This window comes from Myxocyprinus asiaticus, chromosome 39 (assembly GCF_019703515.2).
Source record: "Myxocyprinus asiaticus isolate MX2 ecotype Aquarium Trade chromosome 39, UBuf_Myxa_2, whole genome shotgun sequence".
Classification (NCBI taxonomy): Eukaryota; Metazoa; Chordata; class Actinopteri; order Cypriniformes; family Catostomidae; genus Myxocyprinus; species Myxocyprinus asiaticus.
This window is the reverse complement of record NC_059382.1, coordinates 24,069,029-24,213,207: the sequence shown is the minus strand read 5'-3', so window position 1 is coordinate 24,213,207 and position 144,179 is coordinate 24,069,029. Positions and strand designations below refer to the sequence as shown.

At 38.2% G+C, this 144,179-nt stretch overlaps 6 protein-coding genes across 11 annotated transcripts; 5 read left to right on the top strand and 1 right to left on the bottom strand.

Annotated features, from left to right (window-relative positions):
* The first annotated feature begins 14,768 nt into the window (after nt 1-14,768).
* Nucleotides 14,769-16,646, top strand: LOC127429704 (uncharacterized). Its single transcript, XM_051678808.1, has 6 exons — nt 14,769-14,865; nt 15,072-15,428; nt 15,662-15,760; nt 15,875-15,958; nt 16,228-16,293; nt 16,379-16,646. The coding sequence occupies exons 1-6, from the start codon at nt 14,811-14,813 to the stop codon at nt 16,429-16,431; spliced, it is 714 nt and encodes a 237-aa protein (XP_051534768.1). The 5' UTR covers nt 14,769-14,810; the 3' UTR covers nt 16,432-16,646.
* An 18,588-nt stretch (nt 16,647-35,234) lies between these two features.
* On the top strand, nt 35,235-52,338 carry dhx40 (DEAH (Asp-Glu-Ala-His) box polypeptide 40). The gene is made up of 17 exons (XM_051678792.1): nt 35,235-35,619; nt 35,738-35,883; nt 35,972-36,091; nt 45,093-45,320; nt 45,450-45,516; nt 45,649-45,780; nt 46,709-46,808; nt 46,940-47,026; nt 47,178-47,360; nt 47,471-47,551; nt 49,044-49,201; nt 49,549-49,663; nt 49,788-49,896; nt 50,900-50,994; nt 51,214-51,283; nt 51,384-51,612; nt 51,695-52,338. Exons 1-17 carry the CDS (start codon nt 35,445-35,447, stop codon nt 51,811-51,813), a joined length of 2,214 nt encoding a protein of 737 aa, XP_051534752.1. The 5' UTR covers nt 35,235-35,444; the 3' UTR covers nt 51,814-52,338.
* A 318-nt stretch (nt 52,339-52,656) lies between these two features.
* cltcb (clathrin, heavy chain b (Hc)) lies at nt 52,657-91,150 on the top strand. Of its 4 annotated transcripts, XR_007895366.1 has the most exons (34): nt 52,657-53,196; nt 56,696-56,903; nt 59,198-59,466; nt 60,560-60,721; nt 60,832-60,945; nt 61,487-61,660; nt 66,618-66,815; nt 66,906-67,106; nt 69,034-69,186; nt 69,279-69,401; nt 69,543-69,680; nt 69,787-69,951; nt 70,117-70,297; nt 70,435-70,598; nt 72,087-72,212; nt 72,336-72,478; nt 72,615-72,849; nt 72,982-73,104; nt 73,407-73,552; nt 73,648-73,831; nt 76,860-77,052; nt 77,158-77,315; nt 77,449-77,613; nt 77,794-77,901; nt 78,070-78,237; nt 78,458-78,607; nt 79,027-79,158; nt 79,258-79,368; nt 80,409-80,579; nt 80,673-80,894; nt 82,505-82,525; nt 85,447-85,522; nt 86,149-86,225; nt 89,712-91,150. XR_007895366.1 is itself a non-coding variant. In XM_051679197.1 (33 exons), the coding sequence occupies exons 1-33, from the start codon at nt 53,155-53,157 to the stop codon at nt 89,840-89,842; spliced, it is 5,055 nt and encodes a 1,684-aa protein (XP_051535157.1). In that variant the 5' UTR covers nt 52,658-53,154; the 3' UTR covers nt 89,843-91,150. The 4 variants fall into 4 exon arrangements, 2 of the variants coding, with proteins under 2 accessions (XP_051535157.1, XP_051535158.1); XR_007895367.1 differs by lacking the exon at nt 82,505-82,525 and having other exon boundaries at nt 52,658-53,196; XM_051679197.1 differs by lacking the exon at nt 86,149-86,225 and having other exon boundaries at nt 52,658-53,196.
* A 705-nt stretch (nt 91,151-91,855) lies between these two features.
* On the top strand, nt 91,856-109,562 carry vmp1 (vacuole membrane protein 1). The gene is made up of 12 exons (XM_051679533.1): nt 91,856-91,932; nt 92,752-92,859; nt 93,759-93,891; nt 94,094-94,184; nt 94,389-94,499; nt 99,223-99,390; nt 99,866-99,997; nt 101,040-101,120; nt 101,333-101,449; nt 104,961-105,022; nt 107,647-107,749; nt 108,642-109,562. Exons 2-12 carry the CDS (start codon nt 92,781-92,783, stop codon nt 108,783-108,785), a joined length of 1,221 nt encoding a protein of 406 aa, XP_051535493.1. The 5' UTR covers nt 91,856-91,932; nt 92,752-92,780; the 3' UTR covers nt 108,786-109,562.
* A 2,297-nt stretch (nt 109,563-111,859) lies between these two features.
* On the bottom strand, nt 111,860-123,466 carry tubd1 (tubulin, delta 1). Of its 3 annotated transcripts, XM_051679349.1 has the most exons (8): nt 122,533-123,440; nt 121,926-122,073; nt 119,283-119,499; nt 118,969-119,200; nt 118,695-118,859; nt 112,809-112,949; nt 112,323-112,506; nt 111,860-112,217 (listed from the first exon to the last, which is right to left on the bottom strand). In XM_051679349.1, the coding sequence occupies exons 1-8, from the start codon at nt 122,747-122,749 to the stop codon at nt 112,115-112,117; spliced, it is 1,407 nt and encodes a 468-aa protein (XP_051535309.1). In that variant the 5' UTR covers nt 122,750-123,440; the 3' UTR covers nt 111,860-112,114. The 3 variants fall into 3 exon arrangements, with proteins under 3 accessions (XP_051535309.1, XP_051535312.1, XP_051535310.1); XM_051679352.1 differs by lacking the exons at nt 121,926-122,073; nt 122,533-123,440 and having other exon boundaries at nt 119,288-119,416; XM_051679350.1 differs by lacking the exons at nt 111,860-112,217; nt 112,323-112,506; nt 112,809-112,949 and adding an exon at nt 114,394-115,087 and having other exon boundaries at nt 122,533-123,466.
* A 1,058-nt stretch (nt 123,467-124,524) lies between these two features.
* Nucleotides 124,525-140,159, top strand: rps6kb1b (ribosomal protein S6 kinase b, polypeptide 1b). Its single transcript, XM_051679348.1, has 15 exons — nt 124,525-124,715; nt 125,819-125,862; nt 125,974-126,094; nt 130,999-131,067; nt 131,158-131,305; nt 131,584-131,641; nt 133,482-133,582; nt 133,671-133,761; nt 136,233-136,323; nt 138,192-138,299; nt 138,443-138,505; nt 138,607-138,684; nt 138,777-138,884; nt 138,981-139,093; nt 139,325-140,159. Exons 1-15 carry the CDS (start codon nt 124,647-124,649, stop codon nt 139,569-139,571), a joined length of 1,509 nt encoding a protein of 502 aa, XP_051535308.1. The 5' UTR covers nt 124,525-124,646; the 3' UTR covers nt 139,572-140,159.
* The last annotated feature ends 4,020 nt before the right edge of the window (nt 140,160-144,179 follow it).

The following is a 144,179-nucleotide window of genomic DNA, read 5'->3' as shown; positions in this document are numbered from 1 at the left end:
AAAAAGCATAATTCCTAAGCAAAACAGTGATTTGGAAAACACTCTGTCTACTTTGTAGTATGTTGACAGTGTACCTTTTTTCTACCCAATAACTGAGTTATGTTATTGAAAATAATGTTACGTTAATATAATTTTCCACTGACCCCCTGCCACCCCCTCGCACCCCCCTGGGGGTCACTGGACCCAAGTTTAAAAAACCCTGCAAGGTGTTAACATGACCACACAAGTTGTTGGCTTATGAAGCATAATCGGTTTAGTGCACGTAAACTCGTTCATTGTTTTAGTTTTAAAGACTGTTGGGGAAGTACTATTAACAACCAATGGTTTTTTGTGATGTCAGAATTATGAATAACAAAGTTTATGACTTTCTCCTGACAGTCACTGTCACAGCAGCCTGAGGGATTTCACAAGAAGGCTGTCAGATAATGTGTCAAATAAGTAAAAATACAAAAAAATGTGGTACCCTGATATTTCTAAGATTTTACTGTTCAAGAATCATTAATGTATGCGAGGGGTCGTTATTTGTTTATTTGCATTATTGTTTACTGTTTAAAAACTACTTTTTCACCATTTCACTGTTTTCTAAATGACAAGTTCCTGTTCTTTGAAGGAGAACTGATGCATTTCTGTCTGAAACATCTTTGCAGGGGAAACCACTCTCTCTCTCTCTCTCTCTCTGTGGTTTTACTGTGAAAACATTGGGTTAGACAGACACAAAGACTGTTGTGCACTATCTCTGATTATCAGCAGTCACGTCTCATTTGAAATAGCTTTCTCTAAAACAAGCTTTTATAAGTAAAAACAAGATGAGAAAAAAATTTTTCAAATATAAATTTCTCACAATTCTCAATAAAGTTTTAAGGTTTAAAGGGACAGTTTACCCCAAAATGAAATTTCTATAATTTACTCACCCTCATATTGTTGACTTTCTTAAAGGTGTTAAGGCAGAATGTTAACAGACTCAGTCACCATTCACTTTCTTTGTGTGGAAAAAGGGCACAATTAAAGTGACTGTTGACTGAGGCTTTCAGTCCCTAACATCATCACACAGAAGTAAGAAAGTCAACCACATAAGGGTGATTAAATGATGACAGAATTTTATTTTTGGGGGAACTATCTCTATATGTAGAACTTACATTATCTGCCATTTTTTAAATATATATTTACCATATCCCTGTATTTTAAAAGCTTTATGCATACCAGAAGGTGCTCCTCTTCTGACTCCAGGCTAGCGACTGATACTAATTCTGAAAATCAGTGGAGCCATTATTACTTTATAAAATAAAGTTTACAGAGTAATCTTGAGTATGACGAGACAAAGATTGTGAACTCACCATTAGAACCTACTTTGACACATTCTTTCTCTGTTGTGCATTTAAAAAGTTTTCCAGTTGTTGGAGAAGGAACAAAAACTCTAGAATGGGACATATGATGACATAATTTTATTATAACAAATCACTTTATGAGAAACAATTATAAACAACAAATATCAGAATCAGAATGAGCTTTATTGCCAAGAATGCTTAACACACAAGGAATTTGAAATGGTGAAAGAAGCTTCCAGTGCAAAAGAATGCAACATATATACATACATACAAACATATACATTTAAACATATATACATATAGTGACAAAAAAAAAAAGAGAAATATACAATAGCAAAATAATGTTGTTAGAATATTTTATATACAGATATACAGTTATGTGCAGGTGATGTAATCTTCTGAAGAAGAGGTAGGATATACTAAAGAATACATAAATTAAATATGGATATAAGTAGGAATGGATGTAGTGAATATTGCACATGGCATTTTTAACTGTTCATGAGGTAGATGGCCTGAGGGGAAAAAACTGTTCATGTGCCTGGCTGTTCTGGTGCTCAGTGCTCTGTATTGCCAGACAGAGGGCAACAGTTCGAAAAGGAAGTGGGTGAATGGAGTCAAGAGTGATTTTACAAGCTCATTTTGTTACTAGCAGGGTGGGTAGGGGAGCGTCAATATTCCTGTCAGCAGTCCAAACTATCCTTTGAAGTCTTCTGATGTCTACTTGATAGCTGAACCAAACCAGACAGTTATAGAAGTGCAGAGGACAGACTCAGTGACTGCTGAGTAGAACTGTATCAGCAGCGAATGTGGCAGGTTGAACTTCCTCAACTGGCGAAGGAAGTACAAGCTCTGCTGGGTCTTTTTCAAAATGTAGTCTATGTAGGTCTCCCACTTCCCATGTCCTGTGAGGTGGTAATGCCCAGGCACCTGAATTACTACACTGCTGTTCAGAATGGTGAGTGGGGTCAGTGATGGGGTTCTCCTCCTAAAGTACACTTTCATCTCAACTGTCTATATCTAAAGTTAGTCCATAAATTACCAACCCATCTGTTGACTGAATTATGGTTTGCCCAAACAGTGGATCGTCATTTGTGAAATTTTTGAATGTTAAACCGTTCACGCTACATATCACTGTAATATACAAAATAATGAGTGGGAACACATCAGTACAGACAGCATCATTTCAGTTCATTAGGACGATATCATAAAATCAATTATTCATTCATTCTTTTAATAATCTTTTTTCTACTTTTGTCAGATATTTTAAGGTTCAAATGAATAAATGCTTAAAAATTGCCCTAGAAATTTTAAATACTAATTAATCATAAATATTGTAGATAAATACATACCAATCATAAATATCAGTCCTCTGTACATTCGGCAAATGTAATAAATTCCACGCTTTAAAAAAACATATCAGCACATAAACATAGAAAGCAGTTTACTGATATCTTGAAAAAGTAGAACACACACAGTGACTGTTAACCCTTCCCCTCTGCAAATTTCAAATGCACCACACTACCTCACATACATTCAGTCTCTATGGTGAAGTGAATTCAAATGTATAATCACTTGGAAAGCCATGAGGAAATGTCGCAATTGGGAATACTTAGCATTATGTAATTCAGTGTCTGAACAAGGGATCACCACAACCTTTTATATTTATGTGTAGTGTTCAATTTGTTAAACAGTGGCATAGCCAGAAATGAGGATCTGAGTGTGCCTGACGAAAACGAGGTGTGATAGAACTGAAGCACAATAATGTGACATATACCATTGATAACAGTTGTATTCTTTTTTTTTTAAGCTCTAAAATCTTTTTCAGCCATGTGTTATATTATAATGGCTTAATTTTAAGCCATGAGTACCGTTATAATGAAACAAATGAATGCCACATTTATCAATGGATACAGTAGGCCTGTTAATATATTCAAATATTAGGCTTAAAATATAATCATGAAATCGGAACTTCTTTTATGATTGGATTTTATTATTAGGGAACTATTCATAATTAATTAGCAAAATATGCTGAAGACACAACAGTAATTGAAGGGACAACATGCACTATTCTGAAACATACAGAATATAATAAGTAATACAAAATACACCTGGTTGTACATTCACCGGCTCAAAATAATAATTTTGGATATGAAATAAATGCATTATGCACCGTGCGGCACACAAGAATGTGCAGCAGTAGTACAGGGAAGTACAGGGAGCTTTGGATTATGTGTCACTGCAATTATAAATGGAGAAAGTATACTGTTGTTACATTAATTATTTTGCCAATAAAAATAAACGGATAGCATCGTGTCTGACTTTGTGCAAACTAACAAACTTAAAAAAAAATTGTTGAGAATTGGACAAAATTTGTAGTAGTAAATAGTAAAAAAATAAAAAAAAAAAAAAAAAAATACAGTGCACTAGCTGATCACTAGGTGGTGCTGTCTCGAAAATGCTCAGTTGTACTTAATACAGTGTGTACTAAGTTTTGTTTGGATTCAACAAAGCGTTTAAAAGAGACAGTACAAATTGCAATGGTGGACGTACAGTATCATCGTGAAAAAAATTGTGTCCCTCATGACCCAAAGAATACAAACAGAGATCAATTATTGGACAAAATATTCATAAGTTATGAGCAAAAATGTAAATTTTGAAGATTTTTTTAAGCAGAAGGTGGTGCTGTCACCAAACTTAGCATATATGCTGAAATCATGGTTTTTGGTTCTTTTGAAATCATGGTTTATATATATATATATATAGGACAAAGAGTTGCTGAGATACGGCCTGACTTCTTTTTTTGTTTGTTTGTTTGTTTTTGACGACTTCCAACTACAACATAATGTGGTAAATGTTGCGAAAATTCAAAATCCATCTAAAAAATTTTGTACGGCTTGGTGTGAAGATCATCCAAGGCAAATCTGGGAAAAAATTTAAACGATTTGTAGGAGTAGTGAAATGATACATTTTACATAATTGTGCGATCATTGAAAATGCCAGTAAGATACATTTGAAATGTATGAGTAAAAAAAAAAAAAAAAAATTCTTCTAGCCCAAATTATTTAAAAGTTACAAGCAAAAGAAAAGTCAAATTTTGAATAGCCCTCCTAAACGTTCTTCTCTCTTAAGAGTTCTTCTTATGTTTTTGCCGGTTCACGATCTTCGTCCATATCACCATCTACTGGGCAGAGAAAGGAATTTATTTGATCTTATTGTGAATGATTTATCCATGCATATGTTTTATTTTTATTGATTTTTTTATTTTTTACCTCGTAATCTTTAATCAAAATATCATAACTCCATCTTCCGGTGAAATGACAGACTTCTCTCTGGTGACGTATGCAGGACTTCTTCAATCATTTAGTCCGCTTAAACCCTGCCCCTTTCTTATAAAAACCACAACCTTACATAGAGCTGAACGAAGCGCAAATCGCATGTTGGTGAAGATGGTAAGGTGTATTTTCGTTCCTTAATCCAAACTTCCTTGGTTATGGGTCAGCTGGCTTGAATTTACATTTCGAATTAAGAGCAATAACAGCGTTTTGAGTTGTGTTCGAGACATTGAATAAAGGGGTGTTTTTGCTCCCTTTATTTTTAGTGTACTGTGATTCGAAACATTAAAATATGGTTATCTTTTACTCACTCGTTTTTCAACAGCTACAGCCTCTTCGTAAGCAAAGACAGCGATATGCTCATGTGTTTATGTTGTCAGTTTGATCATAAATGTGTTGAGATCGCTGCTCAATTTCACCGATAACCGGCACTGACTCGAGCAGCACGGTGGTAGGGGTGTGTGTGTCCACTGCAAACTCGCATTTAGATCTGCCTCCATTCTGCTATGCAACACCCACATTTTCACAATCCAGTCAACAACAAATGGATAAACTCAAATCCCCGCCCTACATTTTCTTCCTGTTCGATAAGCTGTTTCACTTGGAAATACGTCACAATACGGAAGTAAAGTCGGTCGCTTCCAACTTCCGTTTCATGCCGACTTTAAATATTGATCTGTTTCTCACCGGCACCTACCATATCACTTCTGAAGACATGGATTTTACTACTGGAGTCGTATGGATTACTTTTAAGGCTAATTTATACTAACTGGGCGAACAGGCTTCACTTAGTTCACCTACAAATGATGACGAAATCCAGTGACATTTTTGTTCTGCCACTGTGTTCATTTGCAGATATTTCTCCTGTTCGTGCACATCTCTAAAATTCTTGACCTGGAATAATAGGGTTCAAAACAGTGTTACTATGAATGCAAACTTTAATACAGTGAAAAAGACACTCTATTAGCATAACATAAATATATATAAATAAATACAATTTTCCAACATTCTTTTGAATGTCCATGTACTAAATTAAAATATTTGATGCCATGAGTGTACCTTCATTTACTATTAGTATTATTTTGAATGGCCATGGAAAATGAAGCAATGTGATAACAATTTTACCTGGTCGCATAAAGTAGTCCGTTAATTTACCTGATGAACTTTCACCTTTTGCTGACACTTTATGCTTCGCAGAGCTAATGTGTGCTTCTAAATCACTTGCACCTTTATTAGCAACTGACACATAAGTGCCAGCTTTACATGTCATACATTCTGCTTCCCACGGATCTCGACCTGGACGAAAGCATGGGAATTTTTTGTGCAAATCTTCTATAAATTTGCACTTTCGTTTGGGCATTGTTTCCACTCAGCTGTCATTTGCTGCTACTGTCAAGCAGCTGTTTGATGCCAAACACAACAGTGCTTCGCACATCACAGAGAGATTAACAGGCAGGAATTTGGCCAATAGTTGCTGCAAGCCTCTTATAATCGACCAACTGGTGTGCGAGAAGGCGGGACTTACAAAGAGGGGTTAAAGCAATGCAAATATGTAAGCACACACAATGAAGTATTAGAATTAGGTCAGATGCACATCATAATGCAACAAAAGCAGATTTCCTGGACATTTTCGCAAATTTAGAAATCCCGGCCGGACGCTTTTTTAAGGTCCGAAAAAGAGGACATGTCGGGGAAAAAGAGGACATATGGTCACCCTTCCTAGGGTGCTTTAGTTCGTCCAGGAGGAAGAAAGTTTGGCTTCTTCCATAGTATAAATCTGGGTTTATGCTGCCTTTATGTGCTTTTTGGAGCTTAAAAATTTTGGACCCTTTTGACTTTTGGATTTTATGGACCTACAGAGCAGAGATATTCTTCTTAAAATCTTTGTTTGTGTTCTGCAGAACAAAGAAAGTCATACACATCTGGAATGGCATGAGGGTGAGTAAATGACGAGAGAATTTTCATTTTTGGGTGAACTAAAATTTAAATTGCCCTTATATAGTATAGCAGTTACGGTTAGTGTGGAATTCATTGTCCTAACACATGATAACAAAAAGCTAAAATGATAAGGTCAACCTCCGATGCAATAAAGTGTTAACAATTAGCAATGTCCAAGAAGAGGGAACTCTGTGGTCAGCTATTCTCAATGCTGTCACATGTTCCGCATGGTCCTCAAGCAGCTAACTATTGAAAAATGGATCTGAAAATAACAATGGGTGCTAAGGCTTCATTCGTGGGTGTAATGACTTAACAATAAAGCCAGAGGTGACTCGATAACATGAGCGAATAAGTGTAGAAACTCGTGTCCATGAGTTCAGTTAGTGAATTTTAAATAATGTTTTTATTGTTTTCCAAGCGAATAAAACAAATACCATCTCAGTTCAATTTCCTTAATTTCGTTGTCCAACTCGTGATTTCCTTGCACATTTCTCACAACTCTCAAAATGTTCACGTAGCACTTTAACACGATTGCTGTGACGTTAAAAACTGTGTGTTTTTCCTGATTACCTGCCACCTGTCTTCCCTAACCTAGGTGCTCTCTTTATGCCACCCAGTGGACAACAAAAACATTACACAATTGAAATCAAAAGGCTCCAACAGTGGGGTGGGGGGAGGTGTGGTTGATGTTCTGACTGGGCAGCAATCCCCAGTCACTAAAATTAAACTAATTTGCATGTCTGGTATGAAACAGCAAATGTGGCTGATTAAAAAAAAATAGATTTTTTAAAATGTGTTTTTCATAATATGGTAAAATAATGGTATGAGATCTACTGCTTCTAAACCTCAGCAGTGATCCCCCGCCAATAATACAAATGTAGCAGTAGAAACCCTTTTATCAGTCACAGGAAATTAACGACTTAAAGGGATAGTTCACCCAAAAATTATGGTATCCCAGGTGTGTATGACTTTCTTTCTTCACCAGAACACATTTTAAGAAAATTTTTAAAATATCTCAGCTCAGTAGGTCCTTAAAATGCAAGTGAATGGAGATTTCTCTTTTGAAGCTCCAAAAATCACAGACAGTCAGCATAAACGTCATTGATACAACTCCAGCAGTAAATTAATTTCTTCAAAAAAGACGCAATCAATTTGGTGCAAAAAAATATCAGTATTTAAGTACTTTTTAACTATAATCCAGCGCTTCAGAAGAGGGTGGTGTCCAAGCGATCTCTACATATTCGCGTTGCCATGGATACCGTGGTAATCTCACGTCCTCCTCTCGGTTTAGGCATCCATGATAAGCACACAAATGCACTATTGTGAGTAAAGAAACAGATAAATACAGATCTAAACCAAAACCAACGAAGCTTCTGTACAGCGTTCCTCCAACTCAGTTGTAAACAGTGCTGCTCTTCCGGCTGTGACGCACGTGCGTCAGTTCTCACATGTTTCAAATGCCAATACGATTACATCACACGTGTGTACTGCTGCTTACTAGAAGCATGATTTAGAGTTAAAAAAAAAAATTTCGAGTTTTTTTCTCACAAAGAGTGATCGTATTGCTCACTTAGTTTTTGTTGACTGTCTGTGATTTTTAGAGCTTCAAAGAGAAATCTTCATCCACTTGCATTTTAAGGACCTACTGAGCTGAGATATTTGTCTATTTTTCTTCAAATGTGTTCTAGTGAAGAAAGAAAGTAATGCACACATGGGATATCATGAGGGTCAGTAAATAATGAGAGAATTTTAATTTTTGAGTGAACTGTCCCTTTAAGTAGGCTGAGAAATCACACCCCTAGATTCCCATATTAAATTAGATTAATATTACTGTTAGAGCCAGTAAAATACAATAGCACCCAACCAATCGCATTAAATAATATTGTGGAAAATGTTGTACAAATGTTAAGAGGTAAAGATGGTAAGAGACTAGTCAATGCAAATGACAAGTAATGTAACAGGAAGGTGCATTGTACAATGAGTGAGATAGAAATGGCAGAAATCCTTTACATATTCAAACTGTAAAAGCAAACACATTTCTGAGTGGTTTGAATCTAACCAAATGTCTCAAGCAGGTGAGGAAATTCATCTACAAATTCTACCAAGTACCAACCACGATTAGCATTTTATTAACATTATTACATTTGTCTGACATGATAGAGCCCATGCAATGGAAACATTTTGTAGTTGGTTTTCATTGGATCAAGGGGAAAACTTGGAGGGGGAAATAAGGTTAATTTTGAAGTTACATTTGAAGTGCCCATTGTTCAAATGGTAGAGCATGGTATTAGCAAAGGCAAAGTCATGGGTTCAATTACCAGGAACATATAGGCCTACTGAGTAAGATGCTTTGTGTAAAAGCATTTGCCAAATGCATAAATGTACTGTTATGTACATGTACAGTTTATGCCAAACAATAATGAGGGCAACAGAAAATGAGGGTTAAAAGGTGAGGTGACAAATAACAAATTCTGCTTAGAGGAAATGCTGTGGTTAACGTAGCTTTTGCAATGCTGTCACATGATTTGCGTGGTCCTCATGTAGCTATTCTTGCAAACTTTTTTGGACCTGAAAATAAACTCTGTAGTTAAGAAAGGCTACCTTTAGCTTCAACAAAAGCCACATTGAAACCAGGATGTAATTATCTTTGCATACTTTTTTCCTCTAACATTAAATTTTTACTCCACTGATGTTGATGTTAGGTTTAGGTTTGGGTTGGGGATTACAGTTTATAAAATATGCATTCCTCTTCATTGTACAGCCTGTACAGCTGACAAATAGGTATAGCTGCAGGCGAAGATCTCTAACTGTGGGCGGAATCTCCAAAAAAGGGCGGGGTTACTCAAGTAGGGGGTAGGGTTACCCTAAAAGGGGGTTGCGCCATCTCCAAAAGGGGCCGTCACTTTCACACACGGTTAGGGTTAGGAAAAGGGTTAGTTGTTAGGGGCTCTGTATATCTTTGCTGTCTGTTTGGATTTCCCGCCCCTTTTTGGAGCTCTGCCTGCAGCTATATCCTTCTCACAACTGAAAACAACTCACTTTTGGCACCCTCCATGGTCATTTCACTTGGACAGTGGAGCTCACATGTGCCCAAAGATACGTCCAACAACACTTATAGATGAGGTGATAGAATTGTTGCATATTAACATACAAATGGAAAGAGATTCACAAATAGAAAGTTGGTTCACAAATAAATTGAATGAGATCCACAAATAAATGTAACGAGTTTCACAAAAATGAAATGAATTCACAAATAAAAAGAATGAGATTTATAAATATATGTTGGAGTTTCACAAAAATAAAGTGAATTCACAAATAAATTAAATGAGATTTGCAAATAAAAAAATTATTTACAAATATATTTTTTCATTCACAAACACAACTCTGTCCAGCATTAATTTGTGAATCGTGCGCATTTATTTGTGGATCGCTTCCTGTGCATTTGTGGATCGCTACACGCATTTGTCAATTTTGAAACAAATCTAGCGGCAAGATGTGCACACGACTCTACAAATAGGTAGACTCCACCCATCGTCTACTCAAGCCAATCAGATAACAGCCACATTACTTGGACCAATCGTAGCACTCTATCTTCTTTCGTAGTTCTATCTTCAACCAGTCTCGCTTCGTTTTACTATCAGGGTGGGACCAGAGTCACAGCTCTCATGAGCATGGAATCAAGCACTTACAGATATGCTCCAAGAGGAGGAATATTGTGACTTAAGGATCGTATCTTTTGGGTTATGAACATGTGGTGTGTCTTGTTAAATGTCGACAGCTGAAAATTGCCCATTTGTAGTGTCCTGATCATTAGCTTTATAGCTAACCTGGCTGACTGTATGAGTCTGCTATTTTAAATGTAACCAAGTTTCTTGACTGAAATGTGTCATCAAAACCTTTACTCATAATGTTACATGGCAGATCCAAACAGACACACTCTTAAACACTACAAAAGATCAGTAGTACAGATTGTGCCTTTATAAAACATGAATCATATTAGATGATCTTAGGAGCACAAACCACAAATTAATACCCTATATTACACAGTGTGAATGATTTGGATTCACATTATGTTAATGTATTTAATAAAAGCAGTTGTAAGGTAATATTTATTAGAAATTTTGCATTTTAGCACTTTTGTGTGCATGTTTTAGGAGGATCTCCGACTCGCCGTGTGACCTCAAAGAGCCCTTGCCACTTGGTGAGTAATTTAGAGCTTGAGGTGGGAAGTAATACAAGCACTTTATCTCCCGGTGCAAGTTCCATTTTCGAGTGCCCCTGTCATACAGTCGGCTTTGACATTCCTAAGCTTGGAGCAAATTCTCCTGTGTTAATTGCGAATTTTGCTGTAAGATCAAGAATGTATTGAATTTCATTTTTACTGTTTAAAGATTCCTTCTCTCAAGCTTCCCACATCACGTCAAGCACGCCGCGTGGCCGACACCCATACAGCAGCTCGAAGAGGGAAAACCCTGTGGAGGCTTGTGGGACCTCTCGCAGTGCAAATAACAGGGTTCGAGCCACTTATCCTAATTTCTAGTGTCCTCGTGCATGAACTTACGAATCATATTTTTTAAGGTTTTATTATATCGTTCCATCAACCCTTCTGTTTGTGGGTGGTAAACACTGGTGCGAATCGATTTAATACCTAACAATTCGTACAGTTCATGTAGTGTTCATGACATAAATGTAGTGCCTTGATCAGTGAGGATTTCTTTTGGAATCCCCACTCGGGAGATTATTCTGAAGAGTGCCTTCGCAACACTATGTGCGCAGGGGCACTGCTTCCGGATTTTGCGTTGCATAGTCCTCCAGAACTAATACAAAGCAATGCCTGTGTGCGTTCCGTTCAAATGGCCCAACGAGGTCCATGCCAATTCCTTCGAAGGGTACCTCGATTAGCGGTAGAGGGCGCAATGGCACTTTTGGGGTGGCCGGTGGATTCACCAACTGACATTCACGGCATGTCGCACACCACTTGTGAACGTCCCCGTGAATGCCTGCCGAAAAAAATGGGCCATTATTTGGTTATGTGTTTTCTCATGACCTAGATGGCCAGCCATTGGATTATGGTGAGCCACCGGGAAGAGGGTTTCCCGACAGCTCTTCGGTACAAATAATTGGGTTGTATTTTCTTTTGTTTGAGTGTCCTGCGTCACTCGATACAACCGATCTTTAATAACTGAAAAATATGGGTATGTGAGTTGACGTCAGGCTGGAGCTGTTGACCATCGATGACTCTCACTTGGTCAAACGTGTTTGAGGGACTCGTCACGTGACTGCTCTAGAGGGAAATCCCCCTCAGGGAAGCCCCTGAGGACAGGAATTCCCCCTCTTGCATCATCAGACGTAGACGGCCCTGGCACCGCCTCCCAACCATAGCATTGCACGTCACACACAGAAACAACATTTTACAGGACACATCCACACATATTTTCCTTAATAAATTCCTAAAATCAGTGGATGGGTGAGGTGGGAATTAACCGCGGCCTCTACTCTATGCTTTTTCCCCCTAAATAGTATCTCAATGGTAACCACCGGATACCTGTGAATATCCCCATGCACACACCGCACACTCACCCATTTATTCGTACCCAATGCCCTGCCTTGCACCAAGCACTGGTGGATAGAGGTTTGGGAACAAACTGAATCCACCAAAGCATGATATTTATCCCCTTTTAAACTCACTTGTATCTGATACGTCTCTGCCCGATCGGGGGCAGCCTTCAGAGCATCAGGGATCCGGATCAGTGTATCCACCTCCATAACTGGACACCAATCCTGGCAGTGCCTGGTTTCCCCGCAGCTCACACAGACCGGCCCAGGCTTCCCTACTGTGCCCATGGGGGCGGTCTCAACAACCTGGGGTGGAGAGCAGAGGGAGACAGGGGAAGGGTGAGACACAGACAAGGGGAAGGGTTTGGGCGGGGTTCTGGGGAGCTGGAACAGGATGGAAATGGGAGGGGGGGTTTGAGAGTGTAATAAGGTTTAAAATGGGCAAGGAGGAGGCGGGGACCAGCGGAATAGTCAAAGTAATATTTAATTTAAACAAAAAGACACAAACACAAATACACACATGGCAGCTGGGTGTGGCTCTCTCTCTCTCGAACTGCCACATCCAGCTGCAGTTATCCCTCTCCTCGGCTGATTAGCCCGATTGGGGGCCGGGCATGCGTAGTCACGGTCCGGCCCTGCCCTCCTCCTCATCACACTCCTCCCTCCTTTGCCTCAGGCCGGGCATGATGTACCCCAGCATGATGTACATCACCCCCCCCCCCACCTCCTTTCTGGGTGCGCCTGCCGGCAAGCTTTTCCCTGCCTCTCTAGAGCCGGAGAGGGGGACAAGGGGAGGGGAAAAAAAGAGGAGAGGGAAAGGGCGAGGCGGAGCGACAGTGAGAGAGAGAGAGGAGAGAGAGAAAAAATTGCTCGCTGGTTCCCAGACACGCCATTGCCTGGTCCTCCACCACTCCTCCACCCTCTGGCGGACGACAGCCTCTCCTCCCCAGGCAGACAGCAGCGAGTCCTCTGACCCCTGGTGGATGGAACACACCTCTGCGTTCCGGCGGCCAGTAGCAAGCCCCTCCACCCCTGGCAGCGGCTCCACCACTCAAGGTGGCCGGCAGCGAGCCTCTCCTTCCCTCGCGGATGGCGGCTGATGGCAACTCCTCTGTCCCCCTGCGGACGGCCATGGCTGTTCCTTTCGGCAGACAGCAGTGGCGAGGACTCCATGGCAGCGCATCCCTCCTCCCTACCGGGTTGCAGAACCAAGGAAACAAGGTTTCAAATGGGCAAGGAGTAGGCGGGAACCAGCTGAAAAGTCAAAGTAATATTTAATTTAAACAAAAAGATACAAACACAAATACACACACGGCAGCTGCGTGTGGCTCTCTCTCTCTCGAACTGCCGTATCCGGCTGCATTTATCCCTCTCCTCGGCTGATTAGCCTGATTGGGGGCCAGTCGTGCATAGTCACGGACCGGCCCTGCCCTCCTCCTCGTCACAGAGAGGTAGGAGAAAAAGAGAGAGAAGAGAGAGAAGAAAGAGCCTCTGGTTTGCTGCCTCCTGGAAACGCCACCATGCAGTCTTCTGCCAGCTGGACAGCCTCTTCCATCGATGCCGGGCGGTGGCACTGGACTCACTCGGTCATCCCTGAGGAAGTTGAGAGATGAACTGCTCCAGTGTCACCAGGTCTACGTACAATTCTATCTCCATGCACTTACCACTTTGGCCACTAGGGGCAGTGTTTCGAATTTTGGTTAGCACAGACATATTTCAGCTAAAGAGAAGTCAACCTGTTTTCAAATTCACGTTGAGGTCAGTCTGATAATTATTGCAGTTCTGTACCAAGGTGCAGAAAAGTCAGTGATGTCAATAAATACATTAAATGAGCCAGCCTGACTGCAACCTGATACATTTCAAAAGTGTAAAAGTAAATCCATCTACTATCAGTTTTTTAATGTTATAAATTTTACCACACAATAAGTGTTTCTATTTCCCTGTTTGGTCAGTAATAGTACTAATCTGGCAGTAGAGAACCATAAATCGATTACACACAAGCAATGAAAAGTTACAACGCTGTTGACTGAATTTGTTTCTCATGATCTTAAACACATTTTGACCTAAAGGCTTAAATACTTGAAATGATTTTGTAGACCAATATAAATTATGCCTATTTTTGAACTGCTTGGATGGATGAGTTGGACTACATAATGAGACAGTGCATGTTTAAAAAGCATCCCAAGTGGTACTGGAACCTAATGATGTTGGTTAAGAGAATGTCTAGGGTGTGCAGAGATGTAATCTAGGCCTAGGGCAGAGGGTAGCTACTTTAAAGAAGCTAAAATATAAGATAAAACAACTATAATTTGTTTAAGCAGTCATTTATTTATTTATTTATTTATTTTTCATTACATAATGTTTTTTTTTTCATTAAGGTTATTTTCCATTTTTGATTTTTAAAAATGTATTCCACCCCTTCCATCTGAGTTATTTCATAGTTTTGATGACGTATTATTCTAAAATTTGCATAATTTTAATAATAAAGTGTGAGCCAGTTTATTCAAACATTTAACTGATCGGTACCTGACAGGCTACTTGGGCTGACAAATTACACCCCTTTTATCACCAGGGTGTATGTTTTTACAGGAAATAACAAGGGTCTGTTTTAGTCTGGGCAGTTCTGTGCGACTTGACACTGACATTTTGAATAGCAAGCATGCTGTACATTTTAAAGCTTTGGATATTTTTTGGTGCTCTGGTTGCTTCAAAAGGTAGGTTAAAAAATTAAGAGATGCCAGTATTTTTCCCCTCTGACATCTTTTAATTAATCAGCAATGGGTTCAAAATAGAAATCTAGAAAAAATTATTTTGAATAACAAGCTACTCTTTAATAGATTGTGCATGTTCAATCTCTGCAACTGCCTGTGAGTGATAAAATATAGGATCTGTCACATTCTGATTCTATTCCACTGTTTAGCGTTGGACCACTGCAAAGGAATATGTGAAGATGTCACACTGATCACAATCAGCGCCTCTCTGAAATCTCAAGTCTTTCTGCCTTGTCACTTTGGTACAAGCCTTCAAACAAGCACTACAACTGAAAGAGTGGAATGGAGCCACTTTTCTAGTCTCCTGAAGATCGCACAGAATGGGATCGTCTTCTTTAATAATCCTAGAGAAGGACGAGTCAATGTTTTTCCAAATCTAGCATACGGAGGAAACTTTTCCATCGTCATTCAAGATCTGCAGCTTTCAGATCTCGGCACATACTGTTGTGAGCTGAGCAGGAAATGCTGGAAAGTGGAGATCACAGAATCACCTCATCCAGCTAAGAGTAAGATCAATCCTTGAAAATCCAATAGAACAGAAATTACATAACAGTCTACAGTTTATTAAAGAAATATTGTAGATTGTTATGAGAAGGTCTACCAGATCAGTTCAAAGTTATTCATGTTTATTATACAGTAAGTATTTGTGTAACTGCCTTTGAAATTGTTGCTTTTTTACATTACACAGATATCTGAAAATATAAGTCTATATTCAAAATATTTTGTCTTGTTTATGCAGAAAATGAGGAGTACCAAAACGCCTGGTTATTCTTTTTTGCTGGAGCTGGAATTTTTACTCTTCTTTTTATTGCATTCATTTGTATTTCAAAATTCAGTGGTAAGCATTGCTTTCCATTCACAATTCAAAATAGAGCAGGAAATAAAAGTTCAATGGACAATTATTATTCCAAATTATTAACCATCCTATTTATTTTTGTAAAATAATCTTTAGCCATACATAACTTTTTGCTTAACTGGACAAGAAAAATTGCGAGATCATCTAAATGTAACTCTTCCAATGAAGAACACAAAGAAGGTAAGTTCTGCAATAAAAATTCAATGTTCAGAAATGTTAAAGACATTTTTCAGGTTTGTTTTTTTTTTTTTTTTTTTTTTTTTGATGAATGAACAAAAAGCACAATGGTAATAAACACTGTGGAAATATTTTAAAGGTGCACCTACATGAAAGTTTATTAGCATCATCTTAATATAGTAATACTATATATGATTTAAAAAATACACACAATATATTCTGGCGAATAATTATAAAACTAATAAACTAAATGTTATTTTGATTTTTATCAGCATTCAGAAAAGTCCCAGAGTCAACTCTAGATCTTGATGACTGTACCACTTCTATAGTGTACTATGGTAAGACAATTTGTGTTTGTAAAACATGTATTTCTATTATAAGGCACTGATGCTCATAATAAAATATCTGCTTCAAATTTTTCAGTCAACCAGGAAGAACTTCACAATCCAGGCGATAATGACAAGAGTGGAAAATAAAAATGCAGTTATTTCCTAATTATGGATTACAAATCTGTTGTTTATTTTGTAACTCAGCAAAGGTGTGTCTAATTGTTTATTCTTTTTTCAAATGTCTGTTTAGAAACATGTGTTTATATTACCATTAATTAATTTATACTGATGAGAGAGAGAGAGCTGATAATATCCTAGACTTTTGAATACATTTGTAAACCTCTGTTGGAGAATACAGCTTAACACAGTAAAGAGACTAATGTGAACAAAGACCCAGAGTCAAAGTTGCAATCAATTGACAGAGTTATCTGAAGACAAAGGGTTTTCCATTCTCCATAATTCCAATAGCAAAAATTAGAAAAACAGGTTACAGATGAGTTCTTGGAGCAAAGTGAACTAAATTAAAAAACAGAAACAAAGGAATTATGGGCAAATGCAAGATCAGTTTACATCACAGTTACATTCTGACTGGGTAAAAACATAGGAAGAATCCAGACTACTTCAAAAAATGGTAGACATAACATTTATCATTACCATAACTAATTATAGCACTAAAAATGAGTTGTGGGGCCTTTTATATATATATACACTTGATGCCCATGAAACGTCCATTCTGTTGAAGTTGATTGGCTTTGAGGCATCCCATTAACAAAAACATAGTCATATTCCTATGAAGGAAAAGATGATTAGACAGAACAAACAGGTCACATCTTATTTCAAAAAGGCTAAAAGTCATCCAGACTTATCTGGAATGCAAGGCCTGCAAATACACATGGGAAACACAGAGAAACAGAACAGAAAACTATATAAAGCTTCCAACTATAATTAAATCAACATTTTAAACAGAGTGATGAACAGAAACAGTTAAAGGTGCACTCTGCAATTTTTTGAATATGCTGTCCAGGACTTCACTGACACCTAAAGGTCTGGATTGGATGCAGTATCATTCAAACACAAAAGGTTTTAGTTACCGATCCCATTGTAGAAATTCACTATTCACAGTCAGCCATGATGAATTTAATCCATGAGTGAAAGTGTCCAATAACAGAGCAGCTATAGAGATTAAGCGAAGAAGTTTTCAGTTGGTCATGTGATCCTAACATGGCAGCCCTCATGAGGGGACCCTCTCCATGTAGAATAAAACAGCTTTCATAAGGTCACTGATATGACTTGAGTCTTCATCTCATGTGAGTTTGTAAATAAAAGATTATTTACAAACCTTTAGCAGGATAATGCTTTTAATTGCTGGTTATCACGGTTACTACATGTTTTAAAAGTCTTATCTCTTAACAAAGTAAAATATTAAAATTATGTATATAGGACAAGTGTGTTGATCTCCACAAGACTTCAACAGAAAACAGAGAGAAAACCGGCGTGCAGCATGAGGCCGATTCCACATGTGTAGTTACGCCCTAGACAGCCCACTCTGTAAATACCAGCTGTGGCCCGTGCATTTTCAGTCTTCAGTGTGATTCATGCCAGTAAGAAAATACAGTTTCACAATGAATAAGACACCGTATGCACCGTATCATACATTATGTGGCAGTCAACTAACAATACCAATTGACATTTTAAAAACACGTCCACGCACGAAAGCCAGAACCAAGGAGGTCTAATACGACGAAAAAGCTCTCTAATAATATTTGTGATTTAAATTTTGCTTGCAATACATTTTGTTTCATCAGGGTACACGGTTACTTTTCAAAACTTGATCAGACACTGAATGCTCAAGCAGCCTAATTTACACTTAGAAAACTCCTGATGTTGCAGTAACAATACAAAAAGCACTTACCAATTTACTTGACGTGAAAATCAGTCCTCCTTTCCTGTTTAATTAATCAATCGCACGATCATGCAGAACATCTCAGGTTTTTAAATCCATAAAGATCTCTTTCTCAATGGCAATAACAGCAGTGATGACAACCGACTCATCAGCAAGATCTTGCACTCTTCGCTTTCAAATTACGTACATCACTTAAAGCGTGATTGCGTCACTCAGGGTGCTTTCACACTGACAGTTTAGTTCGAAACTCGGCACGGTTGTGTACAATAGGTAATGTGAAAGATGTCATGCGGACCGGAGAGCGCACCACGGTACCGAACCCGAGACTACATTTAGGATGTGGTCTGAGTTCGGTTGCAATGGAACTGTAGCGCAATTCGCGTGAATGTGAAAGCAACTTGGACTCGGGTGCGCACTCGTTCAGGAAGTAAAGTAACCTGTGCATGCGTTTTAGCCGATGACGACATCATTAGTTTCGACAACACACGAGGATCCACACATTCCTGAAAGTCCCAAAAAAGTAATGACACCACAATGACATACAAGTACAATCAACACTATAAATACTGTCTGTCTATCTATCTATCGATCTATACACTTTATAAATACTACATATAAATACTATTATAGGTTATAAATATAGGGTATAATAGGAGATGACAGTGGCGATAACTTCACCTTGGACACGAGCGTAAGCGTGCAGTGTAAACAAAGATGCAAATGAATTCCTTGCAATCAGCTGTCTCTTCAAAAAACATTTGCGAGCAGCAGCAAGCCGCCTTCCCCTGGACATCTGATGAGTTACGCTGTGCATAATGGCACCAAAATAACAAAAAAACAAAAGTATGATGAGTCATGTTGTGTTCACCATGCGTGTTTGTGATGACGTAAGATGAACGCAAATGGACCGAGGTTCGATAGAATCAAGTGAGTGTGAAACCAGACCAAAGCTGCGGGGAAAACCGGGAACAATCGCACTCGGAATTGGACCGCAGCAAACGTGCCCTGTGTGAAAGCCCCCTCAAAGCCAGCTAGAAGGCCTGGACTGGGACATATCCTAAAGACCACACCCACCAAGAATAAATCAATCAATCTGATTGGCTGATGAATCTGACAATCTGACTTTAGATGCCTATTCACTGCAGTGTTGAGGGATTCTGTGGAAATTCTGAAGGCCTGACAGGGTGGAGGTCAGACTCACGCGCTGCTTCGGCTAAGGAGCTTGGCTTCAGGCATGCGATTTGTGAAACAGTTGTCACACTTTGCTTGTAAGCATCGAGGAATAAATTCTGATTGGATAAACTTTTTGTTTTTTGCTATTCATTTGTAGATTAATTAGGAGTGGAAAGCAACTGAAAATACATAGGCAAAAAGGTCAATGAGAATGAAAGGATGACATTTTTTTTAGTTATTTATTAGGCATGTTATGTCAGCAGAGAAGGCTTCGCTGGCCCTGAGAAATCACCACTGGTAAATATGTACAGTTTTTAACAAATTAATTTGTCATGTTTCCTCCTTTGCCTATGAACAGAACAGAATATATGTTAAAGTTTACAGTGTGCAGACGGAGCGACGGGAGGGAGGAGCAAAACCGCAATCGCACTTCTTACAGTTTCAGCACGAGTATTGAATATGGTGAACCCTGACCGGATTAGAAGCTTGATGGACGTGACACTCATTCTTTTTTTCATTGGATCCATTAAGTTACTCAGAAAAAATAAATAAATGAAAAAATGCACTTAAAATTAAACACTTGTAAGATTGACCTACAGTATCTATGAATAAAAAATAATTTTAAAAATGTTTTGTAAAAAAAGAAATATATAAAAATATATTCAAGTGTGTATTCATTCATTAATAATGCGTTACCATGACCCTCACTTTAAAATATTAAGTAATTCCTTCATGTTTATGTGGTGACACTTGACTCATTACTTATGGGTTACCAAAATTATTTTAAAAACACCTCCAGCAATATCAAACCTGCCAAAGTTAATAATTTGTAATGATCAGAACAGATGTCCCAAGGAATACACATGTTGGGCACATACATCTGTAAGCTAAATATGATACTCTACCAGACACTGTAGACATGATTTATAGAGCTGTTATGTTCATAAATTAATTCCAGCAAAGAACACACGAGTGACGCATGTTTCTGTGAAGGAGCATTTCATGATCATGTTCAAAGCAAAAACATAATCATTCACATTTTAGACACATGTTAATGTTTTGATTAGTAATTAATTAGTAGTTATTTTAAATTAGCCATAGTTAGTTGAGAGTTCTCAATGAGGAAAATTAAATTCAGTAATTATTAACTAACAGTGAACTACCTCAGTCATCAGTTCGCTATTACTTACTGATTAGTTAATCATGTTTTCATATTAGTTAATAGTAGTAACTAAAGTGTTAATGTACATTTATATATATATATATATATATATATATATATATATATATATATATATATATATATATATATATATATATATAATCCCCCAAATTGGGTGAAGAAAATGCCAAATTGTGGGCTGACAGAAGTGCTAGATCGTGGTAAACTGTATTGGAACAGCTTTCGGAGGCAGCCTCTCACGAGGGCCTGCTCTGGGTGGAAAGTTTGGACCTTGATGCGGCTATAGGGGGCTGTACTATTGATATTTTAATCTAATCAGCCAGTTTACGTAAGAGCCTGATCCGGGTGGAAGGTTAGATTAAAGGACCTGTGTACGGCCATAGGGAGTTGGACCATAGGTATATGGTCAGATCGGCTGGCTTGCAGAGGTAACCTCAATCAATAGACATACGGTGCTTTGAGAAGGACAGGAGGAGGTGGTGAACGCCATCTGTAATGCTCACTGCAGCTGGTGAGAAGCGAAGACAAAGGGCTTCGCCGGAAACATGGTAAAACGCTGCTGCAGCTGTAGAGTAAGTGGGCCTCCTGCAGGAGTGGAGTTTAGAGTACTGTTGCCACAGTGAATTGAGTATTTGGGAGCATGGTAAAGGGGCTCCTGTGGGAGCGCTGCAGTGTTTCCATTGCTGTAAATGCACATCTATAAATGTATGGAACTTAAGAATTTAAAGTGCCTGTGGAGAGAATATTAATAACCGTGTACACACATTTGGCATGGGTGGGGCACTGTTGCGGCAGTGTCAGGTGGGGCACTGTTGCTGTGGTATCAAGTAGGTCACAAATTACTTTATTGGATTTATCAACACTTGTAAGGGAAGCAAAGGTTAGTTTGTATTTACCTGTAGGGGGAGCAAATGGTTAGTTAGGAATATGTAAAATTATTACCTTTATATACGTCTGTAAGGGAAGCCAAAGTTTAGTTATGGAAAACAACTTTATTATGTTTGTCATGGCAGGGCACTGCTGCGGCAGTATCAAAATTCGAAAGGGGTGATATGCAGGAGAAATGGACTTGTAATCATTATTGAAGGATTCACTTGTGGTCATTCGCTCCTTAGGAGTATGACTGCCACCTGCTGTACAATATACGTCTTGCATAGGAAATGCATTGCATAGCAATAGGTGTGAACAGCATGAAATTATCTTGGAATAAATTGAGTTGCATCTCTGCACTGCATACAGAAATGCAAAAGCAAAAGCATTTGTCCTGATGGGAGGAGGGAAGGTCATATCTTAGTGTAAAGATGAGTGGAAGTTTGTAGCAGCACTTGCTTCATGTTATCAGGGTTGTGCGGCAGGGCGAGCTCAAATTATTTGCACCCGGGTTTTGACTGAGAAGCAGATCTGTAATTAAAATAATACTTCATTATAATTATAATTAACTGTATGCTTGTTATGATTTCTATGCTGATAAATCCACCACACAGAAAAAATAAATTATTGCTTATTTTAGGTTATTTTGGTGAGGAAAGTGGCTTGTTTTGGGCTTGTTTTTTCCAGACCAGGTTGCATGTTTCTCTTGAGAGATCTGGCAACACTGCAACTGATATTGCACCCACCCCTTATCGCAGAGTACTGCCATTTTAAAAAGAACGTTATTAACCGTTCTTTTATTTCGTTCTAACCAGTAACCATTTGGAAAGGAGGCAATGGAACTTCTGAACCAGAACAAAAAATAGTTTTTGCTCGGAGCAAACTGAAATGAAAAATATTTCATTTTTAGTCCCTGCACCAGTGTATATCTACTATCTGGATGAACCAAGCACTTTTACTGTACTCCTGACATGGGTCAGACCCTCAGTCACTTCTCAAAGATTAAATATACACATTGCTTTTGACATTATAGTTCATATTGTATTGCACATAATACAAACATTTTATATATAATCATAAACAAGAAGGACTGTTAGTAAATTTATTAAACTAAAACCATAGAGAAAAGCTAAATAAAATAAAAGGGAAGTGCAAATCGTTCATGCGCACAGATTGTCATCATTTTTGCTGTTATAGTTTAATTGTTACTGCATCTCTGAGAGAAAAGGCTAAATATGTTTAGTAATATGCACAAATAATTTAAATAAAAACAAAACAAAACTTTCTGTCTTTCTCAGTCCATTATGTCTTTAGAAAGGTTAATAATAGCTTGCTCTTCCAATAAAGGTTCTTAAAAGGAAGTGAACTTGGAAATAAAGTTTGGACAAATAATGTTTTCTCTACTGAGGCTTTTTAAATTCCACAAAATATTACTGTTAGCATTGTCATTATCATAATAATGTGCAGTTAAATGCATGTTTTATGTTATTCATAAATATACTCTGTGTTTTGAATATCTAAAATGGACATTAAACAAAGAGTAAACATGTACATAGCTAACTGTTTGCATTGCATGGTTCTTGCTATTGACTAGTCCAGTAGTAGTCGATCCAGTAGGTGACGCCAAAATGTTTTGTGTAAAAAAAAGATGGTGTAAATGTACAAATCCAAAGCCTTAACAGTTGTCACATTTAAATGCGTTTTTGATTATGTTTTGTGTTCATGTCTTTTATAATGGAAGTTTAGTTCCTGTTTTATAGTCATGTGTTCATGTCATGTGATTTCCTGTTCCCTCATGTGATCTTGTCATGTGTTTCCCCTATTCATGTGTCTTGTTTTCATTGGTTCATTGTTTGAGTTCTTGTTAGCAGTCTTGTCTTTTCATTGGTTAAAGTTTATTAGTCTTGTTATCTTGTTTACAGTTCTGTCTGTTGATTGGTTGTCATGTTACCCATGTCCATGTATTTAAGCCCTCATGTTTTCCATTGTCTCTTGTCAAGTACTGTTGGTGTAACGTCGTGTCTTTGTTCTTTCAAATTAAGTTAAGTCAAGTCTAGTCGTTTATGTGTGTTTTGTTTTCACGTTGTAAATAAACTGCACTTTGGTTCATCATTATCGTCTTCATCTGCCTGTCATTGCTAAGCTACGTTACAAAATACTTGACCCAAAATGAACCCAGCAGTTCAGCTTCTTTGTTTACGCCAGGGGAATCTGAGCGGTTCATCTTTCACTGTAGGAGTAGCTGATGAGGAACTATGCACTCCTACAGTGACTGCCATGTCAGAGCCATCCACTGTCATGGATGCCGAGCCAGAGTTCCCCGTCATGGCCGCCGAGCCAGAGTTCCACATCCTGGCCGCTGAGCCAGAGTGCCACGTCGGGTTCGCAGAGCTTGCGCCACCTTCTGCCCCGGATCCTGAGTATGCTCCACACCATGTCACAGTCACGCCTCAGCCTGGTCCATGCTATGTCACAGCCATGCCTGAGTCTGCTCCATGCCATGTCACAGCCATGCCTGAGTCTGCTCCATGCCATGTCACAGCCATGCCTCAGACTGCTCCATGCCATGTCACAACCACGCCTGAGTCTACTCCATGCTATGTCACAGCCACGCCTGAGTCTGCTCCATGCTATGTCACAGCCAAGCTTCAGTCTGCTCCATGCCATGTCACAGCCACGCCTCAGCCTGGTCCATGCCATGTCACAGCCACATCTGAGTCTACTCCACGTCATGTCACAGCCACACCTCAGCCTGGTCCATGCCATGTCATAGCCACGCCTGAGTCTGCTCCATGCTATGTCACAGCCATGCCTCAAACTGCTCCATGCCATGTCACAGCCACACCTCAGACTGCTCCATGCCATGTCACAACCATGCCTGAGTGTACTCCATGCTATGTCACAGCCATGCCTGAGTCTGCTCCATGCCATGTCACAGCCAAGCTTCAGTGTGCTCCGTGCCATGTCACAGGTCCATGAGCAATGCCCACACCTGCCACAGCCAATGAGCCAACACCCACACCTGCCATGGCCAACGAGCCAACACCCGCACCTGCCACGGCCAATGAGCCAGCATTGCAAGCCTCGTCCGTCCCAGAGCCAGTGTTGCAAGCCTCATCCATCCCAGAGCCAGCTCTCACTGGGCTATTAGACCTAGAGTTGGTTCCCACCCTTGTGCCCACCCTGAGTCCTCCTGATCAGCCGGTTCCCCCCAAGTCACCGGCTCGACCATCAGGCTGTGACATCTCAGACAAGGGGAACTTCTGACCCTCTGACTCCGCCTAGACCCTCTGAGCCCTGGACTCCACCTTGGCCCTTCGATCCCTCGACATAACCTCGGCTCTACATTCCCTCAGCTCCACTGTGGTCCCTCCAGCTCCTCCTTGGTCTGTCAGTCACCTGGCTCCGCCTTGGCTCTCTGATCCTCCGGCTGTGCCTTGGCTCTCTGATCTTTCGGCTCCACCAGGGACCTCCATCCCTATGGCTCCACCTTGGTCCTCAGCCCCACCAGCTCTGCCTCAGTCTTCCGATCCCCCAGCTCCGCCTTGGTCTTCCAAACCTCCGGCGCTGCCTTGGTCCTCTGAGCCTCCGACTCCACCATGGCCTTTCAAGCTTTCGGCTGTTTCGCCCCTTGAGCCTCTCACGGCTCCACCTTCCATGGCTTCGCCTGCCTTTGTCGAGCCTCCCTCAGCTCTGTACCCCCTGGGTCTCTGCCTCCACGTCCTGTCTTGCCAGGCTATGCCTCAAGGACCCCCCCCCAAATGTGTTTTTGTTCATGTTTGTGTTCATGTCTTATTTTGGAAGTTTAGTTCCTGTTTTATAGTCATATGTTCATGTCATGTGATTTCCTGTTCCCTCATCTTGTCACGTGTTGCCCCTATTCATGTGTCTTGTTTTCATTGGTTCATTGTTTGAGTTCTTGTTAGCAGTCTTGTCTTTTCATTGGTTAAAGTTTATTAGTCTCGTTATCTTGTTTACAGTTCTGTCTGTTGATTGGTTTTCACGTTACCCGTGTCCATGTATTTAAGCCCTCTTGTTTGCCATTGTCTCTTGTCAAGTATTGTTGGTGTAATGTTGTGTCTTTGTTCTTTCAAGTTAAGTCTAGTCGTTTATGTCTGTTTTGTTTTCACTTTGGATTTACGGTTTTGGATTTCATGTTGTAAATAAACTGCACTTGGGTTCTTCATCGTCTTCGTCTGCCTGTCATTACTAAGCTACATTACAACAGTATTGATAGTCATGTCAAAGTCAAAGAAGACCGTTGTTACTGAAGACTTAGAAATAAGAAACCGACTTTACCTGGTCAAAGACAAACCTATCCTTCAGGAAAACATGATGCTGACAATTAGTTTAAAACCATACAACTGCCACAAAAAGTTATAATGCAGGAACAAAATAAACGTAAAAAAAACTTTTTATTCACATTTTTATTCTACAGAGGGGTGCAATGAAGTATACCTCCAGTATTATTTTATTTCTCACGGCCTTCACATGCTGTCACAACTGTTGCAAAGTGGATTTTAAAAATACTATGCAGTTGACCTTTTACAGCTAGTATAAAAACAGCTTAACCCCAGATAGCAAAATAGCTTTGGGCAGAATTTGGCAATATTTCCGTATGAGTTTGGCCCACATACATACTTGTTCTTGTTCTTGTATATATTGTTCTACACATACATTCCTCACTCTCATTATAATTACTTATTATACTGTAAATGATAAAAATCGAATTTTGAAAATATCAGCTTTCAGACCAGTTCCTGAGCCAAGTCATCAGTCCACTTCAAAACCATACTATGGTAAGACAACCTTTAAAAAAGATCAACTACTGAAATTGGGAAAAAGAATTACCAAAACAAAATCTGTTTTAAATATTTCAGTCAACCAGGTGGAACTCTGCATTTCAAGCAATGTTGGGAAAAAAACGTAAAAAACAAAAACGTGGGGGGCCTGGGTAGCTCAGCAAGTAAAGACATTGACTAACACACCTGGAGTCACAAGTTCAAATCCAGGGTGTGCTGAGTGACTCCAGTCAGGCTTCCTAAGCAACCAATTGGCCCATTTGCCAGAGTGGGTAGAGAGCCATGTTGGGGTAACCTCCTCGTGGTCACTATAATGTGGTTCTCACTCTCGGTGGGGCGCATGGGGAGTTGTGCGTGGATGCAGCGGAGAATAGCGTGGGCCTCCACACACGCTAGGTCTCCACAGTAACACACTCAACAAGCAACGTGATAAGATGCGCGGATTGACGGTCTCAGATGCGGAGGCAACTGAGATTTGTCCTCCACCACCCTGATTGTGGCGAGTCACTACACCACAACGAGGACTTAGAGCGCATTGGGAATTGGGCATTCCAATTTGGGGAGAAAAAAAATGTAATTATACTTTCATTGTTCTAGATTAAATGGCCTTTATTTCATGTAAAGGTTTATTCTACGGTACTTTTTCAGAACATCCATTGCAGAAGAATCATTGTGTTGATTTCTTTAAATTTCTCTTTGGCAGATTTGCAGATCAAAAATTTAATCTATGGAGATTGATGTGATCTGCAGGCTTTAGATTGTGATGACAGCATCCAATTCCACAGGATCCACAGAAGTTTCAGTCCGTATAACATAAATGTTCATTTTAAACCATGTCAACCAAAGGATCTTATTAAATGGTAATGTTTCACACAGATGTTTTTTCCATTAAGTTCATTTTTAGATTGAGAATTTTTTCTGAGAAAAAACTACAATTATCAAAGGGATAGTTCACCCTAAAAATAAAAATTCTCTCATCATTTACTCGCTCTCATGCCATCTCAGATATGTATGACTTACTTTCTTCTGCAGAACACAAACAAAGATTTTTAATATCTGACACCTCAAAAATATAATGTTTACCTTTAATGGGAGGATTTTGTATTACTGTGCAAACTGCAACTACAATACATTAACTGCTGTTTGTAATATGCATACTAATGGAAGTGCATCAAGGCAGCAATAGTTTTTGAAGCATATACTGTTTTTTCATGTGATGTAATGTAACACAAATTAAGATTTTTAGAAGAATATCTGAGCTCTTTAGGTCCTCACAATGCAAGTGAATGGATACCATCATTTTGAAACTCCAAAAAGCACATAAAGGCATCATAAAAGTAATCCATATGACTGCAGTGGTTAAATCCATGCCTTCAGAAGCGATATGATAGGTGTGGGTGATAAACAGATCAATATTTAAGTCCTTTTACTATACAGTAAATCTCCACTTTCATTTTCACATTCTTCTTCTTTTGTTTTTGGTGATTCACATTCTTTGTGCATATCGCCACCTACTGGGCAGGGAGGAGAACTTATAGAAAGAAAATACTTAAATATTGATTTGATATGGATTACTTTTGCTGCCTTCATGTGCTTTTGGAGCTTCAAAATGTTGGTACCCATTCACTTGCATTGTATGGATTTAATTAGTTAATTTGTGTCTAGCAAAAGAAAGAAAGTCATTCACATCTGCGATAGCATGAGGGTGAGTAAATTATGAAAATCTTCATTTTTGGGTGAACTGTTCCTTAACATTACATGAACATTACATGAAAAAAAAAAAAAAAAAACAGTATATGCTTCAAAAACTATTGCTGCCTTGATGCACTTCCATTAGTATGCATATTACAAACAGCAGTTAATGTATTTTAGTTGCAGTTTGCACAGTAATACAAAATCCTCCCATTAAAAGTAAACATTATATTTTTGAGGCGTCAGATGTTTAAAGATATTAATATACTACATTAATACGTTGTCGGGTAAATAAGTTTGACCTTTCCAGAATTCAGGATTTAAGAGAATTTAAGTTAAATGGATTGGTCATAATCAGCCTCTAAACTCTTTCTTTTTCCTCTGAGTTACCAAAATTCTAAGGATCCATGTTTTCATAAATGTGCAGTGCTTGGTGATAACAGATTATATTATCTGGATTACATAACCAGATTACAAAAATCTAGTACATTTAATTGGATTACATTTGTTTTTTTTTGTTTTTTTTTTGTTTTGTTTTTTTTATGTGTGTAAATAAATTATAGTTCATTTTTATGGATTACATGATTACATTATTTATTACATCATGTATCAGCCAAAGGCAATAACTAGTGTATAATTTACTAATTATGAAATTAAATTTTAAAAGAGTGGTCTGTATTTTAAATATTTTATGTGACAGGGTTCTTGTAGCCCAACTGGTAGAGCATGGTGCTAGCAATGCCAAGATCATGGGTTTGATTCCTACGGAAGCCCTGAACCACAAGGTGGGAAAAAAAAAAAATAGTGTCTCAGTTCCTTCCTGAGCCTAAGTCTTAAATTTTTCTCTCTTCCAAAATTTTTTTTTCTTCTCTTCAAAAAAAGATAAATGTTTTTCTCTTAAAAAAAATTTCTCTCTTCAAAAATGTTTTTTTCTCTCTTTTGATTTTTTTTCTTCTCTTCAAAAAAATGTTTTTCTCTCCAAACATTTTTTTTTCTCTCTTTAAATAAATGCATGTTGTACCAACCTTGGCCACCAGGTGGCACTATCAGTAAACGTGTAAAATCAGATTTTACAGTTTTTTTGAAGAGAAGAAAAAAAAAATTTTGAAGAGAGAATAAACATTTTTGAAGAGAGAATCAAATTAACCTGCACTTAAGATCTGTGAAGATGATGTGAGCTGCGTCTTTCGGAAACAAAAGACGAGGAAGGTTTCAGGCCCAGATGGCGTCTCACCAGTGTGTCTTCGATCCTGTGCATACCAGCTGGCCCCCATCTTCACACAGATATTCAATAGATCACTGGAGCAGTGTGAAGTCCCATGCTGCTTCAAACGTTCCCCTATCATCCCCATCCCAAAGAAACCAAAAATCACAGGACTTAATGACTACAGACCTGTCACCCTGACGTCTGTGGTCATGAAGTCATTTGAGAGACTGGTGTTGGCCCACCTGAAGAACATCACTGGACCTTTTCTAGATCCCCTTCAATTTGCTTATCGAGCAAACAGGTCTGTGGATGATGCAGTCAACATAGGACTGCATCATATCCTGCAACATCTGGACAGACCAGGGACATATGCAAGGATCCTTTTTGTGGACTTCAGTTCGGCTTTCAACACCATCATCCCAGCTATACTCCAGAATAAATTACACCAACTCTCTGTTCCCATGTCTATCTGTCAGTGGATTACCAGCTTTCTGATGGACAGGCAGCAGCTTGTGAGATGGGGAAATTCACTTCAAGCACCTGTCCAATCAGCACTGGTGCCCCCCAGGGATGTGTGCTCTCCCCACTACTCTTCTCCCTCTACACCAATGACTGCATCGCCAAGGACCCCTCTGTCAAGCTCCTGAAGTTTGTAGACGACACCACTGTTATCGGCCTCATCCGAGATGATGATGAGTCTGCATACAGAAGGGAGGTTGAACAGCTGGCCATCTGGTGCAGTCAAAACAACCTTGAGCTGAACATGCACAAAACGGTGGAGATCATTGTGGACTTTAGGAGAAACACCCCAACACTGACCCCCCTCACCATTCTAAACAGCACTGTGGCAGCAGTGGAGTCATTCAGGTTCCTGGGCACTACCATCTCACAGGACCTGAAGTGGGAGACCCACATTGACTCCATTGTGAAAAAGGCCCAGCAGAGGTTGTACTTCCTTCGCCAGCTGAGGAAGTTCAACCTGCCACAGGCGCTGCTGATACAGTTCTACTCAGCAGTCATTGAGTCTGTTCTCTGCACTTCAATAACTGTCTGGTTTGGTTCAGCTGTAGAAGACTACAAAGGACAGTTCATACTGCTGAGAGGATTATTGGTTGCCCCTGCCCTCCCTTCAAGAACTATACACTTCCAGAGTGAGGAAAAAGGCTGGAAAAATCACTCTGGACCCCACTCATCCTGCCCACTACCTTTTTGAACTGTTGCCTTCTGGCCGACATTTCAGAGCTCTGAGCACCAGAATCGTCAGGCACAGGAACAGTTTTTTCCCCTCAGGCTATCCATCTCATGAACAGTTAAAACTGCCCCTTTGAGCAATAATTAACGTGCAATACTCAGCTTAGTCTTTCTTATATTTATCCAACACACCCAACCTCTTCTGCCATTTCATTCCTCTGAAAAAAAAACAACAACAAAAAAAAACATTTGCATTGTACATAACAGATAACAGATTGTATTAGATTTGCACTACCCATGTGTATGTGTGTATGTATGTATGGGTGTGTCTGTATGTATGTGTATAATTATTTTTTATTTTTTATTTTTTATTATTATCTATGTCTTGCTGCTGTTTTTGTATTGTTTTTGTATGGTTGTACACTGGAAGCTCCTGTCACCAAGACAAATTCCTTGTATGTGTAAGCATACTTGGCAATAAAGCCGATTCTGATTCTGATCTTCTCATGAATAATTATGAGGATAAACAAGTTGTAAATCTCTACATCAAATCTAGAGACATTCTCTCATTATTGATTTCAAAGCTTATAATAAAATGCCCAATCCCCATACCTAAAAATAAAAAAATTCTCATTGTCTTTTATCACGAGTAACATAAATTTTTATGAACCTTTATGCACCTTTCTTTTACTCAGCAAATCACAAAGAGAAAGTTTACGTTGGATCTTTTTTTTTTTGACTTGATACTTTACTTGATAGTGCAATCTTAAAGATTACATAATGGGTACAATTTAAATGGTGTTATTTGTAATCAGTACACAATTAATTACATTTCAGAAGCACTGCAAATGCTGTGCCCTATCTTAGCAAGGCAATACTTGTTATGGTGCTTTGATAAATACTATGGTACTGAATGATTACCATATTCGTGTATCCTGTATATGGTACTCCAAAGTATAAAATAATACTATGGTATGACCACATGTCCAATGTTAATAATAATTTAAAAAGTAGTGCCATGATGACACTTTTTTTTTTTGTCAGTGTAGTGGGTTTATTTGTGCATTTATTTAATCTTTTTGGATAGATTGTGACGTGCAGTTAAATACATAATTATTTATAATTATTAAGTAGCCCTATTATTTAGGGTTATATACAAGTATTATTTTATGCTTTGGCCAAAATTGAAAATTTAGGAATAAAAATGCCCAGTCCTCTGTTTTTAACATCTGGTATAGTTCTTAATAAGCCTAGTTAAGCAAATTATCACATGAAATAGTTTTATGATAATATGCATGCTTATGAGTTAATGTTGATTTAAGTGTATGGGAACTAAGAGGTAATAAATCTAATGGTTCAGATAATTTATATTAAAGAATTGGTTAATTGAAGTAGGCTATTTGAAAAGGATGAATAACAGTATATGTTTTATATGGCCAGGAAAATCAATTCCAGGGTGCAAAAATGGCCCTTTAAGGGAAAGGTTAATTTCTGGCACTTGTTTTATATATATTAAATTAAAATGTTTTAATAACTTTTTTTGGATTCCGTTGTTGAAAAATTATTTCGAGATCTATCTTGTTGGCTGTGGCTTCAAGCCATCAACAGAGCTGACTGGACTGAGATCATTTCAACACACGGCTTTACAGTAAACATTTATAGTGAACATGATTACATGTTTGTTATTAACTCACATAATTATAATAATTGTATAGTTAAGAATATGTCTGTATTTATGATGTTTTTTTTGTCATACTTTTGTTTAATCGTCTAATCTGTCAAATCTAACTCAAGTTCAACTTGAGTTCTAGACTCAAGATGGCGGGTTCTAGACTCAAGATGGCGCCGAGTATGGCTGCTGCGTTGCGAGTTCTGACACAACACTGTAGTGTTTTGTTTGTTTTGTTTACAATTTTTATGTTTTTTGTACTGGATTTTGTCTGCCTTATTGTCTATGACAGACAAACACTTTTGGACATTGGTTCAGCAATTACACACCGCAAACCAGACTTCAGATTCCTCAATGCCGACCCGCTGTTTACAAACACACCAGCGGAGCCCTTTGTCTGGGCTGCCCGGCTGCGGAAACGCAGGAGGAAAAGGGGAAACAGAGCAGGCGTTCTCATCAGAGTAAGACGCTGCGCAAATCGACCCCCGCTACCCAGTATTCTACTGGCAAATGTTCAGTCTCTGGATAACAAGCTCTGAGAGCTGAAAGCGCGGATCTCTTTCCAACGAGAGACGAGGGACTGCTGCATTATCTGCCTAACAGAAACTTGGATGTCTGCTGAGATTCCAGATTCAGCCATTGAACCCGCGGGGTTCTCCGTGCACCGAGCGGACAGAGCGGAAGACCTCTCATGTTAAAGCAGAGGTGGTGGTGTATGTTTTATGATCAACAAATCCTGGTGTGATCAGAGGAATGTACATTCTATCAAGTCTTTCTGCTCTCCTGATCTGGAATTTCTCATGCTTCTGTGTCGACCATTCTGGCTACCGAGGGAATTCACAGCGATCATTCTCACTGCTGTGTACATCCCACCACAAGCCGACACAGACTGGACACTCAAGGAACTGTACGGGATTATAAGCAAGCAGGAAACCACGCATCCTGAGGCCGCGTTCATTGTGACCAGGGACTTTAATAAAGCCAGTTTCAATTAGTCGCACCAAAATACCACCAACATATTAGTTTTAACACACGAGGGAACAGGGTTTTGGACCATTGCTACTCTCCCTTCTGGGATGGCTACAAACCCCTACGCTAGGACTGTTTTGATCACGCAGACTGGTAGATGTTCCGGTCCGCCTCTGATGACGACATCGAGCTTTACGCTGATAGCGTAACGTGTCCTGTTGCTCTGACCCCCATCATCAGCAAACACTTTGAGAGACTAATCAGAGATTACATCTGCTCTGTGCTGCCTTCCTCACTAGACCCATTGCAGTTTGCCTACGCAACAACCGCTCCACTGATGTTGCCATTGCATCTACAATACACACTGCTCTCTCCCACCTGGAAAAAAAGAACACTTATGTGAGAATGTTGTTTGTAGACTACAGCACAGCATTCAACACCATAGTGCCCTCCAAGCTTGATGAGAAACTCCGGGCTCTGGGCTTAAACAGCTCACTGTGCAACTGGATCCTGGACTTCCTGTCAAGCAGACGCTAGGTGGTTAGAATGGGCAGCAACATCTCCTCATCGCTGACCCTCAACACTGGAGCACCACAGGGCTGTGTTCTCAGCCCACTCCTGTATTGCCTGTACACACACGACTGTGTGGCAACACAAAGCTCCAATGCCATCATTAAGTTTGCTGATGATACGACGGTGGTAGGTCTGATCACTGACAATGATAAAACAGCCTACAGAGAGGAGGTGCACACTCTGACACACTGGTGTCAGGAGCACAACCTCTCCCTCAACGTCGGTAAGACAAAGGAGCTTGTGGTGGACTTCAGGAGAAGAGATAGAGAACACAGTCCCATCACCATCAATGGAGCACCAGTGGAGAGAGTCAGCAGCTTCAAGTTCTTGGGTGTCCACATCACTGAGGAACTCACATGGTCCATCCACACTGAAGCCGTTGTGAAGAAGGCTCATCAGTGCCTCTTCTTCCTGAGATGGCTGAGGAAGTTTGGAATGAACTGCCACATCCTCACACGGTTCTACACCAACACTGTAGAGAGCATCCTGACTGGCTGCATCACTGCCTGGTAGGGCAATAGCACCGCCCTCAACCGCAAAGCCCTGCAAAGGGTGGTGCGTACTGCCAGACACATCATCGGAGGTGAGCTTCCCTCCCTCCAGGACATATATACCAGGCGGTGTGTGAAAAAAGCTCGGAGGATCATCAGAGACTCCAGCCACCCGAGCCATGGGCTGCTCTCACTGCTAAGATCAGGCAGGCGGTATTGCAGCATCAGGACCTGCACCAGCTGACTTCATGATAGCTTCTTCCCCCAAGCAATCAGACTTTTGAACTCTTGATCTCCCACGATCAAAATACATCTGCACTGCACTGTATTACTCTTATATCTCACACCGGACTGTCATAAATTATATTATTATTATATTATATTCTCTCTTAACAACTTACTATCAACCGACTGTCAATACAGTACAATACGACCTACTGTTCATTCTATATATACTATATATACTTTTTTTATTGTGTAATGTGTATTCTATATTGTGTGTATTGTATACTGTACATTGTATGTTATTATTTGTATATTGTGTTGTGTGTAATTATGTGTATATTAGATTTTAAACTGTGTTGTAAATCTGATGTTTATTGTTAATTGTCTCATCACTGTCACGACTGCTACGTTGCTCGGAACTGCACCCAAGAATTTCACACATTATTGCACTTGTGTATATGGTTGTGTGACAATAAAAGTGATTTGATTTGATTTTGATTGAACACAACAGTCTACTACCACCACTTACTGCGCATGCGCTGTAACTATGCAATTCAACCAGAATTTACATTAAGGCAGGCGCTTACTGTGAACAGTGTTGTCAATATTAGCAAAAACATACTGACTGATATTATCAGGACCATTACCAAAAACTGAAATGACATCATAATAGCAAACAGTAGCCCTGTTCACACGTGCATCCAGGTAAATTACAGGAAAATTGTTGGGTTGCCTTTAATGGTAAATGTACCACATGTGCTGTTCACACATATCATCAATATGGAAATTGATAAGTAATGATACAACTTCTCATTAAGGGAAATTGCCAGAGCAAAATGTACTAGTATTTTCAAGAAGGTCGTGTTCTCACATGACCTCGAACTTGAAAAATGCACCAAATTTCCTGGAAAAGGCTGTATGTGTGAAAGGGGCTAGTAACTGTAATAATACATCCTATCCAGCAGGTGGCACTACTGTTAGTTTAAAGAGAGGGCCGTAAGTGAAGAAGAGAGATCTTAACGTCAAACATCACACATACTGAACCAACCAAACAGCAAATTATAAACAAGATGAAAACAATGTTTGCTGTGCCATTTAAGAAAGCGTCTACGGATTACGACTTATCATTATACTGCTGAACTTTTCTCAAGCGTCTGGAGGACCGAAATATATCACTTTTAGCAACGTTAAAGTGCATGAACAGTCATAGACATGTCAAAATCAGAAAAGAGCAGAGGCACAGAGGAGTATGAATCAAGACACCTGCCTATTTACCAGCACAGAGACGAACTCATTCAGGCTGTAAGAGAAAACACGTTCCTGATCGTGACGGGTGAAACTGGCAGCGGAAAAACCACTCAATTGCCTCAGTACTTGTATAAAGCAGGTTTGTATGTTCTGCTACACTCAGAAATGAACGAACTTGCATATGCATATTCCTCAGCTGTGTATCTTCAGTCTTTATATATATAATGTGTTTATTTTTATTTATTTATTTTTTTCAGATCTTTGTAGGCATGGCGGAATTGGTATAACACAGCCCAGGAGGGTTGCAGCTATCACTGTTGCCCAGCGGGTGTCTCAGGAGATGGGTGTCAGGCTGGGTGAGGAGGTGGGCTACCAAGTGCGCTTTGATGACTGCTCTACAAAGGTGGGAGACAATACCACATATATTTAACACATGAGTTAAGTAAGGTATGGAATATTATTCTAATGGGCTTGTTTTTTCCTTGTATCAGGACACTGTGATTAAATACATGACAGATGGCTGTATGCTGAGGGAGATTCTCGCAGACCCCAGTTTGACACAGTTCAGCATAGTGATCCTGGATGAAGCCCATGAGAGGAGCTTGAATACAGTATGTTGACTTTTTCAAAGTTGTTTGGGGTTCAGTTCACTTGACATTGCAAAACTAAGCTGACGATATGGGGAGTGTCCTTCTACACGACCTAGTTAAAACCCTTCTACAATAAGGGCAGTTATAAAATTGGCTATGGTGTTTAAGCCCTGCTCTTTTAGGCGTGAAGTTGTCCGGCATAAAAGCATAAATGAATTTTCTTCCTTCAAGACAGCAATTCGTCTCTCGTCTTAGAAGCTTTTTTTTAGACGCTTTTTGGTGACCGGGTCCACGCTTCAACGACACACCTGCTCCATGCAGCGCTTCGGCCTGAGTATCCTTTATTGCTATTATATATATATATATATATATATATATATATATACACTATATTGCCAAAAGTATTCGCTCACCCATCCAAATAATTGAATTCAGGTGTTCCAATCACTTCCATGGCCACAGGTGTAAAAAATGAAGCACCTAGGCATGCAGACTGCTTCTACAAACATTTGTGAAAGAATGGGCCGCTCTCAGGAGCTCAGTGAATTCCAGCGTGGTACTGTGATAGGATGCCACCTGTGCAACAAGTCCAGTCGTGAAATTTCCTCGCTACTAAATATTCCACAGTCAACTGTCAGTGACAGCAACTCAGCCACGAAGTGGTAGGCCACGTAAAATGACAGAGCGGGGTCAGCGGATGCTGAGGCGCATAGTGCGCAGAGGTCGCCAACTTTCTGCAGAGTCAATCGCTACAGACCTCCAAAGTTCATGTGGCCTTCAGATTAGCTCAAGAACAGTGCGTAGAGAGCTTCATGGAATGGGTTTCCATGGCCGAGCAGCTGCATCCAAGCCATACATCACCAAGTGCAATGCAAAGCGTCGGATGCAGTGGTGTAAAGCACGCCGCCACTGGACTCTAGAGCAGTGGAGACGCGTTCTCTGGAGTGACGAATCACGCTTCTCCATCTGGCAATCTGATGGACGAGTCTGGGTTTGGCGGTTGCCAGGAGAACGGTACTTGTCTGACTGCATTGTGCCAACTGTGAAGTTTGGTGGAGGGGGGATTATGGTGTGGGGTTGTTTTTCAGGAGCTGGGCTTGGCCCCTTAGTTCTAGTGAAAGGAACTCTGAATGCTTCAGCATACCAAGAGATTTTGGACAATTCCATGCTCCCAACTTTGTGGGAACAGTTTGGGAATGCCCCTTCCTGTTCCAACATGACTGCGCACCAGTGCACAAAGCAAGGTCCATAAAGACATGGATGAGCGAGTTTGGTGTGGAAGAACTTGACTGGCCTGCACAGAGTCCTGACCTCAACCCGATAGAGCACCTTTGGGATGAATTAGAGCGAAGACTGCGAGCCAGGCCTTCTCGTCCAACATCAGTGTCTGACCTCACAAATGCGCTTCTGCAAGAATGGTCAAAAATTTCAATAAACACACTCCTAAACCTTGTGGAAAGCCTTCCCAGAAGAGTTGAAGCAGTTATAGCTGCAAAGGGTGGGCCGACGTCATATTAAACCCTATGGATTAAGAATGGGATGTCACTTAAGTTCATATGCGTCTAAAGGCAGATGAGCGAATACTTTTGGCAATATAGTGTGTATATATATATATATATATATATATATATATATATATATATATATATATATATATACAGGTGCATCTCAATAAATTAGAATGTCGTGGAAAAGTTCATTTATTTCAGTAATTCAACTCAAATTGTGAAACTCGTGTATTAAATAAATTCAGTGCACACAGACTGAAGTAGTTTAAGTCTTTGGTTCTTTTAATTGTGATGATTTTGGCTCACATTTAACAAAAACCCACCAATTCACTATCTCAAAAAATTAGAATACATCATAAGACCAATAAAAAAAACATTTTTAGTGAATTGTTGGCCTTCTGGAAAGTATGTTCATTTACTGTATATGTACTCAATACTTGGTAGGGGCTCCTTTTGCTTTAATTACTGCCTCAATTCGGCGTGGCATGGAGGTGATCAGTTTGTGGCACTGCTGAGGTGGTATGGAAGCCCAGGTTTCTTTGACAGTGGCCTTCAGCTCATCTGCATTTTTTGGTCTCTTGTTTCTCATTTTCCTCTTGACAATACCCCATAGATTCTCTATGGGGTTCAGGTCTGGTGAGTTTGCTGGACAGTCAAGCACACCAACACCATGGTCATTTAACCAACTTTTGGTGCTTTTGGCAGTGTGGGCAGGTGCCAAATCCTGCTGGAAAATGAAATCAGCATCTTTAAAAAGCTGGTCAGCAGAAGGAAGCATGAAGTGCTCCACAATTTCTTGGTAAACGGGTGCAGTGACTTTGCTTTTCAAAAAACACAATGGACCAACACCAGCAGATGACATTGCACCCCAAATCATCACAGACTGTGGAAACTTAACACTGGACTTCAAGCAACTTGGGCTATGAGCTTCTCCACCCTTCCTCCAGACTCTAGGACCTTGGTTTCCAAATGAAATACAAAACTTGCTCTCATCTGAAAAGAGGACTTTGGACCACTGGGCAACAGTCCAGTTCTTCTTCTCCTTAGCCCAGGTAAGACGCCTCTGACGTTGTCTGTAGTTCAGGAGTGGCTTAACAAGAGGAATACTGTAGCCAAATTCCTTGACATGTCTGTGTGTGGTGGCTCTTGAGGCCTTGACCCCAGCCTCGGTCCATTCCTTGTGAAGTTCACGCAAATTCTTGAATCGATTTTGCTGGACAATCATAAGGCTGCGGTTCTCTCGGTTGGTTGTGCATCTTTTTCTTCAACACTTTTTCCTTCCACTCAACTTTCTGTTAACATGCTTGGATACAGCACTCTGTGAACAGCCAGCTTCTTTGGCAATGAATGTTTGTGGCTTACCCTCCTTGTGAAGGGTGTCAATGATTGTCTTCTGGACAACTGTCAGATCAGCAGTCTTCCCCATGATTGTGTAGCCTAGTGAACCAAACTGAGAGACCATTTTGAAGGCTCAGGAAACCTTTGCAGGTGTTTTGAGTTGATTAGCTGATTGGCATGTCACCATATTCTAATTTTTTGAGATAGTGAATTGGTGGGTTTTTGTTAAATGTGAGCCAAAATCATCACAATTAAAAGAACCAAAGACTTAAACTACTTCAGTCTGTGTGCATTGAATTTATTTAATACACGAGTTTCACAATTTGAGTTGAATTACTGAAATAAATGAACTTTTCCACGACATTCTAATTTGTTGAGATGCACCTGTATATGCCGCTTACGTGTTCGTGTCTTTTTAAAGATGTCGTTCCGTAAATGTTCCTTATGCGAGGGACACATCCCGCCATCAGATCAACATGAGAGCTGGGTTCGCTGTCTGGGCCATGCCCACACAGAGGCAGCTTTCATGGAGACAGATTGCCCTTACTGTGAGGGCATGAGTCTCAAGACACTTCGCTTGCGAATTGCCCTCTTTCTGAGGGACGATTCAGCCTCCTGTGCCCTCCCAACTGCCACTTCTGTGACTCACGAGGGATCACACGAGGAGGCAAGGTGGGGCCGCGAGGTTGAACAGGATGAATTTGAGGTGGACCTCGTACAGGCACACGCCCTGTGAGCCCCTCAATCTCCATGTACTGAGTCTATGCCGATACAGTATATGCGTGACAAGCTTCGGCCCTCTGCAGGAGCACACAGCCTTGTCACGTTCGGCAGTTATGACACTGGGGATGATGTTATGTCTCTCGCTGTATATGGCGAGTTGTCAGTGGAGGACGCTGCCGTCCCTTCCCCAGCGAGGGCGAGGAGCGTGCACGCACCACTGACAAGGAGATGCTTTGCGTCCTTTCAAGGGCAGTCGAAGAGCTCGGTCTCGAGTGGTCTCCTCCAGAGGAACCTGAAAAATCTTGCCTTGATGAATGGTTCCTGCAGTCCGGACGTCGTCAAGTGACCGTATTCCTCAGATCTGCCCCCTTCTTCCCAGAAGTTCATAACGAACTGACAAAATCTTTGTGCGCACCCTATTCAGTTCGCTCACACAGCGATTCCACTCTCCTCACTAAAGTGGACCACGGGGAAGATACATGTTATGCCCAATTATCCCCTGTGGCAGTGGCGTAGCAGCACATCTCTGTCCGGCGAGTAGCAGGGCGTGGAAATTGCCCCGTTCAACCTTCCAAGCCATGTCGACTGATGTCCGCACTGGCTGGAAAAGCATACTCCGCAGCGCGCCAAACTGGTTCAGCACCCAAGTGCGTCAAGTTTTCCAAGCTAAGCTCCTCAAGCAAATGGATAAGCAAGGCTACGATCCAGAGATGTTCATAGAGGTCCGCACCGCTACGGACTTAGCGCTGTGAGCCATGAAAGTCAATGGGCAACCTGGTAGTTTTGGCCCTCACGGAAATGCATGACGTGGAAAAAGAAGGCTCGATTGGAGACACACAATGCTGTTCCCCTCTTCCCCACTGCTGTTTGTTGGGAAAGGAATATTGTTGTTCAAAATGTTGTTTCTGTGTCTCGCATTCAATCACATGCAATAAAGAGTGCAAAAAGAGGGTACAGCGCTCGTTGCACATGCACGAGACGCTCACACTTTTTCAATAAAAAGCTCTTTTCCACTTCAAAGCCCACACATTATGCACAACCGCTTCTCAATGGTGAGCGGTGCATTATATCATACAATGAACAAACCAAATTGCCCTTTGTCCTGTTACTTGGACGTGTGGCAAGCCCTTAAGGGCATTTCTGACTGGGTGCTAAAAATGATTGAACATGATTATACGATCCAGTTTGCATGTTGGCCGCCCCGTTTCAGTGGTGTTCTGTCTTCCTCGGTTCCGTCCAGAGACACGCCGGTGTTACGAGCCGAAATACACAATCTTCTTGCAAAGAAAGCAATAGAGGTTGTTCCAGATTGTCAAGCCCACAAAGGGTTTTACAGATGCTGTTTTCTTGTCCTAAAGAAAGACAGCAGGCTTTGGCCAATTTTAGATCCGAGACATTTGAATCGGGCACTTGCAAAGCGCCCATTCAAAATGATTACTCAGAAACGGATCTTATCGGAAGTCCACCCATGCGATTGGTTTACGTCGATAGATCTGAAAGACACGTACTTTCATGTTAAAATTGTGCAACATCAAAAGATGTTTTTGAGATTTGCATTCCAAGGAACTGCTTATCAATTCAAAGTCCTGCCCTTCGGATTGTCCCTGGCTCCTCGCACGTTCACAGAGTGCATCGATACGGTACTCGCCCCTCTGAAACTGAGTGGCATGCGCATTTTAAACTACCTCGACTATTGGCTGTTACTGGCCCAATCAGAGGCTCTGTTATGCCAACACAGGGACTGAGTGCTCCTACATCTGAACAGCCTGGGCCTCGATGTCAACTGAGCGAAGTGCATGCTCTTCCCCCAGCCAACAAATCTCCTTTTTGGGAGTCCATCTCAACTCCCTGAGTGAGCGTGCATCTCATGAGCGAGTGCTTTCAGGCCATACTCCAATGTCTGTCTCAGTTCAAACTGGGGAGAACACTTCCACTGAAGCTGTTTCAAAAAGCTTTAGGGCTTATGGTGGCAGCATCCGCCATCATTCCATTAGGTCTTTTACACATGAGACCTCTTCAGTGCTGGCTCAAACGCCATGTGCCACAACATGCCTGGCGCAAAGGGCGCATGTGCATCACTATATCCTGCCGCTGTCTTGGTGCTCTAGCTTGGATAGCTCCTGCCTTCTACCAGCAAGGTGTCTCGCTGGGGCAGATTTTCAGATGGAAAGTGGTGACCACGGACACTTCCAACGCAGGTTGGGGGGTGGTGTGCAACGAACACCTGGCTTTCGGCACCTGGGCAGGTGCGAAGAGGGCGTGGCACATCAACCGCCTGGAGCTGTTGGCTCTTTTCCTTGCCTTATACACTTTTCAATCCGAAATAGCGAATTATCATGTTCTGATTCGCTTGGACAACATGACAGTTGTGGCATACATAAACCGCCAAGGCAGAATTCGTTCCCTGCCAATGTTGAGACTGACGCGTCACCTCCTGTGAAGTAGGGCTGGGTGATATGTAAAAAATATTTTAGCGATAATTGCCTTAAAAAATATTGCGATATCCGATTACATCGTCAACCCCCCTGCTGAGGGTCAGTGAATTTTTGCTTTATTGATTTGGGTTTAAAAATGTTATTCATTTATTGAAACACGAAAAACAAAAGACATTTCTAAATTCAAATTGCACTTTAAACGAAAAAAGCAATAAAATAACGAAGTGATCAAAAAAATCATATTTAACCACCTCCCCAAATCCAAACATTTACCATCTCCAATGGCTCCATTTGCATTACGTAGGAATCCGCAATGCATGTCAACTGCGAGTAGATAAAGCGTATTAAACTCACAGCACCTCCCGATATGATATGAGATAATATGCAGCATTCTCATAGACAACATTATTCTTGCAAACAGTTTTCAGACGAATGAAAAAAGAGTGAAAACTCTTTACATATGCTTGTTCCACGAGACAGTCTCGTGCTGCACACTTCTGAACAAACAGCGATTATATAATAAAGTGTGTTTCTTCAAGCGTGTGTCTTTGTGAATAACAGCATTTCTTGTCATGTGTCACCCACCTGTTGCGGGTAGATGAGCAAAATTACCTGTGCATGAAATACATTTTGATGAGTAGCTTGTGAACTGGATTCAGCCTCATGGTATTTTGCAGGTGGCGGGTGCTAGTTTCACACCCTGGCCACTGTTTAATATATTTGGCGACTTCCCAGATCCATGGTTTTGCCATTTCCCGATATTGCCGATCATCATCTGTTCGCAATTGGCATCGGGATCTTTGTAAGACATTGTCAATATCCGATTACATCATCACATCGCCCAGCCATAATGTGGAGCGAGCGTCATCTCCTCTCCCTGCAGGCGACATATGTCCCAGGCTGTCTGAATTATGGTGCGGACGTATTGTCATGCCAAGGAGCGATGCCGGGCGAATGGAGACTTCATCCTCAGACTGTCCTGAGGATTTGGGAAATATTTGGCAAAGCGGAGATTGATCTATTTGCATCCGCAAAGAATGCCCACTGTCCCCTCTGGTACTCCAAGTCCCAAGCTCCGCTAGGAGTGGATGCATTGACGCATAAATGGCCTGCGAAACGCAAATACGCGATTCACCCAGTGTGCCTCCTTCACTCTGTCATATGCAAAGTCCAAGAGGACAAAGAAACAATTCTATTGGTTGCTCCGAAGTGGCCCAATCAGTCCTGGTTTCCAGAAATGAAAGAGATTCTGGACGGCCCTCCATGGGAAATACTGCTGAGGAAGGATCTCCTCTCTCAAGCCCAGGGCACAATCTGGCATCCCCAGCCCAAGCTGTGGAACCTGCATGTGTGGCCCCTGAACGGAGCGCACTAAACATGCCAGAACTGACTCTGTCGGTTATGAACACCATTTTACAGGCTAGAGTGCCGTCTACAAGATGCCTATACGCACTGAAATGGAATGTGTTCCTAATTGGTGCTTTTCAAATGGCAAAGACACAGTGAACTGCCCCATATCTGAAATTCTCACATTTTTTCAAGAGCGATTGGACGCAGGGCTCACTCCGTCAATACTCAAAGTTTATGTGGTGACTATATCTGCATATCACGCACCCGAAGCCGGCACTTCTATAGGCCGAACAAGTCGGCTGAACCTCCCTCGCCCGGCTACGGTTCCGACTTGGGACCTAACTTTGGTCGATGCGCTCTTTGTCCCTCAGTCAGAAAATTCTGGGGAATGGTGTTTGCGTGCCTGCTTTTATATCAGACAGCTTCGTGCCTAAAAGGGCGGGGCTTAAACACCATAGCCAGTTTTAGAATTGGTGTTTATTATAGAAGGTTTTCAACTAGGTCGTGTAGAACGACACTCCCTATAACGACAGCTTAGTAACACAATGTCTCCTTCCCATCATCTCAGGGAACTGAGGTTACATACGTAACAGAGACGTTTTATCTGGGAAGTTAGTGAAAGGTTAACTTTTTTTTTTTTTTTATAATGCTCTTAGTTCTCTCTTACAAAAAGTAATGTGGGGGTATCATGGTACAGTGATGGTATGGGTGATCAGTGATGATTTTACTTTGGAAGTTTGATGTAAATCATGGTAATGAATGATTACCATTCATATACCATGGTATTTACTGGTACACATAGATGCTTAAAGTTGAGTTCACCCAAAAATGAAAAATCTCTCATCATTTACTCTCCCTCATAGCATCACAGATGTGTATGACTTTTTTTCTGCAGAACACAAATTAAGCTTTTTAGAAGAATATCTCAGCTCTTTTGGTCCTTTTAATGCAAGTGAATGGTGACCAGAACTTTGAAGGTCCAAACAGCGTATAAAGGGAGCATAAAAGTAATCCATATGACTCCAGGGGTTAAATCCATATCTTCAGAAGTGATATGATATGTCTGGGTAAGAAACAGATCAATATTTAAATCATTTTTTACTATCAATCTCCACTTTCACTTTCTTCTTTTGTTTTTGGCAAATCACATTCTTTGTGTATATCGCCACCTACTGGGCAGGGAGGAGAAATTATAGTAAAAAGGTCTTAAATATTGATCTGTGTCTCACCCACACCTGTCATATTACTTTAAAAGACATGGATTAAATCACTGGAGTCTTTTGGATTACTTTTATGCTGCCTTTATTTGCTTTTTGGACCTTCAAAGTGCTGGCCACATTTCACTTGCATTGTATGGACCTACAGAGCTGAAATATTCTTCTAAAAATCTTTGAGTTCTGCAGAAGAAAGTAAGTCATACACATCTGGGATGGCATGAGTAAATGATGAGTGAATTTTCATTTTGGGGTGAACTATCCCTTTAAATGAATGCCTTGGAATTACCATAATACATGTCCAAAATTCATCATAGTGTTACCCTCTCAAAAAAAAAACCTGGGAATGATATGGTACGATTTATTATTATTTTTTGTTTATGACAGCTTGGTAGTATGCAGAAGATGGCTTGATTAATTCCTTAGTGACTGTCTTGAATTGTTTTTTCTACAGGATGTTTTGCTTGGATTACTTAAAAAGACTCCGTCAAAAGGGTCCCATGGCCGTAAAACACCCCTGAAAGTGATTGTGATGTCAGCGACATTAGAAACTGAAAAGCTAAGCTCTTTTTATGGGCACTGTCCTGTATTCACCATTCCTGGGCGTACATATCCAGTGAAGGAGAAATTCTGCAATCTGATTGGTCCAAAAGATAAAGATAGTTCTGTCTACATGAAAGAGGTGTATTGTTACAATCCAGAATGTTACAAACTCTATTACAAATTTGCTATTTTCAACAAACTTTGTTTGAAACAAACTAAAACTCGGACTGTTTACACAGTGTAAAACTGTCATGCTTATAATCTATAGGTGGTGAAGATGGCTTTAGATGTGCACACAAATGAAGCAGCAGGGGATATTCTGGTCTTCTTGACTGGTAAGCTCAGTAGTAATGTAATTTATTTAAGATGAGGCAGTAATGCTGCTGTTTTTGACAGTAGGTTTGTAGATTTATCATATTTCCAATATTCCTTTTTAGTTTGTAGCTCTGTGCTTGTGTTTTGAACAGGACAGTCTGAAATCGAGAAAGCTTGTGATTTGCTCTTTAACAAGGCTGAAGTCTTAGACTACCGGTATGATGTCCATGATCGAGCTGTTGAAGGTCTTCTTATCCTACCTTTGTATGGATCCATGCCAACAGGTAAGCCTAACTTTAGCTTTGTCTGTGAAAATCAGAGATAGACCGATAATCGGTTTGACCGATACTTTTTACCGATATTTACACTTTTCCACTTAATCGGTCATGGCTGTGTAAGCAGAGAGTGCGAGTGCTAGATTGGCCTGCCTGCAGTCCTGACCATCTCCAATTGAGAATGTGTGGTGCATTATTAAGCACACCATCCGGCAATGAAGACCCCGTACAGTTATGCAGCTGAAGACCTACACAATGGATGAATGGGGGAAAATTCCACTTTTCAGTGCCCAAATGCTTAATAAGTGTTATTAGAAGAAATGGTGATGTTTCACAGTGGTAAACACTCGACTGTCCCAACTTTTTTGGAGTGTGTTGCAATCATCTGATTTGAAATGACTGTACATTTAAAAAAAAAAAAAAAATATGAAATTCATAGGGTAAAACATATAATGTTTGGTTATAGAGCTTTCAATATAGCAAAGGGTGATTATAATTTACAAATCACTAGTTTTTGTTTTTATTAGCATTTTTCATACTGTCCCAACTTTTTCGGAATTGGGGTTGTAATATTGGGTTTACCAATAAAGACTTTACATTTTAAATGTTAATTTATTAAGGGGCTTTGAACCAGTGTATATTGCAAATACAACTAGTCAAATTAATTATTTTTAGACTGTGTGCAATTTTAGTTTGTAAAGCAGTTCACCAGAGGTTAGTGATAAAAGATTAAGTTGTTAAAGTGCCTAAAAGCTGAAATAAATCAAGAATTAAAAATCAGTTATGCATATTGGTGATCACACACTTAAACACAAAAATAATCAGTATTGTATTGAACATTAAAAACCAATATCGGTGGATCTCTAGTGAAAATCTTGCACATAATAATAATGACAAAGCAATCATGACATGTTTTGTGATATTTTACTTTTTTCAGATCAGCAAAGGCAAATATTTCAGCCTGCACCTAAAGGTATAAGAAAGTGTGTGGTAGCAACCAACATTGCTGCAACTTCACTCACAATCAATGGAATCAGGTAGAACAGTCACAGAATAACACAGCAGAAATAAGTTTTAATTTTGATTAGAGGAAACTTTGTAGATTTTTTAGCATTTCATTGCTACCAAAGGCAGTCTAACATTTGTTTTTGTTTTTTTTTTGCAATAGATATATTGTTGACAGTGGATTTGTGAAACAGCTAAACCACAACTCAAGGGTTGGATTAGATATTCTGGAGGTGGTACCAATTTCAAAGTGAGTGTTTAACATAATTCTGTTAGAAAAATCATGCAGGGTTTCAATGTCTGTTTCCTGTCGCATCTTAAAGGTGGAGTGTGTAAGGTTTAAAGTTAAAATACTTCTACACTTAATCTGTCATAAAAGTGATGGTGATGTTTCTATTCAGGAGTGAGGCTAAACAGAGAGCTGGTAGGGCTGGGCGAACTTCAGCAGGGAAATGCTTCAGGATTTACAATAAAGAGTTCTGGGAAACATGCATGCCAGAGTACACCATACCAGAGATTCAACGGACCAGCCTTACGTCTGTCATTCTCACACTGAAATGTCTCGGAGTCCATGATGTAATTAGGTATCATCAGGCTGCATTATTAGTTTTAGGTTGTTTAATTGTTTTATTCATAATCGATAGAGTAGACTTACATGGATTCTTTTTGCTTTACCCAATTATGGTGCATTTAGATTTCCATATCTTGACTGCCCAGAGGAAAGGTTTATCCTAACAGCTTTAAAACAGCTGTATCAGTATGATGCCATTGATAGGTGAGTAATATAATTTAATCTCATACTATTGTGATCCACAAACGGTCACCTGTTTTGTCAACTTTTAAAGCAATAGTTCACCCAAAAATACATTTTCTTGCCCTCATGCCATTTCAGATGTGTATGACCATACAATGCAAATTAATGGGTTCCAAAATTTTTAAGATCCAAAAAGCACATAAAGGTATAAAAGTAAAATAAAAGTAATCCATAAAATGATATGATAGGTGTGGGTGAGAAACAGATCAACATTTAAGTCCTTTTTTTTCCATAAATTCTCCTCCCTGCCCAGTAGGGGGTGATATGCACTAAGAATGCAAATCACCAAAAACACAAGAAGAAGAATGTGAAAGTGAAAGTGGAGATTTATCGTAAAAAAAATGACTTAAATATTGATCTGTTTATCAACCACACTTATAATATTGCTTTTCAAGATATGTTTTTAACTAAAGTCATACAGATTAATTTTATGCTGCCTTTATGTGCTTTTAAAGCTCAAAATTAATATTTTTGGTACCCATTCACTTGCATTGTATGGACATACAGAGCTGAGATATTCTTCTAAAAATGTTCTTCTAAAGTCTGGGATGGCATGAGGGTGAGTAAATGATGAGGGAATTTTCATTTTTGGGTGAACTATTCCTTTAAGTAACTGCGCTGCAGTGGAAAATGGCCAGTTTGCTGAGATTCAAATGTTACCTCTCAATGACAATGCACATTGTTTTATTTTCATTATGCCAGTTCTATATCTAAGTTAAAAAGATAGTTCACCCAAAAATGAAAATTCTTTAATCATTTCATTTGCACCCTAATGCCGCTCCAACCCCATATGACCTTCTTCGTCAAGTTTATTTGTCTTAATGCAAGTGAATAGTGACTCTTATCAAATAATTGGTAAAAACATTTTTTTAAAAGTATGGCGGCTATGTTATCACAGTAGAGGTTTGCAATCCTGCGGAACTCAGGCGGGACCCGCTGGACCTGATTAGATTTCATGTGGCGCGTGATTACATTTCCGAGTTGAAGGTGGGAGCAGGCGGCACTTCTATGAGTTGTTGGTGGGAATCATAGGAGAAGGGAAAATGGAAAGTGGATATAATGTGGATAAAAATAAAATACTATTTTTGTAAACTTGTCAGTTTGTATGACTTTTGCTCTATGTAGGAAAAAAAATGCAGGGTTATGGGAATGGGAGCAGTCGGAATGTAAATCATTGCAGGCAGAGAGCGGGTTAATGTGGAGTAAAATTTAGCACAAGCAGGAGGGTGTGGGATAGAAACTTGCAATAGTAGATGGGAGCGGGATGGAAAAAAACAGTCCCACACAGACCTCTACATCACATCTCGTGAAGTCTGGTAAAAAAAATGTACGTTTTGTGTTCCACGGAAGAAAGAATTTGTATGGGTTTGGAGCATCATGAGGGTGAGTAAATAATGACAGAATTTGAACTATTCCTTTAAAATGCTTTATCATATATGTTTTTTTATCGCAGGAGAGGTGAAGTGACCAAACTGGGCCGATTAATGGTCGAGTTCCCTCTTCCTCCTAATCTTACCCGTGCACTGATCAAAGCTGCCACTCTCGGATTTGAAGATATCATGCTGCCTGTGGCTGCCATGCTCTCAGTAGAGAATATCTTCATTCGACCAGGTAACCAGACTGTACACCTAATGAAAGCCATGACTAGGTGTTGAGGTGACTTTGTTAGTCACACTGTTGTCGAACAGTGAGAATTGCCAGACAATGTCGTTTCCATAATTTCTTAATTGGGTGCTTCTCGCAGAACTGAGATAACAGACAATGAGTCCACATAACTTACACAGGCAACAAACTTACACTAGAGTACAATAGTAAATATATGCATCCCGTTAATAAAAGTGCATGGTGACTGAGGCTGTCATCTGCCTAACATCTCCTTTTGTTAATTCTGACACCCGTTTGCAATCAGGAAAAAAAGATTTCTTTTTTGACTAACAATTTTTTATTTATTTTTTTAGGCAAATCAGAAGCACAAAAGGAAGCTGAGATCAGACACCAAGAGATAGCAGCGTGTGCTGGCGGTTCCAACGATTTCCTCTTGCTACTCTGTGTCTTTGAAAAGTGCAAAGCGAGGTATGCCATGCACAGACACCTATTTGACCGAACACCTAATTTAATTCCAGAATAACTAATGAAACCAAATAGGCTTTGGCAAATGGAAATATAGGTTTTCTAGAAGTTTCTGTTCTCCGTATAGTGACAATCCATCCTCATGGTGCAAAGATCACTGGATCCATTGGAGAGCAGTAAAGTCAGCTTTCAGCGTTGAGACTCAGCTGAGGGAGATCCTTTACCGTCTTAAGCAGGTAGCACATAGTTTCTTTATTAAATGGATACTTCACCCAAAAATGAAAACTCTACTCACCCTCATGTTGTTCCAAACCAAAATGATTTTCTTTTTTAGTGGACACATAAAAGATGATGTTAGGCAAAATATTAGAGACTGACAGCTTCAGTCCCCATTCACTCTCATATTTTTTTATTTATTTTTTTCCATACAATGAAAGTGAATGGTGACTGAGGCTTTCGGTTCCTAATATTCTGCCAAACATCTGCTTTTATGTGTCTACTAAAAAAAGAAAATAATATTGCTAAAATAAAAATTCTGTCAACATTTACTTACCTTAATTTTGTTCCAAATCCATATTACTTTGTTTCTTCCATGGAACACAAAAGGAAATGTTACAGGAATAGTTTACCCGAAAAGAAGAATTCTCTTATCATTTACTCACCTTCATGCCATCCCAGATGTGTATGACTTTCTTTCTTCTGCAGAATGCAAACAAAGATTTTTAAAAGAATGTCTCAGCTCTGTTGGTCCATACAATGCAAGTGAATGTTGACCAAAACTTCGAAGCTCCAAAAAGCAAACAAAGGCAGCATAAACATAATCCATATGACTTCAGTGGTTTAATCCATATCTTCTGAAGCAATACAGTCAATTTTGGATTATTTTTATGCTGCCTTTGTGCTTTTTGGAGCTTCGAAGTTTTGGGCACCATTCACTTGCATTGTATGGACCTACAGAGCTGAGATATTCTTCTAAAAATCTTCATTTGTGTTCAGCAAAAGAAAGTCATACACATCTGGGATGGTATAAGGGTGAGTAAATGATGAGAGAATTTTCATTTTTGAGGGTGAATTATTCCTTTAACGTCTTTTGTTTTCCATGGAAAAAAGAAAGTCATGGAATTGTATCAACATGAGGGTGAGTAAATGTTGACAGAATTTTTATTTTAACAGTATGTTCTGTTACTTTTGTGTTTTTAATTACCACATCATCATCTTGTTTGTTTATTGTTTATGTAGCAGAAAGACTTTCCACACGAGACGTTTGCGGGCAGTAGGAGTGAGCTGCTGCGGCAATGCCTTTGCCTGGGTTATTTTACCAATGTAGCCAGGAGGTGAGCATCATACTGCTACAACAGCTACGTCTTCACAATTCAACATAATTTAAGAGCAGGGGTCTTCAAATGGGGCTCCGCCTATTATTGTTTGATCTCAGTCTATTTTTGGGGGATTCACCAAGTGGTCCTTGGCTTAAAAAGGTTGAAAACCCCTAGTTTAGAGCAACGTGTTAAATTTCCATTAAGCTAACATAAAAGCTACCCTGTTTTTCCCAGATCTGTTGGGAAATCATTCTGCACCATGGATGGGCATGGATCTACCATTCTCATTCACCCTTCATCCTGTGTAAGGAATTAACCAAATGCCCACTTGTACTATTACGACACTATTTATGTCATTGAATTGAAGAAGTGTTTATCTAGTGATCATGGCTCTCTTTATTCAGCTCTTTGGTCAAGAATTGCAGCTGGACTGGATCATCTTCCATGATGTGTTGGTCACCTCCCGAGTGTACGTAAGAACAGTATGCCCCATCCGTTACGAGTGGGTGAAGGACCTGTTGCCAAAGCTGCATGAAATAGACGTCTATGAGCTGAGTAGCGTCGCAAGAGAGGAAGTAACTGACGATGAAATGGCCCAGTGGGACAAGAAAGAGGCAGCAAAAAGACAAGCAGGTGCATTTGAATAGGTTAAGCCACATTTTGATGTTGCCAAGTAGTGTCTTTATTTTTGTAACACATTGTAATGTTTAAACAGAGGCGGCAGAGGACACAGCAAAGAAAATGGAAAAGAGAAACAATGAAAGTTCAATCACGGAGGCTCGAGCCCGATACCTGGAGCGAAAACAGAATCGGCTACAAAGAAAGGACACGTAAAAGGGGGAGAGAGGCACGATCAGATATATACCACAGATCCTGCAGCTGCTGAATTCTAATACTGGAAAAGACTTTATAATCTGAGATTGCAGAACGTAATCCCTTTTTTACTGGCAAAGCTCTCTGGTTATCTTTTCAGTCGTCCCTGTGGATTTGGAATGTAGACCTTATTCACAGCAGCACCTTCTTTTATTTTTGACGGCAATGAGACTGCGAGGGGAAGACGTACACTCTCTTCAGTGGGATGTACTGTAGTTTAAAGTGTTTTTGTATTGTTCTGCAGACAAAACATTGATAAAATATCTGTCCAAGAACATTCAGTTGACAAAAACTCCATACAGCATAAGAATCAGATGTGATCAAGGAGCTTTGTACAGCTTTATACAGGGGATGTCAGTGAAGAGACTCTAAGTCTATCCCTCAGGCTCGTTTTCATTCCTGTTAAAAATCAAAGATGGCGCTGCTGTGAATAAGGTCTGTAAATGGAGTCACAATTAGCAATAAACATTTTTAAGTCTTATTTTAAGTCTAGTGTGTTAATAAATTAAGTATACGAAGTGATTTTTTTCATTAAAAAAAAAAAAAACATTTCAATGGAACCTTTGACATGGAGACAAAACGTGACACATTTTAACTGGCAGTCCTTTGGAAAGGGTTTTCACCCACACACACTATATATATATATATATATATATATATATATATATATATATATATATATATATATATATATATATATATATACACCTGCTAAAGGACAAATAAGTATAATTTAGTATTTTTTATTATTGTCATTCATTCTGGGCGTCCATAATATTGTAGTTCTTCACATCAATTTCAGAGCGCCACCGGAACTGACGTACGCAGAATATGAACAACTGAATGATGAGGCAAAAATGAAACGATTTATTTCATTTCGACCAGACGAAGCACACGCGCGCTTTTAAATCAAATATAAAATTTTAAAAGGTAGTAAACGTTCGTTTACGCCAAATCGCAGCTTTGCGCATCGATCACTTGATTAAACAAATCGCTGAAATCGCAAACTCTGCGCTGCTACTTCCGGATTGTCAGTCTGAGCTGTTTCCGCCGCCATTGCGGGTCTGAGCGAGTCCCATCCGTGCAGAGAGGATAGGAAAAAAAACATCAACCATCTGGCGGATTGGCTTGACACGACGAAACACGATACTTGCATTCTCCGTGTAATATACGCAGCACTTCTGTATTTGATTTGTATTGAATCGGGGGGTGTCCGTGGAGAGGAGGTCGTCGCTCGCTAAAGCTAGGCAGAAATATTGCGAGGAGTCCGGCCGGGAGGATTGTGAGCAGAAAGCCAAAACCATGGCTCAGATCCTGCCTATCCGCTTTCAGGAGCACCTGCAGGTGAGTTTATAGACCTTATTCACGCTAGCGCCATCTTTGATTTTTAATGGGAATGACAATAAGGCTGTGAGGGATAGACTTACTATCTCTTCAGTGGGCTGTGCTGCTGTTTAAAGTGTTTTTGGATCGTTCCGCGGACAAAACATTGATAAAATGTCTGACCAAGAACATTAAGTTGACAAAGAACTCCAGACAACATGAGTTGTCTAAAATCAGCTTTGTACCGTTCGTGATATTGAAGAGTGTACGTTTATCCCTCACAACCTCGTTTTCATTCCCATTAAAAATCAAAGATGGCGCAAGCGGGAATAAGGTCTATACTGCTGCTCAACAGTGTGCGATACGTTTCAAGTATTAATATTTGGTACTTCTGCCGGGATGAAGGTGACAGTGCTCGTTAGCTTTAGGGCTAGCTCAATGAATGACCTCCTATCCATTTCTGTGACCGTGCCTCAAAATCGAGCGAACTGCCTACATAGACAGCATTATTCGAACGTTCGAATCGCACGCGTTTAAGATTCGAAGTATACTAGACGTTCGAACGCGCCTGTGATGCTCGAAAATGCTGTCTAGTTAGGCAACTCACTAGGTTTTGAGTCACAGCATATGAAGGTGGATGCACTGATGGGTGAAAGGATTACACCAGCTTTGTACCCAGCATACATACTTTCATTGCTTCTATTCTGATTTTCTGTGATGGATGTTTTCAGTGGTTTTGTTACCAAGTGGATTTAGACACATTAAATACATTGTGAAGGAAAAATAAGACTTTAGTCCAAATTTACTGCTTGAAAAACATCTCTGCTGCATTTAATGTCTTTCTGTAACTGAGTTAATACGCTGTGCACATCTTTATTTTTCACTTTAAGTAACATTTAACATTTAGATCAGGGGTCTTCAACCATTTTCAGGCCAAGGACCTCTTGGTATGTAGAGACGGAGCAGGGACCCCCGTTGCATATTGTCTGAAAATTGAGTGTTGCATTTTATGCCTATAAAAACGTGTATGGTACCATATTATTTTATGTACATATTTGATGTTTACATTGCAAAGCCATTAAAATAATCATTAAATTAAATATAGTAGAGGTCTGCAATCTTTTTGACATGAAGTGCTATTTTAAATTTTCCTTTTTAATCACTGTGCCACACCCCCTACAAAAAATGTATAAAGAATAGACAGATAAATGGACAGACAAACAGAAAGACAGACTGTCCATGCAGAATAAAACAACTTTTATAAGGTTACTGATAGGCCTATACCTGGAGTCTTCATCTCATGTTAGTGATAGATTTTATGCATGTGTTTCAAAATTACAGTTAATTTCTCTATGAGGAAAACGTTGTAATGAGGACAAAATGACTATGCACCTTTAATTATGTTGATCGAGCAGTCACCGTCATTGTAGCATATGGCAGCTTGATAATCTCAGTGGTGACTATATATTTAGACATATACATAGGTCTATATTGCGATGAATGAGGATGCACTAAAATACATGCTCCTCTTTCGCCAGGGACGTGCGAGCGCGAAGCGATCGGTTTGTGTCCGCGACTACTACCGGATCCTTGAATAATTTATAACGTGCAAGTAAGGGCAGCCGGTGAAGTTTCTGGTGACCCCTAGGGAGTTGGTGCCCTACGCAGACTGCGTAATATGCGAATAGGGAGCGGCGGATCAAACAGTAATTTGTTGAAGACCCTTGGTTTAGATAAATGAAGTCCATCTCATGCTGCACCCAAATTGCCCACTGGGATCACAATAAAGTCATCTACTATTACAAATACTACTACTAGATTGTATAAATCACTGATTCTTGAGATAAGGGACAAAACATGTTTAAAAGAGTTTTTATTTTTTAATACTAAATTAATTTGAAATGGATATATTTGTAGACAAAGGTCTCAGCTAACGAACGATATAAGGGAACAGGTTTATATAAAAACGCTTTTTTTTTTTTTCTGAAAATGGACATTTATTCACTTCATAACTTGCATCTTACTGTCATTTGTGTCAACTGTCAGACACACCAAAAAGCGTGCTATTTTAATTTGATTCATCCAACAAGTGTAAAGTCTTTAATGATCTAATAATATTGTTCAGTAAATGAGTTAAGTGATAAAATACATTCAATATTTTATTTTATTTTCTGTTTTAATACTATTCTGAAAATTCTGACGGAGTTGACAAAATGTAATATTTTTCCATCTTAACCATGTGTTGTACACTGGAGCCATTTCCCCTCCCCCAGTTGAAGATGCCTCTATAAACTAAAATGCCAAAATTGATCCCACAATTAAGAAATTATAATAATGGGAATGATGGAGTTGACAAGTTGAAGCTGTCATAAAAAATATGAAAAATATCAAACATACCAGACCACGTGTCCTACTGTTGCATCCACCATGAGCAGGAAGTGGGAAAGGGGTACTCGGAGTTAAAGCTGATCAGGGCATTTTCTGATTTATTCAGGAGTTGACGCAAAGTGAGGACACAACTTTGATAGGCAGTTTTTTATGGAAAATATCATTTAAAGTTTTCTTAATGTATTGTTTGATATCTTACAGATCCCTACCTTTCATTTGATATTTATATTTATGAATTTGTTGCATTTTTAAACACTTTGTTTAATAGATTAACATTGTGACCTCTTGCTGAGGACAGGTTACGGTACGCTTCCAAGTATAGAGCATGCATTTAAAAAAATTCTAATGAAATTATTTTAAAATATAAGTAAAAAGTATACACATTTCCTTTAGATTGAACTTTTCCAGTATTTTTATTGTTATGAATTTCTTGATTTTTAAAATAAAGATGACTTTTGTATGTAAGCCATGTTTTGTCCCTTATCTCAAGAATCAGTAAAATATTGAAGTTTATATGAAAGATCGTGAATTTTTGACACCTATGTGACTCGAATGGCAATAAAGTTACTAAAGATGTTATATTGACTTGATATCACTCGAGTCATTACAGCATACAACCTGACGTTGCGCAGGTGCATCTCAGCGGAAGGAAGATAGTTCGGGCTTGTGAAAAGTGCCCATAGCTCTCTCTCTTTTTTTTTTCTTTTTTTTTTTAAATAAGGCTCATCATAAACATTTAAACCTGCAGGAGAAACATTTAGGACCTAGGATGTGCATTAAAACCTAGAAAGTATTTGTGGGCTCTTCCAAATCCCGTTCATGACGCCAAATAGACATAGTTCAGACTCAGAGTAGCGCCATATTTAATCTTTGATGAGAGTAGAAACAAGGCTGTGATTGATTTCTGGATTTAAAAAAAAAAAAATGGTATTTTATTTTTTGTCTGCCGGAAGTTTTTGTGCAAAGATATTTTTTTTTCATTGTTTTGTCAACCAACTTAAAAGTACAATCCATTGAAGAGACTTTAAAGTTAATCCCTCACAGCCTTGTTTTCATTCCTGTCAAAAATGTAATTTGGCACTATGATTTCTAACAGTATTCATCTTGAGTAACTTCTGTTCCCCTCTAACAGCTCCAGAATCTGGGCATAAACCCAGCAAATATTGGGTTTAGCACCCTCACGATGGAGTCAGATAAGTTCATCTGTATCCGGGAGAAGGTGGGTGAACAGGCCCAGGTGGTGATCATCGACATGAGCGATCCAAACACGCCCATCCGCAGGCCCATCTCTGCAGACAGTGCCATAATGAACCCAGCCAGCAAAGTCATTGCTCTTAAAGGTAAGACACAGGGGTGTAGTAGTTAGCATTTAAAAAGTGGGGGGACACGTTAAGGCATTGATCTTTGAAATGTAATAATTTTTTGCGATGAATATAGAAATTTCTACTGTACAGTTCCATGACTACAGTGTATTTGGCTGACTGCATTTCTCATTTGAGCATGAAGACAGTTCAGTATAACATAGTGTATTATATTTGTGTTGTCAGATAATTCTAAATACCCTCCATATTTCCAACAAATTTATGTTCATAGCCATCTCTTGTCTCGTTGTGTAATAAAGCTTTTCGCTGTAATTTTGGTTAAGAATAGCCTTTAATATGCTCATTGGAAATGTCTTGCCGTCATAAATGCTTTGTCTGTTCTTGCTTGTTTTTGTTCCTTTTTATTTTTTTGTTCCTTACTGCTTTCTTATGTTTGCAGACGGTGAGTTCAATTTCATCTATCATGAGTTGTGGGATTTTAATGGTTGAATGTGGGGTCAATCTGAATGTTTTGATGTTCAATGATTGATTAGCCATGTAAGAGGGGGTAGGGATCATTTAACATGCATGTAACGTGGCAAGAGCCTGCTTTCCACTTGTTTAGCATAAAAGTGAATACATTTTGTTAATAGTCAAAGCAACAATTTTTAGTTATTTCATTTGTTTTGTTGTGGTAGCCTACTGGTAATGCAATGTAAAGGTTTACCATGTTGCACTAAGTCATCTAAACTCAGATAGTTTTGCAGAGTAGTACATTTATCTAGACAGTTGCCTTTCAAGTCAATTGTAAGAATGAAAAGTGAAATATGGCCTTGAAAGTAGTGAGATCAAATAAACACTATTATCAGTTCTAGATTGTAACATTGCTTTTAAACCATAGTGATTTTGGAAATCAAAATTTGATGGCTGTCAAATTTCAGATCCTCGGGTCAGGTCTATATGGTGACCCTAACTAGAGACCATGAATTGTGATTTTGTTTAAATTAATATTGCTCATGTTTTTCCTCTCTAACATATTATACACTGCAATTAGTTATTGATTTATTATTTATTGATAAAAACACTGTAGCTTATAAAGAAATTTAAATATATGCAGCAATTTCTTTCTTGGCCTCAGCTTTATTAATTAAAAAAATAAAATAATAATAATTAAGTAAAAAGCAGATTTTATTATGTATTATCCCCTCATGACATCATTGCATACAAAGCTAGATGTGAAAAAAATTCTCATAAATTGAAGCCTGGACATCAGGTTAACAGAGATTACAAAGAGTACAGTCGCTCAATTATACAGTATTTGGACACTTAAGCCATACTTAAAATATATACATTTAAAAATATATATAAAATACTAAATTATCAAACCAAGTGGCTTATGCAAACAAGTGACTCTAGACCTTTTCTTAGAATTAACTTATCTTTTCCAAGCCATTTAAAAGAATGTTTTTAACCATCTGGTCCCAACATATTTTTTAAAGGATAGTGTCCTAGTAAAGTAACCACAGGTGGAGTTCATCCCTTTAACTATGGACATGTTCCACTAAGTTTGACAACCAGAAAGTGTCCAAATGCTTCTTGGCTTCATTTTGAACAGTATATCTATTGGTTTATAATATAAAAAGAACAAACTTCTTTTTGTGAAATGTTTTGCTTGAAAAGTGTGCTTGCTCTATGTATAAATGGCACTTTGTTTTGATATTTTGCTATTGCAGTGACATTCATACATTTTGAAGTGTTGCTTAAGTGTCTAAAATACTTTCTCAGGCTACAAAAACAATATGCTTTTTGCAGGTTTGCATAATATATCTGCAAATTTAGCCAGTTATAGTTCAGGTCAACATTTTTAGGAGGAAAACAACAACACTTTTATACAGTTTTGTAAATTGTAAGCCCACATACATGAGATAAGGTGATGATTTTTGTGATTGCAGATTTTGAATCTGTAGTGCAGAGTAAATAAGTAGCCTATATTTTCCTTTAATATTTGGGGGTCTATTAACTTTATTTTTTATATGTAATAATTAATAATACATATTAGCTATAGAATGTCACTAAAAATTGTTAAACTAAATGCAAAATAAAACTCAGCTTGATGTTTGTAAATGTTTGCAGTGTTTGTCTTTTAGCTGTTCCTTTTGCATTGTAACTGCTTTGTCACGTTGTTCATATCTTTGTCATAACAATTTAACATACACATTATGATATCAGCATTATGCTTGATGTCTGTATGCTAACTAATTAAAATAACAATCCAAGAACAAGACAAAAAGTATTGTTGTTTTATTCAAATGACTTCTGTCCCTGAATTTCAGCTGCAAAAACCCTTCAAATTTTCAACATTGAAATGAAGAGCAAGATGAAAGCCCATACCATGACAGAAGATGTTACATTTTGGAAGTGGATCTCTCTCAATACCGTAGCACTTGTGACAGACAATGCCGTCTATCACTGGAGTATGGAAGGAGACTCACAGCCTATCAAAGTCTTTGACCGGCATTCCAGTTTAGCTGGCTGTCAAATTATTAACTACCGCACTGACGCCAAACAGAAATGGCTGCTCCTTATTGGAATTTCAGCACAGGTATATTAACAAACCTTTATTTTTATACTCCACTTTCCTCTCAAATAAAGACAAAAAGCCCAAGAAATAAAATGTAAAACTCGTAATGAATTGGTTTAAATTGGCTTACACATAAGCTGTAACCTGCATGACATAAGAGATAGACCGATAGTTGGTTTGACCGATAGTTTTAACCGATATTTACACTTTCACTTAATGGGTTATCTGTTCTTTTATATATGAAAAAAAAAATCGTAATGTATTGGTTTAATTTATCTTACCCATACACTGTAACCTGCATGTCTCTGGAGATGGACCGATAATCGGTTTTACCAACAGTTTTTACCGATATTTACACATTTTCACTTAAAAGGTTATCTGTTCTTTGATATATTGAATACATTTTAAGATATTGGTTTAATTTGTCTTACCCATACACTGTAACCTGTATGTCATTACCGATGGACCGATAATCGGTTTTACCAACAGTTTTTACCGGTATTTACACATTTGCACTTAAAAGGTTATCTGTTCTTTGATATATTGAATAATTTTAAGATATTGGTTTAAATTGGCTTATCCATACGCTGTAACCTGCTTTTCACTAGAGATGTAACGTTATTCGGTTTGACTGATATTTTTAACCAATATTTACACTTTTTCACTAATAGATTATCTGGTCATTAACATCTGCTATACGGGTAGTTAGACAGAACAAAACAAAGATGAACTCTTATACTGGAAGACAAATTGTGCATTTATTAAAATTTTAAGCTACATTAAGTGAAGAAACTTGGATAAGTGTGTATTGCCAATAAATTGTGTTAGATTATATCATAATTGATTATGTGCATTGTTTGTCTTGTAAAACGCTGTTCACCCTCAGAGTGTAGTGATGAATAAAATGAGTCATTCATATGTCTAAAGGCAGAAATAAAACAATTATAAATCAGTTGTATATATCAATTATTGAACACTTCGCCTAAATGTAAAAAATAATCAGTGTTCATATCGGTCATTAAAAAAGAATAGCGGTTGATTTCTAAATGTCACTCTGCTTGATGTTTTCCTGCTTAAATGTTTTTTTTTTTTTTTTTTAACCCATTTCTGTCAGCAAAACCGGGTTGTGGGTGCAATGCAACTTTACTCAGTGGACAGAAAGGTGTCGCAACCAATCGAAGGCCACGCTGCTGGGTTTGCCCAATTCAAAATGGAGGGGAATGCTGAGGAATCCACACTATTCTGCTTTGCTGTTCGGGGACAAGCTGGAGGAAAGGTCTGATTATTTTTTCAAACAAACTCCATGTGGAAAGAAGAATAGTAATAATGTTCTTGAATTTAAATGACTGTCAATTTGATGTCACTCTTGTAATTTTCCAACTGTAGTTGCACATTATTGAGGTTGGAACACCTCCGTCAGGCAATCAACCTTTTCCAAAGAAAGCAGTGGATGTGTTCTTCCCTCCAGAGGCCCAGAATGATTTCCCAGTTGCTATGCAGGTATTCATCATTTTTAATATGAAATGAATTTTATTAATACAGTGGGTTTCTCAAGTCTGACTCCACTGGAGAAATACTTATATTTTGCATTTTTGTAATGTAATGCAGCTTTTTTCTTTACAAATTGTATTATCAGTATGACAAGTTGAATTGATAAATGTACATTAATTTCAAAATGTCTTAGTGTTTTGCTTGCACAAGTTTGTGCAAACCCTAGTGATCACAAATTGCTTATTTGATTAGAAACCTACAAATAGTGCAGAATCTAAAATATTTTTTTCATTTTGATTCCTTGATTTTCAATATGGATGTGACATTTATTTTTGAACCCGACTGTCAGTTTGCAGAATTTATGTTTTAGTACACAGTGTTGAATTGAAAAGTACATTTATCAGACCATCCAGTGTCATGCTGTTTATTGACCATCATAAATGGTATTTTTTTACATTTGGCAATTGGCAGTGAAGTGATGACTAAGATGCCAATTAATTGGCTCCAAGAAAGATTTTTACAAGTCTAATCTGCTCCTATTTTCATTTAGATAAGCTCCAAGCATGATGTTGTCTTTCTCATCACCAAATATGGCTACATCCACCTATATGACCTTGAGACTGGCACCTGCATCTACATGAACAGGATCAGTGGAGAGACCATTTTTGTGACCGCACCCCATGAAGCCACTTCTGGAATTATTGGTGTTAACCGGAAGGGACAGGTACTGACTACGCTTGGTTTCTGCTGCTATTGCAAACAAAAACACCAAAGTTTTGAATTGGTGCAGTTTTAGTTTTGATTAAGGAGTTTTGGTCAGCACATTTGACTGGACTAATGGAGCTAGTTGTAGACACACCAGGGGTTTGTTCCATGTAGTTTTCCAGATTGAACTGCCTTCTATATCTGAAAGCAGACTAGTTTGTTTCCTTTTTTTTTTTTTTTTTCTGGCATTCTGGCATGCCCAATTCCCAATGCGCTCCAAGTCCTCGTGGTGGCATAGTGACTCGCCTCAATTTGGGTGGCGGAGGATGAATCTCAGTTGCCTCCGCGTCTGAGATAGTCAATCCGCGCATCTTATCACGTGGCTTGTTGAGTGCTTTACCGCGGAGACCTAGCGCGTGTGGAGGCTCACGCCATTCTCAGCAGCATCCACGAACAACTCGCCGCATGCCCCACTGAGAGCGAGAGCCACATTATTGCGACCACGAGGAGTTTAATCCAACATGACTCTACCCACCTTAGCAACCTGCGACTCCAGGTGTGTTAGTCAGTATCTTTACTTGCTGAGCTACCCAGGCCCCCCTAGTTTGTGTTTCTTAGTCTTGTGTGACAGAATGCCATCAGCTGATGAATTATTTTGGAGCTCAGACCAAAGTCCCATTAAATATGCAGAAAGAGAGTAGAAACGTGATCCCCGCTCTTTGTTACGCTCCTGTTTGTTCTCCCCTTCTCATTAAAGTCTTGGTGATATGTCAAATGTATTGTATAAATTAGGGCCAGGCAATAAAAAAAAAATTAAGCAATATCGTGATTATCAAGATGATTGTAATGCGCTTTTTATTTGGTCAAGTTTTCTAAAGACCCACATCACTACACTCATTTTACAATCCTGCCCTGTTTTGCGAAACGCAAGAGATATTTTAATAGAATCTCTGATTTAAAGGTCAGTTGCTAAAGCACCATTAGAGTTTGCAAGTTCAGTTCATTTCCGTGACTCGGTTCAAACTAGCCTACCCTTTTAATGAATTGATTCAAAACTCTGATTCAACAATTCGTTCAAGCCATCACTCAAAAATGTCTGTGTGGCATTTTCATATATTAAAATGTTGTAGTAAAATAAATGTAGGTAAATCTTGCTATCGATTACTATATTTTGTTTTATTGGCCCATATACATGTATTCTTTGTTTTCTTTTATATTTTTAGCAATATTTTTATTTTGCTTCTTTTTTTTTTGGGATTTTTCCCCTTTTTCACCCAATTTGGAATGCCCATTTCCCAGTGCGCTTTTAAGTCCTCGTGGTCGCGTAGTGATTCGCCTCAATCCGGGTGGCGGAGGATGAATCCCAGCTGCCTCCATGTCTGAGACCATCAACCCGTGCATCTTATCACGTGGCTTGTTGAGCGCGTTGCCACGGAGACATATCGCGTGTGGAGGCTTCACGCCACCCACTGCGGCATCCGCCCTCAACTCACCACACGCCCCACCGAGAACGAACCACATTATAGCGACCACGAGGAGGTTACTCCATGTGATTCTACCCTCCCTTGCAACCGGGCCAATTTGGTTGCTTAGGAGACCTGGCTGGAGTCACTCAGCACACCCTGGGATTCGAACTAGCGAACACCAGGGGTGGTAGCCAGCGTCTTTTACCACCGAGCTACCCAGGCCCCCCTTTTTTATTTATATAAAAGAAGGAATATCTGGTTATTTTATTAGAATTCTTTAATAATAATAAAAAGGAAATAAGATGAAATAAGATAAAATAGGAACTTTTAATATAAAAAAATAAGATTTCCAGGCTTAGAAAGTTATGAAAATTCATAAAATGTTAAGTTGAAAAGCATGAAAATCTTATTTCTATTTTGCTCAGTTTAAAAATATTTAATCAGCTAGACATTTGTTTTTGTAAGTACTAATCTCTATCATATACATTTTTCAGAAGCATTATACAGTAATCAAAAACAACTGGAAAAGTCATGGAAATTCATTGGACAAAAGGTGTAGGAACCCTGTACTTGGCAGCAGTGGTTGTTGAAATGAATGTTCCTTTGACTGAAAACACAAAAATGTCCCTTATTAAGCCATTTCAGAGCAGATACATAAATATCAAGATCAAATATTGCCAAAAAGCTGAACAATATTGCTTTAATGTCACCCAGCCCTAGTCCAAACCCAGTCCATATGTGCGCACACGGGCCGTAACACATCAGGATGCCGTGACCTGGGGATGAAGGAATGCCTGTAAATAATGGCGTTGGTTGATCCCTCGACACGTACAGTGAGAACAGCATGTGACCCGCAGTAGGAGGTAGAGAGAGACGGTCGCTGTAATCCTCTTACTGCAGTCTGTGATGTGTTCTCCCGGGCTCTAGTGCTCCGGTGACTGATGACCGCTTCAGTATTGTTACACTGTACAATGTGCTGCAGACTTAAATATGTGCCTAATGGAATACCGGCCCATTCATTTATGTATTACCTTGAGGGGCAATTTAGGTGGCTATGAGTACTGATCAACATCATTTTATTAGATGTTTTTAGTGAATATAGATTTTCAGGCATTACCGCTAATGTGGTAATGCAGAAGATATCATGGGCTGATCTTGACACAGAGAGATTTGTTTATCTCAAGAAGCCAAACAAACTTCACAAATGCAACAAGTATTAATGATACAGAAAAGATGCATCATATACAGTAAAGCATATAAACAGTCAGAGGTAGCTGGATAATGGGGGTTGACTGATAAAGGTTTTTGAGTGGCCATCTACAGGAGAAAGCAGGCTGGCATTGACCAATATAATGACTGATATGCACAATTTAGTGATGGCAAATAAAACGTTTACAAAATTGCTGAATTTTAATAATTCTTATTGTACAGAATATTTTTTAAAAACATTTGCGCCTTCTCCAAAATGGGGCGTCATTTCCACACACACGGTTAGGGAAAGGGTTAGGTTAGGGGCTCTGTATATCTTTGCTGGTGGTTTGGCGCTCACGCCCCTTTTTGGAGCTCTGCCTGCAGCTACTGTATATCCTTCTTCAAATATCGGCAGATTCATCATTCTAGCTGATATATAATGTCATGGATGCTCAGTTTATGCTAAGATAGAAAAACAAGCAACATACTTTATTCAAAGTTAAAATACTGTACTTTACCCTGTAGTTGTTTGTAGGGATGGGACGATATATCGGATTTCGATATATTGCAAACCAAAAAAATAAAAAGTCAAACCATATCGAGGCAAAACTCGATATATCGAAATTTGCCAAAAAAATTCTGTCCATACGATCATAAATAAAATGGCCCGTCAAACATCATAATCTATCGCTTGATTTTATCCATACTGCGCTTTTGTTTACACTGTTTACAGAGTTCGCACAAGTTCTTTGAAGTGCTTAACTGTCCATAAAAGAAATCCACGCACATCATTTTTATTGAATAATGTATTTAGCATCCTTTCTGTTCTTTACAATCAGATAAAGTACAAAGATTTATTATTTTTAATCAGACATGGCACAAATATGATTAAAAAAAAAACAGAGACTTCTCTCTCGTTAATAAAACAGAACACTCTGTGTGCAAGTCTGTGAGGCACTCTTAAAGTGACAGTACCATTTAAGCGATTGTTATACAAATGAATGAACTCAGTGTTATTACTTGTGATTTTTACACATTCTTATACAATTTCACGATATAATATTAATTGAAAGAATATAGAATTTTTATATTTTTTAAAATGATTAAAGAATGCAAATTATGAAAAAAATTATTATACGCTTTCACATACTTTTTCAGGACATGTTCTGTTCAGTTCTATTGCTTGTTCTACATCTGATCAGCCTGAATGTAGCCCACTGTATTTCAAGGCTTATACAGGGTTCCCACGGATCCTTAAAAAGTCTTAAAATGTCTTAAATTCAAAAGTGATACAACAAAAGTCTTAATTATCATTTAAAGAGGTCTTAAATTTGGGTGTGGAAAGACAGGAATCTTGATATGACCTAATGTGATTATCAAACTTCAAAAGATAATGATCTGATTAAATAAATGTATGCTCTACATCCTTCAGAGTGAAAACGTGGCTTTGTTGTATTTTCTCCAAGCACGCAACGGCTTCCGAGTGTTTCCTGCTGTTGCAGAGCAGTTTGCAATCATTAGGATATATCGGAAATTTATGACAAGCGATCACTAATGATCAACTGTTGATGATGATGATATAGTGTTGATGAAATATAACAATGTTTACTTTTAATTGTTTACACTGTAATACATTGTAGATTATTGTAGGAGTGCACATTTTATTTCCCTTATTTGTTTGAATGAGCAGCTGGGAGCAGTGAAGCTCAAACATTTCAAAATAAGAGTGTATTTTAGCCTTTAAAGATAAAAGTTCAGTGCTATGAATAAAAATATTTTTCTCTTCTCTTTCGACATATTATCGTATCATTTTGCACATAATTTGCGAAAAATGTTCTGTCATACTTTGTCATTTAATTGTTATTACATTGAATCGTGAACCTCATATTGTATATGGAACCAAATCATGAGAACCATATTGTCCCATCCCTACTAGTTTGATGTGTAGATACAACTATAAGTAAGACAGTTGTTGGCTGACTGACTGAAGAGTGAACACACTTTGGCTCTTTCAAATTTCAGTGCATTGTTTGAGCAGTCCAATATGTCATCTTCTGGCCTAACCAATGGTGTGAGTTTTGGCGGGACTACCTGTTTGTCCATATCGTTACAGATGGGAGAGTGTTTGGGAAACCTGTTTGGAAACCATTATTTTTTGCAACTTGGTTTGGTCCTGCGAGTAGCACAGAAATTATACAAATTATGACATATACAATTATATGTCATTTATATCATAATATTTAGGATAAATGCAATATTTCTGTCATTTTTGTCTGCATTCATTGTCTGACACTATTTTTGCTGCCTTGTGATTGTCAGGTGCTATCTGTGTGTGTGGAGGAAGAGAACATCATTCCTTACATCACCAATGTGCTGCAGAACCCTGACCTGGCCCTCAGGATGGCTGTCCGTAACAACTTGGCAGGCGCCGAAGAGCTGTTCGCACGCAAATTCAACAACCTTTTCGCTGGCGGCAACTACTCTGAGGCTGCCAAAGTAGCTGCCAATGCACCAAAGGTACAGCAGACTCTGTCGCACAATCCGAAGCCTCGTCGGTCTTAGTCTGGCAAATACTAAAGTTTCCCATTGGCTGTTGTGTTCTTTCAGGGTATTCTGCGCACCCCAGACACCATCCGTCGCTTCCAGAGTGTTCCTGCCCAGCCTGGTCAGACCTCTCCCCTGCTGCAGTACTTTGGGATACTGTTGGATCAGGGCCAGCTGAACAAGTTTGAGTCATTAGAGCTTTGCAGGCCAGTCCTGCAGCAGGGTCGCAAACAGCTCCTGGAGAAATGGCTCAAGGAAGATAAGGTACATCCTCGTTCAAATAAATATCATTTATGCAACATGAAGCCATTTGAGCTGGAATTTTGTGGCTTATGTAGTAACAATAGGTGCCTTGAGAGGCTCTGCAATAAAGATTTTTTACACTAGTTTGCTATGCAGTTGGGCCAGTAGTTAAAATTTCTTGGCCGGGCGTACACGGTGCAAGCTCAAGACGTTTTTTTTGTTCGTCATACCTTTGCCATACCTAGAGGTTGCGCCAGAAAAAAATTCTTTGCATTCTAACGGACTGAGTTGAAAAAATATCTGTCATGGTCTATGGCTATATTCAGGGGCGTGTAGCATCCATTCTAATGGTATATACATGTTAGTGGATTTATGGTAGATTTTTTGTACTCAAGTGCGAGTCCGGTGAAAGCAAGGACTTCTAGAGTGACAGTTCTACCTGTCAATCAATTGTTGCGCTAAAACAAGATTTTTCAACTTTGCCGGCTACGTGCAAGCAATATATGAGAGCAAGCAATTATACAGCTACTCCACTAAAATTTTTAAGAATTCTGCTATAAACTTCATGTTTGTGCTTAGAATAAATCCAAATGTAATTGGCAAAAAGGTGCGCCGATTTTGCTCGCTTGCTTTTTACTCTTGTACTTATTGTGCGCTTTATTATCTTGCAGTATCTGGCAGTAACATACTGACGTAATTATTGATGTATGCAGTCATGAAATCCGAATCTGTCAAATGTCGGCCAGCATTTGGAATAATTATCCATAATATTTGGTAAATAATCGGTTAATTATGGAGAGTTTTCACTTAATGCAGCCCCTGGCCATGCCCGTCTTCTTCTTTTTTTATTTCTAAATTGCAAGCCACAAGGATTTAAAGCAATCTCCTCCTCTGGCTTTGTTTTATAATGATAAATAGCATGAAAATTCATGCCATTACTTCAGAATTCGCCAGGTCAGAAATAGTGTCGTGTACCACTGCATCTGTACGTGTATCAGATAATCTGACTCATGACCTCCCTTGCACCGTATACACCCGGCCTTGCCAAAAAAAAAAATAATTCAGCAACATATTTACAGATGTCAGGAAAAATATTTTATATTTTCCTTAAACTTTGTTTTTCCTTAGAGTAATTTATTAATTTAATGTATTATAATCATTTATCTTTATAATTTACAGTTACACATTTTTATTTTTAACAACATTTTTATAAATCAGGAAAAATATAATTTTCATTAAACATATTTTCTTAAAGTAATTTATGAATTAAATAATTTTTTTATCATTTACAGTTATACATTTGTATTTTAAGCAACATTTTTAAAATTCAGGAAAAATATATTTTTTATTTGTTTTATTAAAGTAATGCGCTAATGTTATACTTATTTATTTTTATAATTTAAAAAAGTTTAAAAAAAAATATTTAGACATTTTTTATTACTATTTATATTTGTAATTAAACACTTTTTTTCTTAAAGAAATTAATTTATTATTAAAATTATTTGTTTAATTTTGTTTGTATGTATCAAGCTAGCAGGAAATAGATTGAAATTTTACAGCTATAGTGTAACATTTGTAAGTTTATAAACACTTTTACTAAAGAATAATGGCACAAGATGCAAAAATTCTTGCAATTTTGACAAAATTTAGGTCAGCCAGCTAGAGAATGTTACATTGGTGACATATTTCCATCTGCAGAATTCTACAGAATTTGCAAAAACAAGGTTCAAGGCATCACAGAAAACCAAATATTTAAGTTTGCCAGGCATTAAAATACATACACATGATCAACAAAATGTTGAAACGCAAGGACACTGAAATGTCACCCATCCTGAAATTCTGACTAAGCCATCCTTACTGTTGAGCTCTGTTTAATGTCATTTTTTTTTTCTCTTAAGCTTATTATTATTATTTGCAAGGAAAACTTGCCTGTTTTTGCTTCTTCTAGCTGGAGTGTTCTGAAGAGCTGGGTGATTTAGTGAAGTCTGTGGATCCAACTCTTGCTCTCAGTGTCTATCTTAGGGCAAATGTTCCCAACAAGGTTATTCAGTGCTTTGCCGAGACCGGGCAGTTCCAGAAAATTGTACTGTATGCGAAAAAGGTGAGTTTAAGATCTGTTTCAAGGTAATACATTTTTACACTCCACTCAAAATGTAAAGATCCGTCCTCTAAAGCGTGGCCATCTGTGTGCAGGTTGGCTACACTCCAGACTGGATCTTCCTGTTGAGGAATGTGATGCGGATCAGTCCAGAACAAGGCCTGCAGTTCTCTCAAATGCTCGTTCAGGATGAGGAACCTCTGGCTGACATCACTCAGGTCTAAGACAATATAATATGGTTACTGCCATGACTGCTATGTAATGCAATTTATGGACCTTGTAAATATTAATGGTGCATCATGTAATCATTTAACAAATGTGTTTACTAAAGGTTATTTTTTATAATTAATATTCCATAGATTGTGGACGTGTTTATGGAGTATAACCTGATTCAGCAGTGCACTTCTTTCCTATTGGATGCCCTGAAGAACAACCGCCCCACTGAGGGTCCTTTGCAAACCCGTCTGCTGGAGATGAACTTGATGCATGCTCCACAGGTCACACTGTCATTAAAAAACACCTCATACCTAGTTTCTATTTGCTGTTTTACAAAGCTGTATTTAAGTGCACTGAATTTAACTGTATTTGAATCGTCTTGTCTAGGTGGCTGATGCCATCTTGGGCAACCAGATGTTCACTCACTATGACCGGGCTCATGTGGCTCAGCTTTGTGAGAAGGCAGGTCTTCTGCAGAGAGCTCTGGAGCACTACACTGACCTATATGACATTAAACGTGCCGTGGTCCACACCCATCTGCTGAACCCAGAGGTAACGCCCACAGTCCTCTGCCTGCTCTGCTGTTTAACTGTATAACTCATTTGGATATATTTGAATGTGTCAAAACTCTCTGATCTTCATGGATGTTTATAACCCACTGAACATTAAGCACATGGCATTCATGCAGTCATATAATGTGTTCTACTCCGTTTGCAGTGGCTGGTGAATTTCTTTGGCTCTCTGTCAGTGGAGGACTCTCTAGAGTGCCTGAGAGCCATGCTGTCTGCTAACATCAGGCAGAACCTCCAGATCTGCGTCCAGGTGGCCTCCAAGTATCACGAGCAGCTCTCCACCCAGTCTCTCACAGAGCTTTTTGAGTCCTTCAAGAGCTTTGAGGGTATATTCTTGCTGTCCTTGCACCAGAATGGGTTGTTCTGATCCTGATTCTGTTCTTGTTAATTCTATTGCGATTGGCGACTGTTGAGATATAAATTGAAACATCCCACAAACAGTATCTGGTTATGTGCTCCGCAGGTCTGTTCTACTTCCTGGGCTCCATTGTAAACTTCAGCCAGGATCCTGAGGTTCATTTCAAATATATTCAAGCTGCCTGCAAAACTGGCCAAATCAAGGAAGTGGAGAGAATCTGCAGAGAGAGCAACTGCTATGATCCGGAGCGTGTGAAAAACTTCCTCAAGGTACGAGACCAGAATTTATTCATTTAAAGGGGTCGTGAAATGCTATATATATTTTTTTTTTAAATGATTATTATCTTCCCCGAGGTCCACTGATAATGTCAGTATAGTTTTTTTGCACAAAAACTGTCATAGTTCAGAAATAAATGATCATTTTCCACCCTGTCTCTGGCCCTCTGACTGAAACGCTCGGTTTTGGGCACAGCGTCTCCTTTAAACTTCAGTGTATACGCCCACTGTTCTGATTGGCTAACATTGTGCAGCGCCTCCAATACAGCCATATTTGAAACTCATTCGGAAGAGAATAAACAAGCTCTTCACAACATTATAAAATTACATTTCAGGGTGTACTCAAAACGCACATCCAACACATTGCATCCGAATATTTTGTTCACTCAAGCACATAAGCACCATAAATATCAAACAGTCATGACATTTGAAGTATTCATGAATTAAACTTTACTCAAAATTTTGCAGTTAAGTCCAAGTGTTTTTTAACTTCCCCATTCTTCAATAACAGTTCCTTTGCAAATTTGAATCGTATTATGACTGGTTCACAAGCAGTCCATGCTGATATTAGCCGCACAAACACCATCCATAGCATGGTGAAACATGACGCACACACATTTGTGCACTGAGGCGCAGATCACCAGAAATGCATCCAAATGGTCAAAGACGTCCAGCTGGTGCTTGTTTACATACACCAACAATTAAAAACAGCGCAGATGGCCGCGACAAACGCGAGACAAAGAGCAGCTGAATGAATCTCCTTTTCTGAGTTGTAACTGACACGCGTCTTTTAAAAGTGGAGCGATAAACATGACAACGGTCAAAGACGTCTGTGTAATGCATGTTATATGTACAAAAAACTTGAAAATAGTCCAGATGGGTCCTCCTTTATTGTTCAAGAATAGTTGGTCACAAAAGGCCTACACTCCCTCCATGTTCAGCTTAAAAAAAGAAAAAAAAAAAAATTTGGTAAGTAGATGTGTATTAAGCAGAGGTCGACCGATATGGGTTTTTCAATGGCTGATACCAATATCTATAAAGAAGGATGGCCAATATAAATGCAGATAAGCATAATACCATTTAACAACAGCGAATCAGATGTACACAACGTTTTTAAAGTGAAACACCTTGAAAACAGAAAGTGTTGACTATCCATTGACCAATACATTTGTAAATGGATAGTCAGCACTTTGTTTTCGAGGTTTTGGAATTGACACAAGGGAAAGTTAACACTTCTATTTATCGGCCAAGCAAACACGGTTATCATTCGATGCCGATTATTGCAAAATGGACAAATGTCGACCGATTAATCAGCCTGGCCAATTTATCGGCCTATCACTAGTAATGACTGCCACTCAGTCGGTCATTATCACAAAATAAACCCCAAAGGTGACTGTTCAGTGTCCCTTACTTGTTAAATATCAAAATAAATGTGTTGTGTCATTATAAACATTACAATTAATTACCATGTGTCTTGAACAGGAGGCTAAACTGACTGACCAGCTTCCCCTCATCATTGTGTGTGACCGTTTTGACTTTGTCCATGACCTCGTGCTCTACCTTTATCGCAACAACCTGCAGAAGTACATAGAGATCTATGTGCAGAAGGTAAATCATTGGTTATTCTGCATCTCCGGTGTTCCTCAACTAATCCTCTCAGTTTTCTGTCTGGCATTCCTGTAGCATGGTGGAGTTGAACAGTGAGTGATGAATAGTTGTTGTGTGTGTCAGGTAAACCCCAGCCGCTTACCTGTGGTGATTGGAGGTCTGCTGGATGTGGACTGCTCTGAGGATGTCATAAAGAGCCTCATTCTGGTGGTGAGAGGCCAGTTCTCCACTGACGAACTGGTGGCCGAGGTGGAGAAAAGAAACAGGTGCGGACTGACTGCCTCGGCTGTTTTTGAGACATCAAATATGTCATTATGTGGTAGTATGCTAGCTCAGAGAATGGATTGTGTTTTTTAGTCTTGGGTTTGTCAGAAACTGACCAAGCTTTTATGTGTATGGCAGACTGAAGCTGCTTCTGCCATGGTTGGAGGCCCGTATCCATGAGGGCTGTGAAGAACCTGCAACTCATAATGCCCTGGCTAAGATCTACATTGACAGCAACAACAACCCAGAACGCTTTCTCAGAGAGAACCCGTACTATGACAGCCGTGTGGTGGGCAAGTACTGCGAGAAGAGGGACCCCCACCTGGCCTGTGTGGCCTATGAAAGAGGACAGTGTGACCAAGAGCTCATCCATGTAATGAACTGAGGTCTTATTGTTTTGGAGAAGCATTTGTAACTGTTCTAACTAAATATGAAGGAAAGATTGTTCTGAGTGTTTAGGACATTTTTTTTTTAGCTTTAATTTGTTTACCTTTCACTTTCGTAGGTTTGCAATGAGAACTCCCTCTTCAAGAGTCTGTCCCGATACCTTGTGCGTCGCAAGGACCCTGAACTATGGGCTAGCGTGCTTCTTGAAAGCAACCCTTACAGGAGACCTCTGATTGACCAGGTACAATTTTTGAAAGCGACTCATTGAAGCCAATATAAAATGGCATTCACAACCCATTTTGCATCCATAATGTGACGAATAAAAAAATTCAAACATCCAGTGAGGAAAAATGTAGGGCAGGGCTTGGAAGTGGGTGTTTCTTTGGAACATTTTGCACTGATGAATTGTGCACAATAAGACCTGGAACTTGGATTACAAAAAGTAAAAAGGATTTTTAATTTCAAGCTGATTTTATGTCTCAAACAGTTTACTAACTTATAAATATTCATAAAGATTTAACCTTATCTTCCGGCCCACCACAGGTTGTGCAGACTGCCCTCTCTGAGACCCAAGACCCAGAGGAGGTCTCTGTTACAGTCAAAGCTTTCATGACCGCTGACTTACCCAATGAGCTCATTGAACTCCTGGAGAAGATTGTCCTGGACAACTCTGTTTTCAGTGAACACAGGTAATTTTAGAATATTCCAGAGAAAATCTCTATCAACAAAATAATTTGGAAGATGATGGAATGAATGGAAACCTTGTCTTGCCATTCTTTCTCAGAAACCTGCAGAACCTTCTGATCCTGACTGCCATCAAAGCTGACCGCACTCGCGTCATGGAGTACATCAACCGCCTGGACAACTACGATGCCCCGGACATCGCTAACATCGCCATCAGTAATGAGCTTTTTGAAGAGGCTTTCGCCATCTTCAGGAAGTTTGATGTGAACACATCAGCAGTGCAGGTATATCTCACCACCTTCTCTTCCTCTCAAATGTCATCTATGGCCCAAAACAGATTTTATTCAAGAATGTGAATACAAACACATTCAGCTATGCAAGCTTGATCCATGCATTGTTTCATTCCAAAATGTGGCAGAATAAAATGTTTAGTTGATTAGTAGCAGAAGAGTTAGTTAGTGGAAGAAGAGTTAGTTAGCTTGTTCGTTGCAGAATGGTTAGTTAGTTAGTCTGTTGCAGGATAGTAAGTTAGTGGTAGAATAGTTAGTTGGCTAGCTAGTTAGTTAGCTTGTTAGTTGCAGAAGGGTTAGTAGCCGAAAGTTAGTTAGTTAGTGGCAGAATAATTAGCTCTCTACCTAGCCAGTTAGTTTCAGAATAGTTAGCTAACAAGCTAGTTAGCGTGTTATTTGCAGAATAGCTAGTTAGTTGCAGAATAGTTAGTGGCAGAATAGTTAGTACGTTATCTAGTTAGTTAGCTTGTTAGTTGCTGGATAGTTAGCAGCAGAATAGCTAATTACTGTAGCTACCTTGCTAGTAAGTTAGCATGTTATTTGCCTAATAGTTAGCTAGTTAGCTGCTGAATAATTAGTGTCAGAATAGTTAGTTAGCTTGCTAGTTATCTTGTTAGTTGCAGAATAGTAAGTGGTAGAAACGTTATTTGGTTAGTTAGCTTGTTAGTTGCAAGATAGTTAGCTATTTAGTTATTTAGCTAGTTAGTTAGTTGCAGAACAGTTAGTGGTAGAATAGTTATCTATTTAGTTAGCTTGTTAGTTGCGGGATAGTTAGTTATTAGCAGAATAGCTAATTAGCTACCTTGCTTGTTAGCATGTTATTTGCAGAATAGTTAGCTAGTTAGTTATTTAGCTAGCTAGTTGCAGAATAATTAGTGGCAGAATATTTAGTTAGCTTTCTAGTTACCTTGTTAGTTGCAGAATAGTTAGTGGTATAATAGTTAGCTAGCTACAGTTGAAGTCAGACGATTACATACACTTTGGTTGAAGTCATTAAAACTCATTTTTTAACCACTCCACAGATTTAAAATTAGCAAACTATAGTTTTGGCAAGTCATTTAGGACATCTACTTTGTGCATGACAGTAATTCAATAATTTTTCCAACGATTGTTTACAGACAGATAGTTTCACTTTTAATTGACTACATCACAATTCCAGCGGGTCAGAAATGTACATACAGTAAGTTAACTGTGCCTTTAAGCAGCTTGTAAAATTTCAGAAAATGATGTCAAGCCTTTAGACAATTAGCCAATTAGCTTCTGATAGGAGGTGTACTGAATTGGAGGTGTACCTGTGGATGTATTTTAAGGCCTACCTTCAAACTCAGTGCCTCTTTGCTTGACATCATGGGAAAATCAAAAGAAATCAGCCAAGACCTCAGAAAAAAAATTGTGGACCTCCACAAGTCTGGTTCATTCTTCGGAGTAATTTCCAAACACCTGAAGGTGCCACTTTCATCTGTACAAACAATAGTGCGCAAGTATAAACACCATGAGACCACATAGCCATCATACCACTCAGGAAGGAGACACATTCTGTCTCCTAGAGATGAACGTAGTTTGGTGTGAAAAGTGCAAATCAATCTCAGAACAACAACAAAGGACCTTGTGAAGATGCTGGAGGAAACAGGTAGACAAGTATCTATATCCACAGTAAAACGAGTGCTATATCGATATAACCTGAAAGGCTGCTCAGCAAGGAAGAAGCCACTGCTCCAAAACCGCAATAAAAAAGCCAGACTACAGTTTGCAAGTGCACATGGGGACAAAGATCTTACTTTTTGGAGAAATGTCTTCTGGTCTGATGAAACAAAAATTTAACTGTTTGGTCATAATGTCCATCGTTATGTTTGGAGGAAAAACGGTGAGGCTTGCAAGCCGAAGAACACCATCCCAACCGTGAAGGATGGGGGTGGCAGCATCATGTTGTGGGGGTACTTTGTTGCAGGAGAGACTGGTGCACTTCACAAAGTAGATGGCATCATGAGGAAGGAAATTTATTTGGATATATTGAAGCAACATCTCAAGACATCAGCCAGGAAGTTAAAGCTCGGTCGCAAATGGGTCTTCCAAATGGACAGTGACCCCATGCATACCTCCAAAGTTGTGGCAAAATGGCTAAAGGACAACAAAGTCAAGGTATTGGAGTGGCCATCACAAAGACCTGACCGCAATATGATTTTTGTGGGCAGAACTGAAAAAGCATATGCGAGCAAGAAAGCCTACAAACCTGACTCAGTTACTCCAGTTCTGTCTGGAGGAAGTGGCCAAAATTCCAGCAATTTATTGTGAGAAGCTTGTGGAAGGCTACCCAAAACGCTTGACCCAAGTTAAACAATTTAAAGGCAATGCTACCAAATATTAACAAAGTAATGTAAGTAAACTTCTGACCCACTGGGAATGTGATGAATGAAATAAAAGCTGAAATAAATCATTCTCTCTACTATTAATCTGAAATTTCACATTCTTAAAATAAAATAGTGATCCTAACTGACCTAAGACAGGGAATGTTTTATAAGATTAAATGTTTGCTAACTTCAGTTATCTTGTTAGTTGCAGAATAGTTAGTGGAAGAATAGTTAGCTAGCTATATAGTTAGTTAGCTTGTTATTTTCAGAGTAGCTAGTTAGGTGGCAGAATAGTTTATTAGCTAGCTAGATAGATAAATTGTTTGTTGCAGAATAGTTAGAGGCTGAATAGTTAGTTAGCTTTTTAGTGGCAGGTTAGTTAGTTAGCAAGCTAGCTAATTAGCTTTTTTAGTGGAAGAATAGTTAGTTAGCTAGTTAGTTAACTAGCAACCTGAATAATAATTCAGACTTTTAAAGATAACTCTATCACCCCCTTGAGTATTGAGGTTTGTTACCATTACAATCATGCAAGAACACATGTTGTGTATGTACAGTGGGGTCACAAGCTTGTAATTTATTGGCAATTCATTTCTGTGATCGCATACTTGCATAGAGTATGTTTCTGGCAACAGTTTCTATGGTCTCAAATCAACTTTTGTATTGTTTGACTGTAGGTTCTTATTGAACACATTGGGAATCTGGACCGGGCTTATGAGTTTGCTGAGCGCTGTAATGAGCCGGCAGTGTGGAGTCAGCTGGCTAAAGCACAACTGCAGAAAGGTCTTGTGAAAGAAGCCATTGACTCATACATAAAAGCTGATGATCCCTCAGCTTACATGGAAGTGGGACAAGCTGCAGCACAAAGCGGTGAGAACCCATTTTAAAAAAGCACCTAAATGATCACAAATGACTTTATTCTTTCTTTTAATGTTTTGAGGATAATGTTGTGGGTTTTTATTGCATTATCCTCAGGAAACTGGGAGGACCTTGTCAAATTTCTGCAGATGGCCCGTAAGAAGGCCCGTGAATCATACGTGGAGACTGAGCTGATCTTTGCCCTGGCCAAGACTAACCGTCTTGCTGAACTAGAAGAGTTTATCAATGGGCCAAACAATGCACACATCCAACAAGTATGAGTCCCCCTACTTCAGTTTAGCATAGAGAGATGTTATGCTTTGCTGGATATTGTTTTATAATTTAATTTCGGCCACAGTTTTGTTGTAAATGTCAGATCTTTAACTCATTTTCTCCTTTTCTACCTAGGTTGGTGACAGATGCTATGATGAGAAGATGTATGAGGCAGCTAAACTACTTTATAACAATGTATCCAACTTTGGCCGCCTGGCATCCACTTTGGTGCATCTTGGGGAGTATCAGGCTGCTGTTGATGGGGCCCGCAAAGCCAACAGCACAAGAACCTGGAAAGAGGTCAGTTTACAAATTTTGATATGATTTTCACATTAGTATCCTACCATTATCAAATTTTATGCTTCAGTAAAAGCATTTTCAGTAATGGGTTACCATTTTGTTGTTAAAGGGTTTAATGCTTGTGTTTCTTGTTTTTGACATTGATGGTACATTACTGAAAAGGATTTTCTTTGGTCATAGGTTTGCTTTGCCTGTGTTGATGGGAAGGAGTTCCGTCTGGCTCAGATGTGTGGATTGCATATTGTCGTTCATGCAGATGAACTTGAAGAGCTCATCAACTACTACCAGGTTTGCCTGAGAACTATGACAGAATTATAAGTAATGGAAAGATCGACACATTTTAACCTCCTGAGACCTGAACTTTTTTCTTCTTTCCACAAGAGCCTCCTTAGTGTCTGTCAGTCTCAAAACCCAGCAGGGCTGACTGCTATTTTTTATATTTGATTCCTCCATCAGGATCGTGGTTATTTCGAGGAGTTGATCACCATGCTGGAGGCAGCGCTGGGGCTGGAGCGTGCTCACATGGGCATGTTCACAGAACTGGCCATCCTCTACTCCAAATTTAAACCACAGAAGATGAGGGAGCACCTGGAGCTCTTCTGGTCCAGAGTCAATATTCCCAAGGTCAGAGAGCTATGAAATGTCTGTCTGCATATAATATGCATTGATTGACATGAATGGATTTTATATTTTTAGAATGTTAATGTGCTCGCAGGCCAAACAAACTGTCATCAAAATAGTAAATGCATTATATCTTGTTTCTTGCACTCTTTTGTATCTCTGTATACATGCAGCATTCTGAATTGTTTAATATTAATTGATTAAATTAATTGATGTTGTGCAGGTTTTGAGGGCAGCTGAGCAGGCTCACCTGTGGGGAGAGTTAGTCTTCCTGTATGATAAGTATGAGGAGTATGACAACGCCATCATCACCATGATGAACCATCCTTCAGATGCCTGGAAGGAGAGCCAGTTCAAAGATATCATAACCAAGGTATTGTCACACTTTGCACCTCAACATTGGTGTATTCTTATGTAATCTTATGTTTTACCTTTTAAAGTCAATATGAAACATTTTCAACCAATATTACTTCTGTTATATGATGTATGCTTGAGTGAATCAATTCAGTGAGAAAAATATGTAGGGTGGAACTCATTTTTATTTATCCGTATTTGGTTGGATTGTGAAAAGTGGGGTGTTCTGTACCAGAATAGAGCCATGTAGTTGGTGGTTTCAGAGGCGGAGCAAGTAATGTTTTGATGAAAGATCAAAAGACCCTTTTTTTCCCCTCAAGTAAATAAGGTAAATTTTGATGTAATGTTGACTTTGAAACTGCATGGGAACTATAATAACTTGTTTGTTTGTTTGTTTGTTTATATATATATATATATATATATATATATATATTGCAGGTGGCTAATGTTGAGCTGTATTACAAAGCGGTCCAGTTCTATCTGGAGTTTAAACCTTTGTTACTGAATGACCTGCTGATCGTACTCTCCCCACGGCTTGACCACACTCGCGCGGTCAACTTCTTCAGCAAGGTACTGTGTGTAAACCTCTCCATACCATTACTTCTCTATTAAAATCAACCATTAGCTGGGAACCTCCTCTAAATTTGATGGGGGGTTTTTTGTGTTTAGGTCAAGCAATTGCCATTGGTGAAACCATACCTGAGATCTGTACAGAACCATAACAACAAGGCTGTAAATGAAGCACTAAATAATCTCTTCATCACAGAGGAGGATTATCAGGTAGGAAGCTCGTCCGGTCCACACAGTGTCCTCCCAAAACTTGTGCAGGCGGCCCTGTCCCAAATGGCACCCTCAACCCTTGTGGTCCTTTTTGGAATCCAAACTTTGGTGAAAGTTTAGACTCTAGACTTCAAATGCCATTTTGGTTAAGTATCATCTGTAATGCTGCATATATTTTTGGGTGGTAGTCCACAGCACTGTGGGACTTGGAAAAGGGTTCATCCCAGGTGCAAAGTGGGGGTATGGTCTTGTGGACTTCATTGATGCAGGCTAGCAAGTGGCTTATTTGGGACATAGCCTTATTTCTTACAAAACTGTCTCTTAAAGGAATATTCGGGTTCAATACAAGTTAAGCTCAATCAACATCATTTGTTTCATAATGCTGATTAGCACAAAAATTAATTTCAACTTGCTCCTTTTCTTTAAAAAAAGCAAAAATTGAGGTTACAGTGAGGCACTTACAATTGAAGTGAATGAGGCCAATTTTTGGAGGGTTTTAAGGCAAAAATGTGAAGCTTATAATTTTCTAAAAGCACTTCCATTAATTCTTCTGTTAAAATTCATGTATTTGTTGAGCTGTAAAGTTATTTAAATTGTCATTTTTACAGTCATTTTAGGGTTTTATGGTTTGTTGACATTACATCATCATGGCAACGAAGTTGTAAAATTGGCTATAACTTTACACATAAAAGGTTAGTAAGTGATTTTATTACACTTAAAGCATGTTTACACGCATATTGTTTATATCTTGTGGCTATACTTTTGAAAAAGTGAGTATTTTAACATTCAAAAATTGGCCATTGTAAGTGCTTCACTGTAACCCAGATTTATGGTTTTTTTTTAAAGAAAAGGAGGGGCAAGTCAAAATAAATTTTTATGGTAATCAGCATTATGCCACAAATCCTGTTGATTGAGCTTAACTTATATTGAATCCGGAATATCCCTTTAAGCCCAAAGGATACTTCGTCCAAAACCGAAGTATTCTTTGGGCTTTAGTTGGCTGGTTTTCACCCCTTGTCTTCCTCATTTGTTTTTCACAGGCTCTGCGCACATCCATCGATGCCTATGACAACTTCGACAACATATCTCTGGCTCAAAGCCTTGAGAAGCACGAACTCATCGAATTCAGGCGAATCGCTGCCTACTTGTTCAAAGGCAACAACCGCTGGAAGCAGAGTGTGGAGCTCTGCAAGAAAGACAAGCTCTACAAGGTCTCCGCCTTAGTCACATGCAACATCAAACTGAGCATTTCACCCAGTTTTTGGAAGACTCCATTATAACCAAAAGCTTCTTTTTTTTCGCAGGATGCAATGCAGTACGCTTCAGAGTCGAAAGATACAGAGTTGGCTGAGGAGCTGCTGCAGTGGTTCTTGTTGGAGGATAAGAAAGAGTGTTTTGCCGCCTGTCTCTTCACCTGCTACGACATGCTGAGGCCCGATGTGGTGCTGGAGACCGCATGGAGGCACAACCTCATGGACTTCTCCATGCCCTACTTCATCCAGGTCATGAGGGAGTACCTCACCAAGGTGAGTCTCCACCCAATGGATCTGATGGATTCGTGGGTGAATACATTTTGGGATGGTGGATATTTTATGGGGCTTTTCCACTGCTCGGTACAGCTCGACTTGACTCGACTCTGCTCGCTTTTTGGGGGTTTTCCACTGTGGATAGTACCTGGTACTTTTTTTAGTATCATCTCGGTCGAGGTTCCAAGCGTGCCGAGCCGATACTAAATGTGACGTCAAAACGCTGCAGATCACTGATTGGTGAGAGAGAATCGTCACTACCAGCGTCACTGGATTTGTGACACAGGACATCAACCTGCTAGTTTTAAAGTTAGCAACAGCGACAGCAATATCATTTGTTCACGTGACTTTCGAATTGTGAAAAGAAATGGCTGTGCGTAAAACCACGCCGTGGTCAATAAACGAGGTGCAGACGTTCCTCTCGTTAGCTACGAATGAAACGACGCGAAACGAAAAAGTCTTTCAGGAAGTGTCTCAGTTGTTGGCCGCACACGGCTACTGCTGGACCTACCAACATTGTAGGGAAAAGTTTAAAAAACTTAAGTGACTACAGAACCATCAAGGACCACAACAGCCGGAGTGGTTCAAACAGAAGAAAGTGGAAGTGGTTCGACCAAATGGACACTATCTATGGCAATAGACCGGCGAGCAATGGGAGGGAGAGTGCCCTGGACTCGGCCACGGTGTTGTTGGAGTCCACGATGGAGGATGGTACATTTTGTTACGTTAACTCTATATTCTGCTTGAAAGCTTCACTTTATTGAGTTGACCAGCTACTGGAAAGCTTGCTTCTAAAACAACCAGGCCAATTTAACAGTTATACTTGTGTAAAATCACCATGCAACAACTGCTTTATGCAGCACAATGAGCTAGTAGCTAACAGCTAGCAGTCGTGTTATTGTTTATGGTCAGTAATGTTTATGTCGCGTTTAAGATGATGTCACGGCAGTAGAGGCGGCGCAACTATGACGATCAGCCTATAATCCCACCCACGTTGAGGCGGCACTAAACTGCAGTGGAAAAGCAAGCTCAGAAAAGTAAAGCGAGCAGAGTCGAGTCGAACCGTAACGTGCAGTGGAAAAGTGCCATAAGATCAAGAAGCTTTTCTAAGATCAGTTTTGGTGGAAGCACCTTAGCTATATTCCAAAACATTATGAGCCGCCTTGCTGTCTACTGCCTACACAGACAACTGCCTATGATGCCTTAAAATACTGTCTAGGTAGGCAGCTCACTGTGTTTTGGAACAGAGATAAAGTCTGCATCCTTTTTCCATTTTATTTACATAATTTAAAGACTTTTTCTACACATTTTGTCACAGCATGTTAAGTTTTATAAAGTTTTGTTTCTGCTGTTACCCATGAACATTGTCAGACCTGACAGAGTGTATGCAGTTTGTTTCACTAGTCTGTTAATAGAAGTAGAAAAGGCCAGATTACTAAAAAGTAGTTGAGAGACAGAGGACATTTTATTTATATCTTCTGATTTCCTGCTATTGATTTCTTTTAACACGTCTGGTGATTTCTGCATTTGTTCTCTGCCTGCTATTTCAGTGCTGGACTGTTAAGTTTTGCTTTTTTTGCTTAAGCTGCCACTCTTAAATTCCCTTTCAGGTTGATGCAATTAAGGAAAAGGTGAAGGTTCTCTCTTATTCCATCCTTAACCCTTGTAGTTTGGAAGACTGAAACTTTGGAGAATCTGCATGAGTTCTTCCCTCCCATATCACTCTGCTGCTTTTAAATACACACCTTAACTAGACTTTCCTCGAGTTTCTTCTAGATTACTGACCTTCTCGTATGCCAGATGCTGTGGTAGTGAGCCTCAGACCTAGAGATGATAGTTAGCTGCAATTAGCTGATGAACGGTACTAAACTGCCTTTCGCAGTGGATCTGGAGTCATCCCGTTGATTGTCCTCATTGTAATTTAGAGGAGAAAGATTTTACAAAGTGTATTTTTTTTTTTTTAGGGCTGTCAAATTTAACTCATTATTAACTTACAGAAATATTCTGGGTTTAATGCAAGTTAAACTCAATCGACAGCATTTGTTGCATTATGTTGATTACCACAAATTAATTTAAAAAAGAGCAGAAATCTAGGATATTGTCAGGCACTTACAATAGAAGTGAATGGGGCCAATCTGTAAATGTTAAAATGTAAAAAGGTTTTGAAGGTATAGCCACAAGATGTAAACAAAATGCGTGTTTGTTAACTTGATTGTAGCCTGATAAAATTGTCGACTTACCTTTTCTGTGAAGAGTTATATCCAATTTTATAACATTGTTGCCATGACAACGTAACCCCAATGTAAACCTTGTAATCCTGGGAAATTTTGTAAAAATGATATAAACAACTTTACAGCTCAAATAATACACAGGATTTAACTGAAGAATTAATGTAAGTGCTTGTATAAAATTATAAACTTAACATTTCTCCCTTTTTAAACCCTCCAAAAATTGGCACATCCACTTCCATTGTAAGTGCCTCACTGTAACCTTGTGTTTTGTTTTTGTTTTTTGTGGTAATCACAAATGCCAGAAATGTTGTCAATTGAGCTTAACTTGTATTGAACCCAGAATATTAATTTAAAGATATTAATTCATATGTTAAACACATACATTTTTATTAATATTTGTAGTTATTTTTTTTAGCTTTAGTACAATGACAAGGTAAAACCCAATTATTTAAAGAACATGTCTAAAGTAATGTTTACTATTTTTCTCACACTAATGGGTATTAAAACATGAAAATATTTAGCTTTCTTTATATTTTATTAAGGGATGTCCCTTGAAAGGGCAAGTTGAGGGTCATTGGCATCAATATGTTTGAAAACCCCTGAACAAGACGTTCACACCGAATGGATTTTTGCATCTGTTTGCGCTGTTTTTTTGTTTTCTACTTCACACTGGAGCACCATGTTTTTTGAGATGATGTGTCAAGTTAAAAAGAACTTTAACCTTTAAAATCCCCATCTCAAGACACCTGTGTTGTTTATTCACTGCGCAGTGTCTAGCTTTTTTAGCGCATTAACGCGTTAGGTCTGAATGGTCCCTTTGAATCATAGTTCATCAGCTAATTCAGTTGTAGACTTAAAATGTGATTTAGTTGAAAGTAAAATGAGAGCAAAATGAAGTGACCACATTTTCAGAAGTATTTGTATTTATACCATTTTTCATACTGAATTGTTTTTCTTTAAACGGAGTGGTGCATGGTTGCTCCACTTGCTTTCCATCTAAAATCTAGCGACAGTAATGAGAAAGTGTGGTCACATGAACAAAACCGTTGTATGCTGTAGATCTTTTGCAAGCATGTGTTTTACAGTGTTAGTAGCACCCTTGAAAGATCAGGGAACATGGCTGTTGGCTTTGCCTGCCTCTGGAAGCCGTGAATGGCTGTATACACCATCTCACCCTGCCACACCTTCACTTTTACTCTGCCTTTCTCTCATGCACTCTTTTTAACATAGGAATAACAAACTACACTTTGGCATGATTTCTCCCTTTCAACAAAACTTCGTCTTGCCGATCTCTTTTACGCCTGCTCAACAAAATTTTATATATAACTTTTCAACGTTGACACCAGCTCTGTGTAGAGAACTGAACCCAAATGCAACATTTAAAAGTTTTTTTTTTGTTGTTTTTTTTTCACCTGTAAATGAAAATTCTTTAACCTCATGTACTAGAAATAAATCCAAACTGCTTTGGAACAACATTGAGAGTGATTAAATGATGACAGAATTTTCATTTTTGGTGAACAATTCACTCAAGGGATGGGTTAGACATACAGGAGACACCAGGGGCGGACTGGCCATAGGGAGAACCAGGAGTTTCCCCGGTGGGCCGGCCCTGTTTTGGGTGATAAGCTGAAACGGGCCACACAGCGACAACCCCCCCCCACCCTCACCTCCGCTCAACAACTCTTGGGCCGGTTTCTCTTCCCAGTTCGCCCCTGGGAGACACCCTACTATTTTTATCTTAGTTTTCCCATGTTTGTGAGCTATTATAGATTTCTGTTAAGACTTATGAAGTTTCTGTTTGTATGCTACACACAATTACTTTCTTATTTTCAAAGCACCTGTCCAATGAGCAATGTTCTCTCATTAAGTTTCAGATCTTTCACACAGCATTTTTAAGAATGACATCAAGTTTTTACTAACATACTGTAGCAGTTTGAATAAGAGGGTTCTGTTTTCTACATATGCACTGTTAAAAGGGATACTGACTGACTGTATGGGGGGGACCATCTACTTTTAGTCCCATGCCTTTTTTGTTATTTATTGAAGTACAGAGGACATATAAAGCCATAGTGATCATGATTCCATGTGATGTTGGTAAATAGAATGCTGATTTGATTGGGAAGTGTTTGTCATCAGGTATGGAGTGCCATGGCAAGGAGCTTGTGCCCTGAGTCCTGCTTTGAAAGCGTGTGCACCTTGTATTAAGTTTGGCTTTGTGCATCTCCCATGAATGGTCCCATCCATCAGTCATTACCCCTTTCTTCTGAGTATTGACCTTTTTCTCATTTTTTTCTCTTTTATTCTCCCTCTCCTTCATTCAGATTGATAAGTTGGATGCTTCAGAGTCTTTAAGGAAAGAAGAAGAGCAGCTTACAGAGGCACAACCCATTGTTTATGGTAGGACATGTGCACTACTGCTCATTAAAAATTTTGTGAAATGGCACGAAAACTATTTATGTGCTGCTTGATATAAACATTAAAGACATAAGAGTATTGTATTTCCCCACTCCAAATAGTGGTGGAGTGATATGGGTTTTTCACTGGCCGATGCTCACATCTAGAGAGCAGGGTGGCCAGTAGCCAATATAATGTAGACATATGAATGTACAAATGTTGCCATTATTAACATTTATTTTACATATTATGTATAAGGCTGCCTATTTATCGTGTTAATTCAGTACAAAAAATCAGCGCATTCAAAAAACTAACACAATTATGACCCATGACTGTATGTATATTCCGTATTAAGGAATATTATTTCCAACTATTTCAAGCAATTCAAGCATGATGTACCACCTTAATGTTTTTGCGACTCGAAATCAGCAGGTGGCAGTTAAGGCAAATCCAGCTTTAGAGGGAATGCACAGCTGGACAGCAGAGTGCAGGGGTCTTAGAACGCATTTTATTGAACTTTTAAACTACATTTAACTTGTAGCTTATTAGGGGTCCAAGCACCGAAGGTGCTGGAACCCTATTGTATTTGTACTGATTTTCTTATTCTTTTTTTTTTTCTTCCCTAAAAGTGTCTGGGAGTCAGAAACTGTAAGGCCCAGAGATCTCATACTTGGTGGGATGGTCCCAAATCCCACCTACTACTCAGGCAAGCGAAATTACATGCGCCCGGCATTAGTTAGCGCTATTATAAGCACATTTACGTTTTCGCTCATAAAAATAACAATTTCCGGCATTTAGAATTTTCCCGGAAACCTACTTTTTCAAACTCCTTCAGGCCGTTTTTATGATTTGCACAACATTTTGGCATGTATCATGTAGAGACCTTCCTGACCAAAAGTGGTTTTGATTTTTGATTTTTCAATTAATTTGGCAGATATAAGTGGATAAAATATTTGGCCGTGGCCCATTTTTACTAAATGGCCTATATCTCCTTAACGCAAAGTCCAATTTGCATTAAACTTTGGACATATTAACAACAGGACATTTTGAGGATGCATACAATATTTAGCTGAATTCCGCCAATAGGTGGCGCTATAAAAAAAAAATCTGTAACTGCTACCGTTTGATCGAGGAGGTTGAAATTTGGTGTGGTGGTGCTTTAGTACAAGTGCTGACATATCCTAAAATATCAAGTGGACAAGTCAACAAACAGCAGCAAATCAAATTTCAGGGTCCCTATAGGCTGTAATTAAAAGTCTTGATTTCTCTGATTCTTTCAGTAACTTCTTCCAAAACTATTGGTCATGTGTTTGTCCATTTTAATAAAACAACATTACGGCATTTTGAATTTTCTCAAATAAAAAAGCTACTTTTTTATTTCATCCTTGGCCTTTTGTACAATTTGCACGAAATATGGCATGAATCATCTAGAGACTCTCATGACAAAAATATTTTTTTTTTTTCTGATTTTTGATTTAATTCGTTTAGCAGATATAGGCCAATAACTTTTGGGCGTGGACCATAATGACTTAATGACTTGTGAAGCAATGTACAAAATTGTTACACATTGTTGCCAGGACAATCCAAGGACGCATGCCAAATTTAATCCATTTATGATAATAGAGGAGTGCTATTATTAAATAAAATAAATTACCAGTTATTTGGTACACATAGGCACCAGTACAATCTGATAACACATGCCAAATTTCATCAATTTACAATGCTAGGGAACGCTATTACTAAAGACAATCAAATCTATTAAAATGTATCTTAAGCATTCAAAGGATCTGTGCTGTCAGACTTGGCAATTATGGCCAAATTTAGCCCATTTTTCCAATCCTGCTTGAGCCACGATAATTGTCGGCTATATTTGTAGTTTGTTGTATTTAGAATTATTTTGATTAACATATATTGATGTGTTAATTAATTGTGATTAATTTAATTGTATAATTTATTTGATTTAAAAAATTGGCGAAAAAAAATATGATCAAATTCACACTTGTTTTAATGGAAACATAAAATGTGCGTTATCCATCAAGGCTGTTGGTAGTTTTTGGGACTGACACAAGTAGAACTAACCCTTAAGTTTATCAGCAAAAATATATTGTAATTTATTCTCTTACTAACACTGTAACACTGGCTGTAGTAAAACACCATATCAAACAGAAATATGTATAGAGGCAGCTACTTAAAGTGATAGTTTACCCAAAAATGAAAATTCAGTCATTGTTCACACACCCCTGTGCAGTTATAACCCCATATGACTTTCTTTCTTTTTCTTAACACAAAGGGAGAAATTGTGAAAAAATGTTGTCCTCAGTGATGTAAAAAAATGGCAGTTTATGGTGACTACCTCTTCAAGCTTCAAAAGAATGCAAAAGTATAGTTCAGAAGTCTAATAAATTATTCCATGAGTCTCATGATTGTTCTGAAAGCTTATAATGAGGTTTGGTGAGAAACAAACCAAAATCTAATGTATTTTTTTAGTGAAACTGTTGCTCTCCTCAGCACGTTCATGAGACTGCATGAGATGCAGTAATGCATACTGCAGTATCCCACGCGAGATGGGGCGTTCAAGTGAAAACTCGTTTTGTTTATCTAAAAACAAGTCCGCCACAGTGATGGTAACAACAGAACACAACACAGCTGCAAACAAACCAGAGAACAGAACTTACAAACATGTCTGATGAGTTTTTAGTAGGAGAATAGATGCATTTCTATGCCCAGCCTTATTTGTTTGAAACAGTACTCAGAAATCAAACAGTAACAGTATAAGGACGGGCAAGGAGGAGGCTGGAACCGGCTGAACAGTAAACATAAACTTTAATGAAATGAACTTAAAACAACATAAAACATAAGGACACAGACACATATGCAACGTGACCGCGTGTGTCTCTCTCGAACCGGCATCTCCGGCTGCCCCTTATCTCGCTCTCCTGCTAATCAGCACCGTCTGTGCTCAATGATGGCCCGGCCATGCCCTCCTCCTCATCACACAAACTAAGAGGGATTGAAGAGGTTGAAGAAGCCACAGTCACACCGTATCCTAACCTGACGGCAAACGGCACACGATAAAAGGTATCTTTTCTATGTTAATCAAGAGTTTTTGTCCTAATCAGCCATGACAAGCAATGGTACATTTTGTCACTCGCTTGGTTTCTATTTGCGGCATCACGCTGTGTAACCCGGTCTGCTGTGAGCTGGCACCGGTCCAAAATCGTTCTCAAAACAATATATTAAAGCCAGCATCTCATGAGCCGGTTAAAAACTACTTGATTTTGGCCAAGAATGTTGCACCGACTGAATGTTTTCGCTGAGGTCTCTTCAGGCGGAGGTCTGTCTCTCACAAACAAACACACACACACACACACACACACAGGTTCAGAATGGAGAAGAGGTGGCAGACATTCCTGCCTCTTCTGTCCCTCTCAGTTTCATTGAGTACTCTGTTTCAACAAAAAAGGCTGGGCATAAAAATACATCTATTCTCCAACTACAAACTCATCATACATGTTTATTAGTAAGTTCTGTTCTCTGGTATGTGTGAAGCTGTGTTGTGTTCTGTTGTTTCTATCGCTGTGGCAGACTTGATTTTAGATAAAGTGATTTTTCGCTTGAACGCCCCATCTCACGAGCTATACTGCTCTCGTGCAGTCTCATGATCGCGCACAGGAGAGCAACGGTCGGTCAACAGTTTCACTTAATAATACATTAGATTTTGGTTTATCACCAAACCTCATCGTATGATTTCAGAACAATCTTGAGACTCATGGAATAAGCAATTAGACTTCTTTTGAAGCTTGAAGAGGTGGTCGTCATAAACTGCCATTGTATGACATAACTAAGCACAACATTCTTTCACAATTTCTCCCTTTGTGTTAAGAAACCCTTTGTGTTGGGTGAACTATCCCTTTAACTACCTTAAACTAAATCCACTGCAATTTTGGTTGTTTTTACATGACGCCACAATGGTCAACTGAGTGAAGTTGGAGTTTTCATTAAATTCGAGTTTCCAACATGAATACAGTTTTGTTTTTAAGGAAACTTTAATGACACTCTAACATGACGTGATCGCAGCATTAACCATTTATCAAGAGGCTGTAGAAAAACCTGAAGTGTATTTCAATGTTTTTTTTTGTTTTTGTAATAATGCTCTCGTTTTTGAGTGTTAAATCAAATTATTTTTTTCCAGGCACACCCCAGCTGATGCTCACCGCAGGCCCTAATGTTGCAGTACCCCCACAGCAGCCTTACGGCTATGGCTACCCCACAGCGCCTGGCTATGGCCAGCCCGCACAGCCCGGCTTTGGCTATGGCATGTAAAGCCCTCCTGCCCACAGCTGTCCATCCATCTCTCCTCAAGTTCTCTAGAAACTTATTGTGGTCTATTCACAAGCTTATATAAAGTAAAGAAAAAAAAAAAGTTATGCGTTTTTAAATTATTTTCCTTACAATGCAATGAAGGACTTGTGTTGTCAAAACAAAATAATCAGACCACATTTTTTTTTTTTTTTTTTTGTTTTGTTACATTCCATATTTAAGACTACTTGTATCACTAGTTTTCTTTTTTTTTTTTGTGAGCTGATTTTTAATGGGGGCAAAGGTTGTGTATGTAAATGTTGTGAAGCATCTGATTTGCACTCTGTTGTGAGAGGAAACTAATGTAGAATCTCTTAATTTTGATGTATGTGAAAAGCTTACACTGTCAGTCTGTTTAATGCATTTCATTATTGTATATTCTGAAAAAGGTTAAAACAATATTTGAACATGAATGTGTGTATCCATGTGTACATTTAGATAACACTAAGTAATAACCTGATGTTCTACACAAATATGTAGCTGTATGTCGATTTTAAGCGCATACAGATATGAATATAGTAAACAATTTTAATCCCTTAGCCTAAACCGGTTCCCCGATTGACCTCGTAGTTCTTAACATCTCATTCACTCCATGTGTAACAGGTGACCTTTCCTTGTATTGAATACAGTGCTCTTTCTTGTGTGAATCCATTTCCAGAAATGAGCAAGGGATACATTGATTTTTTTTCTGACTGCTCTGTGTTTACTCATCTGTGTATTGAGGTTTGTGTGTGCCAGGTGTTGTGGTATTCTAGCTCACTATTTGAAGTGTACAGAAGAATGAATAACACAAATGAATACCAATGCTTGTCCTATGAGATTTGTGTGCAATCTGGAGATCAGAAATTGGGGAGTAAATTTCCAAGATTGTGATTATTTGGGTGGCTTGCTTGTAAATGGGCAATATTAAAATGAAACTACTTCATTCTCCATTATACTGTATATCTTGCCACTCAATTTTTCCATAAGTTATGTTACATCAGACAATAAGAGTTGAATTTAAATTGATCTTCATAATTTAGAAATTAATATACACATGCTTGTTTTATCAATCTATAACAAAGCAGCCTTAGAAAAGGTGTCTAGAATTCAAAAATAGATTTATAGACGTCTATCAATACAGTCACACTGAAAAAGGACATTAACTTATTTAAGAAGTCTACTGAGTAAATCAATAGTGTGCTGGAAACTAGCATGAAGTCAGCTACTGTAGTTCACGATCATATTCCCAGAAGCTCGGTTGTCAAAATAAAAGTCCGGCCTTAATAACAATTGCCTCAGAAATCATTCAAAACTTATTTTCCTATTATTTGGCTCATTGAGTAAAATTAATCAACTAAGCTCACAAGCCATTTTGTAATGTTCTGAATTAAATATTATATAATGTAAGTACATTCACAGATGAAATAAAACTGAAAGGTGAGTGTAATATATTCTGTTTAGCATAAACGTTCAATGAATTTAAATGACACGATATATTGGTTTCTCTTTACCATCCAAATGAATGAGCTGCCTGTGGACAACAGTAAATACTGTCTGTTGATTGGTATTTTTTTTTATTTTTTTTATTTATTTATTTTTTTTAAAGACTTCCTTGCATTATTATGAAAAAATAAATATCTTTGGGGAAATTGGGCTTTAAAAATATATAATTCGTCATTTAGATGTCATTCGTAAATTAAGCCTTTAATTAACAGTGACTTTTGGAAACTGTCTCAATTATAAAGAAAAATAAACATTAAAAAAAAAAAAAAGATGGATATCATAAAATGTTTTAAAACGATTTCTGATTTTCCATGTTTTTAAATGGAAAATCAGAAATTAAATAATAAATTATTTATTTAATCATTCAGTTATTTCAAATTAAATTGCTACATTTAATTGTTGGTTTAATTAAGTCTTTGTTGATTTATTTCAGAGTATTTAATTGGGCCTGTATAAATAAAAGCACTTTTATTTTGAAAGAACTAAACCGCTCTACAGCTGAGCATGAGTCATTCCTGTGGCTGCTGTTGTGTCTTGTTGCTTCTGTCAGGACGGAAGCGTGGCTTCAGGTATGACTGTGTCCCTTCTGACTCTACCTGACCGTTGTAACGATATTTTGCCATTTATTCTGCCTAAATGTGTGACTATCACTGTGTAGTCGATACCAAGGGTGAAGTCACATCTTAACAGTGATAGTGGGCTCCATGCTTAGCCGAGACAGCTAATTCTTGCTGGTTCGTCACCCACATGGGCTATTTGATATGAAGATCATCTTGAGTGGAAACACAAAATGACTTTAGTCACTGTTGGGTAGATAGAAAGTGTTAAAAGACCTATATATTCTAATCCCATTTGATCTTTGGCATGGAGTTCTGGCTTAATTAGGTTAGCTTAAGTGCAGGTTAAAAGTCTGTCATGGCACAACCTGTACTGGTGATCAGAGTCCCATGATTGATCAGAATAAACTCGTTTTTTATACGAATAAATTGGTACTATAATAAATTATAGAGTGTGATATTGTCATGCACACTATACATTATGTCCCTCTTTATTTGTCACTGTAATACCCAAGTGTGTAATGGATGCAAGTCTACAGTACCTTTATCATAAGATCCTTCAGTTAATTTTAGGTGTTTTATAGTTTGTTAACATGTTATATGTCAAGATTCTTTCACAACTGTCAGTATTTTTCATTTTTATTCCCGAAAAATATGTCCAATATACCATCACTGCTGGCAAAGTTTGATTTGGGATGTTTGCTTGGCCTTTGCATGACAGTGCAAACCTATGTATTTTTATTTTACTTAATCACACTTCCATAGGCTTTGACTATTGTATACATTTGCTTTATTTATTTTGTCATTACAAAACTTGTTTGATGTATGCAGGTGTCTAAAGCTGTAAACCATAGTGGGAGATGGCTGCAAATGGAGCAGAATGTGAACAGCCACAGAAAAGACTAGGACCAAAAGACAAGCAGAATGGCAGTTCTACAGGTTCGTAGAGGTGTGAGAAAGCTGATCTAATAAATAACACCCAGGCCAGCCACTGTTCAAGCCTCAGTTGAACTGATCAAGGGTCAGATTCAGAGATAAACCATCCCATAGAGATAAACGGACCTGTCCTCATTGCTTATAGAGCGATCTACCACCGAGCTCATCATTTGTGTGGTTTCCATGTGTTACACTTCCAATATATAGTGGAATTAATTCAAACTATACACAAATATAATGCTTAGGGTTGGTAGAGGACTGTTGTTTTTTCTTTAGTAATCACACAGAAGAGAATGAAGCATTTATAACATTAAATTGTTTTTAAATTTAAGTGCTAAACAAATGTAACTAAGTTTGAATAAAGTTTGTGTGTTAACATGTAAACTCTGACAGCCCTGATAATATTTAATCTTGTTTAAAGGTGCACTCATTAATTTTTTGAAGTATGTCAAAGTATGGCTTACACTGACACCTAGTGGCGTGGATACTGCATCATTCAAACACAGTAGTTTTCAGTTGGTCATGTGATACTAACATGGATGCCTCCAAGTGGGGACTCTCTCCATGTAGAATAAAACAGCTTTTTACAAGGTTACTGTAAATCTCACATGAGTAGTCATGATTTTATACATATGTTTCAAAATTACTATCAATTTCTTCAGAAGTAAACTTTTTAAATGAGGGGGGAAAAAAAATGACCGAGGGCACCTTTAAAGATAGTTGCTTTTTATCTTTTTTAGTTTTGTTTTTGCTGCCATCTGTTGTGTTTGTGAACTCACAGTTTTGAACTTGCTGTCTTTGGATGAAAGTGAATATACATTATATTTCATACCAACAAGACACAGATTGTTTTAAAGCATCATTTAATCCTCTTTTTAAAATATTGTTTGTCGTACTCACAGATTCATCTCTTCGAGAGAGAAAGCAGCAGGACAGAGAAGAGCAACTCTCTTTAGTTCTATGGAAAAGGCCTTTTATCACACTACAGTATTTCTTCCTAGAAACCCTCATTATACTAAAGGAATGGACGTGGAAGTAAGTGATTATTTTTTATCATGTCAGTTCTAACAGCTGAGACGATTGGAATGCACTTTGAATAATGTGTAGTACAGCGCGGTGGGCCGGGCCTGCTTTGAATATTATCACTAAATTGAGTTCAGTGTTGAATTGATTTGCATTTACATTACGCATTTGAGAAGTGCTCTTTTCACTGTACACATACTCTCTTTTTTTACAGGCTTTGGCGGAGAAGAGGTGTGGTATTTCTGACCCTTGTCCTTTTTTCCCTTTTCTCATTGGCTTACTCAATAGAAGGAGAACATCAGATGGTGAGCTCATGGGTTCTTGAGATCTTTGCTTTGATCTTTGTTTTAGAGATGCTATAATGTAATGTACTGTTGTTAAAATCAGTGTAGTTTTGAAGGGTTATTGTTCAGCTAATATGTACGTCTTTCACATGCTCCTATAGGGGGGTAGTTATTGTGGATCGTCATGATTCCTAATAACCTTAATGTGTTTTTCATGGTTTACAGTATGTACATTACCTGGAGAAGAAGTTCTTGTGGTGTGCCTACTGGGTAGGCCTAGGGATTTTGTCTTCAGTTGGTCTTGGCACTGGACTACACACTTTCCTCTTGTACCTGGTGAGAACTCGAACACTGAACTAGAATCAAGCCAGTTTGTTCACAGACTTCCATGTTCACGATAGGCCAACCCTTACAAACAGTACTGTGGTAGTACCATGGTACAGTGATGGTATCAGATAGTAATAGCACGATACTTTAAGATATATAAACCATGGTACTGAATGATTTCCATATTCATAAACCATGATATTTATGTGGAACTCCAAAGAGTACCATGGTACTATAATTATTCTGGTTTTTAAACATGGTAGTACCATTGTGCATGTCCTAAAAACATGTCAAAAATGGTTTAATGGATGTTCTTCAACAGTTAATTCTGGCCCTTGAATCTGATTGAACTCCAGGAGTGCCGACATACTGTCCAACAGCACTGGGATGCTTTATCTTTTGTATCACTCTGCTAAAGTATAAGTGCAGTGCAGAGAGAGAGAGAGGTGGGGATTTTGATTAATCTTTAGTGGTCATCCGCTACTAGAGGGTGCTTGCGCGCTGCATGTCATATCTTCTCCGCATAATAGAAGACACACAGATGAAGAAGAAGCGTGCTCAGTGTAATCAGTGTTGGAGCATTTCTCTATAAATAAACTGTTTTCTGCATACACCATGATGTATGTTAAAGTTCAACATGAAAACATTTGATTTGCTGGTCTCCTCATCCCAACATACAATTATGTTAGTGATTTAATGGATGTTTAATGAATTTAATGGGTGAAAACACATTTAGCTGACATCACCAGACAAACGGTATGTCATATAGGCTACTGTGTTTACGCAACATTTTATGATTTGACTTCAGTTCAAATAAAAAATAAGTCCAAAGGTCCGAGGTATACCACGATCTACAAAGTGAAGTTTTAATGTTTAAAAAAGATGAATTGATCCACCCAATTTTCATGACGATCAATTATGAAAATGTCTGAAAATTGACATCCCTAGTGACGACAAATTCATCTTTGTGACATTACAAATCTACACCAGAAGGTGGTGACAGATTCATCTTTGTGACATTACATATTAACCACCAGTAGGTGGCGACAGATTCATCTTTGTGACATTACATATTAGTGCCAGTAAGTGGCGACAGATTCATCTTTGTAACATTACAAATCTACACCAGAAGGTGGTGACAGATTCATCTTTGTGACATTACAAATCTACACCAGTAGGTGGTGACAGATTCATCTTTGTGACATTACATATTAGTGCCAGTAAGTGGCGACAGATTCATCTTTGTGACATTACAAATCTACACCAGTAGGTGGTGACAGATTCATCTTTGTGACATTACATTTTAGCGCCAGTAGATGGCGACAGATTCATCTTTGTGACATTACAGATTTACAGCGGTAGGTGGCAAAAAAATAATCTTTGTGACATTACATATTTACGCCAGTAGGTGGCAACAAATGAGAAATGTCTTATGTGTTACGAGTGTGTTTTTGTTGAGAGATAATCTGCCTGAGTAAAAGTCATCTGCATTGTCTCTCCACGATTGCTGGGAGCGGGATACTATCACACTACAACTGAGAAATAGAGTTAAACGAACAGTTTCAGCATTACTGCTGATCATTGCTGAGATTCGTGACAGATGCAGGTGATGGCACATGCTCAATCTCAATATTTTGTGATATCTGAAAATAAATCGTGAGTCCTTTGCATGTTTTAATGGTCGTTTTTATAGTTTGTAGTTGTAGCCATTAAGTTTAACAGTTTATCCACAGTCGTGTATTTTCCTTGTTTAACTGTCAGGGGCTCAGTGGGGCCCTCAGTAATAAGGGAAGAGTGGGTGTGCTCACTGTTTCACAAAAGTGTATTATTAGTGTCATAGTGAGAGCATCTGCCTCTCTCTGCTTCTCTGCATTGCCTTTTTCACAGAAGATTTCGTAATTGGAACCTTTCACCAGTTTCCACTGACTCAGATCCAAGTGCTAGACAGCAGTCAGAAGTGTCCACTTCCACTGGCTGTGGTGAAGTCACACCCCATTGACGTACATCACCTTTGTCACTGGAGAGCTCGAATAAATTGTACTTAGTTTGTGTGTCCACGGTCAGCATTGTGAAAACGGGATGTGAAAGTGCAAATACGCACAATGTTTCACCACCAGACTTTTATTCAAGGATAAGCTGCTTTTTTTTTTTTTTTTTTTGTCTTTTTGAATGTTCAGAAGACAACTACATTTGCACACAAAAATTTTGACTTGAATATAGGTAAAAACAACTAATATAAAAAAAAACAACACTTGTCAGAAGTGCTTTGTTCTCTTCATATTTATCCAATGAGTGCATTTTTTGAGAAGAAACTTGACCTGTGTCAAGTTTCAGTGCCAGGGAAGTAAACACAATTGCAATGAGTAACCAGATAAAATAATCACTTTATCAGGCTATAATGGCATTTACCATGACACTGTTGTGAGCTCTTTTCTGTGACTAAACTTGTGGTGTTCTGATTGGATGACATAATGTCCAACTGTAAAGATCCCAACAGTCAGCAGAGTATCAAGGATGACTCTGAGTAATCAATATTTTCACTACTAACAGACTTTGTATTGCTGTGGTTCTCAACTGGTGGGTAGCAACCTAAAAATGTGTGTTAGCACTATTTATTTATTTATTTATTTTTTTACCCAATCAAAATAGACCTAAGTATAATAATAAAATGCAACTAACCATACACCGATCAGCCACAACATTAAAACCACCTGCCTATTATTGTGTAGGTCCCTCTTGTGCCACCAAAACAGCATCAACCCACATCTCAGAACAGCATTCTGAGATGATATTCTTCTCACCACAATTGTACAGAGTGGTTATCTGAGTTACCGTAGACTTTGTCAGTTCAAAATATTCTGGCCATTCTCTGTTGAACTCTCTCATCAACAAGGCGTTTTCATCCACAGAACTGCAGCTCACTGGATGTTTTTTGTTTTTGGCACCATTCGGAGTAAATTCTAGTGACGGTTGTGCGTGAAAATCCCAGAAGATCAGCAGTTACAGAAATACTCAAACCAGCCCGTCTGGCACCAACAATCATGCCACGGTCGAGATCACATTCTTTCCCCATTCTGATGGATGATGTGAACATTAACTGAAGCTCCTGACCCGTATCTGCATGATTTTATGCACTGCACTGCTGCCACATGATTGGCTGATTAGATAATCACATGGATGATTGTTGGTGCCAGATGGGCTGGTTTGAGTATTTCTGTAACTGCTGATCTCCTGGGATTTTCACGCACAACAGTCTCTAGAATTTACTCCGAATGGTGCCAAAAACAAAAAACATCCAGTGAGTGGCAGTTCTATGGATGGAAATGCCTTGTTGATGAGAGAGGTCAACAGAGAATTGCCAGACTGGTTCGAACTGACAAAGTCTACGGTAACTCAGATAACCGCTCTGTACAATTGTGGCGAGAAGAATGTGAGCATTCTGAGATGCGGGTTGGCGCTGTTTTGGCGGCACGAGTGCGACCTATACAAAATTAGGCAGGTGATTTTAATGTTGTGGCTGATCGGTGTATAATTGTGCATAGTTAAGATCAAGCAAAATTAATAGGCATGTCAACTTTTAAAAAAGGAGAAAAATGCTTCCCATATCTTTGTTAACGTCAAAGGCAGTGCATCCTCTAAAACTGTATTTTGATGCAGATTTTTCTGTCACTTGGTAGAAATTAGCCAGATTTGGCAGATGCCAATATGGACAGTTTGACATGCCCTCATCCTCCAAAAAACTTTTTTTGTTTGATTTTTAAGGCCTTTTTTGTTTTGTTTACTTTTGTACAATAATACCAATTTTTATAATGTATTAGGTTACCACTTGATGTCCAATATAAAATCTGTGTCCTGAAGCAAAAGTTTTGGAAAACTGGTTGCTTTTGGTCCGTTAAAGAACTTTTGAAGTGGTAAAAAATAAAGGATTTACCCAGATTTTATATCCGCTTCTGCATATGCATAGGACTTCATGCTGGATTAAGGTTTTTACTGGAGTTGTCCACTGAATGATGCCACCTGAGTCACTTTTGCTTCCTTGAGTAAGGAAGGTTATTCAGAGGATAAAAATGCTAGACCAGTCTCCTCTCCCACATAGACTCTCCCACACATCGAGCGAACCTGGAAATGAATGACATCAGTAACACATCTGCCTGTTTTCACTTGGCATATGAATTGTCATTTAGTAGGTTGTGGTCTTTCCATTGCACTGTGTTGTGGTCACAAGCTTTTTGCAGTTGCATTCAACAAGTATGTTTATGGTAGTTTGTACTTTGACAACACAAGTTAGAAAACGTTGCAATATTGAGTCTTCAACTAAAACTTAAAATGGTTGTTCCTTTTAACGGAGGCCAGAACCAATAAACAGTCCAGCAGCAATTAGAATCTTCATGGCGGAGCCCAGTGGTTATTCAGGAAAAGGACTTACTGTACATTTTGCTCTGTAGATTAAAAAAGAACAGGCTCATAAGAGTAAATTGATCAGGAATCAATACACTGGTCACGCTGCTAATTTAATAGCGGTGTTGCAGTGCTGCTGAAGTGCAGGAAGCATTTTCAGGTTTTTTTTAGCTCTGTGAAAGTCATGCAAATCATTTGTTTCCAGTATTTAAAAAAAAAATAAATACAAATAGAACCTGTTTGTTCTTATTGCAGTTCCTAATGCTGAGCCCTAATACGATCTAATCTCAAAAGTGGATTGTCAAGAAAATTTACCAAAGTGATTTTTCTCCAGGGTCCACACATAGCCTCTGTCACCCTGGCTGCCTATGAATGTGGCTCTGTGAAATTCCCAGAGCCGCCCTATCCAGCTCAGATAGTGTGTCCAGAGGAGGAAGTCCTGCAGGAGAGCATCTCACTGTGGACCATCATGTCAAAGGTTCGCCTGGAGGCCTGCATGTGGGTGAGTGTTTTCACAGCACAATCTGACCAGATGAAGTACTAAAGCTACTTAGTCCTGCTCCTCGAGATCTGACTTCTGCAGCTATCAAGCTCTTTGGGATCACTTGAAAATGCCGGGAAGGTTTGTTAAAGAAATGTTGGAGCTGAACTCTGCAGGAAGGCAGATGTCCTGGAGCAGGATTGAGAATCTCAGTAGAAAAAGATTGAATAGAAGTCCATAAGTGAATAAGCATGGACTTAAAAGACCCAATGAGATTACTTGACGTGCAGTTTTGTTTCCTCTGTTGACTTATTTCCTAATGAAACAGGAAGTTAGGACAGAGCAGGACATATCAAATGGGGCTTGTCCTTTAAAAAAAAAGATTTTATTAATGCAAAACCACCATGTTTGATTTTGAGCTTTTAGGTCAATTTAAGGTAGCTCAGAAGTTGTTGTAAATCAAACCCCATTAAGCAGTTTGTGACTGTGTTTGCAGGGTGCGGGTACAGCCATCGGAGAGCTGCCTCCTTACTTCATGGCGCGGGCGGCACGTCTCTCTGGGGCAGATCCTGATGATGAAGATTATGAGGAATTTGAGGAGATGCTGGAGCAAGCACAGAGTGCACAGGTCTGGATTCATCTCACCACTAAATAAGATATCATCATATGCTGGACCTGTGTGTCCAAACGAACCGTTCACCTTGTTTACAAAAACCTTCATACAACGATTCGTACAGACGGCAGCTTCCATTGATTATCATCAGAAACTCTGGTGCATGTTCAGAGGTTCATTCTGACCATTTCCTTCCAGTGGTCATGACTTGGCAAAGTTGACAGTGATGCCCCCCATGATGCAGAAGATTCTGTATCCTGTTAGTGGGAGGTGTCCCTGGGTCCCATTCCCATGAGCCCCCACTACTGTGGTTCACTTATGCGGGTCACATGATTTCTTGGAAGGGCTCTCCCCTGTCTTCCAGTAAACCCTTTGAACAGCGGGTGACTCAGAAGAAGAGCTTCCCTTTAATCACGACCTCTTAGTGTCTAAGTGGACCCCACATGGCCTATGCTTTTACACAAAGAAATTTTATTGGGGGTCTTTTTGTTCCTCAAAGTGTGATGAGGAATTTAAAAATCACTTTCCCTAAAACTGTGGCAGAATAGAATTTTAGAACAGTTGTTTATGCATATTAAGGATGGAGATAATTGTTTTCTTTTGTAGCATTGCTTTTTAAAAATGGCAAAAATTGATAATGAACTTAAAGCTTTGCCTGTATTGCTTTTAGAAATTGTTCTACTGTGAAAATCTAACAATGGTACTACCATGTTTAAAGTATATATATATATATATAATTATTATTATTATTATTTTTATTTATTTATTTATTTTTTTTAAATTAGTGCATTCCCTGGGAATCGAACCCATTACCTTGGCATTGCTAGCACCATTCTTTACCAGTTAAGCTGCCACAGGAACACTATCCTGTATCTTTCCTGTATTCCTGTCTCTTATGATAAAGCAACACCTATATATATATATATATATATATATAGATTGCACATCTGTTTTTCTTTTTACAGCCAGATATCTGAGAATTGTTTTTATTAATTTTATTTTTTATATATTTCATTTCATTATTTTTATTTTACCTAAATTGTTGAATTCTTTGCAGGATTTTGCATCAAGAGCAAAACTTGCTGTTCAGAACATGGTCCAAAAAGTGGGATTTTTTGGAATTCTTGCATGTGCCTCTGTAAGTAAATCTCCTGTTTACATCAAATTACTTGTAAAATATCTTTATCTTTAGCTAATTTTGTAATTACAGATTTTTACTCTTAAAAATCAAATTTACAATGTGTATTTACAATAGATTACAGTAAATTAAAAATGGCACAGTTATGAGGATCAAGTATATTTGCCACTATAATTTCTTTTGCTGCTCACCAGTATTTTTACTCTCTTAAGATCCCAAATCCATTGTTTGACCTGGCTGGAATCACTTGTGGTCATTTTCTGATTCCTTTTTGGACCTTCTTTGGAGCAACTCTCATTGGAAAGGCCATTATTAAGATGCACATTCAGGTATGCAGATGCTTATTTTAACAGACTAATTCATCCAATTGTCACAGTTTACTCACTCTAATATCGTTCCAAACCCACATGACTCTTTTTCTTCTGCATAACACAAAACGGGGTTTCCGCGGGTCTTAAAAAAAAAAAAGTCTTAAATTTACTTTTTAAAATTTAAGGCCATAAAAAGTCTTAAACATCTTAAATAAATTACAAGAAGTCTTACATTTCTTTGCTGAGGTCTTAAATGTTGGGGCGTGAGTAGAGGAGATGCTTAAAACGGCAGAATCTGCGTGAGTCAAAATTCTCTCTCTCGTGCATTTAGCAGCTGACGCTTGAGTTTAGTGTGAGCGCATGCAGGGGAGTGCATTTTTACTGAATTTACGATGTTACACATGTAACCTGAATAAGCCTGTCAATCAGAAATGCAAATGGCGTTATTTTGCGTCTCTGTAAGCGAGCGATGCGCTGTCACTCCTGCTTATAATCGACAAAGCGCGCGAGGTTGGAGCGGTCTTTTGACGCCTTTCAAATCATGCCGCTTCCTTATTTCACATCACCTTTGACAATAATTGTAAAGCTAACAGAACTACTCAGCTGCAGAGTTACACCTGTTATATCTCTCATCTCCACCTTTCTTGAGCTCCATCTGACACATACAGGTATTTTCTCTGCCATCTGAATCAGTCAATTAAAAAAAAAATTGTAATATACAAAATAATAATAATATAATTATATAAAATTATAATATTAATAATATACATAATATGAAAATATATGATCTATATTTAATATTTAGTATATAATCTGTTTTCAGTATACATCATAATTATGCAGCAAATTTCTTTCATAATCTAACATTTTCAATACATATTGTCAACTTTAAACGGCCATTTTTAAGGTAACTGACGAGTTTTGACTTGAGATATTTCACACAAAAATGAAAATTGTCATCACTTACCTTCAGGCTGTTGCAAACCTGTATGACTTTATTTCAATGGATATCAAAAGGAGATATTAGGGAGTTTCAATCACCATTCAATTTCATTGAATGATAAAAAGATGCAGTGACTGAATGGTGACTGAGACTAAACGTTTAGCTTAACATCTCCTTTTTTGTTCCATGGCAGAGAAAAATTCATACAGACTCAAGGGTGAGCAGTGATGACAGATTTTTAAACAAACTGCCCTTTAACTACATGTTAAAGTATTTATTAAAGGTATAATTTTTTTATAATTTTATTTATTTATCACACATTATACATTTGCACATATACAGTGAAATTCTTTTTTTTTTTTCACATATCCCAGCTAAGCTGGGGTCAGAGTGCAGGGTCAGCCATGATACGGCGCCCCTGGAGCAGATAGGGTCAAGGGCCTTGCTCAAGGGCCCAACAGTGGCATCTTGGCAATGCTGGGGCTTGAACCCCCAACCTTCTGATCAGGAACCTTCTAAAGGTATCTGCCTTCTAAAGGTAGAATACCTTATTCACAGCAGCGCCATATTTAATTTTTGACGAGAATGTCAACAAGGCTGTGAGGGATAGACGTACAGTCTCTTCAATGGGCTGCACTGCAGTTTAAAGTGTTTTTGGATCCTTCTGCAGACAAAACATTGGAAAAATATGAAACATGGTGCTACTGTGAGGATCTGTAGACCAGACAGAAATGTCAGCGCATGCCCAGTAAGTGGTGGCAGAAAGCCCACTGACTATTGTGTTAGATATGACAGATTAGATGATTAAACGAAAGTGTGACACAAAACCATCATAAATACAAACATATTCTTCGCGATACAATTACTATAATAAAATGAGTTAATAACAAACATTTAATCATGTTCGCTATTAATTTATGCTGCAAAGTTGATATGATCTCCTCAGTCCAGTCAGCTCTGTTGATGGCTTGAAGCCACAGCAGTCAACGAGAGCCTTCGGAATCATTTTTCAACAACGTAATCCCATAAAAGTTGGTTTTTGCCACCACTTCCATGTTTGACATAAGCGGTGACATTGCCAAAGCATTAATCTATTGTGTCACGTCTTGCTGGAAAGCAAGTGACTAAAGAGAAGGGTCACAATATTGGCTACATACTTTAGGCTACGTGCATTCTTAATGAATTAATTTAGAGTTTTGATGTTGTATTAACTTATTTAAAAAAAGCAAACACATAAATCCACAATAAAATATAATAAACATGTCCAGAGACATCCAAGTAGTCTCAGTGGTTTTGTATTTACCAGCTAAAGAATTATTTAATGTGGTTTATTACTATTATTATTATTGCGAAAGTGGTCTTACATTTTTCTTTTATTTGGCCTTAAAAAGTCTTACATTTAATTCCTTTGAACCTGCAGAAACCCTGACAAAAGAGATGTTCTAAGGAAGTTGCAATTGCTGATATCCATTCAATAGTATTTGATTATGTGACTTCCTTTTAAAGCTTCAAAAAGCACCAAATGTGTCATAAAAGTTGTCCATGCGACTCTTGTATAATATTCCAATTCTTCTGAAGGCATGTGGTTACTTTGTATAAGGAACAGACCCAAAATTTAAGTAATTTTTCCTCTCTCAAATCATTGTCCAACTCATGTATACAGAGCCCAAATCAAATAGAGTGACCCATCAGTAACATTAAACCTCACTGGTTCTTGTGTCATGATGTCATGGCGTTTTGTCACAAGACAAGCAAGAACCAATTAGGTTTGATGTTATTGACATGTCGCCGTATTTGTGTTCCGTATGTACAAGTTGACTAATGATTTGATTTGAGAGTGAATAATGATGTAAATTTTGGTCTGTTCATCATTCAAAGTGATCATATGTCTTCAGAAGACTTGGAATATGAGAAGTCACAAAAACTACTTCTATAACACTTTGGGGATTTTCTTTTTTAAGCTTTATAGTGAATCGCAACCAACTACTATTTCATGGAAATCAGCGATTGTGACATTCTTTAAAATACATCCTTTTTGTTTTCCGCAGAAGAAACGAAGTCGTATTGGTTTTGAATGACAAGGATGAGTAAATTGACAGATTTGTAATAGTTGGGTGAATTATCTTTTTATTGTGTAACGTAAAATATAGAAAATGTCTGTTTTGCTAAGGTTGTCTAATGATTTGAGGTTGTCATACCTAAAGAGGTGATATTCCCATAAATTTCAAAAGTAATTTTTCAATTACAGCTGTGATTGAGTCAGTACCATTAGGTCATCAAAGACGCCCCTTTGCTATGAGTTTTGAATGATGACTCTAGATTCTAGACACTACTGGTTAATGTGATGTCTACAGAGCTGTTTAGTTCATCCAAATGATCAGACCTGACACATCATGAGCGAGTGGAGTCAGTGGTCTCACCAGGTGTCATATGTCTCCTTGGGGGGTTACTGTCTCACTGTCTCCTAAGACACCATTTGCCTTCCTCAAAATCAAAGTCAAAACTGCTGCATGCAATCACTGCCGTGAAGAACATGCCGTTGATTCATTGTTTGAAAATGTTTTTTCACGTTTTGTTTCTTTACAGAAACTGTTTGTTATCGTAACATTCAGCAAGCACATAGTGGAGCAGATGGTTTCTCTGATCGGGTGAGTACACCTCCATGAGATGAGTTTGGATGACAAATGTAAAGAAAATGATAGATAAAAGACCAAATCTTGATTAAAACACTGAACACTTTTGAAATGATGGTAGTTGTGGATTCTAAGATCATTTGATTTTGAAACTTTGGTCACATTGGGCTTGATGAGTGATGATGACGACATCGAAACTGCTATTCAGCCACATAAGAACAAATGTTTAATTATTAAAGACTATATGGCATCTAAATGACAGTTTTGTGGCTATTAGTCCATGATCCACGTCTGACTAACAGTAGCAAGTAGCAAATCATGGCTCTTGGCTGTGACATGACTAAAGCTATGGGGACTTGAAATGTCCTGCCCTAACTTGTTTCAGTAGGAAATGCACCAACAAAGAGAGAAAACTGTGCTCATCAATCCATTTCATGGAGTCTTTAATCATGCAATCATCTATTACTGCTGTTCCACTGTACATTGAGAGTGAAATCAAACTAGAGCTTGAGTGGATTATAAGCACACTATACAAAAATCGACAAAAAGTTGATTGTTTAAATAGAATACCAGGAGTCGTTGCAAGACACCCCTTAAGTTAAGAAAACATTTGGTTTTAACTGAAGGGTATTGTCACCTAAGGCTTTTCTTAAAAGGATAGTTCACCCAAAAATAAAATCCTCTCATCATTAACTCATTAAGCATTCCCAGATGTGTATGAATTTGTTTCTTCTGCAGAACACAAATGAAGATTTTTAGAAGAATTTTTCAGCTCTGTAGGTCCTTACAATGCAAGTGAATGGTGCCAGAAATTTGAAGCACCAAAAAGCTAATTAAAGCAGCATAGAAGTAATCAGTATGACTCTAGTGGTTTAATCTATGTTTTCTGAAGCGATATGATAGGTGTGAGTGAGAAACAGATCAATATTTAAGTCCTTTTTTTACTATAAATTCTCTTCCCTGCCCTGTAGGCGGTGATTTACACCAGGAATACAAATCGCCAAAAACAAAAGAAAAATGTAATAGTATAAAAAAACGTTTTAAAAAAGCACTAAAATATTGATCTTTTACTCACTCACACCTGTCATATGGTTTCTGAAGACATGGATTTAACCACTGGAGTAAATGATGAGAGGATTTTCATTTTTGGGTGAACTATCCCTTTAACTTAACCAGCTACAGAGTTGTAAATGCCACTGCCCATTGCTAACAAATTATTTATTTATTTTAAATGTCAATATAATGCCTTATTCTTGAATTTCCCCTTCATGGATTCATAAAGATTCTGTCAATCTATTTAAACTGCCCCAGATGAATTAAAAAAACATAAGGTAACACTTTACAATAAGATTGTATTCTTTAACATTAGTTAGTTAACTACATTAGTACATTGAAGCAACAATGAACAATACTTTTCAGCACATATGTTAACATTAATGCATTATTAACTAATATTAACTAACAATGATCAATAGTATATTTATAAATTAACATTAACCATGATTATTAAATGCTGCAAAATATATTGTTCTTTGATAGTACTTGATACCCAATACATTAAATAATGTTAACAAAAAGTACCTTTATTGTAAAGCTTTACCATATGCACTTAAGAAAATCTTTGCCTGCAAGAATGAAATGTAATTCGTAACATTGTAATGCCAAGTATAAATGTTTGCACAAGAGGAAGCAGAAAAAGGATCTAGCAGAGGTCATTGAACTCTTTGGTGAACTGTGGGCAGCTTGCGTGCAATTCCCCCTCAGTTTTCTTAGATTCTAAATATTGTTTAGTCTGAATCATCTCTGTTTCTCTGTACTGCTGTAGATGAATACTATATTTGCACACTTATAGTAAGGCTGTGCAACCCTCACCATTTATGGTGATGTCTTCGTTTAGCAATGGGTGTTACAGATAGAGTTAAGATGATTTGGCAGAGTGACTCAAAAGTAGAGATGTGGTCTCCATCGTGGGACATTGCACACCAATCAAAAGTGTAAATGAAATTACTTTTCATCCTGTGGAATGAGGTACGTCAATAGTAGTAGCTTTATAATTCAGATAAATTAAAAGCACTTCATAATTATGATGAAAGAAATGTGGTGAGCACATTTCAAATTGTTTGTAAAGGATCATTAATTTTTTATTTTTTTTTGTGGTGAGGTGAGTTGTCATCAGTCATGTGACTTTAGCCCTGTCACACTGAGGGTAGTTATGTGCAGACTTTGTAATGTGGTTACTTTCAAACCTATTACTGTGCATGTTGATTTAATAAAGATACGATAATTTCATCTTATAAAGTATATGGTGCTAAAATATAATTCATATCAAACTGTGTTCCATGATGGTTCTGTCTCACTGACATTCACACCCACCCAAATTTCCTTCATTGCAATGATGACACAATATTGAGTCACTTCCTCAATTGGTTTAGACCAGTTCCTATAGAAGCCTCCGTGATATAAGTGACAGTTCATAGAGATGCTGCCTCACAGTGTTCTGTGGCACCTTAGCTGGAGTGTTCACTTTAATCGGGGAGAGCTATTGTGTGCATTGAGAGATCTGGTGGACTGATGCCTACTTCTGGTCCTGGTAAGTCTTTTCCTTATCACATTATCTTTTTTTTTTTTTTTTTGAGCAGCGTTATCCCTGGAGTCGGAGCATCCCTTCAGAAACCTTTTAGGGAGTACTTGGAGGCCCAGAGAGCAAAGCTTCATAACCCAGCAGGCGATGGTGCTGCAGCGGTAAGCATTGACCAATGCTTTCTAATTTAGTATTAAATTAAGGAGCCAAATTTTATGGACTGAAGTCTTTCTTCCTTCCCTAGTTTAACTTTTTTTAATTAACATTCTGTTTTAAACATTTTATCTTAGATTAGAAGCATGGAAACATTAATTTCTATTGTGTCGGTAACACTTAATAGGGTTTTTTTTTTATGTTAACATGAATGCATTAGGTATAATACACTAATTAAAAATGTTTGCATTATTAATCTTGGATAATGTTAGTTTATAAATGTACTATTTCTCATTGTTAGCTTGTTATTTCACAATGCATTAACATAAGTTAATGCAATATTTAACATGAACTAACAATGAATAATACATTTAGTGTTTATTAATCTTGGTTAATGTTTATTTCTACATATTGAACTTTTACTACTAACTTATATACATTTTAATATTAAATGCAATAGTTAATTAATACTGTTATAGCATTTATTAATCTTGATTAGTGTTAATTTCTACATATACATTTTTTACATTAAAGGTTATATGTTAGCATTAGCTAACACTACAGTTAACCGGGACTAACAATGAATAATACTATTACAACATTTATTAGTCATGATTAAAGTTTACATTTAACATTAAAAGTTGTACATTAGTTAACAGTATTTAAACTTACAATGAATAATATAAAGCATTTATTAATCTTGGTTAATGTTAATTATAAATACATTTTTTAACATTCACATTAACAGTTGTTAACACACATAGCATTATTGTGAAGTGTTACCATTATGACCAATAATGCAAAAGACAAGGCATTCATTTTCTTTTTATGTTTATAATTATTTTTTTTTCTTCACAGAAATGATCATGTTTACTAATCTAATGTGCCTTTTCTGTGCAGGGTGAAAGCTGGCTCTCGTGGGTATTTGAGAAAGTGGTGCTTGTCATGGTGTGCTATTTTATTCTTTCCATCATTAACTCCATGGCACAGAGCTATGTCAAGCGTCTCCAGCAGCAGAAGTACTCTGAGGACAAAACAAAATGACGGACTCGCAGAAAAACATCTCATGCTTTGTTTTGGAACCTACTAAATATTTAAGCTAAAACTGCTACATGGGCACTGATTAATATGTCAATGTCTTTTCAGATCCTTTAATTACGTGAAGTTCCTCTTCATTTGTCTGTGTGCTCGGCTATTTAAAATCAGATTTAACATTTAGAGATTTGTGTCTTAATAGAAACAAAGCAGTCTAGCTAAAAGGCTGTGTGGAGTCATATTTGTTGCAATGCCATATGCAACATTGGAGGTCATGCTTCCATTAAAGTAAATACAGTTCTTAATCAATAGATTGATTTATTTAATTTCTAACGTGCAGGCATGGATGGGCAGGGTCAGTTTTGTGATTGAAATTTTCAGGGATATTTTTTTTTTTTTTCTATCATCAATATGATGACATTATGTATTTCTTTAACTGTCATAAGAGGATAGCAATATCAACTGAGATCATTGTGGTTTCTAAGTAGTTTGCACATCTTGTAAATAACATATGTTTTGAATATATGCACATAATGTTTATTCTACAAAGATCTTAAACCAAACATGTCACAGACTTTTAACCCAAGAAAATGAATAACTAATCTTGCATTTGTTAGTAATTTTTAAACTTTGACATTTGATCTAAAACCGTAAATTGATCCATATGTTCCTCTTTTTTTTGTTCTTACTTCGGACTGAAATGTTTGTGTACCGAACTATAGTTTCTCTAAGAACTATTGTTGCATAATTTGTTTGACATTAAATTGATGAATACATCTGCTGTTACATTTGCCTTTTACCTTCATCTCTGAGTTAACAAAACATGGTTATCATGAAAATTCAATTCTCTGGGTTCAGACCAAAGGATGCAGGAAGTTGGGGGAAGACCTTGCCAAAAAGGTACGTGGAAGGCATCAAATGTAAACTATGCTGATTAATGTTTAAAATAATGATTTTGAGATAAACCATGATTCTGTATAGCTAAAGTGTACTGCAAATCTTGATGTACATAAATAATTTTGTCCCAAAATGTAGTGGCTTTGCATTTGTAAAGCCTATGCTCATCTAATTTACACCAGTTGAAGACCTGCAGGCTCAAGTCCTCACTGATATGAACTACTGTTTTACGGAGTGGCACCTCTTGTTTCAATGTGAACTATATGCTGTACAGTGCTCATTCAGCCCATAAGTTTCCCATTCTGTCAGGTAGCTTATCAGACTGGTGTTGGCTGTAAGTCACATGGCAACATCAGTTTAGTAGGCTGACTGAAATTTTGGGTAAAGTCACCAAATCGGCATTTGTGCTTCTTCAGGTCTGTGTTTTTTTTTTTGCCAGATATGAAAGAATAAGATAATTATCTGTTCTCATGGTAAATGCAGCCAGAAATGTTCAACTGAATAAAAATATTTACAATCTGTTATTAATTTGTTTGTTTGTTCTATCCAGTATGGGGATCCATTTAATGCATTATTTATTAGTTTTGTGGAAATGGAACATATTTGAACCTAATTAAAAGCAAATGCAACATTTTGCTTTTCATCGTAAATAAATGTAAGAAATATTTCTTGGGCTATATTCAATCTGTTTTTAAACAAATGGTAGTCTTGTGAACAACCCTTCCTCAATCTAAACTTAAATGCTACATTGGATTGAGAAGGTATTTAAACATAGCTTTTGTTCAGAAGAGAAGTCTCACTGTGCTTGCGTATTTCTTCAGGATTTTCCTGTACTTTGGTCCATCTATATTTGCATGGTCCATACTCTGCTACAGAGAAGTATGTGGCTATATACTGCAGCTACAACTGTTGTTTTAGGGATAGAATTCACAGGGTTGATGTGCTGTCATGTTCGGACCAAATACAATATTGAGCATTGATTCTGATCAAATTAAAAAACAGCTGCTGGACAAGATGTTCCCTAGAGGATCCTTGCACCTTTACATGACTTACGATTTTGTACTATACCAAGTAAATTCTGTATAAAATCGAATCATGGTTTTGAAGATCAACATATGCACCCTGTCCAAATTCACAGGAAAGTACAAGAAAGTGTCTGGCAACTCCATCCAGCTATTCTAATGAAATTTACCCATGCATTCGAAGAAGCAAATTAGCCAGATATTAATTTTCTTGACTGTATGATCCTAGATAACTTATCCCTGCATTTGTTAAGCAGTGTATGAAAACCCTGGTGTGTGTTTTTTTTTTTTTAACAAAAGCAGGTATGCTGTTAAATGATTGACTGTTTAATACCCAATCAAATGGTTCGATTTAGAACTACCATGCTGAAAACATTTAAAAAAAAAAAAAAAGGAAACATAATTTGCAACAGACATACATACTGTAGGCCACATGAAGGAAAACATCAAAGGGATAGTTCACCCAAAATGAAAATTCTCTCATCATTTACTCACCCTCATGCCATCCCAGATGTGTATGACTTACTTTCTTCTGCAGAACTGAAAGATTTTTAGAAGAATTTTTCAGCTCTTTAGGTCCATACAATGCAAGTAAATGGGTGCCAAAATGCTCATAAACACAGCATAAATGTAATCCATAAAACTCCAGTGGTTAAATCAATGTCTTATGAAGCAATATATGATATGATAGGAGTGGGTGAGAAACAGATCAATATTTAAGTCCTTTTACTGTTACTCTCCACTCCACTTGTTTTCTTTGTGATTTCTGGAGCTACAAATGTCTGGCCACCATTCACTCACATTGTATGGACCTACAGGGCTGAGATATTCTTCTAAAAATCTTTATTTGTGTTCTGCAGAAGAAAGTAAGTCATACACATCTTGAATTGCATGAGAGTGAGTAAATGATGAGAGAATTTTAATTTTTGTGTGATCTATCACTTATTTCTACACTGCTCTGTAGTCACAAATCTTTTATTAGACATTTACACTTTAGAGTATGCAGAAAATGTTGGACATTCTTGTTGAAATGTGTACGGCCTTGTGTAGTGGATGATGCAAATGTGTTGGTTGCAAGTAACAGGTCGGATATATGGGTATTCTTTAGTCTGGTTGAAAAATAAAAAATTGAATCAGCAGAAAACAGAATGGGGGCACCAGAAAGAAATTTAACTTTTTTACTTTATTAAAAATATAGTCAAACCACATAAATAATTAAGAAAGAAAGAAAATTTGTAGAACCAAATATTCCTTGGGTTTTAAAGAACACAAAATCATTAAATTAACTGAACCAATTTAATTTCTTCAGGGAGGGGTCAGTCAAATAAAGTCACTTCATATGAAATCTTTTCCAGAAATCAGCATCATCACAAAATGTTTATGATGCATAAACCAGACTGCCTCTGCGAATAAGGTCATTCAGAGGTGTGTATAGCTGGAGATGATCTGTTCTAGAGCAGTAAAGCTGTCGAGAAAATCTTCCTCAGTTATTCCAAACTTAGTATACTGCTGAACATAGGCCCTACAGATAAAAAAAAAAAAGTAATTTTGAAAGATTCATTCTTTGCCTGGTGCACATCCGTGATCCAGAATTTAGTGCACAGCATTATATCAAAGTATTTCTCACCTTGATGCAAACATATTCCAAGCTTTCCTGACTATATTGTCCAGCGGTTTCAAAAGGGACTGGCTGTTGCTGACCAAAGTGGCAGACTTTTCATATCCGTTAAATGTCACTGGGCAATTCCATGAACTAAAACTATTTTTTGTATTAAGCCAGGGCACATATAATGCAGGATCCTTAAAACCATCTGTTGATTGAAGTATTTTGCATGTTAGTTTACAACACCAGCACTTGACACAACTTAACACAGAAGACACAAGCAATAAATATAACACTTGAATAGATTCCAATAAATACACAAGATTTAAAGGTAGGGGCTACATAAAAGTAATTCAATGAACTGTTAAAAATTATTTGAGTGCACACATAATATACAGTATATACTGTATAGATTGTCACAACCCTATATACAAGTGAGCTAAACCTATAAAAAAATTCACCTATAAAAAATTATGTTAATGAATGGAAGGAAAATGCAGGGCTACTTGCCTGTAACTGCAGTGGAAACATCTTTCCCTCGCAGTATTAAAAGATTAGCGATTGAAGAGTTAAAACCTCTATGCCTGATATTTGTCATGCTCTCTCCTGCAGATGTGCCTGCTGATGGCACACTTACTGTCCAGTCGATCCCTTTAAGAGTGTTGTAGTTCAATAAAATCATTATGCAGAAAATGGATGCAAGTTATATTTTGCATCTGGTTAGTTATGTGTTATTATATGCAGCCACTAAAGGGATACACAGTTTTAAAAACAAAGGACAGTATGGCAATGTTGGGGTTGATTACTCATAAAATGTAATCTGGTACTGATTACAAATTACATGACTATAATTGTAATCAGTAAAAATCTTTTAGATTACACTTTTCAGGTAGTCTAATCTGATAATTAATTGCATTGTTTTGATCTACTACAATTACTTGAATGAAAATCTAATTTAAAAGTGTTTTAAAGGAATAGTTCACCAAAAAAAATTAAAATTCTCTCATCATTTACTTTCTTCAGCAGAACGCGAATTAATATTTTTAGAAGAATTTTTCAGCTTTGTAGGTCCATACAATGCAAGTGAATGGTGATCAGACCTTTGTATCTCCAAAAATCACATAAAGGAAACAAAAGTAATCCATAAGACTCCAGTGGTTAAATACATATCTTCAGAAGCGATATAATAGGTGTGGGTGAGAAACAGAACAATATTCAAGTCATTTTTCCTCTAAATCTCCACTTCAACATTCACTTTCAGATGTGAAAGTGGAGATTTAGAGTAAAAAAAAAAAAGGACTTAAATTTTAATCTGTTTCTCACCCACACCTATTATTTCACTTCTGAAGACATGAATTTAACCAATGGATTACTTGCATGTTTTCTTTATGTGATTTCTGGAGCTACAAAGGTCTGATCACCATTCACGTGCACTGTATGGACCTACAGAGCTGAGTTTGTGTTCTGCAGAAGAAAGAAAGTCATACACATCTGGGATGGCATGAGGGTGAGTAAATGAATGAGAGAATTTTCATTTTTGGGTGGACTATCCTTTTAAGTACCATTTGTAAATCTTTCATTGAAGGAATATTCCGGGTTCAATGCAAGTTATGCTCAAATGACAACATTTGTGACAATGTTGATTAGCACAAAAATAACTTTGACTTGTCTCAAATAAATAATCTGTGTAACAGTAAAGCACTTAAAATGGAAGTTAATGGGGCCAATTTTTGGAGGGTTTAAAGGTGGAAATGTGAAGCTGATTAGGGCAGCAACTAACGATTATTTTGGTAATCAACTAATATAACGATTATTAAGAACAATTATTCGACTATTCGGGCGATTACTGCAATGATTAATCATTAGCTCTTAACCGACTATTCAGCTTGTGCCTTGAATTAGAAGGTTGTATTAAACGTGCTTACAATAAGAAGCATTTACTTGAGAAGCAACATACAAGATATTTAGACTTGCTTTCAGAGAATGTATCTTGAATAGAAATGTATTTTGTATATAAGTATATTTTTGTATATAAATTTTTTCACTTGTTTATACTGCCAGTGCAGTAAAGACAAAATATACTTACATTCAAGATATATTCTCTGTGTCACGGATTTGGGGAGAGGTAAGGACCCAAACGCTGAGTTCAAAAAACAAAAACACTTTATTAATAAAAATAAAATCCCACATTGTCGTGGACACTGGCAGTGATGTCGGAACAGCCTTGGTGGCTGTGAGTATAAGAAGGGACAGTGGAACGAACTCCGTGGTCATGGATATTGGCACTGGGACGGCCAAGGCTTCAGACATTGGCTCTGGGACAGACGAGGATTCAGGAACAGGCTCGTTGACCGTGGCAGACGTGGGCGCTTGTTCGTTGGCCGAGGCAGGCGTGGACGCTGGCTCGTTGGCCGTGGCAGGCGTGGACGCTTGAGGGGCAATGAGGAGCACTGCTGCCATAGCAGCCTCTGTGGCTGTGGGCGTTGACAGCGTCAGGAGGGGAATGGCAACTGTGGGAGCGTCAAAGTTGGGTTCCCATAGCCCGAGAAGGTACTCCTCCTCCCTTATCTCCATGAAATGATAGACCACATCCCAGAAGGACCACGTCCGCAGGTTCCCTCTATTCTCCAGTCAATAGAACAGATAACTTAGGGTGACCTCACCAAAACCCGACCCTTGAGCCACATCGAGGAGTGCCTCGGTAAAAAGGCCAAAAGGGCGTTTGCCCTGACGCCAACTCACCAAATCGCAGCTCAAGGGCTGGTAAAGGGAGGCCGGTTCCTGCTGGACTGAAGCGGGAGAAGAAAATAAATCTCTGCTGGGTCCATATTTGGCCAGTTCGTAATGTCACAGATTTGGGGAGAGGTAAGGGCCCAAACGCAGAGTTCAAAAACCAAAAACACTTTATTAATAAATATAAACAAAATCCCACGAGGGGGAAAACACAAACTACCCCGAAGGGGACAAAAGCAATACAAGGAATCGGGCAGAGGGAAATGGGACACAGGACCAACCGGAACAGGAAGGTGACGGGATGACAAACGCAAAGGAACAATAAACAGATCTGCACAGAGAACATTACAAGATGAACTGGCACTGGACAGCAAACACGAGGAGACTAAAATAGGGAGAGAAATCAAGAGGGTTAATCCAGGGCAGGTGTTAACAATGAAACAGTAATGCGCAAACAAGGAGATGGGGTGTGATGTCAGACCGAGAAGCACGCGGCACTACAGAAACAATAACAAAACCGCGTGCTCTCACAAGCAGGCAAAACAACCGATTGGCATGAGCACACATCGCCGAGACAATGAGGCAATATACACTCATGCCAATCGACAAACAAGACGAGAACAGACACTTGTGTGAGAGTTCGGCACACACACCCGACACCTTACTGAAGTGACCAAACCTCAGCACAATCAAGATAGCTCGCGTCCCAAGTGTGCGGCGCAAAGCGAGCGCAATGCGTGTCCATGGACGCGAGAGACAGACAAGGATTACTGACGTGAGTGCATGCAGCCAAGAAGACACAAGGCGCGATGCACCCACGTCAATAACAAACAGAAGAGGGAATACAACAGAAGCTGCGCGCTCACACAGAGACAGACATGGGCGGATAATGCCATGGCCCTGTCAGACCAAACGTGACACTCTGAAAGCAAGTCTAAATACAACGATCAGGCACAACATTAAAACCACCTACCTAGTATTGTGTAGGTCCCCCGCATGCTGCCAAAACAGCGTCAACCCCACTGATCTATATATATAAATTACGTTTACATAAATATTGTTTACATCTAGTGGCTATTCTTTTGAAAAAGTTGAAAGATTAGCCCCATTCACTTCCATTGTAAGTGTCTCACTGTAACAAAATTGTAGCTTTTTTTTTTTTTTAAGAAAAGGAGGGAAAAGTCTAAACTATTTTTTTATTTTTTATTATTATTATGCCACAAAGGCTGTTCATTAAACTTGTATTTACTTGAGATTTTGTTAATTTGAAATGAACCCGTAATATTCCTTTAAACAAAAGAAAACATGAAATCAGCTATTTCTTTTGAATGTATTCCATTAAAAAGTAACTGTAATCTGATTACACACATTTAAAAATGTAATTAATTACAATCACTTCATATATATATATATATATATATATATATATATATATATATATATATATATATATATATATACACACACACAGGTGCTGGTCATATAATTAGAATATCATCAAAAAGTTGATTTATTTCACTAATTCCATTCAAAAAGTGAAACTTGTATATTATATTCATTCATTACACACAGACTGATATATTTCAAATGTTTATTTCTTTTAATTTTGATGATTATAACTGACAACTAAGGAAAATCCCAAATTCAGTATCTCAGAAAATTAGAATATTGTGAAAAGGTTCAATATTGAAGACACCTGGTGCCACACTCTAATCAGCTAATTAACTCAAAACACCTGCAAAGGCCTTTAAATGGTCTCTCAGTCTAGTTCTGTACGTTACACAATCATGGGGAAGACTGCTGACTTGACAGTTGTCCAAAAGACGACCATTGACACGTTGCACAAGGAGGGCAAGACACAAAAGTCATTGCAAAAGAGGCTGGCTGTTCACAGAGCTCTGTGTCCAAGCACATTAATAGAGAGGCGAAGGGAAGGAAAAGATGTGGTAGAAAAAAGTGTACAAGCAATAGGGATAACCGCACCCTGGAGAGGATTGTGAAACAAAACCCATTCAAAAATGTGGGGGAGATTCACAAAGAGTGGACTGCAGCTGGAGTCAGTGCTTCAAGAACCACTACGCACAGATGTATGCAAGACATGGGTTTCAGCTGTCGCATTCCTTGTGTCAAGCCACTCTTGAACAACAGACAGCGTCTGAAGCGTCTCGCCTGGGCTAAAGACAAAAAGGACTGGACTGCTGCTGAGTGGTCCAAAGTTATGTTCTATGATGAAAGTAAATTTTGCATTTCCTTTGGAAATCAGGGTCCCAGAGTCTGGAGGAAGAGAGGAGAGGCACACAATCCACGTTGCTTGAGGTCCAGCGTAAAGTTTCCACAGTCAGTGATGTTTTCTGAGGTCCAAGGTCAACGCAGCCGTATACCAGGAAGTTTTAGAGCACTTCATGCTTCCTGCTGCTGACCAACTTTATGGAGATGCAGATTTCATTTTCCAACAGGACTTGGCACCTGCACACAGTGCCAAAGCAACCAGTATCTGGATTAAGGACCATGGTATCCCTGTTCTTAATTGGTCAGCAAACTCGCCTGACCTTAACCCCATAGAAAATCTACGGGGTATTGTGAAGAGGAAGATGCGATATGCCAGACCCAACAATGCAGAAGAGCTGAAGGCCACTATCAGAGCAACCTGGGCTCTCATAACACCTGAGCAGTGCCACAGACTGATCGACTCCATGCCACGCCGCATTGCTGCAGTAATTCAGGCAAAAGGAGCCTCAACTAAGTATTGAGTGCTGTACATGCTCATACTTTTCATGTTCATACTTTTCAGTTGGACAAGATTTCTAAAAATCCTTTCTTTGTATTGGTCTTAAGTAATATTCTAATTTTCTGAGATACTGAATTTGGGATTTTCCTTAGTTGTCAGTTATAATCATCAAAATTAAAAGAAATAAACATTTGAAATATATCAGTCTGTGTGTAATGAATGAATATAATATACAAGTTTCACTTTTTGAATGGAATTAGTGAAATCAACTTTTTGATGATATTCTAATTATATGACCAGCACCTGTGTGTGTGTGTGTGTGTATATATATATATATATATATTTTTTTTTTAGTAATCCAGATTACATGTAGCCCATTACTAGCCAACACTGCAGTTTGGACATAAAGTATGGTTCAAAAGTCTGAGTTAACTTTTTTGCATTTTTATGAGTAAATTCAGTTTTTTTCCATTACAAATTATATATTAGTAGCTTCAAAATTTAAGTAAAAGTTGAACTGAAAAAATTCTTGACCTTCAAAATTTCTTATTTGGTAAGAGCTGACAAGTGCCAACTCCACAAGTTTGTGGAAATTTCAAAACCTGATGATCCATGTCATCTAGCATGATTTGAGTATGTTCCTCAAAGCATCTTGTGAACTTTTGTACAAAGGAATAAACATGGCCAATGTCATTTTTGTATTAGATTATTGACCATGTAGTGAACCAATAGTGCAGAATCGTCAATATGTCTTATTCCTTTTACATCATAGTGCATCTTTACATTTTTCAAAACCCAAAAATGTTGTCTATTTCCAGGTTTAAATAAGATCTTGAATCCCAATTTTTCAATGTGGACTTTTGAACCCAACGGTATGTCTGTTTACAAACCATCCTTCCTAATATTACATTGACATGTGACATCACAGCACTTACCTTCTTCCATTCTAGCACTGGCGATGAGCATTTGACGCAAATGCTTAAGCAGGCCAGGCCAGTTGAATACACTATAGGCCAAATATGTGCTGGACATCTGAGGTATGTTACACAAGCTTAGCAGTTTATACTCAGGATGACACACCAAGGAACTCAGTAATTCCCCTATTTAGAGCAGATAAACACTGTTAAAGAAGTGTCATTACTGCCTGATGACTCTACATCTCAAAATGATTGAAGAGATGGGACGTGAACTGTGATGAGTCATTTGTACCTATAGGGTTTCTGCTGTAATGGCTAGGTGAATCAGCGGTATATGCAGGCTGAAGCATGCTGCCTAGCTGGTGAGCGATCACCTTATTAATGTCACTGATGGAGATGTGTTGGATGTTCATCAGCCTACTACAGATTTTGTGCACAGTGTCATTCTCGTGAACCAGAATAGCATCAGAGAGCTGGTAGAGATGTGACAGTGTGAGCACAGAGTTGTAGTTTTGCACGATCACCTGCAAAGAAACATTACGATATGAAAATTAAACTGATAGTTCACCCAAAAGTGAAAATACAGTACAAGGTGGAGCTCATTACCTCACCAGCTCCATAAGGCCATGTTAGTTGATTGAGGATGAAGGACTGAGGGTACAGGTCCCTCAAACACTGAGTGATGTAGGTACCCACACCAGAACCTGTGCCACCTGCAACACTCATCATGGTGAAAATTCCTGCAAGGCGATCGCAGCGTTCTATCTCTGTCCGTATTAGATTCTCCACAACCTCTTCGTGACGTGGCCCATGTACACAGAATCTTCAGAAAAGACCAATAAACTCACACATGACAAACATATTTAAGGGTGATTCTCATGTAACCTGTCAAGAAAATGTCCTGGTCATAGTTAACCCCAATTCAATGCAAAAATATGAAAATATATTTTGCATGAAGACAACTGATTAAGATTTTCTTTTTTTTTTCTTTTTTTTATTTGGAACGCCCAATTCCCAATGCGCTTTTAAGTCCTCGTGATTGCGTAGTGATTCGCCTCAATCCGGGTGGCGGAGGACAAATCCCAGCTGCCTCCGCGTCTGAGACCGCCAACCCACGCATCTTATCACGTGGCTTGTTGAGCGCGTTGCCACGGAGACATAGTGCGTGTGGAGGCTTCATGCCATCCACCGCTTCATCCACGCTCAACTCACCACGCGCCCCACCAAGGAATTTGAGGCCGATACCAATCTCTGACATTTTAACCCTAAGATTGGCCAATACCGATTTTTTTTAAAGTGCCCTTTGCCACACTTTTGCAAGTTATATGCTGCAGTTATACGTTTATGCCCCACACAGTAAAATTACGGTAACACGTTACAAAAAGGTTCCATTTGTTAACATTATTTAGCAACATTACTGTAGTTAACATGAATTAATGAACTTAATGTAAGTTACAACATATACTGATACATTTTTAAAATCAAAAGTTGTATTAGTTAACATTAATGCACTATGAACGAACATGAATTAACAATTGTATTTTTATTAACTAAAATTATTATTAATAAATGCTGAAAAAAATATATTGTTCATTGTTTGTTCATAATCCCCAATACATTAATGTTAACAAATGGAACCTTTTTATTAAGTGTTACCAAAATTACATTAAAATTACATTAATTGTAATTTGCTAACATTAATTTGTATTGAAATCAGTTATTAATAGTTCTGTTGTCAATATCAAAAGGTCACTGTGACATACTGGCAACCAAAAACCATGAGAGCATCACACACAGCAGAGATACTTTCAAAAATAAGAAAAATATGTCCATTACAAGCTCTAAAAGTGCTCCAATGAGAAATCATTCATATCTATGATTTGTTTACTGTCTTTAGCGTCTTGCTGTAACACAAATCACTAATCATTAAGCAAATGCGTGAAGATGCGGTGCCGTTATTGAAGGTTAAACAGTTATATCTTTTATTAGTGGTATTGTGACCAACATAAATCTGATTTAAATTGGGATCCTCACAGAATAGCGCTGGGATTAGTGCCTGATGATGAGATATTAAGAGCACCTGCAGAGCGCGCATGTCTGATTGACACCGAGAGCACTCATGTTGAAGGGAGTGAAGCTAAAAGTGCTCATGATCGCTCAAACAGTCTCTATCGCTCCACACACTGTCTGATTGTCACGACTCGCGTTACATCACGTGTACTCAGATTTGTATTTGCATGTTTATTTGAAGTTTAATTAGTTTTTATACCTTCCTTCCTGCTCACTGTGCAACGAGTCAGAATAACAATGACTCTAGAAAATGGACAACTTAATATTCATACACATGTAATTCTTACACATTTTTAAAAACAAAATGTCATATTCATGTGAATTACATCATGTCTGAAAGTTTAAATTCGTGAATGCTTAGAATTGCCAACAATTCACCCTCCAAAGGCCACTCTGCCTTGATTTAAGGGCTGAGCAAACGTTCATTCATTAGAGTGGCAGTGTATGTGTGATTCTCTGCGCTGCAAAAAAGATCTAGGCATGATCGGCTGATTGCCGATCACAGATTTAAGACGAATATCGGCCGATTTCGATCAGTGGACCCCCAGTTTTACTTGTACTATTCCCATTTTCAACAATGATTCTCATTGATGTAACACTGATGTAACACAGTACAGTATTGCAGTTTTCCCCTTATGCCATCTCTTGACTTTCTTTCTTTGAAGCTCAAAAAAGTACATAGAGTCTTCAGAAGCAATATGATGGGTGTGGGTGAGAAACAGATCAATATTTAAGTCCTTTTTTTACTATAAATTAGCCTCCCTGCCCTGTAGGTGGCGATATGCACGAAGAATGTGAATTGCCAAAAACAAAAGGAGAATAATGTGGAAGTGAAAGCAGACATTTATAGTAAAAAGGATTTAAATATTGATCTGTTTCTCACCCACACCTATCACATCGGTTCTGAATACAAGGATTTAACCACTGGAGTGTTACGGATTACTTTATGTTTCCTTTATGTGCTTTTTGGAGCTTCAAAGTTTTGGTCACCATTCACTTGAATTGTATGGACTTACAGAGCTGAAATATTCTTCTAAAAATCATCATTTGTGTTCTGCAGAAGAAAGAAAGTCATACAAATCTGGAATGGCATGAGGGTGTGTAAATGATGAGAGAAATTTCATTTTTGGGTGAACTATCCCTTTAAGGCAAAGCTAAAGCCAAGATGTCAGTTCTTACCCATTAGCCCAGTTGTTTCCAGATCCCTGCTTCTGGCAGAAATGTGCCTTGTCTCCATACCTCCATCTTCCAGATTTTGAAGCTTTTGCAATTGCTTGAGAGATTACCTTAGGCTCCATATCAACAAGCACTGATCGGGCCACAAGATCTGACATGAACAGAATATGAAAATGCATAAACTTGATATAGTATGTAGGCAGAGCTGGTCCTAGCCTTTTGGAGGCCCTAAGCAAAAACTTGTGTGGGGGCCCTCGTAAGTATGTTCATAACACTACTTATAATGTCTATGAAAGTGTGGGGGGCCCCTGGCGGATCGGGGGCCCTAAGAAACTTGCTTTGTTTGCCTATAGGGAGGACTGGCACTGTATGTATGCCTGTTTGTGACTTGCTCCATCATCGAGTCATTTCGACCCAAAAACACAATTTGAGTTTTATGCACTAAATAAAAAAAAATAAAAATCTAAGCTTTCTTAAGATATAATTAACATTTATAATAATGTAAATGCTTGCAGAGACTTTCTGTTTAACTTTAGTGTACAAAACTGTCAATATGTTTCAGTGTCAAAGTGACTTTTAGAGAAATCAAACATGACTGAGTTGAACATACCTCCTGTCGAGCTCTCATAGAAGAATCTCTCCTCACTGCATTGCTTGTACTTCTTTCTGTTTGGTCCATTGGAATCATCGTTTATTACAGTGAACAGCTCATGTCCTATTTGATTCCCACACTGACCCAACTGTAAGGTTATAACGGACATATCTTCAGGCTTTACCTGTTCAGTTAAGCAATGATTAAAACGGATGTAATGGCAACTGCACACCATTCACGCAGTGTAGCTGTAACAACATCACAAGTACAGTGAATGTCAGTTTGGAAATTCATGACAGTCCTACGGTAAAAACACCACCAATCACTTTAAAACGACTTTTCTCTGTAATACTTCTCCAAACATTTACAAAAGTTAAACCCCGATTCTGTCTCTACTGTTAAAGGCGGGTAAAAGGTTTGTGAGCTTCGGGACAGATGCATGATGGGACATAGTGAAAATGTATTTTACAACCATTAGATGGCGCAAAAAACATACTGTCACATGTATGTACATAAACATACTTTCTAATAGGCCAACTTATATATGAGTTGTCTCTTGCCACATTTATTTACATAAACATACTTTCTAATAGGCCAACATTTTTTCCATAGGAGGGGGCATGTGTCAGCGAGTAAAGATGCTGGCTACCACACCTTGAGTTGTGAGTTCGAATCCAGGGCGTGCTGAGTGACTCCAGCCAGGTCTCCTAAGCAACCAAATTGGCCCAGTTGCTAGGGAGGGTAGAGTCACATCGGGTAACCTCCTCGTGGTCACTATAATGTGGTTCTCACTCTAGGTGGGGCATGTGGTGAGTTGTGCATGGTTGCTACTTGAAGCCTCCATGCGCTATGTCTCCATGGGAACGCGCTCAACAAGCCAGTGATAAAATGCGTGGATTGAAGGTCTCAGACACGAGGCAACTGAGATTCGTCCTCCGCCACCTGGATTGAGGTGAGTCACTACGCCACCATGAGGACTTAGAGCGCATTGGGAATTAGGCATTCCAAATTGGGGAGAAAAAAATAAAAATGAATAAGTGATTTAATATATATATATATATATATATATATATATATATATATATATATATATATATATATATATATATATATATATTATTATTATATTTTTTTTTTTGTCGTAATCAATATTATGCCACAAAGCTGTCGATTGAGCTTAACTTGTAATTAAACCGGAATATAATAAGTTAAGTTTTGATACAGTTTTGATATCAACAGTTTAGTTAAGTAAAACATGTGTTGTATCTCAATGCACACTCGACAGGTTCCCTTCCTCAGTCAGTTTAATTGTCTTCGATCTCTCCTTGTATGTTTTTCTCTTTGATTTCCTTATTATTTTTGTATTAGGCTATTATTCATACTCTGTATATTTTATTTTATTGTATTTCCTTCTCTTTGCATGTATGTTGATGTATTTGTACACACGTCTTCTGTAAAGCAATTTGTAACACTATTTTAAAAGGTTTAACTTGTCAGGTACACACACACACACACACACACACACACACACACACACACACATACATATATATATATATATATATATATATATATATATATATATATATATATATATATATATATATATATATATAGTGTAGGCCATTTTTAAAGATTTCAATTGTATAAACAAATTCCATCAAACTGAATTGTGTAATTTTGAACAAAATTAATTTCATAAACTAAAAGAATTATGTATTTTCTTTTATTTTGTTAAAGATTACTCAATTCAGTTTGCTGGAATTTTGGTATGAAATAAAAATGCGTAAATCTTAAAATTATAATTTTTTTGAGTGAAAAAAAATAGACTGAATTCGAGTGATTTATCCACATGTGTGTCTGTCAAATTTTAAATACAGCAAAATGTTTGTTTTTAAAACGTATTTATTCATCAACAAAATGTTTTGCATTAACACAAATTATTTACATTTCAATTAATTAATTTTTAACAGAATAACTGTACAGCGTCAGCATGTTCCCGCATTCCTCCGCGCGGGGGGGTCAGTGTGTTGCGCGCATGCTGGTCATGGCGACGGTGCGTTCATGTCCATGAGGCGGGAAGCGCGAGCTCCTCACGCGGTTTGAAGCGACCCAAGACGGCGAAACCAACGATGGCTGGCGTTTTCGACATCGATCTGGACCAGCCAGAGGAAACTGTCTCCGATGATGAGCTGGAGGAGGTAACGGAAGGACGGTTTCAAGTAAACGATGTTCCACCCTTAACAGAGTGCAGGCCCGATTTATCAGCGTCAGGCTGCATAATGTTATGCTAACAGGCTAACATCACTGCTTTACAATGCGTTTTAATGGACTGACATGATTGTGCTGCTGCATTAGTCAACATATATGATATAGATAGTGGACTTTATTGCCTGCAGTCTGTTTTGTATTTACCAATTGTAGACGGAATAGGTGTTTAAGCTTGCTACTTGACAGTGCAGTACAGTAATGACAGTTTAAAGGGCTTGATGTATGTTTCTGGTCGGTTTATTAGACATTGTAATGCAACATTCCTTGGGTGATTTCTAATTTGTAACTGCTCAGTTTTACTTGCTTTATATCTGAAACTGTTTTTAAATATGCGTGGTTTCCACTGTACAGTATTTCTACTGTACAGTATTTACACTGTTGCAGTGTTTCTATGGACTGACGTGATTGTGACAGACATAGGGCGAATGTTATTGCCCGAAACCTGTTATATCTGTACCAGTTAATTTTGAAACTGCAGAAGGGTTGTGTGTAACCATGCAAAATGCATTGGTCAATTTCTGCTGGAACTGCTGTTTTACTTGCTTAACATCTAAAATGCTTTTTTTTTTTTTTTTAACATTTTACTCATAGGCTTTCATCTCATACTTTATCTAAAGCTGGTCAATGAGCCATGTTACTTCTGTGAGGATCAGTCAATTAGACGTTTGCAATTCCATAGATGGTCCATGTCATATTATGGGATCTCTGGGAATAGTATTTCGAAATCCGACCCCTTACATTTTCAAGTTAAGGCTAGAACTGCTGCCAACTGTTTCCTCGTAACGTTATCTCCTTGCGCTGCACTGATCATCTCTGCACCCAACCAAGGGCGTAGATTTGGCTTGAACATGGGGGTGGGGGGGGTTACAGTGTTAAGGATTTACATGTTTCCATTGATCATGATATAAATATTGGGGGGTACCTTCCCCCATCCCCCCTGGAATCTACGCCTCTGCACCCAACATACCTTGTTCTACATTGTGCAGTGAATTGAGCTCTGATTGATCGTGCATTTAACATTTCTGTTCTGCAGGCTCAGATCAATGACCTCATGGATCAGTGCAGTGGCTTTGAATTGTAAGTATATGTAGTGGTTTTAAAGACTTTAACTGTGACATTTTGACAGTACTGATGTTACAGATGGTTTAGTATAACTGTCATGTGGTGATTTATGGTTTGTTCTTCTAGCAACATGGACGACTGCGAGAAGATTGAAATATCGGAGGACAATGTAAACCAGGGCACTGAGAACATCCGGCCAGAGTGCTTTGAGCTGCTCCGTGTTTTGGGGAAAGGAGGTTATGGAAAGGTACGTTTTAATGTTACTGTTGTTGATTTTGTATTTACTAGTATTAGGTATATGGAACAGTAGTCAAATAAAAGGAGTAGTTCACCCAAAAATGAAAATTCTGGCAATATTTACTCACCTTTGTGGTGTTCCAAGCCCACTTGACTGGCTTTCTTGTGCAGAACATGAATGGAAATAATTTAATTCATGTTCTGAATGAATTCAGTTCAACAGCAGTACATAGTGACTCACTTTAATGCTTAATAAAGCACCCAAATGTATTAAAAATAATGTGATTATAAGGCACACAATCCCTTTGTGTGAAGAACAGACCATAATTTAGTCATTATTTACTCTACATTCAATTGATTACAAAGGTCTGTAAATAGTGCTGAATTTCAGTAAAGCAGCTAGGTCAATAACATCAATCTAGAGTAAGGATGCACTGATAACACTTTTTCTCTTCCCACTCCGATATCGGAAATCTCAGTATTGGCCGATCCCGATCCGATACCAGTGTTGATGTTTTTTTGCATGATCAGTTTAGAATATCTTTACATTATTGTGTGGAACTAATTGGGAGTGCTCTTTAATTTGTAAAGAAACACAAACCTCTAACTACACATTATTTCAATATAAATGTATAGCTTATTAAGAAACACTTTATTATTAACTAGTATACTGGATAATATAGCAGCAAAATTAACAGTAATTCCAGTACAAGTCATCAATAGAAAAGCTGTTTTATTTTTTTAAATGTATTTATTTTTTGCAAAGTTTTTTCAACTTGTATCTGGACTTTAAAGGATTCAGATCTCTCTTTTGTTCAATTTAGTTGTAAGATATCAGCTCACTTTTCATTCACACAGTTATTTTTTGGAACCCATTCAACTTAAATATTATTATAATTTGTAAACATATGATAATAATATATTATTATAGTAATATATCTCAGTGGTGCACCTTTAACTTTTAAACCCTCACGCTTTTATTTTGACATTCTAAACTCTCCAGGAAGTCCTGTATGTGTCTGTTTGTAAGCAAGTTCACAGTAGTTTAATTCGCTTCTTATTCAAATTCTGGTAAAATGCACCTCCGTTGCCGTTCTAAATACATATTATAAGTGAACCGAACTATTGAGCATCTACATCTGAGATGTTGTTCATGAGTAGCGCTCAAATATTGCGCACAGCTGTGAAAGCTAAAAATAGGCGCGAGTGTGTGTAAACAGAGCAGCGCCATTCACTGATGTGCTGGAGCTGCGCATACTGTATATTTACTTATTAAACACAGCCTTTTGTGATTCACAGAGCTATCGCACGTCTTCAAGTGGCTTTGAATAAAATGCACGAGTCATATGAACTGGTGTTTTTATGGTTCTTTTATGTCATGTTTTGAGCTTGACAGTAACAAACATAACACACAGTATCGGATTTGGATCGGGCTCATCGGACCGATACCCGATCCATTTTAAAATGTCAGTATTGGAGCCGATACCGGTCCAGGTATCGGATCAGTGCATCCCTAATTTAGAGGTAGATCGATTAATCAGTGCTGATAGTGGCCGATATTTTTTGTATTCCTCCATGTTCCTTTGTGGCCGACACTGAATAAGTTTACTGTTAGAACTGCTTGGTTTTACAATAAAACAGTGGTGTCTAGAAGTGAAATAAAAACAATCACTGACACCTGGTAAGGATTTGCTGGATCTTTCATCATTGACGATATTCACCCATATTTTTATCCTCACTTCAGTACATATTTTGTTATTTTGGTTAGATAGCCAAGTGTTCTAAATTGAAGAGAGGACATGCAAAGAAAAATGTGACTATATGGAAACATGCCTTGTCAGCAGTACATTGTATTAGACTTGCCACGATATCATCATTTTCACACCAGTGCGGTGTTCACGTTCAAACCGACTAACACCGTTATTACCGCTGGTTGGACACTATGTGTTACTATGGGGTAATTTTCGTTAAGCAATAGCCTACACAGTAACGCAAGGCAGCTTGGTTTCAAACATTGAACTTTATTTTTTATTTATTTTAACTAAAAATTCAAATGAAACTGAAAAAAATGAAGTGCAATTTTGAAAGATGGTTTTTCAACAGTTGTGAAGGGCAACATCTCTTTGGCAACGAACCTACTTCATCCGTGCATTCTCTCCATCATGAGCTACCGGTCGGGTATTTCATTGTTTGGGCAAATAAATCACTTATTGTGGGTTGTTGCGGGTTTAATGTTGGTGTTTTATTACCTTTCATCCCAGGACCCAGTTTAGCTGCTTCGGAAGGGTAATGACTTTAAATGTGTGTGAATAAATTTGTTTTGTTCCCTCCTAGGGCTGGGCAATATGCAAGAAATATGTTCACAATATTTATATTAAAAATATAATATCCACAATACACAATATCCAATTACATTTTTCAACCCCCCGGCTGAGGGATTGGTGAATATTCTTGCTTTAGTCATTTTGCATTGAAAATTAAATTCATTTATTTAAAAAATGAAAAACTTAAACCAAAGACATTTTCTAAATTCAAATTGCACTTCAAACAAAACAAAAAAGCAATTAAATTAGTGAAGTGGTCAGAAAAAAATTAAAAAAAAATTAAAATCATAACCACCTTTCCATTTACAGGCAGGCAAGTATCCGTGTACAGGCGGAAAATTACTAATACATATTAAGATCTAAAAAATGTAAACATAATAATTATAATGATGATAATAATCACTGAAATATAAATCATGTTTCGAGGTGAATGTGTTTTTGTATTATGTTATTATTTAATCACAGATGTAAAGCATAGGTTATGCAATATAAAGTGACTGTGCAGAGTTGCGACAATGAACTGCTCTATGGAAATAAAGCGAACTAAACTCAAAGCACCTCCTGAGCTGAGATGGTCTGAGGTCATTTGCAGCATTCTCATAGACGATACTATTCTTGTAAAAAAAAAAAAAAAAATTGAGAAGACTGAAACAAAGAACGAGTGAGAACACTTTACATATGCGTGTTTCACGAGACTGCACGCCTCTGAACAAACAGCGCGACACACATGCACATAGATACTTTTCTCTCATCTGTTCTTAAAAATATAATAGTGTGTTTCTTCAAGCACATGTCTGTGTCTAACAGCATTTCTTGTGTCGTTTCGAATCCAAGACATCTTACAGTTACCCACCATGCACATTATACAGTATTCGCTACCTGCGATTGAACGTCTTCTGTCAGTGCGCGTACTTACTGCCTGTGTAATTTGATAAGTTGGTAAAGAACATCTGGCTTTCAATGTGTTATTTAGGTTCATTTATCATGAGTCACAAACTCTTCATTAGGCAACTATTCTTTATTTAAGGCAATTCAATTCGTTAGGCTATTTAATTGATATTGGAAGTTCCATTTATAATGTTTCTCCCTTTTACCCGGTATAAAATTTCACACCGGTGTTGTCCATTGTACCGAGTAAAACCAGTAACACTGTACAGCGTGGCAACCCTATATTGTATGTGTATACAACTTCATACTTTGTGAATAATAATAAACCTTATTCCTCATTAAACCTCATCTAATGAAATCTATATATTACAGTATACACACACATACAAAGCAAGCTTGTTTATAGTTGAAAATGCCACGTAATGCACCAAATAATTTTTTTTTTCTTTTCTGGATATTATTGGGATTTTGGTTGAACAATAAACTGCTTCTGAGACAGGTTTTTCCTGGGTCAAAAATGGTCTTCGTGGTGGCTGACATACGTGGTCATCCACATACGTAATGCTGTTGTTCTTTTTTTTATAAACATAATTGCAATTTAATGAATATTTAAGATATGTAGTTGCATCAGGTTTTTTTGTACTTCAAGGTTTTGTGGAAAATCTAACAACTTAACACCTTATTTCTAAAGGGCTAGTTATAATGTTCATGAATAAACCACTTTACTGATTTGGGACTGTGCTTCTATAGTGAAAATGTTTGTTTTCTACTCCATAACAGATATTGTTTTCCTTTTTTCAGACTCTTATTGATTTAAGAATAACTTTTATTGGGGGCCTGGGTAGCTCAGCGAGTATTGACGCTGACTACCACCCCTGGAGTCGCAAGTTCGAATTCCAGGGTGTGCCAGGTCTCCTAAGCAACCAAATTGGCCCAGTTGCTAGGGAGGGTAGTCACATGGGGTAACCTCCTTGTGGTTGCGATTAAGTGGTTCTCGCTCTCAGTGGGGCGTGTGGTAAGTTTTGTGTGGATCGTGGAGAGTAGCATGAGCCTCCACATGCTGTGATTCTCCGCGGTGTCATGCACAACGAGCCACGTGATAAGATGCACGGATTGACGGTCTCAGAAGCGGAGGCAACTGAGACTTGTCCTCCGCCACCCGGATTGAGGTGAGTAACTGCTCCACCACTAGGACCTAGTAAGTAGTAGGAATTGGGCATTCCAAAATTGGGGAGAAAAAAAAAAATGATTTTCCTGATTATAGGAAATAGGAACATCTAAAGCCAAACCAGATCATTTTGTTTACTGTTATCAAATATAATTAGGACAGGAAATATATTGCAATATTATACACAAGACTTGGTTTACAATTTATAAAGGTCAAGACTTTTATTCTACATTGTACTTGCCGTTATGTTGATGAGTATTTTTTCCATTACAACTGTGGCTGACATAGTAAAAAAAAAAAAAGTTTAATTTACTGTGGTAAATGTTAATTAGAGTGTAACTAATTGTAAACAATATCTAGTAATTTATGTTGGTGCAGGGCAGGTGTTTTCTCTTACCCTTGTCTGTGCTGTTCTGAATTATGGGGCTATTTAGCCGTTTGAAATGTCTGAATTGCTCCATAAGGCTTTGAAATAGAAAATTCTCATGTAGAGTGCAAAAAAAAAAAAAATTGAGGTTTTTTTTTTCTTTGCAGGTTTTCCAGGTTCGGAAAGTAAGCGGTGCAGCATCAGGAAAAATATTTGCAATGAAAGTCTTGAAAAAGGTTAAACAAGTCCCTTAAATTTGATTAAAAACATTTACGTTTGAAATGTTAATAAGCCCGCTCAGCATCACCTTGCTTTACCTCTTTTAGGCAATGATTGTACGTAATGCCAAGGACACAGCGCATACTAAAGCAGAGCGGAACATCTTAGAGGAAGTCAAGCATCCTTTCATCGTCGATCTGATCTATGCCTTTCAGACGGGCGGCAAGCTTTACCTCATCCTTGAATACCTAAGTGGTTTGTGAATCAAGAACAACCTTTGTCTGCTAGAGATAGATACCTTCTCATTCTTTCCAGTCTTCTGCAGTTGCTGTGGAGTTGCTAAGGGATATTTTGCATTCCTCTGTGGCATTTCTCCTTTGAATGTCCTTTTTACTAATGAAATAGAAAGTGTCAAAACATTTTCACTTTTCACGTTTTGAATTCTAATGTGGCAAAGCTTTATCATCAGTCCATCTTTCTCTGTGTTTGATTTTAAAACAATTATGTTTGTTGTAAAAACGTTCCGTTTGCAGGTGGGGAACTTTTCATGCAGCTTGAGAGAGAGGGGATTTTCATGGAGGACACAGCCTGGTAAGTGAAGATGTTTTAGTCAACTCTGTGATTGTTATCATATAAACTGCTGCTGTGTTTTGCATCAGCTCCTTTAAGTTAAGAGCTAGATATATACAGTGGTGGCCAAAAATATCTGCACCTTTGGTAAATATGAGCAAAGAAGGCTGTGAAAAATGTGTTTATTGTTTATCCTTTTGATCTTTCATTCAAAATATTCACAATAATATATCCTCTAATGGATATCAAACAGTTGCAAACACAACAAGTTTTATCAAAAAACAAATATATGTGTGGCACAATTATTGGTACCCCTAGAAATTCTTATGAGTAAAATATATCTGAAATATATTTCGATTTATGTTAAATTTTTTATTACACCTGGGTGAATAGGAACATTAAATTGTTCAGCCATGACTTCCTGTTTCACAAGGGTATAAATGAGGTAACACACAGGCCAAATTCCCTTAGTCATCTATCACAATGGGTAAGACCAAAGAATAAATTTATGATGTGCGGCAAAAGGTTGTTGAGCTTCACAAAATGGAAAATGGCTATAAGAAAATAGCTAAAGCATTGAAAAGACCCATTTCCACCTTCAGATGGAATAATTCAAAAATCCAATCAACTGGAGATGTTAAGAATCGACCTGGAAGAGGACGCGTGTCTATATTGTCTCCAAGCATGGTGAGGAGGATGATTCGAGTGGCCAAAAATTCTCCAAGTATCACAGCTGGAGAATTGCAAAAATTAGTTGGATCTTGGGGTCAGAAAGTCTCCAAAACTAAAACCAGATGTCACCTACATCACCACAAGTTGTTTGGGAGGGTTTCAAGAAACAAGCCACTGCTCTCATCCAACAACAAATCCAAGTGTCTTCAGTTTGCCAGACACTACTGGAACTTCAAATGGAACCGGGTTCTATGGCCAGATAAAACAAAAATAGAGCTTTTTGGCAGCAAACACCAGAGTTGGGTTTGGCACACACAGAGGGGTAGCCATATGGAAAAGTACCTCATGGCCACGGTTAAATATGGTGGTGGATTTTTAACGTTGTGCGGCTGTTTTTATGCCAAAGGTCTTGGAAATCTTTTTCTGATACATGGCATCATGGACTCTATCAAATACCAACTGATAAAAAATCAAAACCTGATGGCCTCTACCAGAAAGTTTAAAATGGGCCCTGGTTGGATCTTCCAGCAAGACAGTGATCCAAAACAAACATCAAAATCAACAAAAAAATGGTTCACTGACCACAAAATCAAGGTTATGCCATGGCCATCCCAGTCTCCTGAGCTGAACCCTATAGAAAACCTGTGGGGTGAACTGAAGAGGAGAGTCCACCATGTGGATCTCGGAATTTGAAGGATCTGGAGAGATTCTGTATGGAGGAATGGTCTAAGATCACTTGCCATGTGTTCTCCAACCTCGTTAGGCATTGTAGGAGAAGACTCAGAGCTGTTATCTCGGCAAAGGGAGGTTGCACAAAGTATTGAATAAAAGGGTGCCAATAATTGTGCCACACATATATTTGACAAAAAAAATATTTTTTGATAAAACTTGTGTTGTGTTTGTAATTGTTTGATGTCCATTAGAGGATAGATTATTGTGAATATTTTGAATGAAAGATCAAAAGGATAAACAATAAAGAAATATTTTTCACAGCCTTCTTTGCACATATTTACCAAGGGTGCCAATATTTTTGGCCACCACTGTAGTTAATTATGGTCATATCACATACAGTGATTTATTAAAGTGTCAAAAGGACAAATCTGCACACCGACACATGCAATACAATAAGCCTTACATTCAGCATGAGATGAACGAAGATAATCAGAATGATTTGGCTTTTTACACACAGCTTTTACTTGGCTGAAATCTCAATGGCTCTCGGACACCTGCATCAGAAAGGCATCATCTACAGAGACCTCAAACCTGAGAACATCATGCTCAATAGTCAAGGTTTGACCACTTTGAAAATAAAGCCAGCAAACTGAAGAATTGATTTAGTTCAATTACTTAGTGTTGTCCTGTCTTTTTCCTATTGCAGGACATGTAAAACTGACTGACTTTGGACTGTGTAAGGAGTCGATCCATGATGGCACAGTGACTCACACTTTCTGCGGCACTATTGAGTACATGTGAGTTACAGTAAAAGAAATCCCGGGTGGCTCATCTTTGTCGTGTGACCAATGTCCTGTTTTGCACGCGTCACATTGATTGACATACCCATTAGGGCTGCAACTAACGATTATTATGATAATCGACTAATCTAACGATTATTAGAACGATTATTTGACTATTCGGCGATTATTGCAAGGATTAATCATTAGCTATTAACCGACTATTCAGCTTGTGCCCCGACTTAAAAGGTTGTATTAAACATGCTTACTAACAATAAAGAGGACAAAATCATCTTTTAAAAATACCTCTAAATGACATTCACTGAATTAAAGGGAAAAAATACTTTCAGTAAAAAATTCACTGCAAAAATCCTATTGTTATCAAGTGTTTTGTCTTGTTTTCCATTTAAAATTGTCTAAAAATTCTTAAAACAAAATACATTACTTGAGAAGCAACATATAAGATATTTAGAATTGCTTTAAGAGAATGCATCTTAATTATAAGTGTATTTTTTCACTTTGTTATACTTCTGCGAGTGCAGTAAAGACTAAATATACTTGTATTCAAGATCTATTCTCTAAAAGTCAGTCTAAATATCTTCTATGCTGCTTCTCAGGTGAATGCATCTTTTTTTAAAGGATTTTTAGATATTTTAAAATATTTGTCTTTAATATTATATTCAACGTTCTCAGATAACTATTTTTTTCTTCTGCAGTATAGCTGCTAAAGAAAATGTACGTTGTTTTAAAGGAGTTTGAGATATTTATATTGGAAAACAAGCCAAATCAAAAACATATTTTGTTGCAGTGTATAATGGGGTGAAGACTACCCTCTCTCACCTTTTTGTTCACTTCAATCCATCTTTAACTAAAAAAAAACAATCTCTCTCTTATTAATAAAGCTGTGTATTGCCAGTTTTCTTCATGATAAGAAATGCACAGTGACACATATATTATGGTTCAAGAAGTTGCAAGCCATCACGTTATAATCTAGCTGCATTAAGCGTGCGCTCGAGGGACGAGCGTCCCCACGACAAGAGTGTATATCAGACGGGTGCAGTTTCAATCTCTCCCCCTTAGATCAGGACAGTTCGTGCAACTCATACAAGAGGCACTGACCACACAGAGAAATGCCAGTGTCAGAGTTTGTAGTTACTTTTATTATTTGAACTATAATAAAGCTATAACGTATTAAATATAATTGCATTAAAGATGAAACACCGAGGTGTTTCATTTAAAGACGCTCTGATATTGAAGTTTTGCTTAAAGGAATAGTTCACCCAAAAATGAAAATTTGCTGATAATTTACACACTCTCAGGCCATCCAGTTTCTTTCTTCATTAAAACAGGATTAAAGACTTTTAGGAATTCATTTCAGGCCTCCTCCTCTACACAATGCAAGTGAATGTCCTCCATTTTTTGAAGGTCAAAAATGCATATTTAGGGTGCATCAAAATAATCCACACGACTCCAGTCGACAAATAAAGTTCTTCTGAGCGCAAATGATTGGTTATTTTTAGAAACAATACTTATATTGCGCTCATGAGAGGGATGACGTAAGCTCGTTGGTAAGGTCACGCGTCACGTGGAGGCACTTTGTTTACATTGTTTTTTTTTTCTTTTTTTTTTATTATTATTTGGAAATAATTTTGAATTTAATTTTATATTGTTTTTAAATTGTTTTTGGACTGTTTTGGTTTGTGAACGGCACAAGTTTCTCTTGTAAACAATGACACGCTTCCTGACTCCTCCTCCACGTGACCTTACCAACGAGCTTACGTCATCCCTCTCATGAGCGCACGTCACAGAGATGCACAGAAGTGAATATTTGTAGTTAAAAAGTATATAAGTATTTTGTTTCTCAAAATAATCAATCCTTTGCGTTCAGAAGAACTTTATTTGTCGACTGGAGTCATGTGGATTATTTTGATGCACCCTAAATATGCATTTTGGAACGAATGGAGTACATTCACTTGCATTGTTTAGAAGAGGCGGCCTGAAATGAAATCCTAAAAGTCTTAAACTTAAAGTCTGTTTTGATGAAGAAAGAAACTCAGATACATCTTGGATGGCCTGAGGGTGAGTAAATTATCAGCAAATTTTCATTTTTGGGTGAACTATTCTTTAAGTGGAACGGTAGCTCCAGCTCCGCTTATTCCAAATCGAGAGTGCTTCTGTATTTACTTATTTTGTATTTTTGTCTCATATTTTCCAATCTACATCACCTTAAGCTGTTTGGAAAGTTTGAAATGCATCTGTGAGCTGTGTTCTTCCTCAGTCAGACGCGAGCTGCAGTGCTCCTCTCCGCCATCATTAGAGTTTAATGTGATCACATGTTACGTTAAATGAGATCAAACAACCATTCGTCAATGACAATTGGTGACAATTTTTGGTTGTCGATAACATAGACGAATCGTTTTTGCCTTAATACCCGCATGACATGCATTTGAAAGGATTCTGCAGTATCGTGAGACGTTTCTTTGTTTCAGGGCTCCAGAGATCCTCATGAGAAGCGGACACAATCGGGCTGTTGACTGGTGGAGTCTTGGAGCTTTAATGTATGACATGTTAACAGGAGCAGTGAGTATCAGCTTTTATTGCGCATGCAATTTCTAATGCGTTGTGCTAGTTTACAATTTTATATCAAGCAGTATATTGGTCAGGCTAATTAATCGGCAGATATTTGGCTATTTTGAGATGATTGGCATTAGCTGATGACAGTCTGTTTACATGCACAGTTTCAATCGAGCTACAGAGAGTTTTTGTGTAGTCAGGCTATATTTGTCATCTGTCTATACAAGTATACATGACACTATGCGTAATCAAACATTTGAAAGAAGAACATCAAACGCTCTTTTATTTTTTTTATTTTTATTTTTTTTTGGAGCAGAGGTTTTCAAACTTTTCGATATTTAGGACACCCAAATATTATGGTCCCCTTGTGAGGGGAACCTTGTTCCAAAAATATAAAAAATATTTTTTTAATAAATAAATGTATTAAAAAAAAATACTACAAAAATATTTATTTTGTATTAAGTTCATAGTGTTTTTTTTCCTTACCATCATATTTCCACTTGTTTATTTGTAAACCTTAAGAGTATCATTTTCAATGAAGTTCAAATTTTGTAGAGCGCTTTAACAATGAATATTATTCCAAATCAGCTTTACTAAGAATAGGGCCTTAAAGCCCTCAGTGAGAGCAAGCTAATGGTGACAGCTAAAGGTTCAAGAAAGATTTTTATCACAAACCTGTCTGCAGATTCTTTTTTTTAATTATTATTATTAATTTCTTAAAGTTAAAAACTAGGGCTGTCAATAGAATAAAATAATCATGATTGATTTCATGATTTCTGACCAGTCTTAAGAAAGCAGATTAAAACTGTAAAAATGTTTGATTCTGTAATATTTTTTTATTACACTTTTATTTTTTTAAATGTTCCGCTCCCTTGTGGCCCCCTGGGGTGGCCTGAGCCCCAGTTTGAAAACCCCTGTTTTGGAGCATGTGCACAGAACCGATGCCAATTGTGGTCCAATTAAAGCCCAAAGTGTACTTCGGTCAGACGCATAACGCAAATTTTGTCATGAACTACTGCACGTGCACTTGAAATTATTTGCACTAATAAGTCTGTCCACAAGGTGGTAACACTTGCAATTGAGCCGTTGCTGTCACATGATGTGCTAGATGTTATTGCAACTGAACATCAGAAGACAAAGGTAGAAACAACAACAGTGGATATACACGTCAAGACGTGTATGAAGAGGTCACAAGATACCTGCATTTGTATAACTTGAGTCTGAAGGAATATAAAGACATCTTTATGGGTCTAAACTCCTGAAGGGAAATAGTCCAGTATCTCATAGCAGTCTTAGTGCGCATGCGCCAATGGTCTGTGTATGCACGTACAGTCAAATGTAGTATACTTTGAAAGGCTGAGCGTTCGACTGTACGCAGGCGCTAAGCGTTCGCGTCAAAACCGATGTATACTTTGGGCTTAACTTGTGTACATGCTGGATGAAGTGGAGCTACAATCACATTATCTAGGTCTGTTAGTCCGTCTTCACAAAACTAGATTGGTACGATTTCAATTGGACTACAGCATTTACGTGACATTTTAAAAATGGTGTCTATTTGGATACTTAACAAAAGTGTTACTTTTCCTTGTTTCAGTTCCAAAATTGACCTCTTCTGTGGACAATATTTGAGTTTGAGTAAATGTTGTGTAAAATAAGTGTTCAGTTCAGCAATTTTGCCTACATCTCATTTGTTGTCATTTAATGTACTGTATATATTAGCATTATATAGCAGTATTTTGCTCTATAGTTATCAATATTGGCATCGTCCATTGAAAAACCCAATCAACCACTAGTTGATGCCAATAAATGGATGATTCTTTTTTTAAATGGATGTTTTTTTGTTTATTTTTTATTTTATTTTTTTGCTGCTCCAGCCACCCTTTACTGGAGAGAACCGGAAGAAAACCATTGACAAAATTCTTAAATGCAAACTGAACCTCCCGCCCTACCTCACACAAGAAGCCAGGGACCTACTCAAAAGGGTATGCAAATATCTCTTGACCCTATCCCAGTTTTATACAGTATTGTATATCAGTTTCTTGTATTACAGTGAATGACCTTTTGTTTATGGCTCTTAATAGATTAATGTTATATACAATCATTCAGATTTTATTGTGTTTTTCAGCTACTGAAAAGAAATGCCTCATCTCGGCTTGGGGCTGGACCTGGAGATGCAACAGAAGTACAGGTCTGTTTACATGCAGTGTAACAATGCTTTTACTATTCAACCACAATCATCATGCAATTAATTGAAATGCATTCATTAGAATTCTTGTATGTGTCTCTTAGACTCATCCCTTTTTTCGACACATTAATTGGGACGACCTTCTTGCGCGAAAAGTAGAACCACCATTCAAGCCTTTCTTGGTAAGGTTTGGCTGGTTTCTTGCTGTGTGCTGGTATTTTAGGGTTTAATTGAGTTTAGATGAATTACATGACCTGATGTCTTGCTTCAACAGCAATCTGCTGAAGATGTGAGCCAGTTTGATTCAAAGTTCACCAGCCAGACTCCAGTTGACAGTCCTGATGACTCCACACTGAGTGAAAGTGCAAATCAGGTCTTCTTGGTAAGACTGCCAAATCATGATTTGCTGTCCTTGTTTTCTTTCTGTTAATTACATGACACTACCGTATTGCGATTTTCATTATCTGGTCTTTTGCAGGGATTTACCTATGTAGCTCCATCTGTATTGGAAAATATAAAGGAGAGGTTCTCATTTGAGCCAAAAATTCGTTCACCTCGTCGGTTTTTGGGAAGCCCCAGAACACCTATCAGGTAATCAGATTTTATGGGCTATTTTCGTGCAGAATAACTGAAACCTAACATATTGCATTCCTTTTCTTTCTTATATGTATGTTACATTTCTTCAAATATGTGCACTTAAATGGGAATTAATGGTTTCTATATTGACAAATCATGCAGTAAAGTTGAGTTGTTGGAGACTCAGTTTTGATACATGTGGACATATTCATGTGGACTCATTTGATTTCTTCCCCACTGTTTCAGCCCCATTAAGTTCTCAGGAGACTGTTGGCCACGAGGTCCCACTTTGCCTGAATCCTCTACCCTCCAGTCCCCCACAGAACTCGCTATGGAAGTGTCCACCATGGATCAGATGGATTTCACAGCCAGCAATGAGGCCACCGCCCCTCTTCCCATCAGGCAACCTGCTGGCTCCAACATGGGCCAATTTAAACAGCAGGCCTACCCAGTAATGTCCAAAAGGCCAGAGCATCTACGTATGAACCTATGACCATTAGTTCAACTTAGAGTTTTTCTTTGCTTTCTCCATTTCTTTTATATGGACACTAGGGGAAAAGAAACGTCCCCAGCATTACCACCATCTCCTACTATATACTGCCCTTCACATCTGATGAGCATGAGTCTTTCACAGAGTTTGAGAAACTGCTCCAGTTCCTCATGTCCCAAAACCTCAGTGAGCATTCTTAGATGATTTCATTACATATCAGATGGATTGGGCCTTTTTTTGGATTATCAACTTTTATACGTGATTTTACCGTAAAAGGAACATGAAATAAACAACAAAAAAAGAATGACTTGACACTATTTGCAAATGTGCAGATGAATAGATGCTGCCTGCAAGATGATCAAGTGATGTATTTACAAGGGACGCTAAATCACTTTCCAGCTGTCAATGAATTGTACAAATCATTGTGGATCGAAAAGTGAGATGCTTTTGTGGGGATTCCATCGAGTGGAGGTTCGCAACCTGACTTAAGTCTTATACATTTTTAAATGAGTGTATCCCACAGTGCTGTATAGATGATGGATAAATACACGAGCCTCAATAAAAACCAATACATTAACTTTTGAAACTTTATTATGTGCTGGAGTGTGAAGTTAGTTCCACTGGAGATTTGCAAGATCTCTGTGCAGTGTCCAACAGTGGTAGTGATGTGCATTACAATATTAAATATTGTATGAATGCACACTAATCATAATTAATCACTTTTATCTTATGCCTTTTTTTTTTTAACCGATTGATTATGGCCCATTGTTTGAAATTTATTTGGCAAACAAAGCATGATTCCCACAGATTTTGAAAACCTGAAAATTTAGAGAATTTTAAAATTGTGTTTTCTTCATCTGGATAAGTCAGGGAAATTAATATTAAAAGTCATAGAAAATCAAGAAAATTTCAGTATTGACTATAAAATTTTCCAACTTTTCTCTGTTCTGTTTCATCATCTAGATATTGCTTGTGTAGAGTACATTTTCTTGCAAGCCATAGGGATGTCCAAGATGTTAGCAAATTATTCTCTGGAATCAGTTCTTTTCAATGAAACGGTCAAAATGGTTCACAAATAAGAACTGACTGAATACTTCCAATACTGATTTCATGGATTAATGTAAAGTATTGAAAATTGGCTCTTTTTTTGTATTTAATCAGTATACCTCAAAGAGAACACACTTCAAAATCATCTAAAATGAGTCTCTATTAGTTTAATTATTGTGTTTGGAGGGTACTGAGGAAGCGACACAGTTAACAAACATTACATTGGTACGCATGCTTGTATGAGCAGGTTGTCCTCAATTATCCAATTAGAATCTTCGGCACTAAAGGTCACAGGAACAGGATGGACACGAAACAACATAATGAATTCCATTATTGGGTGAAATGAGTCACTTTGGCATTGAGATACAGTAAATGACAGAAAGTAGCAAAATGTAATTGCATTCACCCTAATTATCTGGGCATGTTAAGTCTACTAGGAATTTGTACTTTTCCAGCAACAGCTGTGTTGTTGCTTTTATCATTTTGACCATAAATCAAGTGACATCTGTTGAGGTGCAGTCTTAGAAGTATACACAAAATATGCATTTAAATCTTGTTTGTCACATTTCTACAGTTAGGCCCACTCCATTAGTGGGAGGGAAGTTGTGAACGTCAAATGACAATTTTAGTCAGCTCATCTGTGGAGATTCCCTTAAAATTTTCACAATAATGGAAACAACTGTCTGCCTCTAAGGAAACAGATGTTGAACATCACTTGTAGCAGAACTAACAGTTATAACAGCTTTGGAAGATGAGAACAATGATAAATGATTAATTTATGTTCAAACAGTTGATTTATATTGTTCTAACTCTGCTGTTTTTTGCCACATTTTCTGTGCTGTGGATTTCTGCAGAATAGATTTAAACGTAAAAATGTGTTAAACAGAGCTAAGAGTCCTACACATATTTGTAGTTGAAATCAGGATCAAATTCACCAAAAATAGTTCATAAAGGAACATGTAAGATCACATGTGTAAAATTTGATGAATGGCTGGAATCATCTGTGCATCTGCAGAGTTTTCTGTGGAATTCTATGCACGCAGATTCTGTCGGAGTCTGCTTATAAAGTGGTACTGCAGTACTAGGTCTAAAGTTAGGGGCTGGACCTGGAGATGCAACAGAAGTACAGGTCTGTTTACATGCAGTGTAACAATGCTTTTACTATTCAACCACAATCATCATGCAATTAATTGAAATGCATTCATTAGAATTCTTGTATGTGTCTCTTAGACTCATCCCTTTTTTCGACACATTAATTGGGACGACCTTCTTGCGCGAAAAGTAGAACCACCATTTGTCCTGTTGTTATACAGTTCAAGACAGAGTTTACATACACCTTAGCCAAACACAATTAAACTCAGTTTTTCACAATTCCTGACATTTAATCGTAGAAAACATTCCCTGTCTTAGGTCAGTTAGGATCACTACTTTATTTTAAGAGTGTGAAATGTCAGAATAATAGTAGAGAGAATGGTTTATTTCAGCTTTTATTTCTTTCATTACATTCCCAGTGGGTCAGAAGTTTACATACACTTTGTTAGTAATTGGTAGCATTGCCTTTAAATTGTTTAACTTAGGTCAAACATTTTGGGTAGCCTTCCACAAGTGTCTCACAATAAGTTGCAAGCCTCACCCTTTTTCCTTCAAACATTACGATGGTCATTATGGCCAAACGGTAAAATTTTTGTTTCATCAGACCAGAGGAAATTTCTCCAAAAAGTAAGATCTTTGTCCCCATGTGCACTTGCAAACTGTAGTCTGGCTTTTTATGGCGGTTTTAGAGCAGTGGCTTCTTAATTGCTGAGCAGCCTTTCAGGTAATGTCAATATAGGACTCATTTTACTGTGGATATAGATACTTGTCTACCTGTTTCCTCCAGCATCTTCATAAGGTCCTTTGCTGTTGTTCTGGGATTGATTTTCACTTTTCGCACCAAACTACGTTCATCTCTAAGGAGACAGAATGCATCTCCTTCCTGAGCGGTGTGATGGCTGCGTGGTCCCATGGTGTTTATGCTTGCATAATATTGTTTGTACAGATGAGCGTGGTACCTTCAGGCATTTGGAAATTGCTTCCAAGGATGAACCAGACTTTTGGAGGTCCACAATTTTTTTCTGAGGTCTTGGCTGATTTCTTTTGATTTTCCCATGATGTCAAGCAAAGATGCACTGAGTTTGAAGATAGGCCTTAAAATACATCCACAGGTACACCTCCAATTGACTCCAATTAGCCTATCAGAATCTAATTGGCTAATATCCTAAAGGCTTGACATCATTTTCTGGAATTTTCCAAGCTGCTTGAAGGCACAGTTAACTTAGTGTATGTAAACTTCTGACCCACTGAAATTGTGATATAGTCAATTAAAAGTGAAACAATCTGTCTGTAAATAACTGATGGACAAATTACTTGTGTCATGCACAAAGTAGATGTCCTGAACGACTTGCCAAAACTATAGTTTGCTAATATGAAATCTGTGGAGTGGTTAAAAAAATGAGTTTTAATGAGTTCAACCTAAGTGTATGTAAACTTCTGACTTCAACTGTAAGTCTTAATGACCCCTTGTTCCAGAGATGTTCCAGAAAACTTACATTTCACTCTGTTATAGGAATATTTAACCCGAAAATGAAAACCCTCACCCTCAAAGATCCCAGATGTGTGTGACTTTCTTCTGCAGAACACAAAGATTTTTAGAAGAATATTTCAGCTCTGTAGGTCCTCACAATGCAAGTGAAAAGAAAGTCAGACACATCTGGGATGGCATGAGGGTGAGAAATGATAAGAGCATTTTCATTATTTGGTTGATCTATCCCTTACACCTTTTTTAAAACTAGGTCAGTAACCTCGTGCAACTAGAAAACCCACCTGATATAAACCTAACTGCAGAGGATATAACCAAATGTAGCACGATGAAGTTGTGGATCTAATCCCATGCGTATTGGATTTTAGTGGTGTAGTGGAGGTTTTAATGCACATGCGTGTTCACATTTTAATGTTTTATTACTGTAGCATACTTAACGGTCATTTATACAGTATATATTCATATAACACACAAACACACACACACGTTTATATATTAGGGCTGCACAATTAATTAAAATTGTGGTATGACATTGTTTGATTATTTAACTGCAAAGGGCTACAATGATTTAATTAAATGAATAGATAAATCAAGCTGTTCACTTCAAAGTCTATGCACGCTGCTCTGTCCTGTCTGTATTGTGTATAAGCATTATTACAGTGTATTCAGAGCGGTTCTGTGCTCCACAACTCCATCTTGTGCTCAGAGTAACAGCTGTTTCACACATGATGCGAATGCAGTGCATATGCAGTACGTATTTTTTTTCAGTGCCCATGTTAACAGGTTAGAGCATTCAGACCGTACGTGGGTGCAGCATGGCAAAGCATTGCAGGAGCGGTGCAGAAGCAGCAGTGCAGCAATCGTTTCCGCACCAGTCTATTTTTGCTGTGCTGCACAAGCTTAATAAAAGTGATAGCGCATTGTTCGTGGTCAAAATGAACATGGATTGACACTAAAAATGGCAAAACGGTGCCACGATATGCAGA

Coding starts and splice junctions, on each gene's coding strand:
- rps6kb1b (XM_051679348.1), top strand. CDS start 124,647: ATGGCTGGCGTTTTCGACATCGATCTGGACCAGCCAGAGGAAACTGTC. Junction 125,863..125,973: donor CAGTGCAGTGGCTTTGAATT/GTAAGTATATGT, acceptor TTGTTCTTCTAG/CAACATGGACGACTGCGAGA. Junction 133,583..133,670: donor CATCATGCTCAATAGTCAAG/GTTTGACCACTT, acceptor TTCCTATTGCAG/GACATGTAAAACTGACTGAC.
- vmp1 (XM_051679533.1), top strand. CDS start 92,781: ATGGCTGCAAATGGAGCAGAATGTGAACAGCCACAGAAAAGACTAGGA. Junction 99,391..99,865: donor GCCTGGAGGCCTGCATGTGG/GTGAGTGTTTTC, acceptor CTGTGTTTGCAG/GGTGCGGGTACAGCCATCGG. Junction 105,023..107,646: donor CAGATGGTTTCTCTGATCGG/GTGAGTACACCT, acceptor TTTTTTGAGCAG/CGTTATCCCTGGAGTCGGAG.
- cltcb (XM_051679197.1), top strand. CDS start 53,155: ATGGCTCAGATCCTGCCTATCCGCTTTCAGGAGCACCTGCAG. Junction 70,599..72,086: donor GTGTGAAAAACTTCCTCAAG/GTACGAGACCAG, acceptor TGTCTTGAACAG/GAGGCTAAACTGACTGACCA. Junction 79,369..80,408: donor TCACAGAGGAGGATTATCAG/GTAGGAAGCTCG, acceptor TGTTTTTCACAG/GCTCTGCGCACATCCATCGA.
- dhx40 (XM_051678792.1), top strand. CDS start 35,445: ATGTCAAAATCAGAAAAGAGCAGAGGCACAGAGGAGTATGAATCAAGA. Junction 45,781..46,708: donor GTATGGATCCATGCCAACAG/GTAAGCCTAACT, acceptor TACTTTTTTCAG/ATCAGCAAAGGCAAATATTT. Junction 50,995..51,213: donor TTTACCAATGTAGCCAGGAG/GTGAGCATCATA, acceptor TGTTTTTCCCAG/ATCTGTTGGGAAATCATTCT.
- tubd1 (XM_051679349.1), bottom strand. CDS start 122,749: ATGGTGTGCAGTTGCCATTACATCCGTTTTAATCATTGCTTAACTGAA. Junction 118,860..118,968: donor TTACAGCAGAAACCCTATAG/GTACAAATGACT, acceptor TGCTCTAAATAG/GGGAATTACTGAGTTCCTTG. Junction 112,950..118,694: donor CAGTGCTAGAATGGAAGAAG/GTAAGTGCTGTG, acceptor ACACTCTTAAAG/GGATCGACTGGACAGTAAGT.
- LOC127429704 (XM_051678808.1), top strand. CDS start 14,811: ATGCTGTACATTTTAAAGCTTTGGATATTTTTTGGTGCTCTGGTTGCT. Junction 14,866..15,071: donor TGCTCTGGTTGCTTCAAAAG/GTAGGTTAAAAA, acceptor TCCACTGTTTAG/CGTTGGACCACTGCAAAGGA. Junction 15,959..16,227: donor CAATGAAGAACACAAAGAAG/GTAAGTTCTGCA, acceptor GATTTTTATCAG/CATTCAGAAAAGTCCCAGAG.